This window comes from Maylandia zebra, linkage group LG19 (assembly GCF_041146795.1).
Source record: "Maylandia zebra isolate NMK-2024a linkage group LG19, Mzebra_GT3a, whole genome shotgun sequence".
Taxonomy (NCBI): domain Eukaryota; kingdom Metazoa; phylum Chordata; class Actinopteri; order Cichliformes; family Cichlidae; genus Maylandia; species Maylandia zebra.
The window spans coordinates 8,149,065-8,266,738 of NC_135185.1; the positions used below are offsets into that span (position 1 = coordinate 8,149,065).

Sequence of the window (117,674 nt, forward strand, 5' to 3'; positions counted from 1 at the left end):
TTTGAATGTACATCTATAAACTTTCTTACTCATTTACTTAGATTTTCTAAATGATACCATGAGAAATAAAGAGCTCCTAAATCCTTTTTGTACATTATTTAGAAATGGTTAATCCATCATTTACAAAGTATGAAAATGTTGTCATGTTATATATGAATTTATTAGGCCTGAATAAAGCGTTTAAAATGATATAAATGAGGTACAAGCCGTCCAAGAGGTTTGTGCTTCAGTTTTGATACGTTTTTGGCAAATTAAATTCTATTATTTTACCGGTCTTTTACTGACTCTGACTGCTTTGTGTACTTTGAACAGCATGATATTGTGACAGTAGGATATTATAACCAGTTAATATTTTAATTTACTGTAAATGACAAAGGATCATGGGAAAAATGTTTGCGCAGAATGTTACAGTTTCTGAATACAGTAGATGATAACTCAGGACTCCACCAGTTCTTGAAGGACTGAGGAGAGCAACATTTTTTCCAAGGTGGCAATAAACTGGACAACTGAAACACGAATTGACTTTATGACTTTTTTTTTTCCATGTGGATGTTTTTCATCACTTTAACAGCTTGTACCTCACTTGTCCACCAGATGTCACCAGATGCCGTCCCTGGTTCTACCTGTGAGCCTGTGTGTGGTCTTGTTTGAAGTGCTCAGTCTGCCCTTGTGAAAAAACACTAAATAAGCCATTGTGTCCCCTGACTCTTTGCATACTGGAGCAGACAGGGAAGTGAGATGTAGTGTGCCTCTAGGTGGGCCGTCCACTCTAATTATTGCACTCTGTCTATCATGGCCCACATAATCTGCAAATCTGTCTTTGTTTGTCATTTCTCCATGGAGACAGCTGCTTTGATCTGCTGTTTAAAGTCCCTGTTGCTCAGCTCAAAGTCAGGCTACATGACAGAAACAAAAGACTACAGCCAAGGTGAGCCAACTATAAACTTTGAAGTTACGCGTCAAACCACAACATTCATTTACAGTTTCCTTCTAACTGTAAACAAATGTTTATCCCATCACCAAAATTACAACATAAGAATGAAAGTAGTGCTTTCAGGTTAGATCTGCACAACCCTTTCAATCAAAGGTTCCTGAGGGTCAGTCCTTGTTCATTAGTCTTCAACCTTTACATGCTCCTGCTTGTCAGTGTCATAAAGAATTCTAATATATCCTACCGTTCTTATGCAGGTGATATTTCTATCATCTGTCTTTAAACTGCACTGAGCAACTCAGGAGTCATTCTGAACAGTGCTCAGAAAACAGTGGTTTGATAATCACATCAATAGTATTACATGAACTGCTTTCTGTCACTTAAAAATATATGTAAAGTTAGAAGACTCCTAACACAAAATGATTATAAAAAGGAATTGGTCGATACGTTCACATCAACCAGTTTACATTATTGCAATGCTGTATTTGCCTGATTATCCAAATTATCAATAGGACAACTTTAGCTCATTCAAAATGCACCATCCTTACGGCCACACGGACATTTTACCATATTACTCAGCATTAAAGGGACTTCACTGGCTCCCAGTGTAATGTGGAATTACCCCTAAAATATTTTTACTAGTTTATTGTAAAGAATTAGATTGAAGTGTGCTGAAGGTGCTTTCAGCTATCGTGGTTCTGTTCTTTGTAACAAGCTGCCTGCTGACCATCTGTGCATACACAAGAACAAACTAAAAACCTTTTTTATTTACACAGGCCCACAATCAATAGCTTTTTACATTTAATTTTTAATAAACTTGTACTTTTTTCACTGCCTTTATGCATGAGGCAAGGGGCTATGACTTAAATCCAATCCACTGCTTTTGTGGCTATGCAGCATGTGTTGCCTGTTCACCCAATGAGCTAAACCAGCACTTGCCCAGGTACTCTTCTGATACACTGAGCATATAGTTTGATTCAAGTATTTGGATAAAGACAACCATCTTCTCATTTTGGTTCTGTACACCACAATATGTTCTGGTTCATTGTCTGTATTATGAAATGCCTCCCAATCAATCTGAGTGCATTTAGCTGGATTTAAGCAGACAGTATGTCTCTGAACACTTCAGAATTCATTCGGCTGCTTCTGTCCTGTGTGTGCTGTGCTGGCTTTTTTAGAGTTTTGTTTTTTGTTTTAGCCAATCTAGCCTTTCTATTCCTGAGGCTTATGAGTGGCTTCCACCTTGCAGTGAACCTTCTGTATTAACTTTCATGCAGTTTTCTCTTTATGATAGACTTGATGTAGATATGCCTACCTCCTGAAGAGTGCTGTTCACTTGGTTTGCTCCTGTGGAGGGATTTCTCTTCACCATGGAAATGATTCTGCGATTATCCACCGGTGTTGCCTTCCATGGATGTCCAGGTCTTTTTGCATTGCTGAGTTCACTGACTTCTTTTTTCTTTGTTTTCTCAGGATGTCTTGATGCATGCTTAACCATCCAGGTAAGTAAATCCCAAAAGGTTGATTCAGTTCATCTGACAGCAGCATTTTCAGTGGGAAAACGCTCCCACTGAACAGAATCAACCTTTTGGCTCTTTCTCGGGATGCACCAAAATGTAGATTTTGCCACTCCTAATATTGTAGCATTTTCTTGGATGGGTTTTTTCTGTCTTCGCAGCTTAAGGATGGTTTGTTTCACTTGCAAAGAGAACTCATTTGACCGCATGTTGTCTGTTCACATCAAAATCTTCTAAATGGAAGATTTTAATGATCAAGCTGACGCTTTTGGTATTGCATGGTGGATCAAGATCTGACTGTACTTTTCTTGTTTCATATTTCCTTAAATTTTTAACAGGATCCACTGACTTAAGTGAAGCTCCAAACCATGACAGAGCCTCAACCATGCTTTATAGATAGATGTAGACACTCACTTTTGTTCTTCATTCCTAATTTCCTCTATGCCTGGTGACAGTAATCTAATTTGCTAATGCCAGTCACATATTCAATCAGCTTATGTGATTCTTTTTCAGACAATTTCATACAAATTTAGATTCTTCACTACGTGAGACCTGTTGTCACCTGCTGTCATTTCTTGTGTATCTTCCCACACCAGTCTTTTTTCTCCGTTTCCCTTAATAATGGCTTCTTGAGAGCCACTTTTCTACTGACAGCATTTCTGACAAGGCTCCAGTGAATAGTAGATGGTTTAACTCAGGTCCTGTGTCAGGTCTTTGCTGGATTTTTCCTTTCTTAAGAGTGTGACTTTTAGATATTTTTAATGATTGTTTTTTAGGCCTGCCACTTCTTCTTTTGTCTTCCACTGGTACAATTTCCTCCAGTTTCCACTGCACAGCATGCTGAGATCAAACTGTTTTATCTTTGGCATTTTTCATGGTTTCACCTAAACAATTGGGAACAAATAGCTTGTTTTTGTGACAGGCTGAAAATGACTAAAGATGCCTGAAGATGCAATTTTAAATGGGTTCTTTGCTCAGTTATGTGTCTACACAACATTGGTTTATGCCTTAAGTTAGGTGTCTTAATCCTTGAATGATTCATAGTTCAATGTCAAACAGACTACAAAACAAAAATCTATTCAATTTAATTTCTATAGCATCAAATCACAACAAGGTTGCCTGAAGGTGGTTTATATTGTAAGGTAAAGACCCTAAAGACCCTATTACTGGTTGGGGGTCAGTGGAGGAAGACAGGAGTTTTCTGATTTCTACCATTCATTAGATCTTTATTGTCAGCCAGACAGTGACCTGAACAGTCGGGTTTGAATATGCAGGCTTGTCATCATTTCCTATAAAAGGCCTGAGTGTAGGGGGGGTGGAGGAAGTGTGGCAGTACCATAAGCAAACAGAGAATGTGAAGAGAGGAAATGGCTTGTCCCTATAATCACAGCCCAGGAGCAGCAGTGCATTGAGCTCACAGCGCCAGGGTGCTTGGCCTCTCTCTGTCTTCTTTCAATGCTGCAAAACCCTGCAAGAAGTGCTTTATAGACAAGCTCTGACACCCACAGGAAGTGTAAACAGAGGTCAAGTGTTAAAGTCCAACCCGCCAATTCTCACCTCCGTTAAAGATAGAGGGGGTCCCTCAAAGCACCTGGGAAGAGCCCACCCTCTTAAACACTGGAAAGACTGGTTTTAAAAAGAAGCCTTATGACTCAGTGAAGATCTCAAAAGTCTACAATTTATGCATTTATCAAAAGACTAATGGGGATGCTAATTTGACTAGAGAGACAAGAAAAGTTTGTTATTAAATGTGGTATCTATGTCTGACCAAACTTTTCTCAAAAAGGTTATGATGATGCCACCTATAAGGCCTTTCACCAATCAGTGTGTTTCAGATCTCTGCCTTCACTTATTAATAAAAGAAATGCATGCTCTACTGGGTTGAGATCAGGTGACTGACTTGGCCATTAAATTAGCTGGTTGCTAGATGGGAACGCACCGTTAATCTTATTACATTTTAAAGACAGACACAGCAAAATTTTTGTATCACAGTTAAAACATGAAGCTCTCAGAGGCCATAAAGGCAGTTCACTCTCTGGGGCGGATTTAGTTTTAAGCAAATAATATTATATATGATATTTAAAATCACCATATACCATTTTTCTAAATTTTGCCAATACAAACAAAGGCAGCAGATTTTTAAGGAAGTTTTTGTTTTTGTGGAAGTTTAACATTTTGAGGTCAAACATGACAAAACATTTTAAATCTTCATCCAGTAATTTCTATGTGTTGACAATACGCAGTACACTTGTAAGCCAAATTTTAATGGATTGTGAACAGGACCCCACTTTGCACCCCCATGAAGTTTAATCAAATGTCATTAAAAAATTGAACGATCATGTTTACAAACAGAATGATGACACACCTGCACGCAAATGCTAATGAAAACATAATCTCCTTGTCAGAGGTAATGCTGGCATCGGGAATTACAGTCAGTCCCCCATTTTCAGAGGCTTGAGATGAATTTGAAAGTTGACAAACAGTTTCATGGCTGTGTGAGACCTGTTCCCTTGTTATTACATGGCAAATGATGCAAACATAATATCAAAATTCAAGGTGTTGATTTTGCATTTTGCAGCTTTTGGTTGTAATTTTTACTACAGGGCACAAATAGGCAATTTAAAGCCATCACATACAGAAAAAACGTTAGGAGTGGACAAATCAGCAATCTGGTAAATTCTTAAAAGAATGAATGACCATCTCAGAAACACCAAAGGCTTGAAAGATCGTGAAAAACAACTAAAGTGCATGATGACAGAATCATTTTCATCCTAAAGAAAAAGAACTTCACAAGATCTAATCAGGTCTCTGAAAATGGAGACTGTTATGAGATAATAATAAAATGCAAAGATTGGTGACAGTACTTGGAACCATCAGGCAAGAGATTTAAAAAAACGCTCTTCCTCCTTCCATCTCCTCATCTCATCCATCACTCTCCACTTGCTGTCCATCTGAGAACAAGGCACAGTTTGCTATTGCATTAAACTGTTATTCAGTTATCCACACTTAACAACTCTTGCACCTAATCCATGATAAAGTAATGATAGAAAAATGTTATAGAACCAAAATATTGTGTTTATTATTGTTTTTATACTTGAATACCTCTGCAATGCAACAACTGGTACATGTGTTATTGTGACCTGTGCTCTTTGTAGCCCAGCTGGTGAGGGATCCACTGCTTTTAGCCTCACACAGCTCCTTTGGTGACCGTTTCCTCCTCGTGTCCTTACAGAGCATGTCTGGACAATGTTATACCATGAGTAATAATTAGAAAAAATGCACACATGTGCATGTTTTCAGGGGATAAATGTAGGCACGGGAGAATAATTGGGTAACAATTGTCAGCATTAAAGTAAGTGATGAGTAAATTAGACTGCAACATTTTTAATTGACCAATGTTTTAATTAACGTCGACTTTTGAACAGAATAAACTGAATGTTAAACAAATAATAAATTATAATATTAAAAAGCAAAAGAACAAATTGTCTTGAACTAACTAATCCAACCCTTAATTTTAAATAAATTGAGATAATCAAAGCCTCTGAAATTAATTCAATTTTTTTTGTACTTTTCTTTTTATTTATTTATTACTTCTGAAATCTTTTTTGGAAACTAGCGCCACTTGAAAAACACAGTATCTGGAGGACTTTACAGCCCATTTCCCCCAAAAAATGCAATCACATTGTTTATACATGAAATATACTTATAGTATAATTTGTTTTTCCTATTAAAGCACTAGCTGTTACCTCTTGTCTGTGCCTACTGGTAAGCATTTTTAGGTACTGAAAGTAACCGGTAATATGAAGCACTACCAAAGCTTGTCGCTTACAATGGCTGCACATATATTTGACCACATCAGTGTGCCAGAACCATGCATGATGGAAATCAGTTCTAATAGACCAGGCAGATTTGCACCCACAATTATCTGCACAGGCTACACGTACAGCAAGTGTCTCAGTTCATGGTGCAATTTTTTTTACATTGTATGCAACAATAAATACTTTATAAGGTCAGCAGCTGCAGCAGCAGCAGCAGCATGAATTCCTGTAAGTAAGGGAAAATGTGCACAGCTGGAATACATGGTTGAAGCGTAATGTTGGGCTACACCTTGCTATTATGTTTGCTAGGTTTAGCTTGTTAGCTTGCTGAATTTACACTGAATTGTGTTCTAAACACAAGTTTTGCTAATGGGACTTTCATTTCTGTAGGTCATTATGTGGTCAGAAAGTAAATTAGGAACAAAATTACGTTTTGTTAAATGTAATCTGGGGTCAGATGATTAGCTGTTAGATCATGAAACTTATCAGAAATCCATAGAACGGGACATCAATTTAATGGCAAGCAGCATCTTTTAAAAAACGATCCACTAAAACCACAAATGTCCACCTTATAGCGGTCCTAAAGGAAAGACACTGGGGGTTTGTTGACTGAGGACAGAACTATATAATATATATATATTTCTGTAGCTGACAGATATGATAGCTAAGCTGCTAGCATGGCTGAAAAGGCTATCCTATCTAAATATTGAAATGCTGTTTTTATTGTGTCTCACCATCACCACTTTTCTCTATCAAATGACTTATTGAAATCCTTATTTTTTAAAAGTTACCGAGGGAATTGGCTCTTTATTTTGGATTTTGCTCTGCTGAAATCAGCGATTAACAGACTCTTTCTTTGGCCCAGTAGTGGCTTGTCTGTGTCTGACAGCTTGAATACACTGATGCTGCGGTGCCTGTAAAGCCAGTGAACAGAAACTCCTCAGCAAGAAAGTTAATCCTTCATTAAGTTGACAGTATAGACGATTATTTAAGTGAATGGTGGCAGAAAGCAGCTCATGCAGTCAGTTCACAGCTCCGGTGTCGACACTGAAGGACAGAGCTGCAGTGAGGCTGTTTCTGCCGCCACACATATAAATGGAAAACACACAGAATATACATAGTCACATGCAAAAGAAGCTATTTCCAATACTGTAATTACTTTGTTCATTAGAGGAATACAAAACATCGCTTTTATACCGATTTTTATTTCTCTCCAGCTCTTTTAATGAGATCAGGTCTTATAGAGCAGCGGTCTCCAACCTTTTTTGCGCCACGGACCGGTTTATGCCCGACAATATTTTCATGGACCGGATAAATACAATAAAATAAAACTAGTACCTGTACCGAAAAAAAGAAAATTTATTCATAACACACGTGAAAAGACCCAGGAAAAACGAGTTAACGATAAAAATGATAACAAAATAACGCTGAAAACCGATAAAAACCCTGAAAACTATACATTTCACACCTGAGCCTCAACTCTCGCGGCCTGGTACCAAACGACTCACGGACCGGTACCGGTCCGAGGGTTGGGGACCGCTGTTATAGAGCAAAATTAAACACATGTATGTTCACATACATTCTAGACAGCCAGTTTATAACTGCTTTTAAATGACCTGCTGTATGATTACAGGTAAATATATTCAAGTTAATGATTTGGGCTAGTAAAACGCCAAAAGAACCAAATATATATAAGAAAGTTTCCCCAGGGCTAATCATAAATGTTATTTATATGTGATTGAAAGATTTTTATCTGAAACTAATGGTTGATGACACGGGTATAAAGTCTTTTACATTCAAAGACTCATTTGCAATTTAATAGCCTGTGACACCCCCCCCCCCCCCCCCCCCCAGACTTATCATGAAAGTCTTGAGACATGTTGTGACAAGATCTGACTTATTTCTAAAGAAATATAGAACAATTATTAAGCTATCGACAGTATTTATTAGAAGTCACCATACAGAGACAGAGAATGATATGCACTGGTGTTTTGTTGTTTTTTGTTAATATATCTCAATATTTCTGTGTCCTGCCTCTTCACACTTCCTTAAACAGTAACCCAGGGGGTTCAAGCACTGAAGCTGATTTTAAAGCTGTCCACTTCTAGCAGGTCAACTCGCTTTTTTAAGAAATTTAAAAAAAAAACACTTAGAAAGTAACAATTTTGAAAAACAGTCTCATGTTATGGTTTCATCTTTAGGGCGTGTGAGGTTCTTCATTGACCAACTACAGTCACAGCCCACAGCAGTCCCTGAATGTGTATTGGAGTCAGACGGCATACCTGCCCATTCACTGGACTCTCATTCATAGTCAAGTTGAGGGCCAGAGCCCAGCAGGCCCCTGTAATACCTAATGACTCCCAGTGGCAAAGTGATAGAAACAAGTCGTTCTTGATCGTTTAGTAAGTAGCTTCATAAAGTCATTAGTGGGGAATGTGTGGAGACAGGAAAGACTGAGATTACAGTGTATGTTAAATATGTCGAGCAGGTGAGAAAAAGATCCCTTTCAGTGCAGTGGTAATGATGATGATGATGATGATAGTGTTTCTCTTTGCTTTTGTCTCATTCAGCTGCATGTGCACAGAGCTAAACAGAGTTGTATAGCTCTCACTCCTCTGTCATGTGCCCATGAGCTGGAGTAATATTTCTGACATCCATTGTTTTAAAATGACGGCTTTGATCCTGAAAACCTCGCAGTAACTTGTAACTGAAAGTAAAACAGGAAATCAGAAGCATGTAGGCAAGAGTAGGCTTACATCTCCAGTTGCCGTGTTTTGTTGGAACTTTTAATTGATTGTTTTATTTTATTTCATGCTACTTAAACTGTAGGCGAATTACCTTTCATACAAGTATTTATTACACAACTTGATTGTATACCAAATGTGAGAATGTGAGGTTCATTTCTGCTGACAGCTCTTGTGTTTTTTTATTTTTTGATTAAAAACAGCACCTTTATTGTCTATGTTTGTGACTGCTCCTTGGGTAAACTTTCACAACTGACTGAATCGCAAATAAAATGAGAATCTAAATGCCACCCATCATTGACAGACTACTGTGATTTTTTTCTCCCTGTAGAAGCGAAGGCTTGCATGCTTGTTGGTTGTATTAACATAACATTAATGGCATCTGTCAGAGCAGCTAATGGATCTCTCATATTCCACAAACTGCCTTTAAAACTCTGATGTATGAAAATGTTTCACTTTCTATGAAATTTTAAGATTGTGTGTGAATGTGTGTGTGAATGGGTGGATGACTGGATGTGTAAAGCGCTATACAAATACAGGCCATTTACCATTTATGCATCATGTTAATTAGATGGAGTTTTGGTTGTTCACCAAGTGTGTGTGGAGGGTTGATTTTACTGTATGACCCCTTTATCTTGGTAGAGTTTTGCATCACTCACAGAAGTAAAACAAATACCAAGAGGCGAGAGAAACATGAGCCATCACTACATGCAGCCAGATGCTGAATGACTAAGTGATGCTGATGAGTTTCAAGCTTCTGCTGAGAGCCTCATTTGGGAAGGGTGGCCCACGGAGCTATTAGAGAGCAGCCCTTAGTTGTCTTTCTTCTCTCGAGCCATGACTATGAAAAGGGAACTCCCCTGGACAAAGGCGCGTGTATTCCCTGTCTGGCTCCAATACACAAGCATGCTCTGTGACTACCTTGACCCAGAGAGGGTTTTTATTTCAGGTTAACTCTCAATATAAAGAAAAAGAGTGTTGTTGAAGATGAAGTAATGTTATTAGATTAAATATTTACAGCTGAAATATTGGAGGATTTGGCTGAAAATGAAAACGAAATATATTAAACATAGTTCAGACTTAAAATGGAATTTATTCAATTCTCTTTTTTAGCCTAAATTGTCCAGAAAATGCAGGAAATGTCCATCACCAGTCCCCACAGCTCAATGTGAATCCATCAAAGAATGTATTTATGTTCTATATTCCACTTTTGTCCATCTTAACAGAAAAGAATCCTTGAAATATACAAATTAACATATTATAACATAACTTTTGGATCTAAATGTCTCTTATATAGACCTAGACTATTTTTGTATTTGCTTATTAATTGTCTTGGCCTCACAGGAAGAATGTGAAGTTAATAATTTATGTATTTTCCCTTCTTTTGATAATTTTTTGACACTACAATAGTCCTTTTCTCTGCGTCAGAAAATAAGGCCTTAGTCGACAAATAATTTCCAACGCTGTTTTAACTCTGAAATGGCTTACATTTGCGCACCAACTTAAAGCTTTTCCTTTTCAAGACTAAATGTGAATTAAAGGACTCGTCGGGGCAGAGGTTTTCCGCAGTACACGCCAGTAAACACCGGTCATGGGGTGGGTGGTCCGGTCGTATAGGCATCAGAAGAAGGATCCTTTATTGTTCAGGCCGACTCGAGAAAGTCTGTGTTTGCCCTCTTCATTAGACATTCTAGTGTCAGCCAAAGAGAATAAACAGATCGAACGGAGGTCAAAGGGAATGAGCGTTTCGCTTCGGTGTTTAAATGTGTTTTAACAGTTACTTAAGGCTCGGGAGGCGCTCTCTGCCACGTCCAAATGATGGAAATGAGCCTGGAAAGTTTGCAGAGCTGGCAATAATCCGGGTTGAAAGAGAGGAAGTTTTTTTGTCCTAGAGTTAGTGTAAAATCACCCCCTTAAACAAAAAAGAAAGAAAAAACCTAACAAGTTTTTTTTTAAATAAAATAAAATAAAATAAATGTATGCAAAATAGCTGTGCAGTGATAATACTCCACATTTAGTATTTTTAGACCATAAACCAACCCGACCTCAGATTTAGGGCTCAGATTCAGAGCAACTTTAGATTGTTTGAGGAATCAACCAAAGCCTTGCCTTCTCTGAGGAGCTAAAGGACGGGACAGATCAGCATGTGGATTAACGGAGTAATTGAGATTAGCGGAGTTGCAGTTTGGTAAAACCTGCAGCGCTGCGCTCACCCGCTGAATTTGACGCCTCAATTACGCAGGGCTGTTATTCAGTTTCAAGAACCACACCGTTGCTGCTAAAATAAACACTTTGGGAATAGAGTGCATTCGTTTTATACAGGAAACGCATCACAAACTGTTAACACACAGATGCAGTGCTTGATTTACAACTGCAAACACGTATCTTAGCGTGGAATTCAGAATACAGGATACAAAAACAGAAAGCAACACAACATTCCCTTTCTCTGTAGCTTAAAGAAGGTTTCCAATTATCAAGTGCTTAAAGCATCTGTCGACCAGCCTGAACTTAAAGGACACAAAAATAAGATGATTTGGTAACATCAAGGCTTTCCCAGCGGTAATGATTACATTTGGACTTAAGATCCATGCAAGAATTTGTACTCTAGCAAATCTCTTGAGTCCCAGCCCCCCCAGCCCTCTTCAAAAGGCTGCTCATTCAAAGGGTTAGGATGTTTGACAATCCCAGCTTGTATTACTCCAGCAATTAATTGGATACCTTGTCGGGATGTTCGCCTCTCATCTGCTACTTAGAAAGACAAAGGGCTGGCGGGGGGCTGTTGACACCTCCGTGCGCCTCTGGACTATAAATTGAGACACTCCGCAGAGGAGCAGCATTCACCTTCCTGCTGGACTTGGAGAAGCAACTTTTTTTTCAGCAGAGACCTTCATAAACTAATTTTAAACAACCGTCAGCATGCAGGTACCGATCGGAGCTCATGGATACTCCGTGCGTAATTGCGCACCTGCGTCGCTGCACCTGCACTACCAGGGAGGGCAGTGCGAGTCGAAACCACCCAGTGGGAAATCTTTTACTATTGAGGCTTTGCTCGCCAAACCCGAGGACACAACCAGCGGCCGCACGAGTCCTGCTAAGTGCGGAGTAAAATACGAGCCAGCAGCACCATCTCTGCCTTTTACCGGACACGTAGGCTTACCGATAGGACCAGCTCCGTGGGTCTACTCCTCACCCAACGTGTTACACTCAGCGATCCACACGCAACCTGGATATTCCGTCTACTGTTACTCACCTTTCACCTACCAGCCATCGTGTCGAGGCGCACTTTACGCTCAAGGTAAAAACAAACAAACAAACAAAAACAAAAACATCCGAAAAGTAGTTTGTCTGTAGAAACGGAGACCTTTACGCGGCAGTGTGTGTGATTATATGTTTCATCTGTTCTGCAGCTGCAATGCCCAAAATCAACGTGGGGCTACATTCGCTCAAAACGAAAGGTGGGAAGTCAAAGAGGATGCGCACCAGCTTCACCAGCGAGCAGCTATCCCGCCTGGAGAAAGAGTTCGCCCGGCAGCAGTACATGGTCGGATCGGAGAGATTCCTCCTAGCGTCTTCTCTGCAGCTCACCGAAGCTCAGGTAATAAAATCTTACCGGAAAACACATAGTTTAGGTATTCTTTCAGACATCTCAACAACTTAGTCGTCTTAAGGTAAAAGTACGATTTCTAAGTGTCTTCTTTCTTTTTTTTTACCCCATAGGTCAAAGTCTGGTTTCAGAACAGACGCATCAAGTGGCGCAAACAGAGTCTGGAACAGCAGCAGGCCAAACTGGCCAAACTGGGCCTGGCTGCTCCACCGAAAAGCCCCGGATCTCAAGGGAACGGAGATGAGGGCGATGAGGATGAAGAGTTCTCCGATTCGGATGTGGATATTGACGTATCTGACGACTCCAATGAGCACTGCTGAACCAACCACCGGACCTTTGACTACAATAAAAAAGAGGACTTTTTTATATATATATATGTACATATATATATCTGAGAAAAGAGGCTAATAGTCTCCAACTAAAAATATTTAATAGATTTATAGTTTTTTATTTAATTGTCTACATTTATTGCCCTTTTGATGAGTTTGTTTTTGTATATCTGAAATATTAAGAAAATATATTTTATGAAATGAATGCAAAACCTGTCCTGTTCATTCCTTTATATCCAATTAGAGAGATTTTTAGAAGTTTAAGGCAACAGCAGCAAACTCAGCAGCTTAAAGTTTGTTTGGGAAGCAGAGACATGTTACATCATGTTCTTCAAATCTGAATTTTTAATAGTTTGAGTGAATTTGCTGGATGTTTGCTGGGGTTCATTATTCATCGTCAGTGAAATGTGATCACACAGTTATGAAGAAGCAAATGAATTCATGTTTGAGGGGTTAAAAAAATACATGGCACATTAACTTCAAATCTGGTTCACTTGGTGTTTTAGAGAAAGACTTGAAATCCTGTTTTCAGAGGCATCATTTAGATATTTCAGAGTTTTATTTAACAAATAAATGAACTTTCATCTTTGCTACATGGAGCAATGTTCATCTTTAATGTGTCCTAAGCAGGTCATTCTTGTGTCTTTCTGGACTTTGCTCATTTCCCTCTCATCTCACTCTGCCAAGTCTGAGGATGATGGGAGATATTTCCTTCCAGGTTCGATCCAATGTAAAGTCTAGGTTCCCCTCTGGTTTAAGCTAAGCAAATAAATAACCAGCTCAGGGATTAGCTGGGATATCTGTAACCCAGGGTGGTAGGGGTCACTGTGTCTCGGAGCAAGAGAGCTGGGTCTCACTGTTTAATCTGTTTAAATGGTCAATACGACCGTTCTCACTGTTTCTCAGTGGACTAGGCTTCCACATGCCCACCCACCGCCAGCAGGTGTCCTGTCTCTGCTCTATTGAAACGAAAGGGACTCATGCTGTCTGCCTGGCAGACACGAGGGATAAAACAGAAGAGAAGACGGCACGTAGAAAGGATATGTGTCCATCAGAGCAGGTAATTGGGGTGGTCAACTGAAACTCGGTCACATTAAACAAAGAAGGCTGATGGGAACACACAGCGTCTACCTCTATAATCTTAAAAACATATGATGACACATTTCATGTTAACAAATGCATCGTCACAGGGACAACAGAAGGTACAAGTCAGGGATGTCAAATAGATTTTAGTTCTAGGTCACATACAGCTACTTTGATCTTCAATGGGTTGGCCAAGTGAAATTACAAGGTAAATGAGTAAAATGAAAGAAAAAGTCTTGGTAGTTCATTGCCCAGACTGTCCTGTAATTCTAAAATATAATGTTTTTATTATTTCTCTGAAAAATGTCCGGGGAGGTTTTCTTTTCTTTTTTCCCCTTTTTTATGTGACCTGGAATGTTTCTGTCATTTAATTGTTTATCTTTTATTGAATTACTTTGGTATAGTGTGAATACCAGTGGGAAGGTTGTCTTTACCAACGGGAAAAGCTGGAAAACCTATAAAAATACAGCTAAAAAAAAGTTCCTAGCTAAAGCTATGCACTCCTTCACAAGCGTGGAGTCTTCGCTGGGCCAAGTTGGGCCCCCAGGCCTTATGTTTGATACCCCTGATGTAACTAATTATATGAAGGGTTAGGCTTCTTTGCTTCTATGGTAACAAATTTGGTTGCTGAAAGTGATGATTTAAATTTATAATTTAGTTTCTATGCTCACGTTATTTTACCCGAGGCAAAGAACAATTACACAAACATGACATTTGGAAGAAAAAAGCACACACAAGTCACACAATCATATTCAATCAACAGAACAACTCCAGATGCAGATACACTTGTTTCTGCGTGCAAAATGTATTTTAGAATAAAGGTTTCCTTTCCCATGCAATATACTATATGTTTCTGACCAACAGGCCACTCAAGCTGACTAATTCACTACAAAAAGTTCAACAAAATCAAGTCAGATATTTCTTTTTCTGCCGATCAATTTAACTGTCAATTTAAATATCAGAGTGCAAGGAGACAAGGAGAAGACAGCTGGTCACCGTATCAAAGAGAAGAGTTTAATAAACGCTAACAGAGCTGATCTCTTTCACTGTCTCTTGTCCGCCACCCCCTGCCTGCTCTCTCTTGGTGCCCCCGTTTGGCCTGATTATGGCTTAAGCACCGCTGAAGGAGCAGAATTTGTGTAAAACCACAGAGAGCCGTTTCTGATGTGATCAGCCGGGAATCAGAGCCCCCTTCTCCTCTTCTCTGTCCACAGCTCCACGTAATCCCATTGAGGAACAGAAAGAAGCAGCTAGAGGCCTGGGAAAACTGAGAGAGTCCAGGGGAGGGGCGGTGGGGGTCACCGGGCTCATCGTCTCAATTAGCACAGGGCACCTTAACGGCTGGATGCTTGCCAGCGCTGACTGTGCTTCTTAAGACTCTCTGCAGGGTCCGATTTGAAGGCTTTTCTGAAAGGAAACTGTAACATCTTCACTTGTCTCTTGACCGGTCGCTCTCATCTGCTCTCGTGAGCTTTGCATTTCAGCACATTACACAATTTGTCTTGGCGACACAAACACAGTGGGCAATTTTGGTCTATCCACACGGGTCTCTTCAATGTGCCTTTGTTGGGCTGTGTTAATCTGAAACAACTCATCAGCAACTGTTTTGATAACTCGCTCAAGAGAAAAGACCACTCTTTGCTGGGTTTAGTGTTTAGAGCGTGCACATTTCAAGCTATTAACTTTGCTCAAAGCTCAAAATGTTGGGAGAATCAATATTAGGGTTTCAGTGAATAATTAATTGCAACTAAATCCTAATTTGAAGAATGAATTAGTCAATTTGGGTCTGATCTGAGTTTCTTGATGTTGAAGCTGATGTCTCGAAGTCGCTTTCTTGGCCTCAAGAACAGATCAAAGGCCAAAGCATTATTATAATAATTATTATTAGTATTATTAGTAGTAGTAGTAGTATATTGAACTCACTTTTTTTGAGGATTATTAGTGGCAATGATGATCCTTATTTGCACCAGTGAGGCCTGTTTTATACTAGCTGTTTTATATTGTCTGGTGTACCTAATTAATTGGCTAGTGAGTTTCTCCCCACCAAAAAATTTAAATACAGTTCGTCACATGACTCCCATGAGTTCTTCTTCGCCTTCAGATTGTAATGCAGCTTTGAGGAGGTGTGAAAGTTCTCATGGAATTCAACGAGCTGCAGCCTCAATGGAGAGCGCACTCACGCTTTAACCAACATGCGTTTTAGAGCAGGCGATCGTAAAGGGGGGGAATCCCTCTTTGCATTTTATTTGCAGAGGTAAGGGCCACTCTACTCCATCTAATAGTCATTAGCTTTCATTACAAGCGTTTGAAGTAGAGGCAGGGCTTTGTCTCGACGTGAAAGGCTCGCATTTGAGATGCACATTGACTTCTGACACGGGCACGGACAAGAGGGGCTCATGCTCGGAGAACAAACTGCTTCTTTTCTTTGCCAGGAAACAGCAGTTCCTGTTAACGTTGTATACAGAGACGGAGGACGCCATTAAACAAGCTGCAGGCTAAAACAGAAAGACCGCCGGATACCGACTGTGCAACTTTTACGTTCGACAGCAAAACCTTTCATCAATTAAGTGTCATATTTTAATTGTATTGTATCTGACGTCCCAAACTGAGATTTCAAACGTATAATCTTAACACTAATGCATTTCCCATCCCATTATTTTTTTCCCCAGGCCTTGTTCAAAGTGGGATGTTTGTTTATGCTGAGGAGGGGAGCCGGTGGAAGAGCGGGGCCCGTACAGGTGGCCGAACGACCGCACTTCTTATGCAGGTGCCACAAACGCAGAGACGTGCTACTTTTCTCATCTCGTTATAATGGGGTGAAATTTCCCAAGTATTTAAGTGGAAGAGATTAGCTGAACACACAACGCTAATGCGAAACAAAATGGCTAATTAGTTTATTAATGAACGGAGGAAGGGACCGAGGCGGTCTGCGGACTGATTTGATCTCATGGCTTTGATCAGCGTTAGGGGAGAACGAGCAGACAACACACGGCGCTGATCTTTGTCACACAGCCCCAAAAGCTGAATATCCCAATATTTATTTAGTTATTTCCTTTTAATTCACAAGTAATTTCATTAAGTTTCATTTAAAAAAATAATATGCATCAGTTAAAACTTAAACTTCTTGTTTTCCAACTTACAAGCCCTCGTGAAGCCCCTCGCCAACCTGGAACCGCTGAGGTCACAACTTCCCTTTGATCTCCGCGGATAAACTCAAAATCCTTACAACCTTACGGTTCCTCACCTCAACCGCTAGATGGCAGCATTGACATAGAAGTCGGTGTTTTTCAGGGAGCTGTAAGAGCGTTTCAATCTTCCGCCACTAGAGGACAGCACTAATCTAAACTGCCGTCACTCCTCACAGTTGTTTCCTTTTTTGACTGTGAGGAACTGAACAGTTTAAAATGTATTATTATTATTATTATTATTATTATTAATAATAATAATTTTGTTGTTGTTGTTGCTTTTGTTGTTGCTGTTGTTGTCAACTTCATATCAGTTGATTAACATTTAAAATTATAAGATAAAAATTTATTTTAAGTTATGGATAAAAGCAGGCTGTTTAGGGTTTACCGTAAGCGTTTTTTCCCCCCCACTCTTCCATCCGGTTATTTCTAGCTCCTGCAGGCTACCTGCATCTTGGAACATCTCCGATCTCTCTTCTGGGTTTTCTTAATACACAAAATGTGCAACGATTTTTTTTTCCTCCGGTCACACTGGACATATTCATACGTGTGTTGGGTGCTTTAAAGAGTTGTCATTTATCTCGTTTTATTTGATTCTTAATGCACTAAATGAGAATTAAGATCTCGAAAAGGTTTCAGATTGTTGCAGCTGCTACATTGAAATGTCACTATAAAAGCTTTAAGGAAACAAATCCATTAAAACAGTCAGTGCACTATTCTTGAAGATCACTTTGGTCAGACTGAGTAATAAGGGGGCCTCGGGGGTGAAATCAGCAACAGGTACGGAACAAGGTTAGAGCGCTTTCCTTTGTTTTTTGTTACAGCAGAGCGATTTGATCATCTATTAACCAGCCGCGATCAGGGTCAGCGCGTAGAGGCCCACAGGGTTTCATCATTAAACTCAAGGCGGCATTTTTAACCCACTCAGCCATCCTTCAAGTTCCTGCTTCTGATGCTCCGTTTGGACTGTTTAGATAGAGAACTGAGCTGCGTGACTGATTCCTGAAACGTTTCCCTGTAAAGGCGGTGTATTCATCGGCGCTGTTTCCTTGTTCCTCTTATCTCTCCATTCTCTACCACTATAGGCTTGTGGAACTTACCGCTGACCTATACGACTAAAATACTTGTGAAGGTTAAATTTAAAGAGTTAAAAAAAAACTCCAGGGTTTAATTTTACAGCTATTTCGCGGCAGACCTTTCAATAGACACTTATAGTTATGCCACAGATGTGGATGATTTCCTGGCAAACTGTATTAGGAATTTATGATCCACCAAGAATGAATGTTAAAATAACTGAATAGCATTTATGCGTCGCCACAATCCTCACCGTGTAATTACTATAACTAAAAGAAATGGAAGTGTTCAAGGAACAGCCCCATATTAAGCTTTTCGAACAATGACCCATTCCCAGAACCGATTGCTGTCTTTAGGAGCCTTTAGCTCTAAAAGCCTAATCAACAGCTTGTTTTACCTCATAATTTCCATCGGTAATGATTTTCTAATGCAACCCCAACGCGAAGGAGCATATTAAGAGGATAATTATTAACTTGGTTAGCGCGCAATGGAAGCTGAGCGCCGAGGGAGCAGCTCTAGTAATGACAAACAGACTTTCTCCTGCTAAACTGTCCTCACAGAGGACAAACTCACAGACGTTTTCTTAAAAATATATATATAAAAAAACACGAGGCGAATTAATGACGCCGTTATGTGCTTACAATAAAAAGTAATAATAATAATAATAATAATAATAATAATAATGATAAATGAGCTTAATTTTTAACATAAAAACGCGAGCACACCATTAAAAAATACAAATACACGTTGTGACCTGAAAGATGCTTCGATCTGATTCGACCAAATTTAAAAACGTTTGCTTGACGAATTTAAATTTTAAACAGAAAAAAACCTCTAAACTAAAATTAAAAATAACACCTGTAACAAATATTATTTCTCGCCTTTTCTCCTTTTTTTAACCGGAGCTGTTAAGTCGAACGTGCACTTATTATTGCACCGATTGAGAAACATTTTAAATCCACGGAAAATTTGATTTAAAAAACAAAACAAAACAATCAGCGGGACACCTCACTTTGTAGAGAGAAAGGATGCTCTGCTGCAGGGAGTCTGACTCACCAGAATCAGCATTCTTCACTGATTCATGTTGTTGTTGTCGGGTTTGTTTGTTTTAAATATATATTATGAAGATCACATAAAAACATGAAAGACAGACGTGGAGTTTCGACTGTAGTAATAATAATTAATAATAATAACCTCAATAAAAGAAAAATAAGCGGTATTTGAAGATAAAACTTTGTATTGTCTTATTCTGAGAGGCACATAAATCTCATAATATAAATCTAATTTTGCTCTTGTGTGTGCGTGTGTTTGTAATGAGAGTTGAAAGAGAGCCTAAACGTTAAGTTAAAGGTGAAAGATCCAAAGTGTCTCGGTGAGTCAGCTTTAAAAAACAACAACAAAAAAACAAAACAAAACTTCTTAACGAGCGTCAGTCAAATACTGACACTATGAGAATTCCTGAACTGGATGAATCTGCTGTGGGACGAGTGGGACCTTCTCACTCCCGCAGGCGGACTAGTTTTTTCCCCCCTCCTGTAGAAAAACTTGACATTAAAGCTGAACGCGACATGCAATGACCCATTAATTGGAGCATGCTAGTTTTTCTCAGCGTGCCCCTGTAACTAAGCTGCCCGGTCTTGTGTGATCTACAAAGCAGGTACTTGAGGAGACCTATTGGCAGGTGCTCTGGTCCAATCAGCTCCCTCTTTCCGCGCAACGTCAAGCCACATGGAAGGTTTCGGGCGCTTTTCTTGGTGCGCATTTGCGCGCAGAAACCCTCCGAGCGCGCACGGGCTCGGTGAATCAGGACAATTTGCAGCACTGTTGAGTTTTCTAGCAGCATCTTAGAGCTCGTGTAGACAAACCCTTCACCCACCCTCCCCTAACACCCCCACCATCTTTGGCCATGATGCTTCTCTGAGAGTGGGCTTCTTTTTTTTCCCTTTACAGCAAGAGGAAGGAAAATAATAAAGGCTGATCGCGTTCTTTTTGGTTTCCCTTTCTACCGAGAGATGATGTTTTCGTCTGCAGGCAAGCGCTGCTTCACGATAGAGTCTCTGGTCGCTAAAGAGAACCCTCTAACAGCAGAGGATCCCATCCGCCCGACGGCTTTAAGTTACTCCAACCCGACGACAGATGCCTTAATGAACAGTTACCAGGCTCCACCACCGGCCAGGTCCCTCTACCAGAGCCCGGACCTGGTGTTCCCGGAGACGATGAACCACCCCTCACTCACCGTGGCTCCTCACCAGCTCGGAGGATCCCACCTACAGCATCCGCACTTCTTTGGGACGCAACACCGAGACCCGCTCAACTTTTACCCCTGGGTGTTACGTAACAGATTTTTTGGACACAGATTTCAAGGTACGCGAAAAATGCGAATGCAAAACATAATAATAATATAATAATAATACTAATAAAAGTTTTTTTAATTATTACTTCGCTTAAAGATTTGCAGATGTGTGCGTATTTTGAGGTCCACTGTTGGGCTATAAAGGCCAGAATTCTTAGTCTAGAATTAAACAATGCGTTATTCTGTGCGTAAAATGGTGAATAAAGTAGGTGGAGGTGATTAAACTAATAAAATAAGTGTGTGCATAACACGTGGTTTCCATAGTAAACCAAATATCTTTGTGTGGGATTTTTTTCAACAATATGACTGTAGATTTCAAAAGCATTTTTAGTCGAACAATAAACTGTAGCCGCAGATATCACAATCCACAAGACCACTGACAGCTTGCAGCAGGCTTGTTGGGCTCCTCTCATGTTTCCCACTCTCGTTTGCCCTGCAGCTACTCTCGGAAAACCACAGGAGGAAAAGATAAGCAGCCGTGTTGTGTTTTTTCCCCACATAAAATAAAATTCGCCTTAGGTGAGGCTACAGTTTTTTTCATTTAATTAAAAAATCTTGCACAAAAGCCAGTCCACAGAGGCAAAATAGATCAAATCTACCATAATAATTTCATCGTGAGGGGAGGGATGCGGAATAAAAATCTGATGCAGAGAGGCTTTGAACACAGCTAGTGGTGACAAACCTCAGCCACACCTACCCTCCAATAACTATACAGCACTAAGACCTGTTATTAGTAAGACATGAAAGATAATCTACATCTTTTTATTCATTCAATCATTTTTAATTACGTAATTGTCTGGACAGAAAATGTCATTTTGGGGGGAAAAAGCAATGTTGCAAACGCATAAAGGGCCCCTTAATTTAAAAACAAAACAAAAACAACTAAATAAATCAAATATCTGTATCATAATTATACCATAGGCTAATTAATACATACATTAGCCTTATTGGATGTAATTGGGTAATATGGGGAATTTAACAGAATTTGTAAATGTAAAAAAACCCCAACAAACAAAAACCCAAACATTTATTTTAAATAAAACAGTTTGCACCAAAAAATAACTCTGAGAAATATTGACCATAAAAAAAATTCTGAAAAATATTTATACCCTAAAAAATGCAAAATAGATCAGACTAAAGACAATAACTTTTAAAGACGCATTTAATATATTTAGCTGTAGTCACATAAATATTTTTTATATATTACGATGTGTTATGATGTGCTATTTTATGACTCTATTCCGAATGTGTAGCCATGTACTTTCTTATTTAACTATAAATGTCTGATCCTGATTTTTGTCACGATTTATTTATTTTTAAAATGTGCGTAAAGTCATTCAGCCTAAAACTGCGTTATAGGGCAAAACTGTCTTTAATGAGTTTACCAGAAAATGAATTTATTGTGTTTTTTTTTATCAGGTTGGACAGTTTACAATGCCACGTTCAAACGGGCCTAATAAATAGCACGATTGTGCAAAACAGCATTTTGTTATCGTACTTTTGTATTAATACGCTTCTTTTTTTTTCCAAATGTCAATTCTATTTTATTAACAGAAACAGTAATAAGTGAACCATTATAACTTGTTTTGTTTTTTTCTCGGGAAAATAAAATAAGAATGAACTTTTTCCATGACTGACGTTACCGTTTCGTTGACTTCGCTGTCAGGTAACGACGTGTCCCAGGACAGCCTGCTCCTCCACGGCCCTTTCGCGAGAAAACCCAAACGCATCCGGACGGCCTTCTCTCCCTCCCAGCTCCTCCGGCTGGAAAGAGCCTTCGAGAAGAACCACTATGTGGTCGGAGCCGAGAGGAAACAACTGGCCAACAGCCTGAGTTTATCTGAAACGCAGGTAGGTTAAGCTAACGCTTGCTTGTTTAAATTAATTGCTAACGTCGCTTACTTTTGTCGTCAATACTATTACTGCTAATAAACTATTACTAGCATCTGGCTAGTTCTGGATACTTCTATAACGTTATCCACACATAGCTACAGCTAAAATAGCCCCAATATTTTAAAGCCCAAGCAACGACATTAAAACGGACAGCAACAAAAGAATAATAAAAAAAAAATAATTTATAAAAATAATTTATATTTATTTTCTTACGTAGCCAACAATTCTTTATATGTTATATTATAGGCTTTTACTCGTCTGTTTAGTTGTTAGAATACATTTATTTGAATGAATGCACTGTATTGCAGAAAACTAGATTCAATTGTAATAGTTTATGGCAATTTTATTTGTATAGCACATTTTATGTGTAAACTCAATGTGTTTAACATGAAAGATAAAAACATAAAACCCATGTAGGTCTACTGTGCCTTCAGGCAGTAAAAATAACAAAACAATCTTTACAAAGATATAAAACACAACACACACGTACAAGGTAACACACACTGTTATTAAGTGCAGAGCTGCGAGAATGATAAAGTTTGAAGTTTGTCTTTGATTGTGGACAGAGCTCTGACTGACCTCAGGGCAGCTTGTTCCTAAGAACAGGACCCGGGTAGCTGAGAGCATTCTCAGCACACTTTGATCTAATTCTGGGAACAGTTAAAAGATCTGCACCTGATGACCTGAGAGGTTTAATCGACAGGGAGCAAGTCAGAGATTTATTGCGGGGCCAAACCATTTGGAGCTTTCTGAATTAATAGGATTTTAACGATGATTCTGTGCTGAGCTGGGAGACTTTAATATGTTCAAATTTCTGCGTATTTATAAGGACTCTGCTGCATTCTGGACAAGCTGAAGCCTACTGATAGTTTGAATGATCCTTCAAATGGAGCATTACAGCACTCTTGATACGGATGCATCAAGCACTTTGATATAAGTATTTTCAAACTTTTTAAATATATATTTAAGTGGCAGAAAGAAAAAAACAGTTCTTGTGAACCTGTTAACATAATGAAAAACAGAAAATTAAAGTCCAAAATGAAAAAAAGTTCCTGACTTGATCACTATGTTTCAGAGACAGAGATGATAAATATACAAATATTTTCTTCTTGTTATTCTAATTTCAATAATTGATACGTTAGAAATTTAAATTAACAATAATTAACTGAATTTATCTTACATGACATATCTGTAGGCCTGTGCACTTGCATTTTTTTAACATTTACCTGACCCACATTTTGCAAAGAGTCTCTCAAAAGGATTTCACTCATGTATGCTCTACCGTAAGCTGTGGTAAATATTATTGATGCTTAAGTTTAATGAGTCCACACTCTGTGGGTGTCAATTAGGCTGCCTAATAGGTAAGATTAAAAGATATTTCCTCAGTCAGCAGTGTGAATATATTCTGCTTGCAAGTTTCTGGTTTGTGTCAGTCAATAAGGCGGCTTGCAATTAAGCAGCAATTGAATTATGCAAATTTTAAAGACTGTCAAACGAATACTAATAAACTCACTTTATTGGATCAGCAAGATTAAACGATAGCATCTACATGGGTGATAGCAAGGCCCATGTCATCAGTTTATCTTAAAGTTAGAAAATTTGGATACGATTAATCAAGTCACTGTGGTCATGAAATAAGCACGAAATACTGTAATATACTATAACGTATATAATGCAGCTCACCCTCCACCCCTTTAGCTAAACAGGTCATTCACAAATTACTGCACTGTACCAAGGATCTTTAAGCGTTTGCTCTGAAAAAAAAATTACCCCAAAGCCGAGCAAAGTAAAGATTAAAGAAAAGTAATGTAAGTGTGAGTGTGTAGTACTCTGACTACATACGGGTTAGTCAGACAGGTTCATATTACAAGGTCACAGCAGCAACTGTCTGGAAGCTTTTAAGCTTGATATTTCACGCATTTTATGCCATCCTTAGTCATTAAGTCTTTATGTGCACTTCTGTTTTCCCTCTCGCTTGCTAAACAGAATAAACTGCGTTGCTTTATTTTATTTCCCTTACTGCATTTCAACAATACAAGTCAGAAACACAGTTTGCCAAAGCACATACTTTGTAGTACCATAAAGAAAGAGAGAAAGGAGCTTCTTAAGGAGTAATTATTGTGCCTTTATTAGATCAACAAAACCACAACATGGCCATCATTTATCTTATTAGCTGCTTGTGCGTTGGGAAACTCAAAATGTGCATCTAAACAGATGTTCGTTAAGTCTTTTCCTTTTTCTCGGGTCACACACTGAGTGCTTTTCTCTATCCAGGTGAAGGTGTGGTTCCAGAACAGGAGGACCAAGTACAAGCGACAGAAGCTGGAGGAGGAGGGACCAGACAGCCAGCAGAAGAAGAAGGGGAACCACCACATCAACAGATGGCGCATCGCCACTAAGCAGACCAGCTCCGAGGACATTGACGTGACCTCAGAGGACTAAATCTGCGGTCCAGCCTCTGACAATGCTGCCCTACCCCTGCATCTGCTTGTGACGCATCAGAGGACCAATACTATTTATTATGTAATATTATTAAGTATAATTAGACACATTAGAGGAAGACTCGAGGACTTAATATGTGATCACTGCTCATCTCTTCATCAAGGTGCTATACTCTGTGACACTGGGAGGGGTGGGGGGCATCTTATTTAATGAAATCTCCTCTGATTGTCTCTGGATGAGAAGAGATTCTGACATCGTTTGATCATTTTGGTTGTGTGACAGCCAAACATGAAGAGACATGACACCCTCTACCATGGTGTTTTTGTTGTTTTGTTTTTTTAAATTGTACATAGACCAGTGAAGGTTACGTGTTTTTTGTTTGTTTTGTTGGGGGGGTGTTACCACTTGCTTAGGTCATTAACACTTCATCGCTCGCCCTACTCCACCACCTGTGTACCAAGTTAATTTAAATTTCTCCTCACTTACAAGAAGGAGGTGATCCACACTACGAATCCACCCGGTGAGTCGGAGGACGCACTCGGTGCCAGACCGGAAGAACAAAAACTGGGGAGAAACAAACAAACAAAAAAAAAAAAATTACGTAAAGGAGCACGCATCTAAAGAAGATTCAAAGACCCTGCATGATTTTATTCCCACTTTCACGCCTTCAAAGCCGTCTTGGCTCTTTGTTACACTTCCTAATGAAGATTCTTCACAGTAATGTGACTCTTGGCCAGCTGTGCATGACTCTGGGACAGATGAGAAGCTGCAGAGACCTCTGGTGTTCGGGTTAACTTGAGCTGCATAGTACAAGTTCACAGCTTCGTGCTTCTTCTGCCATGGCACATTTGTGATCGTGAATGTGTGCAGATTTCATCCAGCACTGTGTGTAGTACAAAAACGTAATATGACCAGAACACAGTTGTGCGAGCGGAACGTGTAATTACAGAAAGATGTTTTAGAAATAAAAGTAAAAATTATTTCTCTGATGGGATACGCCATTTTTGTGTGTGTGTGTGTGTGTGTGTGTGTGTGTGTGTGTGTGTGTGTGTGTGTGTGTGTGTGACTCAAGTGTTTTCTTTTTAAACTTCAGATACTGCAAGATTACATTTCATTACAGCCATTGCAGTTGCAGATTTGATTTATTACGTCTTACTTTCAAACTCAAGATGCATGCAAGTGATGGGAATGACAACCCGGCAATACTGGAGCACAAATGAAGAATTTTACTGTTCTTTTTGCTGTAAGCTGCAGCAAGCTTAGGTGGGTGGTGCAATCCAACATCCCGTTAAGGTGGTTTCTCTTTGAGATTGATGTGTCAGGAATGTTGCCGGACAGCTGCACAGGTGTCAGGTGTGTTAGCCATCAGTCTGTATTTCCTCTGAATTCCAGCAGAAATAGCACAGAAATCATTCCCATCCAGAGGCTGAAACTCCTGGAAAAAAAGGAGGGAAAGTAGTTGGCATTGTGCAGAAGCCTTTTCACCAACTGCCACAGTAATCACCTGTCAAAGGAAACGGAAGGAGCCTCTGCCTAATGACCCCGAGGCTTTAGAGATGAGCCCTGACGGCTGACCCTGATGACTTGTTTTGTAAGCTAAGAGGCACGGAGACGTACGAGTAAAATGCACTGCAGTAGTGCTCACTTTTTTCTTGTTTTTTTTTAACAGCGGTGCACAATACATCAGACATCTGGAGGTGTAAAGGGGCCATATGTTTTGTTTTGAGTTCCAGGATATCCTATACTCACTGCAGGTGCAAATACATTGTAAGAGACATTGACGGTTTCCAATCATCTAAACAAACACAATCAAATGGGCTTATTTTTAAACAGTACAGTAGCTCACTGACACTAAAAGCTGTCTTGACGGTGAGCGGGTTGCTTAAGCCCAATCACATCTTGATTAGCTATAAGGTCAGCGCAATTAACGTGAGCTGCACCTCTAAGTCGTCTGTTAGGAAAACAATTAAAGGCAAAAATCAAGCTCATCTCCCTAAACGCCCGGTCTCGTGTCGCCTTAGTCAGCAGAGGGGAGAGTTTAGGATGAGAGCAGGAAAACAGCGTGAATAACAAGTGTCTCTCCAGACGTGTAGGTTTAGGAGCTGCTGTTGTTGCTGCAAAGGTGTTAGAAAACTCGACCGAATCACTGTGGGTTTAATCAGGGTTTTCTCATTACTTGCTTTCTGGGGGATGATTGCAGCTTTCTGTTTTCTCAGTAAAACGTACAAATTACACTGGCTTTAAAATTCCTCGTTGAGTGATAAATCATGCAGTGCAACGCACACACAGAATTACACGTCTAATTACTGAAAGAATGCTGCTAACTATGCCCTGGTAGCATTTACACGGAGCTCAAAGTATAGCTGAAAAACTGAAATTATAGGGCACAACCCACAGCACCTTTAGAGATGACGCTGAAAAACATTTGCTGGCTGAAAAATAATATTCAACATAGATGTAATTAGAAATAAATAAATGCAATATATCACCGTAACCACGTTAAGCAATTTTTATTTTTGTTATTTTATGGCTATTTTATTGTTTTTATTTTAATGTTAAATTAAAAAAAATTAATTTACTGAATTTCAGTGAGATATTACAAAGCTAGTAAGCAGCTTCCGGTGATGGGACGCCTTGATCCTGCATTATAAACGTCTCAGCTGTTGGATAAGCTATGGCGGTGGAACCACTCTGCTGGACAAATTATGGCACAATTTCTCAAATCGCATGATTTTAATGAATTGTGGCCTTCTTAAAAAAATAATAATAATAAAAATTAATGACATTTTCTGCAACATATGTTTTCCACAGCTTTATGATATGCAAATATCAGCCAACAAATATCAATATCGTTCAAGTTCTGTTAAAAAAAACAAAAAAACAATACCTTTTGATTACCAGTTTATAATCTTCCTCAAAGGTTTCATATACTCACCTACAAGAGACACACAATTGATACCCAACCACACCCCCCTCTGGATTAATCAGACAGATGCTGATAAATCCACTGTGGGTTACAATTTAAATTACTAGCTCAAAAGCTACAACATGGTGCTTTGTAACATCAGATGACATTACAGTTAACAGGCCAGAACTAAATCTGATGACAATAACTTGGTGAGAGATGTGTGTCGTTATGAATGGGGTTTTGTTTCCATTTATTCATCTCACCCTGGTTGTGTGCCATAACTCACACCCAGCAACCTCCACTGATCCTGCATGTGGCTTCTTGTTGAATTACGCTGGAGTGCAGCCTACTGTGCTGTGTTCCCTCAGCAACCGGGCAAACATACTAATCACACACATCACAGCAAACCATCTTAATACTTTGAGAATGTTTAGATAAATCGAGCATGAATATGTACACAAAGAGAGAGAGCGAGAGAGAAGTCTCTGGTTATAAGACTAATAAAAGAAACAATTTGGAAATAAAATGTCACAATTGTGTATTTATTTATGCTTTTGCAATATTTGCTTAATTATAATGTTCTGGTTTTCACTCTGAACCAAAACTGCAACTTTTTTATTATTTGCCATTGTGGTCAGAAACTGAGTCACTCTTTCACTGGAGGAATTTAAAGCTGATAGTGGTCACAGGGAACACTTGGCTCATTGAGATCCAAGGAAACTTAAACACAATCAGGCTGTGTATATATTTGTTGTGCAGACACCAGAGAAACGCAATTCACAGCAAAGCTACTTTAAAAATACATAAATCAGTAGTTGCGAACGTGAGTCACAGCACCCCAAGAGAGCAAAAATAATCATTCAGATTCAAAAAGATTGATCTTGGCTGCTTTCTTATTTCCACGTTGATTGAAATACTTCCAGGTTATAGACATACATCGCCTTGGGTCACAGGAAGGTACTGACTCATATTGAAGGGTCAAAAACAAAAAAAAAAAGCGGGAAGCATTTGTATCTTCATTTCATTCACAGTTTACACATTTATTTGTCCAGACATTTTAATTTGCCCATCTTTGATCTATGGTTAGCGGTCTGCTCGTTGTGGAAAAAGCCTCAAGGAACCAAGCAAGCTTATGGGTTTTGTTAACCTAATTAATCAACCTAACTGGGCTGTTACCCTCAAAATGCACTTGTTTGGCTTTGTCTCCTCGTGTTGTGATACATATTTTCTTATCACTGTTGCTGCTGATTCTTCGTATCAGCTGTTGTTGTCCAAACGTGTGCTAAAGCCACTGCAGCAGCAGCCAAATTTGACACAATTAATTCCCTGGCAGCGTCGGGGCGGCTCGAGCCACGACGGGCTGCGCGTCCTTTCTTCACATTTCAGTTTTGGTAGCGATCACTCAAAGTCCTTTATTGTATGTCACAATCTTACAGTCGGTTGCCATGGCGATCTCTGGCTCCAGCTGATCTACACTGATCTGTGGGAAACCAAAGCAGGACAGAAAAGGTCAGTAGTGCAAATGGAAATATTTCGCACAAATCGTCAGATATAACAGCTTCGATGCAGTATGTGCGTGCTGTATATGCAACCGTATATCACCGACACGAACCGCTGCATAGAGACTGGAAACTGACTGTAATTCTCAAAGGCTTTAAATGTTCTGTATTTACTGCTAATGTGCAAAAAGAGCCAATTTGCCAGATTAAAGTCTAATTTGAGGTTTGCATCACCTAATATTTGAACCAGAGACAGATGGCTGTTGGAGTTGGAGGCAGAATCCTAATCAGACATCTTGGTAGGTGTGAAATGGGGAAGTGGGATAAATTGAGTAGGCGGGGGGTCCAAGAGAGTGGGGCATTCATGTTGCTTTTTGGGGAGATCTTTTTTTTTTTCCCTTTTTTTTTTTTCATCTGCTATCCTTGTGAAAGTGCAAAAAGGACTTGTGAGAAGAAAAAAAAACAGGCCCCTCTGTGGAACTGGAGGCAGCTTTTCACAGGACTGTTGGCGGCACATATGTCTGAAGTTTTTTGCCATATGGCTGTCTGAGCTATTTCAAGTGGTAATTAAATCCTAAACATTTTAAAGCCAGAGCTGGTTGGCTTGTGTCAGCAAGTCATTTGGCAGAGAGGAGACAAAGAGAGAGGGAGATGGAGTGGAAAAACATAATTGTGCCATTGCCGTTTAATGAGTAGAATGATACATACTGAGGCAATAAGGCTAAAGTTAGATCTCAGCCCGCTAGTCTGGATGGCATCAGTGGCGGTGAATAAAGGCAATGGTGGCTCTGGGCAGATCATAACAGAGCAGGTTGAGTCTCAGAGGGCGGCGCCTCATTAGGACAGCGCTGCTGCACAGCTCAATGGGAAATACTGGAGAGGTCAGGAGACGCTGGTCACCGACATCATCATTCAACCTGAGGCTTTACATTTGCAGCTCTGTGTTTGCAATGAACAAAATCTCAGGACTGAGCATGAGCAACCGAGCATTAGGCAGGAGAACAAAAACTGTGCCACCGCAGAGACTCAAACATTCATAATTTAGACACATATGCTCGAACACACATCCAGCATATCTGCAATTTTAGAAGACCCAATATAAAGCCCTGCTTAAGTCTGTTCTGTTTTATTCAATGTTGAAAAATTACAGCGGGGGAAATGATTATTTGATCTCCTGATGAACTTGTAAGTATGCTCACTTCAAAATAAATGAACTGTCTTTTTTTATGGTATTTTCATTTTAATGCAGAGAGAGAAAATCAAAGGAAGAAATATAAAATGACCATCAGTGAGTCTCGGTTTGGAGCTCCATGCAAGATCTTGGCTCATAGGATGAGGATGATGATGAGAACGGTGGTGGATCAGCACAAAACTACACCGGAGGAGGTTGTTAATGATCTGAAGGCAGTTGGGACCACGGTCACCAAGAACACCATTGATAACACAGTTCCAAAAATCTTTGGAGGAAGAGAAATGCAGAGTATGACCCAAAGAACATCATCCCCACAGTCAAGGTGGAAACATTATCGAATTATCGATCGAATTTCCCAGAGGAACCCACCCGAGGGATTAATAAAGTTCTATCTCATCTTATCTTATGCTTTGGGGCTATTTTTCTGCGTAGTTTAGAAGACGGCTTCCTCAGTACCGTGATATCTTGCCTGAGAACCTCCTTCTCTCGGCCAGAACACTAAAATTAAATTGGGTCATGGATGGATCTTCCATCAGACCTCAAAACATACCCCCAAGGCAACAAGCAAGTGACTCTGGTTGATAGTTCGTCTCTCTCAATTAAAATAAAACGACCATAAAGATTAGCCTGTTCACTTCACTTCAAACTTACAAATTTAGCAGGGGATCAAATAATTATGTCTCCAACTGCATGCTCCTTAAGAGAAAAAGAATTGGGCATGAAGTACCTGCGACATCTGTGGAAACAAACTGATGGCAAGCGGCAGAGCCAGGCTGAAGGCAGCGAGACACACGAGACTGTGGACAGGCAGGACGAGCCTCTTTTGTCTCTGCAGGAGAGGGAGCCTGACGGGAAACAGAGAAGAAGAAACAAGTCAGTTGTCAGCCATACACCCAGACCATGGGCAAAAGCAACAGGTTCTCACACACAACACAGTGCAACATAGCCTGGGCTGCATATATAGTCAACAAACACACATATGCTATGAGTGTTTAGGGACCAACCAGCTACACATTTTAAAATAAAGGTGAATAAAAGCTGGATCATCTTATTATATTTATAATCTTCTGTTGAAAACTTTAGGTTCTGGCCAGGGTCCCAGCAAAATGTGCTTAAGAAAGGAACATGACAAACACCCAAGACATTGACGGAGTCTCCAACTCTGTTCAGGTGCCAGTCAGCACAAGACCTATGCAGCACTAGGCAGGCTACTTTTCCACACCATTCATCACCGAAGTTAATTCAGTGCAGTTAAGCTAAATAAACCCCGGCAAGAAAGTCATTTGTCAGGACCTGATAAAACTCACGTGGATCAGCAGGTGAGCAGATCAAAACATTTTGATTTCACACACACTATCAGCTGTCCACTCCGTCGTTACACATGTTTAGCTTAAACAAGCCTTTAATCACCATTTATGCAGTTAAAACTGAACCGCATGATCCTTTGCTAACATTTTGCAAAAGGTTTCAAAAGTGTATTCCCATGAGCTAAAGAAAACAAATGCATGTTAATTTTTTTAAGGGCATTTAATAAATCAAACGAATGAAATATGTTTCTCCTCTCTCTCCTCGCTAACCCTCCACTAGGATAATCCCCCTCTACATTGAGCGGGACAGCGAAGCTCAGCAGGAGCTTGAGAAAGAGCCGCTCTGTCTCTCCACCGCTAGCGACGCCTCTCCCCCTAACGAGGAGAGCTACTGCCTAATGAGAGAGCTCATTAACACATATGGCTGCCATGGTTTAATTAGGCTCCGTGCACACACGCGCACGCGCATACACACACACACACACACACACACACACACACACACACACACACACACACACACACACGTGGAAAACTGCATTTTTAACAAAAAAAGTCAACGGGAGAAAAGTTGCAAGGTATGTGAGACGTGACAGGAACTTGGATTCGGGCTCATGTGCAAAATTTAAAACCCCTTTTTGGTCAGGTGAAAAACCTGAAACCAACCAAAATCAGTGATATCATTTAATGTAATACTGCATTCACGGGATCTGACTACAACCTGGCTAGTGGCCATATTTTGGTCAAGGTCTTACCCAGGTTGAACTGTTTACATGGACCTGTGTCTCCCTGTTACCATGATCAAACTGGCTGTTAGACTATCCCCTGCTGACCTGTGGCGAAACACAGCACTAGATGATGATGGAGGAAAAAAATAAAAAGCAGCATCATAATCAAATTTAATATTGTTAGTCGTTCTACTTCTCACTAAAGTGCATTACTGTGAAATGAAACAGCAAATAAAAGCATCAGAAATTAACACATAATCAACTACAACTGTTTTTCCCCTTTAATGTGGACTAACAGAAACAATTTCTAAATTACTAAATCTAGGATATCATATTTATATTGTTTATTTTTATTATACAAGTGTCCTAGAGTTTGCCCAAAATGTGCCCAAATGTGTTCCCATTTATTAAAAATGAATTCCTGACAGCGAAACGGTTCGTTTTTATTCACTCGTTCGCTTCTGCCGAGCCATCATTTGATTTATTTTGACATGTTGGCCAGTTAGAGCAGAAAGAAGCGTGCAAACATGTGTCAAGAGGGGTTGTGTAATACAGACTTTTCACAAATGTTACAAAAAAAGGAAAAAATAATGGTGAGCATGTCTATTTTTAGCAATATATCTTTGGTGTCATATTTCAATATGAAAGAGCCTTAACATGGCCAGTTTTGACCATTGTGTTTATCTAAACAGTCTCGCTACTGCTACTGCAGGAAATATACTATCATTTATATTATTAAATTGTTATAAATAACACCTGACTTAGAATTTAAATGCTGAAGCAGTAAACCTGACTCTGAATCAGGTAACCTGGGTATCTTACAGCAAATGGAAATTCCCATTGCAGATTAATGTAGTCTGGGACTTAAATAAATAAACAGATGAAAGTCCAGAATTCACTGCACCCCCTCACAGCTACTGAAGCACATGAAGGCCAGAACCTGCAGTCACTCCCCGTGTATCTGTTCTCAGCAGTGTAATCCATCACTGAGGGGCCGCCCGGGGACGTGTCTCCATCCCCTTGTTCTCGCTCCATTGAGAGCCAGTGAAGGCGAGCTGATGTGGAGGACGGCTGAGCAGCGCTGCAGCCAACCCTCGGAGATCTACGCTCACCCCACCGCTGCTTTCTCTCTCGCTCACGGTTCAGTCATTCAGCTGCCAGGAATCCCAAACACACCTGGGCAGTCGGCCCCACCGACTGAGCCCGCCCACTCTGAGAGGTCTAGACAAGTGCTGTCAAGGATCTGCAGAGACGGCTGCATTCCTCGCTGCACCACAGGCACAGTCGCGCCATCGATCAACGGGCATCTGCATAAACACCCTTTGCCATTAAAGCACCGTTACCGTCATCGCACACAACGCTGAACCAGTAGAGCTGATGTGCAGTATCGAATCAGTATTAAACAACAGCCGAGTAGATAACGAGAGAATCGCAAATATTCTTTTCTTGAACAAAAATTGGACGGCTTTATAATTAATTTGTGGTAATTTAATTAGAAGACAGCTGGATCCTTGAATTATTCTAACTCATGAAACTTTCACCTCCTTCATTACCGCCATAACAGCATAATCAGCCTCTTTAAAAAATAGTTTATGGAGTTTGATAAAGACAGTGATTCTCTCCATTAAGACTTAATTAAATTAGTTATTTTCCTGCTGCAAACACTGGCTGTTTGTTCTTCTTTTCCTAAATAAAACTATTCATATCAAAATGAAATCATATTAAGGAATGCATTTAAAGTGCAGAGCACAACCTCACTACTCGTACAGACAACAGAGGTCAACATCAGCAGTTCCAACAGACGCAATCTACAATTAATAGCATAAAAAGCCAGAGGAGTCAACTTTCCAGTGAAAGGAAGAGATCAGTCTCCATTGAAAGTCAAGATTATATTTTCATTTGAAAGACATTGCAGGGAATTCTTTATTTGATCAGGAACAGTGTGGTTCTTCTACTGTTATCCTGTTGTTGTGGATATAAAAGCGATGGATCTCAACAGCACACTTTAAGACAGACGATAAGGAATCAGAAAATCCAAACATCTAAACGGCATCAACATCTTTCTGCCTTCAGTCGTCCGATACATTCACAGGATAGCTTTATTAGGTGCACCAATCGGTGCTAGTATCGGGTTGGTTCCCGTTTTGCCTTCAGAATGGTCTTAATTCTTCATGGCAGAGATTCAACAAGACGCTGGAAACATTCCAGACATATTGACATGACAGCATCACACAGGTGCTGCAGATTAGGCAGCTGCATGTCCGAAATGCAAATATCCCATTCATATTCAAGAAGCCAGTCTGAGATGATTTGAGCTTTGGGTTATCCTCCTGGATCCTGGGAATGGGAAGGTCATCAGCAATACTGCTGTGTAGGCTGTGGCTTTTAAACAAGTCTGCCAAGAAAACACCCCAAATACCATTACACCACCACCAGCCTGAAACATTTATATAAGGCAGGTGGGATCCTTCCATCCGAAAGCTGTAGCAGGAATTGTTTGGCACTGAAATGGCAGCAGATCAGCTGTTTCTGAAATACTCGGAGTGGCCTCTGCATCATCAAGAATCACTTCTCTTAACAATTCTGATGCTGGATTTGAACTTCTGCAGGGTGTCTTGTGTTAAACAGCAGCTGAACAGGTGGAAACACACAATGGCTAAACTAAGTTGAGAAGTGTTTCTTACTTTTCCAGTGCAGACATGATCAGGGGAGGAAGCACCAGGATTGGCATGGGCATGACTACTCTGGTCAGGGCCGTCTCCAAGAGAGCCTGCATAAAAAAACATAAACCAGGAATATTAAAAAATACAAATAAATTTGCTTTGAATCTGGGAAACAATGCAATCATTTAAGTGTTTAAATGCACGAATACTGACGTGTGAAAGCAAAACACTTAAACTTTAAATTGTTTGCTATTTAAAAGCATTGTAGTGCATATGTTGCTAAACAGCAATACCAATAACATGATCCATTTAATTTTCAGAGCTGAGGACATACATGCCTGGCAGCTACTCTTGATGTTCCCACCACGTTGCCGTTGTTATCGAGCACGCTGATGCCCTCTGATAGCTCAGAGTGTCTCATGAGCACCACGTTGCAGACATTTGCACTCGCTGTGAAGACAGAAGAAAGTTTTTTAAGATCAAAGGGAAACGTGCCACTGCCACTAGGAATGTAACATACAGTCATATTTGGAATGAGGAAATCGTGATGTTATGGACAGAGATAGAAAAGGTTTTTTTTTTAAAGCACCGTTTTGACAGCCTTAAAAGTAATCAGTCTACTAACTGATAAACAGGTTTTCTATGAAGACGCCCACTGGAAAAGGGAGGTTTGATTTCCTTTTATAAGTCCTATAAGGATGAAGGACTAAACTTTGTTTGTTCTGAACTGCATGGATGGATTCAGAAGTTGCACATATTCTTTTTCAAGATGTAAACTCCACATCAGTGTCCTGTGATTATTAAATATTTGCTCAAAAATAATGAAGCATCTTGGCTCTAAGGATGGTAATATCAGTCAATGGGTCACATGGCTGGGTCCACCACTTTGATGAAATTCAGAGTGACTAACCTGTGGCGCTGACTTTTCCTCTTGGATTTCTACGAGCGTGACCTTTTGTTTTCTTGTGAAATATATTTAAAAATCTGGACTGACATTAAATTTACTACAGACCCTGATGCGCTACAATAACTTTGATGAGCCTTTAACTTTTTATCATGAAGTGAAAAATCATCATTTGTCCAAAATGTTGTAATGTAAGAATCAGCATAAAACTAACTATAGAACTGGCAGCAAGGCAGTAAAACTGCAAGGACACTCAGCTGCCAACAAGAAATAATAATACTTTAACACACAGATTGATTAAAAAAAGAAACTTGTAATACCCGTACATAATGTTTCTTTAAAATTATATCATATAAGGCTCGAGTCATCACTTATTTGTTTCCTTTTTGCTAGAAAAATAGGAAATAACTGCAGTGTGTACATGCAAACGTGCAAATATACACAGAAATACAGTATATTAGGCAAAAACAGAGTTTGTACAATTCTAATGACATTTAAAAGTCAGTATTTGGTGTGACCTCATTTATTCTCCAACACAGGCTGAACTCTCTTAGGCACTCTCCCCACTGACTGTAGCCCCAAAGCTTGGCAGAGCCTCCGCCGTGCTTCACAGATGGCTACAGACACTCACTGTTGTACTTTTCTCTCAATCTCCTCCGTCCACACTGACAATGACTTGAATCAGACTTAAAAATTGCTTTCATCACTCCATAAAGCCTGTTGCCACCAACTTTCAGTCCAGTTCTTGTTCAGTTTGTCATACTTCAGCCTGTTCTCCTTGTTTACTTTCCATAAGAACAATGACAGCCACCCTTCTTTCACTGACACATGGATCAGCTGACGCGTTGGCTGTATCACTCAGGTCCCGTGTGAACCCTTTGCTGGATTTTTTCCTATTTCTTAAGGATATAATTTTCAGATACTGTTAATCAGCTGTAGACATTTTTTAGGCCTGTCACAGTTTCCTCAAATTTTTTGAAGTCACACTGCACGCCACGCTGCAATAGGCCAAGCTGTTGACTCTCTGGTAATCACCTATTACTCAAGATAATTCATTTTAAAAGATATAAAGAAATGAAGCATGGCTCAAGACTTGCACAAGACTATTCTTTCAAATGAAATAACCTATTAACTACATTAACTCAAGGATTGGCACTAGACCTATAATACAGATAAATAATTTCTGTTTGCATATTTACATTAAATATCTACAACTGCATGTTATTTGCACATTTTTGGTTACACAATAATGTTAGATGAGCAGCCTATCATTGATCTACAGTCCATTTTAACACATCAGGATATGCAATTAGGTCAGAAAACACCACAGCTTAAGAAATCGCTTTTGCCCTTGTTCCCTCCTGTAAGGAAAATCATCTCTTGTAAAAGAAGCTAACAGGCTGAACTGACATTGTTATGAAAACTCCAAACTGCCAATTACCACCGCTGAGTGTCCCTGTGGAAGACACTGAACTCCTGTTTACTCTTCTCACTCCTCAAATGAAGAACATTATTGCCATGTCATCGTGTCAGCGTTCAGAAAACTGAAGCCGTGCCTCTGCGAGACTCTGACACACACAACAGTCAGATCACAGAGAGGCTGGCAGGTTGACAAACAGCGGCGTTGCTTCCCTCTGATTATTCACGAAAACTAAAATGAACACAAATGTATGTTAATATAGATTAACCTTTCTTCTTGACTCTAATAGGAATAAGACAAACTCATTTTAGAGAGTTTAGTGGTGCTGCCCCGAGCCTTTTTAATTTAAGACAACAGCGTTCAGAGTTATCTCTACTAAAGGCCGCAGGGCTGCCAGGTCGCTTTGTGAGGGGAATTCAATTGACTGAGCAAATAACTCTTTTTACCTATAAGGGATTTTTTTACCCAGACCAGTTAATAATAAAAAGGGACAGACAGGGTTGTGGCGAGGAACAAACAGGAACAAACACTACAGTTAAATAGAAACTCTTAAACACATAAATAAAAGCATCAAAGTAATTACTAAATTAAATTGATAAAATGCAAAATCTGCACAGCTTAATGTTGAAATATCTGCCTGTCATTTGTAATTATTTAAAATAATTACATTTGTGTACATTTTAATCATCATCTCATAACTGGTGGTACACTCACAGAAATACATCCAAGAATTTTTTGTACATAATTACTTTCTAAATATCACAAATAATGACAAATAAGACAACAAATAATTAACCCCCTAAATTTCTGCCAGCGTGGCTTTCCCTCCAGTTAAGGTCTTCATAATCTAATTGAATGACAGGCCGCCGCTTGATTAGGTTATTACAAATAAATCTAGCCTTAAGTAAGCAAACAAAATCAAATGGGCGAAAATTCAAACGGCCCTTTGCTTTCGTTCGCTTCAATTAGCCATTTTAATTACCTCTTATATTGGCCTAGCAAAACAACAACAGGAACAACAATGAACAAACAGAAATCAGGTAAATGAGGCCTTGACATAGACGCCACTTTAAGGGTAATTATCCAATTTGTTTGCGGCAGCAGAGTTCTAACAAGCAGCCAATTACCAGGCAAAGGCTGCGCTGTAGAAACCTGTTGATTTAATTAGAAGAACCGCCATGGTAAGGAAAGGGGGGGGGCAAGCAAACAATTTAATTATGAGCCAGCAGCCCGGGGCATTCTGGGACATGGGTCTATACCCCTGGGTGTGATTGTGTTTGCGGGAGAGTGGCATGAAAATCAGCTTTGTGGCTGCACACACAAAGCCGGCTGTCAACGCGACGGTAAGCCTGCAGAGAGGAGAGCGGGCGGAGGGGAGCGGCGTGAGACAAAAATCGCTCTATTTAGCTTTCATACAGGGAATTATTGTGATCAGAAAACAGCTTAAATAAAAAGGTATAATATATCAAGAGCAAGGAAAAGAAAACAATCAGCTTGTGTGTGCGTTTTTTTAAATATACCTTTTAATAGCAATTATTGCAGAGCTGTTAGCCAAAGGCGTTTCATTTGTTTCTATAAAACCCCCAATTGTTTTATTACTATTACTAAAAAATATCTAAGCTATGACATTTACTTTAAATGTCCATCCAGGGCTTAACCCTTCTCTGTCCCACGAGAAGCTCACCTGACTTTTTACATTTTTATTTAACTTACCCACTGCTGGGAAGGGGATGAACCTCTGCACCAAAAGCCTGGTGGTTGGGCTGAAGCGGCTCGCTCTCTGGATTAAAACGTTTAACCCAACCTGAAGATAAACCAGACACAGATGATATGATCAGACACTGTGTGTGTGAAAAGCCAGCACAGAAAATTTGGAATTCAGAGCTCTTTCTTTCAAAGGGGATGAGCAGAGCACGAGAACAGCCACCACCAGGCTTAAACATACAAGCATCAGAAAAAGGATCACTGGGAGAAAGTGGACTAAAATTATGGGCAATGTGTTTAAACATTTGATGAACGTAACTTTGCAGTGTTTTAACATTTCAGATTGGTGCATTCAAAAGGCTATATTCGCTCAAATAACACACCACCACGCCACTTCATCCTCCAGCTCCCTCTAGCCCTGCGGGGGGTCGTCACCAGAGCGGACGTTTAATTGGAGCGTGCCTGCCCCCCTCCAGGGATGTCGTACCAAACTCCAGACACCCCGCAATTTCTTTCTGTGCTTGCTGCCATTGTCAAGCCTGAGGGCATCAGCCGGATGAACACCCAGCAGGACCAGTAATTGGCTTGGTTGGAGCTCCTTGTCCACACTAAGGGTTGTGTCAGGCAGGTGTGTGAACGGGTATTACGCCCCTATGACATTTTATTCTGTGGTGACATAGAGGTAAGAAGAGACGTTTAAGTGATTGGGATATTATGAAGTCTGCTTTTTTTATAGTTATGTTGATATCCACCTTATTTGAAATTTTGCCATTTTGGATATTTGGTGTTTAACTGAAGAAGTAATGCGGTGAAAGACCACATGCTGAAACTGCACAGAAGCCCAGATTACCAATATTTTCTTCTGTTATCAAGGTGGTTACAGGAACCCTTCGTTTAGTGTATGTAACAGACAAATTAATAAATAATCTGCAAAAAAAAAAGAAGGCTTATTGAACATTTTTTTCCCCATCTGTGGGTAATGAAAGGATTACAAAGACCTGCTTCTATACATTGTTCCTAGTTTCAGTGAATTATCAGTTAACCTGATGGATCCTTAGATGTCGAATGAGACTAATACTACTATTTGGTGATTTTCAAAGTCCTTTATAATGGCCGATATAATCAGAGATTTTTTTCAGACACAGCACATACACAGATCCCGCAAATAGTTGTTAATGAGTCTTTAGTCCACAACAAATCATGGATTTCTCATTTACATTACTTGGATCAGCTGGTTGTTGGGTTTGTGGTGTTCCAAACATTTGTTGCCAGCAGGGAAGTTGCACTGTTTTGGTAGAAAAACTATGCAACATCAACACTCATGCCAAGGTTGAAGGCTTTACTTTTTTGGTTTTTCCTTTATCAGTCAACACAAGATTTGCTGGGACTTACAGCAATGGACACTGCACTGGTAACCGCCCCAAGGTATCCCAGCAGGAACTTGGAAGCTGGAGCTGGCTAAAGTGGCAGAAAACAAGAGGAGACAACATTATAAAAGCACTTTAGCTGAGCAACAGAAAAAGGCATTTGTAATGTGTGTAGTAATGGGCCAGCTGGGATGCCATGCAGGTACAGTACCTTGGAGGCATTGCGGTTGCTGTAGTTAACACAGGCATTGTGACTTTGGTTCAACCACTGCCGTACAAAGGAGAGGAAAGTGAAAAGTATAGTAAGATGTAATAAACTGCGATAATAATAAGTTTCATTTAAGGTGATTCTCCTGTGCATTTAAAATCAGCTAAAAGAAGCATCTTAACCTACAGGCTCAGCCACTGGCTCTATCAAGCATACGAGCAGAATCAGTGACAGAAGAGACTCCGTTATTTAAACAGTGGCAGCCTCTGTCTCACACCACCCGGATTTCTTATAATTAATTCTTAATTTATTCTATTCATTATTGTTTCTGCTTTTTTAAAGCATTTTCCATTAATCCCGCAGCTTTACAACTGATCATTCTTAGTTTTATCAAAACAAAATCACATCATAGTCAACACTTGCTCATTCGTTGTTTTTCTTGAGGCACTACCTACAGCATGTGCGCCATGTTTACAAAGTGAAGTAATTTAGAAAACCAAACTACGCCAGAGATGAATTTCGAAGAAATACCTGCCAGAAGACGGTAGATGCAAGTGTTTGATTAGGGAGAAGGAGGCCAACAACCTGCAAACAAAGAAAGAAAGAAAGAAAGAAAGAAAGAAAGAAAGAAAGAAAGAAAGAAAGAAAGAAAGATTTCATAAAGGAAAATCAATAAATTATCATTATTTGTAGCATTGGTATTGTATGAGTGTGTGCTTTGGAAAAACAGAGTTTATGAAAACCACTCTTACCACTGGTGTGCCAAACGGGATAAAACCTGGTAAAAGATGATCAGTATTACCACTCTTACAATTTCGCCTCTACCCTTTTTCTCAGATTTACTATAAATCTATTCTTTTGTGCAGAAATGTCCAAGCCCTTCAAAAAACACTGTTCTCTTCTTTCTAACTTTGGATCACGAGGCCAGTTCCTATTGGTCTGACATTCATGTGGTATGTTGGTAATTACATGTTAATTGCTTCTGTCCTTTCCTTCTTTTCTTTGTTCTCACTTCCACTACGGTCATCCTACAAAAAGGGTGCTTTCAAACTGAACCAAAGTGCTAGCATTTGCTTCTTCACAAACCCCAAGTAGATCTCTGTCAGCACAGCAGAGAGGTTTTAATCAGCGCCCAGCTGAGCGTGACCTTTTCCAGGCCTGAGACAACCTGAAGAGCCCTGTTGAACCATGACAGTCTCTAAGGTGAAGACGCCTCCGTATTGGACCACTTAAAAGCCCCGAGATTCCCCTCCACTCCAAAGTTTCCACTCTTAGATACGCTACCTGACATCCGAAAAGGCATGAGGATCTTCTCCCCTGTGTCGGGGTGGATGATGGCCTGTAATAAGTGCATAATGATAACAATCAGACAGTAATGAGCACCGAATGATTTGGGTTAAGTCAGTTCATATGACTTATAAAGAGAGCACTGCTGTGAAAATAACTAAAAGAAAGTTACTGCTCAGGGTATTTAATATTAACTTGAATATATAAAAACCACTGAGAAAATGGTTTCAAATCAATAGATTAACCAGTTATTGCTAATCGACTTATTTATTTACATCACTCATTTAATCATATTTCAGGAACAATGCATTGCACTTGGGGAGCTTTTGAAAAATAACCTTACTCCTTTGACAAATATAACAGTTTGACATGTTTGCAGTAATTTAACAAAATTCAACAAAAGTTGTTATCTTCACAAGTAAAAGAAAAATAGTGACTGAGTTGTCGGATACAGTATAACGCTTTAAAGCAAGCCAAAAGTATTCACCACAGAAAAAGCTCCCTTTAAGAAGCTAAAGATGCTAATGCTAATGTAAAATACTTGGAATAACAATATGCTGATGCATAAAAGTATGAAACACCAGTGTCATTACCAATTGTGGGGTGCCGTAGAAACCCAACCCTAACACTTAACGCAATATTTACAACAAATCTAATTTCTGTTATGGTTTGGGTAGCGAGAGCTATCGTTTTTAGCATGTTAGCATGCTATCATCTTCTAATTTATATTAAAACACAAAGTAAAGTTGAACCAGGCAGTTTTCATGGACAGTTAAGGGATGTCTAGTGAATGAAATTTATCCTGCAGACTGCCTGCACACACTGTCAGCTGAATGTACGAACTGGTTGCAACCACATCGAATGGCTTAATTAACTCCCCCGAAACAGGGAGCAAATTTTAACAGCAGTCTTTTCAGCTAGACTAAGGTACGAGGCATTTTCAAGGTTTACCTTCTCATCTACCACACAAGAAAGCATTTGATCAGTTTCAGATTCGTTCTACAACATTACAACAACTTAACCAGACGGTCAAAGTGATAAAGAACCACAGGAAGGACCGGCAACATTAGATAAGGCCACCATAGAGCCACGATTCCAGTGTCACTGAGTGAATCTTGGATGACATAAAGAGACAGAAGCAGCCAAAAGGAATTATGGCAGGTATTTCTAGACAAATGTTATGGTTCAAAAATATTGGGGATGGAGACAAGAGAAAAACCACAATAACAACACTGGTCCGGTCGGGTTGAGTCAAACGATGATTTAATGATCACACACGTGGGAGATGGACACTGATGCAGACAGCCTCAAAATCTCAAAATGGTGGAGCATTGCTCAAACTTTTATAGCCTCTGGTGCCTCCACCTTATCATACAAAGCCTAAACATTCACATGCTTTCTCTCACACAGCGCCTAAGCTACGACCTTGGCTCCCTGTTTATCTGCTCCTGCTGAAATGGGGCAGAAAATTCCAGCACACTCTGTTCTCTTCTACTCAGACAAATTAGATTTCTTATAACTCAGCAGTATAATGCATCATAAAACAATATCATTCATTCACAACAAGTCAGCAGTTTAATGTAATGCAAATCAGTTTAACTAATGCAATCAAATCAAAATTCCAGATTCTACTACATGTTGGTTTTGCACCAGATAGGACGACAGATTTCAGGTGGCCCTGTGTCTTTCTCTATTACATCTGCCACTGCATCTCGATAATCTTTGTGTGGCTTTTAGTGGGTCCTGACCCTCTCATATTTTGAAAAATCTATGTTTGAATCTCCCTTAATAATTCTGTTAAGAATTCTCTCCGCCTTTGTCAAAAGTTGTGTATTAGGAAAAAGTGAAATAAATATAAATATAAAGTCCCAATGTGTAGAGCACACATTAATAAATTAGTCATGTTCCCTGTGAAAGTAAATGAGCCTAATTCTTAAAGACCCCTGAAATTATTTACTAGATGTTTATTTTTTGAATAAAATAAGAATCTGAGTTTAACAAAACATTTTAAATGTAAATATCAAGCTTACCTTTCTTTCTTCCATAAAATGTGCTTGTGGGCACGCCAGCCATTTTGAAAAGGTGGGAAAAACAATTGGCAAGGCCACACCCCCACACATGTGATATAATTTTAAAGGTACTGTTGTCCTCTCTAAGAAACATCAGGACTTAGAGGAGTGGCAAGTAGAGTATGAGAGCTACAAGCAAAAACTAAATGTGTACTACAGTGCGCAAAAAATGAATTACTGGGTCATCAGGGGGTCTTGAGGGACATTTATAAAACAAAAAATCCCACAAACCTTAAAGTGCACTTGAAAAGCTCACACAAGAAGGTTAACCTAGCTTACCTAGAAGACCTCATCAGGGGGAGCACACTCCCCCTCTTTTTAGAGCTCACCCACTTAACTCGCATCCCAAGAAAATAGCTAACCCCAGATAAGGCAGCGTGATGCATCCCGAGATAACAGGACTGGGACATCTAAATAAAGGTGTGAAACAATCGCCTTCAAAAGGTTATCAATTCACTTCAACCAAAATTAGGAACACTCGGTGCGGCAAGAGTTAATAGTCTCAATACCCAAGGATAACCAGAAGAGCATGATTGATATGATGGAACTGAGATTTTGTTACACTTAACTTTTGCAAAACACAAATAAAACTAAATTGAAACTAAGGATTTTCAGAAAATAAAAACTAAACTAAACTAGCAAAGAATTGGTAAAAACTAATTACAACTGGCAAAAAATTGAAAATCTGGAGTCGAAACTAAATAAAAAATAAAACCTAATGAAAATGGCGAAACGTTTAAAACCCTGATGCAGAGATTGGCAAATGTGACCAGGAACGTTATAAAATGGATTGTCAGGACAGTCAGCGTTAAAGCCACATTTGACAGTCCATACTAGGATGGCACTGGACATCTTGGGGGTGGAAAGGGGTTGGTGTGACCAAGGTGTGGTTTGGCTTGTTGTATATATATTTGAGATCATATGGCTCTGGATGGACCAGTTAGCAGGGCATGGAAGGAGGACAGACTCATTAAAGGAGGAGAAGGAACTTCCTGGGATTGGAGATCCTCTGGGTGAGTGGTTGATTAAAAGCATGCATAAAATAGAAGTTATCTGTTGTTATTGATTGGTAATAGATTGATAATTGGCCACATTTACAGCTGTATTGACTTGTTGTGGACGTAGTCAACTTCAGGTTTAAACACTCTAATTAACAGGTTGAAAATAGTGACATTAAAGGAAGAGTATGCAGCACCACCCTGTCAGACGCCAGTGATGGTGGAGCTCACTGATGAATCAGGTGAGCTGGATTCATGGCTGATTTAAAACTAAGATCCCCCTGCTGTGGTCAGTAAGGGGAGAAAAGGGGGTGTTTTACTGTTATTTCAATGTCAGCATTATTATTGTATGAGAATCATGCAACAAGCATTGCATCGATGATCATTTATTGAAGCTTTTGACCTTATACTAACATCTGTGTTCCTGTGATTGTTATAACCTCTGATGAATCTTCTATTTACAGGTGTTAGGATAATGATATAATTTTTCATTGCAGGTGTAACCATGATCATTTTCATACATATTGCAACTTGTTGCTCATTGTAGAGTTGTGCTCAAGTTAATAAGGGTTAAAAGCTACAGTCAGCGCGAATGTCTGACTGATCTATTGAGGGGAAAGGCTTCGAGCATAGAAGGCCACACGCGCTTACATAACATTGATATCATGTTATTCTTTGTGATCTTTTCTTCAATTATGTCTTTAAGGTTAGTTTAAATAGTGGCAGTTAATTAAACGACATTTATTAAAATATTAAATACCTGAGTCAGAACGTTACACGCGGATCACCTTAAGAGTCTGGGAAACTTTGTAGCTGCCTAACTTTTTTTTTGAATGTTCTAGCTCCGTTGATTTGACACATTGGAATGTGTCAAAAAAGGGGGGAAAGTTGAGCTTTAACATCAAACCAGGATTATTTGAACATTTTATAACTTCATTTGTGTCTTTAATAATTTAGGAATGGTAAAGCTTAAGCTAATAGCGGTCCGAGAAGACGGACCTTTTAGAGAATCAGTGAAAAAGCATAAACTATCACTTTCATGTTTAATCATTACTCATTGAAATGAACTGAATAGCGCTTAGAAGATTTGTTAATTTCTTTGTCTTTTGTTAAAAAGAGGGGTTTCAATAATTTTCAGACACACCTTGCAAATGTGCTTATAACGAGTTGGCACTCGGCCTTTTGAAGGTCAGAAGCTTCGTTCGGCGTGACTGTCCGGACTGATAAAGTGTAGGAAACGCCTTGAGTGCAGAGGGCTAAATGCAAACACGCTTACACACACATAAGATATGATTAGAATAAGTCCCTGGGACATTCTGAATGTTTTAGACCAATTTTGAATCACTAGAAGGTCAGTAGATAACAACATTATATTATTAGGGGTAGGAAGAGAGGTGTTTTGGTTTTCTGTCTCTTACAGAGAAAGGAACAGACACCAGACGAGGTCACAGAGATGCGAGGATCCTCCGTAGCAGAGACAGACACAGTGACTGCCGAGACATCAACTGGGTCCAAGGGTCATGGCGTTTGGGCTCCAGCTAGTCACCACAAAAGGATGGATCCCATAAACACAACAATAACCATGAAGGGGTTGGCGGAAATCCGGGAACACCAGACCAACGAAGTTCGAGAGGCTTTTGGGCAAAAAGGGGACACCTTCCTGTTCCTTTTCTGGAGAATACACAGATCGTTGTTTGAAATCGGGGCAGAATAATCCCCTGATCTGTGTCACGACTGAAGGGTTGTCTAACCCCTAAGGTTGAAGAATGAAGAGCAGAGGATCACCCAACTGGACGACACTGGTAGCTGCAGCAATAGAATAAAGGCTGAAAGCAGTGGGAGACAAGGAGAGAGTGTCATCTGGACCTGCTACTGTTGGAATCATAGTTTTTCTTGCATCTGAATTGCGCAAACACAGAGGTCATCCCACATATGGTTCGCCCCTCAGGGGGACAAAGGACCTCAGGAGTGAGAAGAGATGAACCCGGCCACACTGAATTGAAGGGTGTTTGTGAGGTCATTATTCTAATGACCTCATCAGGGGGAATTGTTAGATTATAATATTATTTTATGCCATGTTATACCCCTAATTAAAGATTGTGAATTATTATGTAGTTTTAGTTTGCATTATTCTCCTGAATTAGAAGAAGCTGATAACTATTGCATTAGTTAAACTGATTTGCATTACATTAAACTGCTGACTTGTTGTGAATGAATGATATTGTTTTATGATGCATTATACTGCTGAGTTATAAGAAATCTAATTTGTCTGAGTAGAAGAGAACAGAGTGTGCTGGAGTTTTCTGCCCCATTTCAGCAGGAGCAGATAAACAGGGAGCCAAGGTCGTAGCTTAGGCGCTGTGTGAGAGAAAGCATGTGAATGTTTAGGCTTTGTATGGTAAGGTGGAGGCACCAGAGGCTATAAAAGTTTGAGCAATGCTCCACCATTTTGAGATTTTGAGGCTGTCTGCATCAGTGTCCATCTCCCACGCGTGTGATCATTAAAATCATCGTTTGACTCAACCCGGCCGGACCAGTGTTGTTATTGTGGTTTTTCTCTTGTTTCCATCCCCAATATTTTGAACCTTAACACTTTAGAAAGCCCATTTACTTTTAAATGATTTTAGAAGGATTGTGGGGTGTTTTTTGTCAATTCTACACAAATATTCAAGCAATTACACCAGACATTATCCCGTCAGTTTGCTATTCCCACTGTTACAAAGTAGATAAGACAGATGATGTGTCTTTCCCCCACTGCCTTAACACTGATCAAATCTGCAGATTGGAAAAGAACGAAAGCGATTACACTGCTTCCTCAGGCTCATGGAGCCAAGCTTCGACTTGTGAAAGACCACATACGTACATGTGATAGATATACCACTATCATGGCTGAATATAGATTTTCCTCTTAGTCTTGAATGAACTTGGGATGCAGTAAGAAAAATCTGGAGACTAGTTTAAACTATAATGATCTAACAAACTACACAAAGAGTTCTAGGTCTTTAACACTCAGAAAGAGTATAAACCTTAGAAGCACATAAATAAGGCAAGCACCATGCTGAAGGATAGGTCGGTTTTGGGGAGTTTTGGCAGTTGACAACCCTGAAACCCTGCAAGAGCACCAACTGTTTCATGTTCTCATACAAAAACAAACCTGGACGTAAGCCAGCCTTCAGTGTTCATATGGAGCCCAGTTTGAGCCGGATTTGGTTTCATTCCTGCAGAGTGTGAAATTGTTTATGTAGACTGAACTGCATATCCTACACATGAAATGGAAGCAATAGCAACCATAATGATAAAAGAAGAGTTACTTACTTAAGATTTGTCTGAACAACCCTTTATACACACATTAAACCTGACCCAAAGACAAGTTTATGTCGACAAGATACATACTTTAACGTAAAGTCCACTGCATCCCATCCGTGGTTTAGAAAATTAGTTCTAAAGATGAGAGAATACTTATGGTTCATCTGTATTTAGAGTGTTTGATTAGATCCTTAAATACACATTTTAGTGTCGAGTTCAATATGAGCAAAAACTGAGATGTAACAGCTTTTAATTTTTAATTTTCCAATGAAAATGCACATTTTATAAATGAATAAGGTGGACGTGGGAAGTCATAAGATTTAAACAGCATCTAAATTAAAGAAATGCCAAACAAAGTACAAAACTAATTTCACAGTGCTGAGATTGCACTTAAAAATACATTCATTAAATAATTCATCAATTCATTACATTAATTAAGTTTTATTTAGGTGAGGCATAAATATCAAACATATAAATCTCTGGCAGTGTTGGACGTTGGCAGTTTGTAAATAGATATTAAAACTTTAAATAATTTTCTCCCACTTTAACCGGCTGCACCTGTAGTTCAACGACTGTCAGCCGTCTTGCAGAGCTGGCACTTCCAGCTAATTAACACTGGAGGTAAAACCGCTTGCCTGCTTCAGTGTCTAATTTTAATGTAGTTACTTCAACATGGAAGCCTTTTTTAATGTTGTTTTTGTACACTCTTTGGTATATTTGCGGTATAAGCACGTAACACCAGTCAAACCTTACCCGCTTCGAATGACGTTACTTTTTTTTGGAGTGTTTCACTTAGATTGGACCCAATAATGACATTATATAGAGATGGATCGTATTTCATCTGCTTCTCTTAATAGACAAAGTAAGCAAAAACAGAGAAATCTTACCTGCTTTATTTTCTGGGCTTGCCAAAGCTGTAAAGTAAAATAAATAAGAAAAAGTAGAAAGTCTTTCAATGCTTCTGTGTTTAAGGGGGATAGTTTGTCTGTCTACAATATAGTTTACAAATTTAATATGTAAAAGAAAATTAAATAAAAAATTACATTAAAAAATGATGAAATTTCAATTATTATATTTTGCAATTATTAACAGGACTGTACGGTTAATAATATTGTTGAAATTAAATTAATTAAAAAGACTAAATTTGGTTTATTTTTACAATTAAAATTGTTTGTAGTACATCAGCTATTGCAAAAGCAGTAGACTTGAAAAGAACAGATATTTCAAATTTAAATATTTCATCTGAACGTTTAAACAATTAAAAATATTGACTGTAAATACCTCCTTAGATAAAATAGAAGGTTAAGTATATTCACAGAGTCTGCTTCACAGAGAAATTACTGTACAACTAATAACGAATAAGTTGCTTCAACGGTGTAAATAAAAACTAATTATTAAAATGTTGCAACAATATAAACTTCGTTCATACCATAAATATTTCCCTGGCACAAACATTAAAGCAGCTATTTTTGATTTAGCACTCAAAGGCCGGTTAGTGCCTGCAGTGCACAGATAATCCACTCAAGGGCAGGAGACACATGTCAGACTGCATAGAAGAGGCTTTTCAGAAAGGTTTGCAGCGTTTCAGATGCTGAATTCTCACAAACTGATGTTGATGTGAGTTTTCAACTCAAGCTGACGCATATTTACCTGAGCATTCGTCACTCCCAGAGGCAGAGTTCCTTGCTTGAAATGGTCAAGCAGCTCGACGCACTCCCGCAGCCGTTTCTGATGTGACGGAACATGAGAGTCAATAAAATGTGAAACCAAGTCTGGCCACTCTCGCCTCTATGTCAGCTTAGATGTGTATTTGCCCTCCTGCTATAGGCCTCAATGTGTGATAATTATGTTTTACTAAAACCTCCGTGATGATTTTCATGTGACAAATGAGTTCCCTAAAAGGTAATGAGGAGCTTACTGTGGTGTGATCATTGTCTAATATGGAGGAAAATACAAGGTCATGAGGACCAATTTGTTCTAATGAGCTCGCCATCTGTGTGTGTATGTGTGTTCACGTTTCTGTAATTGTGCGTGTCAGTGTTAGCCGTGCACTTTTTTCTTTTTTTTTTACTGTATGCACAGGAGGTCATGTGTGCGTGCGACCGAAGGCAAATCAGGGCTGTCCCTGTTCCACTGTCTGAATTAGGGGCAAGTTGAGGCGATGCCTGGCCCAGCAAGGTGTCATGTGTATCAGTGTGGGTGTGGGTGAGTGTCTAAGCATATGCACTTTCCACCCCTCCCAGCAGCCCCATATGTCCACACCTCATCACATCCCGGGAGGTACTGCAGCTATTAGTGTCACCAAAGAACCCACTAACAGCTTCATTACTCAGAGCACTAGAGCTGTGATGGCTCCATGAGCAAAATTACCACAACACAACCAAGAACTGTGGAAATGTTGCAATGAGCAGAGCAGCCTAACATTTACAGAGAATATCCTGTAACCTAAAGGTGGCACATTTGCTGGCAGTAGCTGAGAATCCTTCATTTTAATTATACCTTTGAGGTTTTCTTCCTTTAATTCAACACCTCCTTCAGTAAATTTTGGCTAATGTTGAATCCCACAAGATTATTGTGCTGCCGTTTTAGCCCAGCTAGGAAACCACTGCGGTTATATAAAACCTGACTTCTCTAAAGATCACCATCACAGATCATCTGATGGAGTTTAATGTCATTTGTATGCAGATATTGTGATACTGTGGCTAACTTGGTAAATAAGCAACCCACGCATGTGATCCATGTAACAAATCCAAAGGTTTGTTTACCTCTGTCACAAAGAGCGTGCTGGGGTCAATCACGTCCAAGAAGTGCCTGAACCGGCCAAAAAACGTGTTCTGAGAGACAAACGAAATGCACATTCATTCATTCATATACAAAGCAATTGTTAGCAATATTGTTTTTTTTTTTATTTAAAGACCAAACATTAAACTGCAGATGCAACTTTAAATATATAATCAGTGGAAAAATCCTGATCTGGAATGTATAAGTTCAGAAAGTCCAACTTTCCACCCAGTCTGCATATAAATTGTTGATCAATTATATGCAGCCAAATCATGATTATGAATCGAGAGCCATGGAGATTCCAGCTGTCGCCCAGTAAACAGCAATATTACCGCTCGCCAGCTGTTTAAACACGCCAGGTGGAGCCTCCTCATTAATGCCAGAGACAAACTGTTTCCTATCTGCATCTTTTGCACACCCAAAACTACTCACACCGTTTTGCAATTCATTCTAATAACGACTGTGCCAGAAATACCTTTCGAGAATTTATTCATAACCGAGCATAAGGAATAATTTAGGGGAATCAGCAACGTGCCACGCAGCCTCGAAAGCCTCCTATCCCTCCCTAACTGGAGTTTAATTACACTAACTGCTAATTTGGATGAAAATCTGGTATCTGACTCACTGCTGTGCCTCGTGACTTCCTGAACATATGGATGGTTTGTACAAACATGGCACAGGGGAAAAGTTGTTAAATCTGGTACATTCAATTACCCACCAGTGCCACTCCAGTTTGACCAGTTTGAGTCGATACTCGAGTGGAACAGACTTGTCTCAGCTTTACTGGAAGGGTAACAGGGGCTTAATCTTATCATTATGTTGTATCAGATCCTGATTTATGAAGACGCAGCCTTTTGAGTTGGTTTCCACATTTCAGCTTCGTCTGAAATTCCACTTTCAATGGAGTAAACTTAACAGTTTTAATAAAAGAAAATTCAAAAAAATATCTCCATGTAATAATTTCACAGGATCAAAATAGGGAATGCTGGAAATTCAATTTTTCCACAGTTCATGCCATACTGTTATACCGGAGTACAGATGGAGACCTCCCCAACTTAGACCAATAGAGTTGGAGTTAAATGCAAATCACCTCAGTGATGGTTAAAAAACTATGAAAGCACAGAAATTAGAGCTACCAAAACAAATAACCATCCTCTGGAACAAGAGATTAAGCTTTGGTCTTTTTCAGGACATTGTCGTAAACCCTACAGAAAATTCCCAGCAAACCAGTACTTTCTAAAATACTCAGACCAGCTCACCTGGCACTCAAATCACCGTTCGTCCTCATTCAGAAAATTAGTTTATGAGCAGAGAACATGCCTACATGGCAAAATGCATGTGGGCTAATCACATATTTGTGTTGACCAGCAGTTGGACAGGTGTACCTAATAAAGAGGTTGGTGAGTGTATACATCTTATGTCTTATGTTCTTCTTTTTCATTTTTACTGACTCAATATATTTGTGTACAAAAATACCATAAATTGATGTAAATGTATATTTATAGCAGACTAAAAAGTGTATTACACAATAAATCTTCATTTTCTGTTAAAACTTAACTGATTCACCTGGGCGATGGTTTTTGTTACATGTGGCTTGTGGTGCTGAACCGCTATACCCCATATAGAGAGCCGTTTATGACATTTGTCTCATTTATCTAAATGAGGCATATAAGAAGTCAGACACCAAAAGAAGGTCGTACAGTTCAAACTGATAAAGTAATAAACATTTCTCTGAAAGAGCCTCGAAGGTGCAGGCTTGTGTGTATTCGCTTTTGAGGGCACTAGGGTTGAAATATAAAAGGCTAACATAAGATGGAATAAAAGCATATCTCATGGGATACCTGTATGATAACAGCTGACCTGCATATTTTCTGTTAGCACATACAGTGAGGGTCAAAAAGCATTTGAACAACAACACAGTATTTTGCAGTTTTAGCTCTGTGTGCCTCCACAGTGGATTTAAAATCAAGCAATCAAGGAACTATTTAACAATTACAGATATTTTTCAGGAGCTAAAAGCTTGTTGGATCAACATAATTTGAAATAAAATGACTGTTTTTAATACTTGGATGAAAATCCTTTGCAGTCAGTGACTTTCTGAAGTCTAGAATCATTGAAAAATATTCAGTGTCTCTGACTCGCTGCTTTCGATGATTTTCTGCACTGTAAATCGCTTTCTGATCAGTTTTGCAGCATTTGTGCCGAATCGGAGCACAGAGTATATCCCTGTATACTTCACATTTCATCCTGCTACTTTTATCAGCAGTCATGTCATCAGTAAACACTAGTGACCCGGTTCCTCTGGCAAGCATACATGACCGTGCCATAACATTGCCTCCACCCTGATTGACAGATAATGAGGCATGTTTATCTCCTTCTCCATACTTTCCCTCCCTGCACACTGTAGTACAAATTCATCTTGGTTTCACCTGTACAATGATTGACACCAACCACTGAACAGTTATTTTTAAACCCCTTGAATAGAAGCTGGAAGCCTTGACCTTAATCACATCTTGATTTTAAGTCAAGAGGTGGTGTGCAGAGGCTAAACTACAAAAAGCTGCGTCGCTGTCCAAACATTTATGGACCAGCTGCATATTACAGATTTTTACAAGTTTACCTTTGCTCTTGTGATGCGTTCAATGCCCAACTTCACCTAAAGCCTTTCGGATACAGCTTTAAAAGTCACAAGGCTTCACCTAAAGTTATGGTATGACTTTCATTTCAAAAGCGCAATAAGATATGATATGGTATAATGGTCCTGATATGGGTTTAAGAATCCGCCTGCGGGACAGCGCATCTAACCACACACACGCATAAACACGCTGACACGGTGAGTGGGTGTGGTCTGTTTGCCACGCAAATTATGTCCAAAAAATATATTTTGTTACAAGTGTATCTGTTTATGATCAGATAAAAACTGCAAGTACCTGGTCGAAACGAGACTTGCCATACTGGAAGGGCGGATATTCAGACATGCCGCTTCAAATCACCGCCAGCCCTCTTCTTCTCTGAGATTATTAAATGTTTATTTCTTTCTCACCCTCCAACTAACTTTTACAGCTGTGGGACTGCCGTCAAACAGTCAGCTGGCCAAGTTGCACTGTTGGAAATGTAGTTTTTCCGGTCTGCTTCGCTCTGACAGGACGTGGCTTTAACCCCTTTACAGGATAACTACATTTCCCAGAAGAGCTTGCATTGTTTTCGCCTCTTTTAAAACGGGAGGTTAATGTCGAAAGACCTGCACTGGGTTTGGAGTACAACGGTTAAAAAGAGAAATGCTCTTGGTGAGTGCGAGGTTGCTTGAGCTTATAGAGGATAACATACCCCCTAGTGGTGGTTCTGAGGAGCAAACAGTAGCAGCTTGCATTATACAAATGTGCAACAGGGTAACCCAGCAGGAGTTGGGTTTGGTTTGTAAATTTGAGTTCAAAGTATATGATGTCATGACACACGTGGTTTTTAGAAATTATGCATGCTTAAAATTGCTGGTGACTATGCAGTATTCAGAAGAATATCAGTCCTGGAGGTGTGTGAGAGCATGTACAAAGGATAATAAAACTGCAGGAAAAGATTAAAAAAGGATATAAAAAAATGTTATTGTTAATAGTGAAGAACACTAATGACTTCAGTGTTCTGGTGTAAAGGCTACGAGAGGTATTGTGAAATCTCCAATAAGATTTCAGCTCCATCTTTTCAGTGTTTTAAGAAGGTGGAACTAATAAAGGCATGACAAATGGGTGAAATCGTGTATAATATGAGCCCAGTCACTGTCGGTGAAAGGTTCCCAAAAGACAGCGTTCAACATGACATAGCAAGATCACTTGTTTTAATATATCACATTTTATTCAGTTACTACTTTGAAGAATATGCTCAATCTAAAAGAGTCAAACTAGTTAAAGAACTACCTGAATGTCAGGAACATCTAGAACTCTGCTGTTTTAGCAGCTTGGAATTGGATGCAAAATTGTAAGAAAAAACCCAGAGTGAAAGATTCTGAGTTTTTTTAAACAATCAGTGGAAATATGGAAAGAAATAATTACCAGAAAACATACGGTGAGCAAGAAACACAAAATATTCTTTATTAAATATACAAAATTTGTGAAACAGAATTGCATCACGGATTGTAAACTTTCCAATCTTACATACTACCTCAAGCACATTCCACCAGCTACACAGTTGAGGAGAAAAATACAATCAGTTTAAACTGAAATGCAAAAAAAACCAAAAAACAAAACAAAACCTCTGTAAAATGGAAGACGTGAAAGAGGATGTGCCGAGTCACACGTAATGTGCAGTCTCTACAGTCATCTATGCAACTCGATTTTGCAATCGCACAGCAGGACTGAGACGACGGGATAGGTCCGGATGCTTGTGTATGCTCGTGTATGCTTTGAGCTCACTGGCTAGTTATCTGTCGTGACGTTAAAAGTAGGCCGAGTGCTTAAATCACGGAGCGATTAGAAAGTGCAGTACGGTGTAAAGAAGATCTAACTATACCGATACCAGACAGACAGGTACAGTTTTATTCTGACAGTTAAGTAGTGCAAGAACATCCACAAATGCTGTTAAAAGTGGCATCCTATCAGAATACTTTATGGTGTATCACTCTGCTCCATAGATTAAGTTTCAAGGCTTCTTTTTAAATAAATATGTACACACTTTATTTTTGGCATTTCACAGGAAATCACTGTTTCTACTCATTTTCTATTGTTATGCATACATTGTACTTTTGTGCAGCAGTGACCTAAACAATATCAAAACAAAGCATTAGAAAAAACTGAGAGAACAGAAAAATATCAGTGAACAGATGGCTTTTCTTTCTCAAAACCTGCCTCGGGCCCCGACAAGTTCAAACGAAGTGCTCGATTCTCAATGAACACCAAAAAACAAAAATAAGGCAGCATTTGGCATTTCAATACGGCATATATGCTGTAGAACGCGGTATATATCCCTTTGTAACACCTGAAAGCTGTAGCGATATGTGTGCTTGAGCAGAAGCATATGTGACACCCAAGACACTGAGGGAGGGAAGTCAAGTACCAGCATGTCGCAGGCATCTTCTTCTTAACGTGGTGTCGAGAACGCACACGTGGGAAGGCAGAAGCATGAGATCAAATAGCTGGGATGGCTGATCCTGATACTGACTGGATACTGAGTGATACTGTCTTCACCTGATAACACCGTGACCCATGCTAGAATCAGTTAGCTTATGTGGCTGAGCATAACATGCCCAAAGAACAGAAAGAAGAAAAGAGGGAAAAAAAAAAAGAGGACGGAACAAGCAAATAAATGGGTGAAAGAAAAAGAAGAAAACACCATTCACTTGCTGGCTAAGAACACTTTTGAACATTCAAAGGCTACAATCAGTTCCCAGTAATGTCCACGTGACAAAGGCTGAAATCTGCTCATTTGGTTTGTAGTTTCAAACACGAGTCAGAGCACTCGGTACTTATCAGGGAACATTAGTAGAGTCTTAATCCAAAACCAAACACGCACAGACACACACTCTGGAAATAGTGGCACGACTCAAACGTTGCAGAAAGCCATACCAAAAGAAACATATCAGTGGTTTTGCACATTTTTATCATGAATTTGCCTTTTTAGTTCACTTTGCATGATTTCTATTTGAAGATTTCGTCCTTCCTTCCAGATAGCCAGACTTTTGAGATCATTTCAATCAGGTCTCAACTTGCAGAGACTTGAAACTTTCCCTCTGTTGGAGGAAATGTTATGGTGCCTTTGTTATTTGTTAGCGGTGTTTCCATTGCGTACTGCAGCGGCTGCTGTTGGCGCTTCATTCTGACTCTATACACAGGGCCCAAAAAAGCCAAATCCAACATAAACTTTCACAAGTTTTACACATGAACTCCAGACAATGCAGGAGAAACTAGGTTAGGGGATTGCCCAGTGAACTGCTCAACACACAACAGGAGATACTGCTGCAAATACTCAATGTGGTTTTCCTTCAAATGTCAGGATTTTTAGTCTCTTTATGTCATTTTTGGCTTTTGAACTGGCAATTGAGCTAGCAACATCTCATTGCACTCCATAAAATGGCGACATTTTCTGAGCTACTATGACATGTAACAAGACAACAAAATGCTCACCCTGATCGATCGTGTCTTGAGAGGCTTTGATTTTCATGCCAAAAATAGCTGAAACAATGTCTGCCTTGAAAGAGGGGAATCAATCTACTACTTGACTGCATGCTGAAAAAAGGCCAACAACTGATGGACTAAATATGCAAAACCACCAGTATGTCTCTTCAGGTTGCTCTGCTCAAGCTACAAAGCTGCAACACTCACGAGGAAGTGTTGGTGTCGTTTCATCTCGAGTGAGGATATAGTCGGATAAACGTCATGTGGACTGAAACCCTACAATTTTCTCTCTTTTGTGATAAGGTGATAGAAGTGACAGGTGAGGTGAGAAGGAAAATTAATTGTTTTACAATCAAGATCCCAAAATTGAAGCATCTGGGTTTTTTAAACCCACCATCTGGCTTTGTGAACCTGAAAACAACCTGAGGACGCGCTACATTCATAAAACCACTCAGACCAAACCCTTCACCGAGGACGGGTTTCAGTACAGTAAAGCATGCCAGCTGGAAAACGTCGCCTCGACATCTCTCAGTGCCTAAATATTTGTATCAAAAAAGACAGCATAGCAGTGAAAAGACTAAAGAGCTGTTGTGGAGGTTAGAGTGAACAGATGCAACGTGAACTGCAAACCCTCTACCCCCCGCCTGAATTCGTCACTTGAATTTGGAGCGCACTTGCAGGAGGGTGGGCTTCTGCTCCATGATGCGCACCAGCAGTGTGTCAATGTAGTCCTCCAAATCTTTGACCTGCGGCTTCAGTTTCTTCAGCTCCGTCTCCCGCTTGGCCAGCAAAAGTTTCTGACGTTCATACTCCGCCTTCTGCCTCTCCAGCTCCGCCTCGCGTTGCACCAGCAGGTTGACCAGTTCGCTGTGGGTCAGGTGGTAGTATGACCCCGCTCCTTCTGTCAGTGACTTAAGACAAAAAGGAAAAAAAAAGGACAAGAAAGAAATATTAATTTAACAGGTACAGCCTTGTGTCTTTTCATTGCACTCATTACAGAATGAGATTCAGGCGTTACATAGCTACCTTGTAGAAAGGAAGTCAAGCTTCCTGGAGATTTCAAAACAAGTTTCTCAAGGTTCAACTACAGGCCCTGCTTTTTCCCCCCCTATTTTTATAAAGAATATTGCGAAGGACATGCCTGTTCCTGAACTGCACCTTTATACAGATGATATAATACCCTACTCAGTTAGCTCTTCTCTAAGTCAGGCCATTTAGGAGATCCAGACTGCTTTTGAACTGCTGCAGCCATCATTGCCTGGTTTGAAGTTGCTTCTTAATACTAAGGAAACAAAACCTATGCTGTTCACTCCCAGATCTCGACAGTGGCTAGGACTATACTGCCTCACAGCAAGAAGGTCCTGCGTTTGAATCCACTTATTGGTTGGGGCGCTTCCGTGTTCAGGTTCTCCTTGAGGTTTTTCTCTGAGTGCTAGGGCTTCCTCCCACACTCCAAAGACATCCTGGTTATTCTAAGCTGCCTGTAAATGTGAATGGGAGCATGAAAGCCTTTTTTCTGTCTGTTAGCCCTTTTCATAGACACTCCACCCCTACCCCCGTCTCCCAACCTTAAACTGGATTAGTGGAAAAAAAAAAAAAAAAAAAACAAAAACAGATGGACAGACTAATGAAATATCCCAGATCTCAAATAATCTCGGTATTCATACGCTAGGAGAAGACTTAGTGTAAAAAGGGTAATCCTACAAATACACATGTGTCTTGCTGGATGATAGACTTTTCTTTAACATCATATTGTGTACACACTGGTTTTTCTATTATCAGAATAGGGCCTTTTTTAAATTTAGCACTCAGGAAAACACTCAGACATAATATGTTTTTAAAGGTTTTCATTATGATTCTATTATTTGTTCTAGACTTCGTGTATCACAGTTATTTGTATTTCATATCAAATTCATTGTCCAGTACACATTCCCATGTATTTTGTGGTCTAGACAACGTCACTGGTATAACTATATTAACAAATCCGTACTGAATAAGCACCCCCCTTTTTATCTCTTTATTTACTTAACATTACAAAAAGCTACTATGATCTTCACTACTTTAAATATCTCCTCATTAGGGCACTGAGTTTTTTGCTGTTATGTGTTTTTAAGGTAGTAGGACCTGGTTCTCTTATTTTGCACTGTGTTCATGGAATAACTTTCAGAGGACACTAAAGCTGAATGCGTTTGTCTCGCTGGGAGAGCTCAGAACTCTTATAAAATCTTCTGTTACTACAAAGTACAATTCTTATAACGTAAGCCATTTTATTTTATGTTAGTAGTTTATTTCAATTTTTTTCGATTTTTTTCAAACACTGTACCTTCTTCCTTTCGCCCTCCTGCTCCGTCAGCTGGCTGCTCCTTCCGTGGTGGATGGTGGACTTTAGCTTCTCCAGGCCTGTGGCCAGCACTGACCGCTTCTCCTCAGCCTGCATGGCAGTGGGCAGGGGCTTCACTGGGTGGGGGCTGGATGTGACAAGACATACACACAGTCACACCACCACACTTGATACAACACCGCACTCTGACTCTTATATTTTATATGAAGTTTTTTTTCAGTTGAGGTTAGGTGAAAAACCCGGTTGCCATACTGGAGTTCCACAACTCTTGGATATATTTAACTTTAAAAAAAAGCCAACTATGCTTCAACAATATACATCAGGACTATTTCTGCATGTGAAATGATGATCGCAGCTACATTAATAATAACCCAGGATTCTACAATATAAGTGTAATACTGGATTCTAGCACTTCAGCCCCAAACATCTTCTTAATAAACTAATGCAAGAAACCCAATCAGTCCGTAGCTTAAAAAAAAGGACTCACATCAGCCACATGGTGGCTGTGAGGAGCTATAGGCTGACAATAGTGCATTTTACTACTGTAACGAACAGAGACAAGAAAACCGTCTTGCTGCTTTGTTACACTGATTTGCATGCAGGGCAACAAACAGCCAAAAACTAGCCCTCTATTTGAGTCAGCTTAAAGGATCTTCTGAAACTCTACAGTTGACCTGCATTCATAGGAAATCTGAGTCGACTTGCTGAACTTTCATGCTCTCAATCAGCAACAAATCTTTCTTTATTCCAGGTATTGCAGGTTAAGCTGTTATTTAAACGCAACAGATTGGCCTGTGGACCTCCAGGGTGACATCAGGTGCTTAAGGACTCCTTGCTTTAAGTGATTAAGACCAGAGGAGGTTAGACAGGTGTAAGATGTCTTATTAAAAGAAGTAATGGTGAAAATTGAAAAGACCTTAAAAACCGAGAGACTTAATTGCATGCACTGGTGCAATCAATCATGTAGAATTGTATTAAATATGTTATTACCCGGAGGTGGAAAGGAAATGCTACCAGTGACAAAACAACACCTTTTGTGTCTTGCAAAAAAAAGCCTGTTTTTTGCTTGAGATTTTGGCAAATGAGGATGGCTGTGTGAGAACTCTAGCTGGCCCTGTGGGGAAAGGGGAGGTATGTGAGTGTTTGTGTGCGTTGTGCGTGTGAGTGTGTGTATTCGAAAGGGAGTTGGAGGTGTGTGGTAGGAAATGGGGCAAAATAATAACTGCTAATTGGCCTGAGGCTTTTTTCCCCCTCCCGTTACCACAGCCAGGACACATGAAAGACACCTACAGAAGAGTTTTGTTAACACCAATGTTGTTGTGTGTGTGTTTTAACAAAGTGAAGCAAAAAGGGAAGATCACACCACAGGGATGAGACAGGATGTGCAGTTGGCGCAGAAGAAAAGCAGGCGGAAGCAGAGCGCCAGAAGGAGACCAAAGAGATGACAGGATAGAAATTTCTGCAAGTAGTCCTTCCTCTTCACCTCGTCACCAAGCACTGAGCATGTGCAACCTCACCTGTTCTGCTGACTGGCTGCCTGCTGCTGCTGCTGCTCTGCCTCCTGTTGCAGTGGCATTGGTGCTGTGGCTTGCGTTGAGCTGGGCGGTAACCTCGCTGAAGCGTTGGCAAAGGGAGAGAAGGCAGGAAGCGCTACAGGGGAGCAAATACTTTCAGGAGCAAGAGAAGGAGCAAAGGAAATCAGAGAGGGAAGGTCGGGGCCTGGCTGAGACGAGGTGGAACCCTGTACCCCGCCAGGATCACTACCAAAAGAGGGTAGGAGGAGCTCGTCGAAGGGAGTTGCCAGTGTGCCCTCAGACTGGGAGCGGTGTAGTGTAACATTCTGTGTAGGAGCGCATATCGAGGACGTAGCATCCGAGACCTCACCAGCACTCTTCAGATTACAGCTCATAAAAGAGTCCGGCTGTGCTGCAGGGAATGATTGCAAGTCTCCTATTGGGAAGGTTGGCTCAAGAGTCGTCGTCTTGTCCTGAGCAGCTTGGGGAGATGCTTCAGATTTGTCAGTTTCCCCGATTTCCCCATTAGATAACTTGGATGCATTTGTAGAATCCATTAAGCCCAACGCAGCATCTGCAGTTGTTTTAACATCCTTCAGCTGCATCGTCTCATTTGGCTCAGAGACGCTGGAACTTTTGGAGGAAGAGTGAGACACGCAGGTTTGGTAATCCTGTGAGTCAATACTGACATTCAGACTTTGGAGAAAGCTGCTGGAGCTCTGATCAGATATCCGTCTGTGCAACTGAGTGTCATCAAAGTCTTGGCTAGGACTGTTTGCAATCTGACTGATGTTGAGTAAATCACCAAGGCTGCTAAATGGCACATGAGAATTGGGGCTAACATCCTGGCCTGCTAAATGAGCCCTCTCAAAGGGTTCAACCAATGAAGCCTGCTTGACATCAGGGGAGGAGGTTGTGATGTGTAATGATGGTAGTGTGGAGGATCTTTCTTGATCTGGAGTTGCAGGATTCCTCACTTTTATATTATTGTCTTTAGAGCCATCATTTAAATCTTTAGAAAAATCCTCTATAGAGACCTTTAAATCATTTATGTTTCTTTCTTGCCCTACATTGTCCGACTGTGAAAAGATGATGGACTTTAGTTGTAGTTTAGAGAGTTCAGGCAACAAGTCAGGGTATACAATATTAGAATTGTTACGTGTTTCAGCATCTGCACCATCAGTTCCTATCTCCTCTGTGATTGATGGATGTGGATGCCCAAGTACTGTGGGCTGTGGTGCCAAAGACCCTGCTGAACCACTCAAGTCTACCTTTCCGCTATCCTTAGGCTCAATAACAGTTTGCTGAACAACATCAACTAAAGATAGATCATTTGACCTGTAAGTAGTGTCATCTTCAGATTCTGAGCCCCTTTTATTTTTTACATCCGTTGACCCAAAGATGTTGCTTTCAGTGTCTTCAAATGAGGATGCAGAGACTTTATCAGAATAAGAGGAAACACATGACAGAAAATCCTCTTCTGCTGAACTGCCGAGACCTGAAGAACTAGGATCTGGAGAGCTGCTGCTGAGTTGTACAGACGGGGTGCGGCAAGGAGCTCGACTCATGTTCGTGTCGGGTATTTCACTGGTAGCGCTGGTGTCCTGATTAGTTTCAGAGCAAGTGTTCAGTTTCAGAGAGTTAGTGGAAGTATTTAAAGTTACATCATTGTGCTCAAAACTTCTGTGTTCTGGGATTGTTTCAAGGAATTGTGGGAAAGTGTTATGGTAATGCATGTTAGTGTTGGTCACTTGGCTGGCTAGCTGATGATAATGCAGTGCATCAGTCACATTTGTGTTTCGATCGGCTTTATTATTGCAGTGTTCCAGCAGATGGTCGCTGGGTGGTTTTTGCTGCGTTTTGCAGCCTGTGGAGAGATCCTCAGGAGACTGCAGCCTGCCAGCTGCAAATGCTTCAAAGGATTCGTCCCACTCTGAATCCGGTTCCACACTGCTAACAGACATAAAAGGGTTGGATGACTTCTTGAGTAACGGTTTCTTTCCTTCCACGAGAGTTAGAGGAAGTCCTCTCATCCCAGCTTTCGTGACCTCTGTGCTGCTTGCATCAGCATCAGTGATGGATTCCTCGGCAGCTGAGTTGCCGTGGGTGAGGACAGAGTTAGAGTTACTCGGCTGTGGAAAGAGTTGAGCTATAGGGGGCCGGGAACTGGAAAGATAGGGCAGAGGAGGCGGTGTAGGTTTAAGTTGCTGAGTGGTTATCATGTCTTCATAGAAAGGGTTGTGCTGGATTAGAGAAAAGAAAGGGTTGGATTGTGATATAGGGGGTGGTGAGGTCGGTGAGTGGCAGAAAGGGTTAGTATGGTGCAGGTTTGGAACCATGGAGGTATGCTCTACAAGGGGACCCAGAGGGTGGTGACTAGGTGGAAGAGGTGGTAAGTGGGGATCAGTGCTGGGTTCTAATTTAGGTGAGACCACCAGGCTGTGAAAGGAAGGCACACAGTCCTCTTGATTAGTTTGGATCATTCACACAGAATAACCGCACGCTGAAGAGGGCTTTTCTGTCTCAAATCACGATTTAAAGAACATACTTGTACAGAGTGCTCACATGAATCAAATCAGTCGAAGCTGCAGTCCCCTTTATTCTTTAAAACCACTACTAATTAATGTATAAACTGAAGTGGAAGAGTTTGCACACACAATTTGAAGCCAGCAACACACATCAAAAAGCTGCAGCAAAGCAAACATAATGCCAAAAAACAAAAACATGAAAAAAAAAAAAAAAAAAAACCATGACTCACTTTAAAAATAGTATTCTAGAAGTAGAGTTGCAAAGAGGTTGGTAATCACAACCTCTAACAGTGCATGATAGCATTAAGAAATTGAGAGAATCATATTGGGAATGTCCAACTGCTGTAATCATCTACTATAAAAATCTATAAAAACCTTTAAAAAAGCATGTTTGTTACCGTATTTTCCGCACTATAAGGTGCACTTAAAATCCTTTAATTTTCTTAAAAATCGGCAGTGTGCCTTATAATCCGGTGCGCCTTATGTATGGTAAGCTACCAAGCCGCACCGCTTGATGGATTGTCGGAGCATTATGGCTACCATAGTCAGGGAGCCTCGCGGAGTAATCTGGGTCCAAAGATCCGTTTACTTCAGGTTCTATAGTCAAACAAACACTGAGGCACACAGAGAGTTAAAAACTGCCTAAATTCTTTCATCTTTAATAAAATGATCAGCGTTGCTGCTTTACCAGGTGTAACAATTAAGTTTAACATCCTGGCATCCATGAAAACAGGATTTATTAAATTTAACAGGGTTAGAAGTTAGCAGAATGTTAGCAGGAAGTTAGCTCACTCCTTTTGCTTACCTAAACATGATATACCATTTTCTGACTGAGAGATTTCTGGAAAAAAATGTAAACTATCACTCTGCTCTGCTCTGCTCTGCTATCACTTGCAACATAAATAAAGATAGAAAACTAAACAGCAGTGACGTTTGTAGGGTTACTGAAGTTGGGCTAGCTGGTATATAATGCTGTGCTACGTGATCGCTAGCGACACAGGTATTTTAGCATAACATAAACACTGGAGGATGAATGCTAACCTTTTTCCACTCGATAAAAGTTAGTGTGTTTTTGACAAATGCAATCGCATGGAAAGACGGTGTAAACGGACCAAACTTCAGTCAGGAGAACGACTGAGATAATCTATCCACAATACGAGGTTAGTCATTAATGTAAGATAAGATAACCTTTATTAGTCCCACACGTGGGATTTGTTTTGTTACAGCAGTGGACAGTGCAAAGTTACATAGCAAACATTATAAGGCGTTTAATGCGCCTTATAATCCGGTGTGCCTTATGGTCCGAAAAATACGGTAAGTAAGACCTTCAGTTCCAGGTACACTTCATTGAAGACTTTAATTGAAAAAGCTGAATTAAAAAACAGATATTACTTTTTAATTGTTGACATCAGTCATATGCATGCACGTGTCTTCACGTCTTCCATCCAAAACACTTTGCATCTAAAACATTAATGGCCGTCTCTTCTCTGTTTTCATTGGCCCTTCATGTAATAATTTGCGAGAAACGTTGACGCAGCTAGGCGTAGTCATTGCTTAGCGCTAACTGCACCAACTTGGCACCTTTCTCAACTCCAGTATCTAAAAGCATGTGGGTGCGTAGGCTGAGAAAATGTATAGTTACAGAGGCAGCAGAAAGGCCCTGTGTGTACTATGGTCCAGAATAGCTGACCCCTTACTTCTACGAGCAGGTGCTTATCTGGCCAATATTTTGTTTACACTCTGTGTATGAAAATATTACGACATCGACTTATTTTTTTCCCCCCCACCTTGGTTAAGTAAATTGATTTAAAAAATTTAAATCATGAGTTTTGGGAGACCTGAATGAAAGATTAATAATGTATTTACTACTATTTACCACCGACAGCAGTGCAGAAAGTGCAGTAAGGCCTGTGACACCCCCAAAATAAATTACCCACTTAAATACAGTGGGGCAAAAAAGTATTTAGTCAGCCACCGATTGTGCAAGTTCCCCCACTTAAAATGATGACAGAGGTCAGTAATTTGCACCAGAGGTACACTTCAACTGTGAGAGACAGAATGTGAAAAAAAAAAAAATCCATGAATCCACATGGTAGGATTTGTAAAGAATTTATTCGTAAATTAGGGTGGAAAATAAGTATTTGGTCACCTCAAACAAGGAAAATCTCTGGCTCTCACAGACCTGTAACGTCTTCTGTAAGAAGCTTTTCTGTCCCCCACTCGTTACCTGTATGAATGGCACCTGTTTGAACTCATCATCTGTATAAAAGACACCTGTCCACAGCCTCAAACAGTCAGACTCCAAACTCCGCCATGGCCAAGACCAAAGAGCTTTCGAAGGACACCAGGAAAAGTATTGTAGACCTGCACCAGACTGGGAAGAGTGAATCTACAATAGGCAAGCAGCTTGGTGTGAAAAAATCAACTGTGGGAGCAATCATCAGAAAATGGAAGACATACAAGACCACTGATAATCTCCCTCGATCTGGGGCTCCACGCAAGATCTCATCCCGTGGGGTCAAAATGATCATGAGAACGGTGAGCAAAGATCCCAGAACCACACGGGGGGACCTGGTGAATGACCTGCAGAGAGCTGGGACCAAAGTAACAAAGGTCACCATCAGTAACACACTACAACGGCAGGGAATCAAATCCCGCAGTGCCAGACGTGTTCCGCTGCTGAAGCCAGTGCATGTCCAGGCCCGTCTGAAGTTTGCCAGAGAGCACATGGATGATACAGCAGAGGATTGGGAGAATGTCATGTGGTCAGATGAAACCAAAGTAGAACTTTTTGGTATAAACTCAACTCGTCGTGTTTGGAGGACGAAGAATACTGAGTTGCATCCCAAGAACACCATACCTACTGTGAAGCATGGGGGTGGAAACATCATGCTATGGGGCTGTTTTTCTGCCAAGGGGACAGGACGACTGATCCGTGTTAAGGACAGAATGAATGGGGCCATGTATCGTGAGATTTTGAGCCAAAACCTCCTTCCATCAGTGAGAACTTTGAAGATGAAACGAGGCTGGGTCTTCCAACATGACAATGATCCAAAACACACCGCCCGGGCAACAAAGGAGTGGATCCGTAAGAAGCATTTGAAAGTCCTGGAGTGGCCTAGCCAGTCTCCAGACCTCAACCCCATAGAAAATCTGTGGCGGGAGTTGAAAGTCCATGTTGCTCGGCGACAGCCCCAAAACATCACTGCTCTCGAGAAGATCTGCATGGAGGAATGGGCCAAAATACCAGCTACTGTGTGTGCAAACCTGGTAAAGACCTATAGTAAACGTTTGACCTCTGTTATTGCCAACAAAGGTTATGTTACAAAGTATTGAGTTGTATTTTTGTTATTGACCAAATACTTCATTTTCCACCCTGATTTACGAATAAATTCTTTACAAATCCTACCATGTGGATTCATGGATTTTTTTTTTCCACATTCTGTCTCTCACAGTTGAAGTGTACCTCTGGTGCAAATTACTGACCTCTGTCATCATTTTAGGTGGGGGAACTTGCACAATCGGTGGCTGACTAAATACTTTTTTGCCCCACTGTATGCACTTGTGTTAGAAGTGGATATAAAATAAGACGAGGTTTTCTTCCCCCACTTTCTCCCTGCCCATAAACACACACACACAACCTGTAATAGAAGAATGATTTCTTTTTCCCAGCTCACATCATCATCTTTCCAATGAAATGAACATTATTACTGAAGCATATTACAGCGTGCACAAGGTTGAAAGTTGACAGAGCTAATTTCACAAGAGCAGCTCTCCTCCTCCATCTGCACTGCAGATACCTGCTGTAACCAGAGACTGAAACCAGGAGGGATATGTGCAAAGCTGGAAGCAATTTCTAGCTGTGATGCTGGTGCACAGGAAGTAAACATCTACGCCGTCATTTAACCCTCCTGAGAATGGGTTTAAGTAACGCTTTTGCTGCACTGTGAGCGTCATCGGTTTAAGCAAATAGTGGTAGACAACAGATATCGTGCAATGTCACGCCAAATGAGGTGCTCCACAGGAAATTGAGTGCTAATTTAGAGCCAGGAAGGAAGTCTGTTTCACTGCTACTCAAAACTGTTTGTCAAAACCTGCTAGCCTCTGTCGTAGCTTGGTTGCCATGTCTGGTGGCAGTGGCCTGTACCTGGCAACCTGCACTAGAGAGGCTAGAGAAAATTTTGTGCAGAGATTCATTTAGAAATTCATTTCAAGATCATTGATCTTGAAATAAAATGCACATTTAAAGATTTTATCTAGTAATACTAGGGTAACACCGCTATAACACTTTCTGTTACTCGAACACGCATTTGCATTCTGCTCTGCTGCCAAAATATCATCTTACACATCAAAAACATTCTTTGATGCCCTTATGATTGCTAAAGTAAGATAAAACGTATACGGGTCACATGCAATTATGCACCTCACTCTGTGAGTAATGATACTGGAAGTCTAAATGTGCAGGTACAAACTCTCAGCAGGCACTTTGTTTTTGGTTGCTTTTGACCTTCATTCAAATAATATTTGCACCAAAGGTTTAAACTGGTCGGACGTCTTCTCTGTGATCAGTGTGTATCTCACCTGGGTTTGCTCTGCGAGTCCTTTGATCCAAACCATCCCCTTTGTTTCTCGTCAGTTGCAGCATGGGCCCGCTCGCACTCATCCTTGGGCTGACTCTGTCCCTTCCCCGCATGAGAGAAAAAGTTCCTCCTCTGCTTTTTCCCCTGGAGGTCCCCCGCCTCCACTGTGGAAGCAAAGGACCATGACGTGGCTTCTGTCGGAGCAGCCTGTCCCAGGCGCTCCTCGTTTTCACCCAGCATCGGGCCGCTTTTCTCCAGAGCCGCAGCTATGGCTGCTTTTTCCTCCTCGCCGGGCTTGTCAAAGGACCAGCGGCGCCCATCTCCCACACCACCTTTAGGGAGATCTATGGAGGCCTGCTGACTGAGGTTCTGTAGAGACACGGAGAGAGGCATAGACTTCTGCAACAGTCCCAGGCCTAAAGAACCTGCAGGTTTTCCTGAGCCTGGGGCCTGGGGCTGCACGTTGTAAGAATGGCTTCCGTTGATGCAAACAGTGGGCTGAGGCACTGCAATGGTGATCTCACCGGCCTCATCACCAAACTCGCATTTGAGAGACGAAGACTTGGGCGACGTGTTTGCTGTGTGCTCTGCAAATCGTGGCGAGGAGGAGGGAATGGAAGAAAATTGAGAACAGAGGAAAACATATGACTTTACTCGATTAAACTTCAGCTGGTAAAGCCTTCTTGACATTTTCCTGACAATGTCTTTCAAAACAGAGCTGATCAGTGTTTCTGGCAGACAAAGGTGTCAATGAAAATTTACCCACGATTGCAGAATCTTTTCTAGAAACTGTGCTTCGTAGTGCAGCTTTTTAAACCCTGCTCTCAGTGTAGATGAGATTTCAGGGAGCACAACTATCAAGAAATAGAACTTCCACATGTATAACTTTAACTTAAAGTCTGTGACATTTACAGAATAACCTCGAAAACTCTTGCTAACAAATATTTCTGTTCCTTTGGTTGAAACACAACAGCTAACAAATCCATGTTCTAGACATTATCATACAAGAAGAATATTTCACTTTGATACTAAAGTGACAACAAGCTCACCTGGGCTGTTATCTGCTGTCAGGTTGCTGCTGTTACTGGGCGAGTTAGAGAGATCGGACACCACCACGCTGATACCGGCCGTGGGACTGAGGCTCCCACCCCGTGATGATGACTCGCTGCTCTCCGAGCCCAGGGACGTGCTGGACCGAGTGTCGGACGATTTTCGCAACTTTCCCCTCAAAAAGAAAGTTCTCATCTTGCTCCTCCGGACCTCGCCCCCTTCGTCGTCCTCATAATCCTCCTCTCCGCCTCCGTCGCTAGGAAGTCTTTGGCGCATGCGGTACAAAGAGCCATACCCACTCGGCAGGACGGCCGAAGAGGAGTCCTCGTCGCTGGATCTCCTCTTGCCTTTCATGCGCTCCTTCAGCTTGCCGAAGGTGGAGGCGCTTTTATCTTTGATGACAAGGTCGTACATGCTAGCTGTCAGGTTGTCGCGGGTGAACTGGATGGTGACTTGAATGTCTCCCCGTTCCTTCTCCTTCTTCCCAGTCTTCGAGTTGAGCCTGTACCACCTGCAACAGAAAAGAATCCATTTGCATGATTAACACACAAACACTATCACTCTCCAGTGAAAAGGCGTGTGAAAAGAAGTGAAAAGAAGCTGTATTATAGCATATTCAAATGTGCTGCTTTTCACTAGTTCATATCATCTTAAAGTATGTGTGTTCTGACTATCAGCAAAGGCTTATTTTTTATAGCTTCATGTTATTTGATACTTAAAACTGGGCTTCTGTGCGTGCCCGGAAAAGAGCTGCAGAGTGCGAGGAACTATTTTGTGCACCTGTGGTTCCAGGTGCTCGTCACGGATCTGACAGCTGACCAAATCCAGAACAACCTCCTGAGAAAATATATTATGCATCATATTGAAAAATGCACAGGTGCATCTTTTTTCGCTGTCAATAAAAATCCAAACACAGAGCTGAAATGTTCTGGTGTTGATTACTCTTCTTACTATAGTAACAACAACTCAAAGTGCTTTTGTGACGAATCACATTAACAATTAGTTCGCCGCTGCGTGCAGCCATGAAGCAGTGTGAATGACTGTATTGTGATCATGAATGGGGCTAATCTGTCCTCGCACAGGGTAACAGGGTGTGTGAGTGTCTGCGACCTACTAATACCAAACAGCTGTGCGTCCTGACATACCACAATACCCTGCGGGAGGCCCCTTGTTTTTGTTGTCAGGGCCGGTGAGCAAGAACAATGAAGTAAAACAATGCTCACTTCTGATGTAACACTCAGCGCCCCACATGAATATGAAGGCCTTAAAAGTGTGTGGAACGGTGCCACCAAGTTCACTGCACTGTGACTCATAGGAAAGTCTCATCTGATCTGTAGTGACTGGTTTAAAAAAAATTAAATGAGTGAGAAAAATTCCCCAGTTAGCATAAATATGCTGCCAACGGGAAGTTGTCAGCTCTGTCAGGAAGACAAACAAACAGGCCTCAAACGGGTATCTGCTTATAGATTTTTCACTTCCTGTGCTACTGGGTGGCCACATTATTATAAACCTCACACCTCCACCGCATCGTCTCTTTATTCATATGTGCATTACGAAGCTGAGGGGCAAATACGTAACCAAAGTGAACATTCACCATTGTTCTGAGAAAGAGTACAGACATCCATAGATATAAAGCAGGGTATCCACACTATATTCAAGCTCCATTTGGAGAGACAAAAATACTTTCTTTGTCAAGTAAACAACTATTTTTATATCTTTTGAAATATTCAGACAACTTAAGCTGGTGTTGTGATATAGTATATAAATTTGAGTCTTTTTAGACGAAATATTTCCTGCAATGAATTCTTCAATACAGTTTATCTGAGACGTTAAATAACGATCATTAACTAAATCAAGTGTGCTTACATGTAATTTTCTGATTGCATTAAGTGGTTGTGAAACTTCTTATTGCACAAATGACAAAACAGGATGTTAATAAGGTTGTCGAAATTGCTTCATGATCAACTACAAATGTTCTGTTGAGTAAACAAGAAAATCTAAATGTCGTGCACTGGAAACTCAAACGTGCAACTGAGGAAAGTTACAAGAACAGAGGTTTAAGAATCAAAGGCAAAACATGAAAGCTCCAACATGAAAGAAAACGGGGACTACCCCACTCGTGTATGAGAAAGGAACCTTACACATTCGCCTTCTTAGAAACCAGAAAGCTTTTTATTTCTCCCCCACGGGATCCCTTCCTTTTTTCTCTAAACCTCCACTGTGACTCTGCAGAAACACTGAAGTTGAAAATTAACACGGGTGTTGCTGCATTGTTGCAACATTGTGGCACAGGTTTAGCATGTTGTCATGCTAACATCATGTGCAGGGAGTGCAGAATTATTAGGCAAATGAGTATTTTGTCCACATCATCCTCTTCATGCATGTTGTCTTACTCCAAGCTGTATAGGCTCGAAAGCCTACTACCAATTAAGCATATTAGGTGATGTGCAACTCTGTAATGAGAAGGGGTGTGGTCTAATGACATCAACACCCTATATCAGGTGTGCATAATTATTAGGCAACGTCCTTTCCTTTGGCAAAATGGGTCAAAAGAAGGACTTGACAGGCTCAGAAAAGTCAAAAATAGTGAGATATCTTGCAGGGGGATGCAGCAGTCTCAAAATTGCAAAGCTTCTGAAGCGTGATCATCGAACAATCAAGCGTTTCATTCAAAATAGTCAACAGCGTCGCAAGAAGCGTGTGGAAAAACCAAGGCGCAAAATAACTGCCCACGAACTGAGAAAAGTCAAGCGTGCAGCTGCCAAGATGCCACTTGCCACCAGTTTGGCCATATTTCAGAGCTGCAACATCACTGGAGTGCCCAAAAACACAAGGTGTGCAATACTCAGAGACATGGCCAAGGTAAGAAAGGCTGAAAGACGACCACCACTGAACAAGACACACAAGCTGAAACGTCAAGACTGGGCCAAGAAATATCTCAAGACTGGTTTTTCTAAGGTTTTATGGACTGATGAAATGAGAGTGAGTCTTGATGGGCCAGATGGATGGGCCCGTGGCTGGATTGGTAAAGGGCAGAGAGCTCCAGTCTGACTCAGACGCCAGCAAGGTGGAGGTGGAGTACTGGTTTGGGCTGGTATCATCAAAGATGAGCTTGTGGGGCCTTTCCGGGTTGAGGATGGAGTCAAGCTCAACTCCCAGTCCTACTGCCAGTTTCTGGAAGACACCTTCTTCAAGCAGTGGTACAGGAAGAAGTCTGCATCCTTCAAGAAAAACATGATTTTCATGCAGGACAATGCTCCATCACACGCGTCCAAGTACTCCACAGCGTGGCTGGCAAGAAAGGGTATAAAAGAAGAAAAACTAATGACACGGCCTCCTTGTTCACCTGATCTGAACCCCATTGAGAACCTGTGGTCCATCATCAAATGTGAGATTTACAAGGAGGGAAAACAGTACACCTCTCTGAACAGTGTCTGGGAGGCTGTGGTTGCTGCTGCACGCAATGTTGATGGTGAACAGATCAAAACACTGACAGAATCCATGGATGGCAGGCTTTTGAGTGTCCTTGCAAAGAAAGGTGGCTATATTGGTCGCTGATTTGTTTTTGTTTTGTTTTTGAATGTCAGAAATGTATATTTGTGAATGTGGAGATGTTATATTGGTTTCACTGGTAAAAATAAATAATTGAAATGGGTATATATTGGTTTTTTGTTAAGTTGCCTAATAATTATGCACAGTAATAGTCACCTGCACACACAGATATCCCCCTAAAATAGCTAAAACTAAAAACAAACTAAAAACTACTTCCAAAAACATTCAGCTTTGATATTAATGAGTTTTTTGGGTTCATTGAGAACATGGTTGTTGTTCAATAATAAAATTATTCCTCAAAAATACAACTTGCCTAATAATTCTGCACTCCCTGTAGATATAAATGTACAGTTTAAGTATCAATTGAATTACATTCTAAAGTATAAGCTATAATGTTAAAATAGCATGGATTATTCTCGTCAGTGACCTCCTGACCCAGTATGAACCTTCCAGATCCCTCAGGTCATCTGGATCCGGTTTTTTATCAGTTCCCAGAGTCAGAACCAGACACGGAGAAGCTGCATTCAGCTTTTATGCTCCTTATATCTGGAACAAACTCCCAGAAAGCCTCAGATCAGCTGAAGCACTCAGTTTATTTAAATCCAGGTTGAAGACTCTTCTACCTGCATTTGAACAAAACACCAAATCCACACTGTTAAGCTTAAATTTCAAAACATACATTTTAACTACTGATTTTATCTACTGTTTTTTTTTAATCAATTTTAAATCATGCTTTTTATTTGTTTTTGTTCTTTAATGTCTCTGTAAAGCACTTTGAATCACCTTGTTGTCATTTTCCTAGGGATTAATGAAGTATTCTGATTCTGATTGCAGATTGGTTTAGATTACTTGCTGCTGAAATCTTAGATGACCCAAGAGTGTAAATATATGCTGCACATGTATGCTGCTAATAAAAAAGCTGCAGAGGCCAAGAATGAAAACTTTGTGGGGGGCTTGTTTCTATTTAGAGAACAACGTGCACAGCACTACAAGACATTAATAACACATTCAACAGTCAGGGTTGTTATCTTCGCTTAACGCCAATAGGCAAAAAATGCTTAACCTATGAGATAAACACATACTTATGAGACAAATTAGCATTTGCCAGCTTACCAAGCTCCATCAGTCCAAGAAGCAAGACTGGAGAGGATTTAGTTTTAGACCAAAATGTTGAAAAACTGACATTAAAAAAAGATATTTAAGATTTAGAGCTAGTAATTAAAGCATAAATAAGTGTTTTAAATGCCTACATTTTGACTACAGCACCTGGTCAAAATGTAACATTATATTGAAGACACAATATAATGGAGAAAAAAAAGACTATGGAGTAGGACTGACAGACTCATGAACCCAACATGAAATCATCTAAATCTAATCAGAATACCAAACTCTCTTCTCTTCAATAGGGATGGGTATCAAAAACCGGTTCTTGTTGAGAACCGGTTCCCACTGTTTCAATTCCTTGGAGTTGTTTGCCATTTTTGCAAACGATTCCCTTATCGATTCCAGTCGCCCCGAATGACGTCACCACGTTGCAGAGCATCATTTACCTGGCAGGAAACACGGCGCATAAGCGGCTCAAACGCTCAAAAGTTTGGTTATACTTTACGAGAACGGATGACAACAGGGCAACTTGCAATACTTGCAAAGTAGAGATTTCATTTAAGGGAGGAAACACTACGAATATCCAAAAGCATTTGCTCACAAAACACACGATGACCTTAAATGAATGTTAAACAGAATCGAAAATGGAATCGGAATCGTGAAAATCTTATCAATACCCATCCCTACTCTTCAACCAATCTTCTGTTTGATTACAGAGGAACAGAGACGAGAAAGTCGTTTCTGGCAACAACACTGGCGTAATAGTAGGCTGCAGAGAAGAAATAACACAAGTCATATAATTCACTGCACAGCCTGTTATGTAATCATCATCGTCCTGCCTCTGACCTCAAGTTCAGCCCTGAAAACATGGTAACACCCAAGAAGAATGTCACTGAAAACAATTAGTAAAGCAACTCTAAAAGTCAAACTCCAAGAGGCGCGACTAATGAGCAGGTGGAGCTCGGCGTATAAGGAGAGAGGAATGCTTTTTACGGCCCAAGAACAAGAGAACTATACCTCACAGAAATGAGGCAACAATGGAAATCTGCCACTTGAGCACGTTGTTTTCATTAACGAACCAGATATCATTCACACACATGAAAAAGGCGTAGGCGGGAGCAGCACTCCAATGAAGCAAATACATACAGCCTATAAGCCTGGGTCTTATGTTTCTACGTTTGCTGAATGATGAGTTTGAGGCTGATTTAGTCTAATCCAGATAAGGTATTTATATTGGCGCGTTTCATTAAGACAAATCCTTTTAAGGGATTATTGAGCAACATGTCAACAAAGTCAATTCCTCAGCTCTGAACTTGTCTATTTTCTTTTTAATGTTTGGAGCCAAAACAGATTTTTTTTGTGTGGGCTCATTCTCCTGTCACTAATAATATGTCTCAAACGCCTGTTAGGTGTGGTTTCGAATTTCACATCGACGTGTCAACAATAGTATCGGTCCTCCTCCTGGCACGTCAGCCGAGGTGGGGTTCACATTCCAAACACAGGGCCAGGGAAGCTATGCAAGGTTTCCTCAGGGATACTTAGTACTACAGCCACCATCACTAACATTACAGGGATTGTAATTCATTAAAAATATGTACATCTTTCTCTAAACCTGCACACGGTAACATTTTGTGCCTTTGTCTTCTCAAAATAACATTTCTAACTGGTCATATAAAAATAAAGAAGTTGCAAAATACTTAAAAGGCCACGTACAGTTCCGTTGTACGTGCACCTGTTCTTGCCTGATGCATGACTAAGCTTGACAATAATAAATGTGAACAACAAGTAAAACACACAAGAGGCCCAAATACAGAAACTGCAAGAGAGACAAAAGCAGCAACCTACATTTTGTAGCCCACATACTCAGGCAGAGCACAGCCTGCTACCGAAGAGGAGCCAGTTTCCCAAAAGCATCATCCCACACAGAAACTGTATAGTTCACTAAGGCCATCGTGCAAACACGGTTTTCGTTATAAGCACTAAGTGAAAACACAATAAAGATGGAAAATGTTCTTCTTGTTTTTGGGAACTTGTGGAAGTCTAAACAGGCTTTTAATTGTCATAAGAGAGGGAAAAATGCCATTCCAGAGCTGCAGAGCATAACTACACATCTGCTTCCCCATCTTGGGAAAACAGGAAATCACAACACTCCACCCCATCCCAGCAACACACCACCATCTCCTCAATCTCCCTGATCTACCACAGAGCACACAGGAAGATGTTCCCACTCTGAAGCTGCTGTCTTATTGCAGACTTCAACTTACAGGCTATATGTCAATCCCTAGAAACCACCCTTCGGAGCAGACGAGAGCTGAAATTACAACACAAGTAGGCTATCAACTCGTTTCATCCAGTGTGTAGTCGGCCTCTGTGAGCCTCTGTGGTATCGGGGCCAGACACAAGAGTGAAGAAACTTTGTCACTTCTCGAACAGTCTGTCACATTTAGAAATGAAGCTAACAGCTTTTCTAGCAGCTCTAGAGGGCTGTGCTCATGCTAACGCACAAGGACTTCAGTAGATGAGAGTATTTTTGAAACAAAAACCTTTACCAAAATTTCCAACACACTACAAACTGCTATATTACAGCGTAATCCAAAAAAACCCCCAAAAAACACAAGGTTTTCTTTTTAACAATACTCTGTTAGGAATCGTCATCAATGTTCGGCTCTAGTGCTGGCAGGGATTTTCTGTTGGGGGGGGGGGGGGGGGGGGGGGGAAGGTAAGAAAAGGGTCAACTTTTTATCCAAAATGATGAAATGATTCAGCAGAAAATTCATAAAATAATGAACAATTACAGCCAAAACAAAGGATATAGTGAAAAAAATACAGCAGTCAGTGGTCTTCAACAATGATAGCAGACCATCACCTCCATATCATATCCAAGTGCATAAAAAAGGATGCAAGCAGTGTTGTTCATTTGAGTTACCAACACTGAACACTTCCCATTACACCTTTCTGAATTAATTAGGCCAACAAGCCCTTCAGGAATACTGTGGGTAATACTGGTAATATGCCCTGGATTCCTGCTTCCTCAGCAGAAGAAGCAGACAGGCTGTGAGACCCAAACCACATTCCACATCTGGATGCTATGAGCGAAAAACCTACCGACCAACTTCCCTCCCAATTCTTTAAAACCACATAGTCGCAGATACATATTAGGGATAAATGAGTGATAAATAAACCTGGACATGAATGCTCGTTGTATAAAAACTAGATAGACTGCAATAACAGACAGAAAAAAAGAATCCACAATAAAAGAAAATGCAAAATAAAAATAAATGCAGATTACAGAATACTAACGCAGGCTATGCCAAATAATACATTGTAATCAGGTTTTAAGCTATATCTACAAGAATCAGGCACTAATATGCAAGGCCACCAGAAGACATCCAAGAACATTTTTTGCAACGCAAAGTTTGCCACATTCTTGCCACCACTGCGTTCCAGTGTTTCAGTCTGAAAAGTAGCCGAAATGTGACGCTCGAGTCTGCCAGCTTTCCAAGGTTTATGTACAACAACTACCATTAAATATCTAAGTACCGAGTAAGAAAGAAGCAAATGAGAAGAAAATTAGGCAACAGAGCTAAGACTTTCAGGACGGGGGACTCAATGGGAAACTTAAGCAATCGGGCATGTATAACTTTTCCCTATCATCTTTCAATAAACTGTATTTCCCTCCTGAATGACTACTTAACTCACCAGTGATGCTCTGCAAGTAACAAAGAGGTATTCACTACAGATTAACTCACATTATCTAACCCCTTAAATTACCTTAGTTTAATCACATCACTACTCATTACCTTCATCATAAAAAAAATTAAAATCAGGGGATTGTTCATCGACTTACGTAGAGTCTAATAAACTTAAGAGATTTCTCATGATTCCAAATGTAATTTGGTCATCAAGGAAAAGCAAGAATGTTTGCATTTTTAATTTTAAAGTAGTGATTACACTTCAATCTTGACAAAAAGCAAGCATTAGCTATAAATACAAACTCCAAAGGTACCCCTCACTGCCACTGTTAGTAACCACTATACTGATGATATTATACAATATGCCACACTATGGCACAATGCTAATACTAGAGAGGAGCTAACCTGGCATCACTTTAAAATAACTTTACATTAGCATGCTAGCTATTTGACTAGCTAGAAATACAGGAAAAGGCAGCAATGTTAGCTGACCTAGATCTGGAAGCAAGTCAAACTCATCTAGCAATTGTGGCCTGCTACAAAATATTAGCAAACAAAACAGCAGTCATCCTCTATGTGCGCCTCCTCTCCTTTACTTTCTGGCTTTGTTGAATACAACCAGATGGTCTGATGAGATTTTTGTGATGTAGACACACACTGCCTCTCCATCACTCAGGAACATATCCCTCGAACGACCAGTGGACTCCTGCATACTCGGCTATCTGTATAATCTATACAGATTATTGTCTGAAAAATCTCCATGGAAAATTTTCCCAGAAAGCCATGCTACATTTATATTATCTAGGGTGACTTAACAGGTCACACTGTTATATAACTTTTAATGTCCATTAGACTAGATTTTCTCCAGCTTGTAGCTACTGAAAGTCTGTTGGCTCTTAGCAGAGGATTTTTCTGGATCTACATCTCTCTCTCTCACACACAGAAATAAACACACCATCTTCCTGCCTCACTCAGCAAATAGACGTTCAGCTCTCAGGCCTGAAACAACATCACAGATTTTCTTCCTACACATACACAACAGGGCAGGGAACTGTGACAGAGAGCCGATACAAAGAAGAAGTTGTAAAGCACCAAATCTAAATATATAATCTTAGCACAACAAGAAGCACTGAACCAGTAAAGAATCACTGGCAGGCAGCAAAGAATAAATAAATAAATAACTGAATAAAAGAGCTGACATTTATACTCTTGGGAAGAAACTTGATTATAAAGGAAACCTGAATATGGCAAATCTGATAATCAGCAAAAGCCTGGCAAAATGAATTTTCTGTTAACAACATGGGTTCCCTGGTATGCATGCTGCACTGGCAGGGCCTTTGTAGCTTCTTCCTGACAGACCCAGTAGGGGAATTCACCGAACGCCCACCTTTCCAGTAATCTGCTCTACACCAGTAATGCAAAATGCAAATATGCTGTGGTCACTCTTTTGAAGGAAGATCCACTTCTATCTTTGTTTCTTGAAAAGAATTACTGAAGGAGGAACATATTTGATATGTTTTCTTTTACTTCTTTCATTGCTAACTATGAATATAAACTGTGTTTTTAATACTCTTACATACTTGTGTAAAGCTTCTCTGTTACTACAAAAAGTTACCGAACCTAGAGTGCTTATTGATTGAAATTGCCTCAGTTTTCACTGTAGGCAACTTTCACAATAGATAAATGATTTATCATTTTGCAGTCTTACAATGAGTCACAACTCCAATATTTTCAGTGCCATGCATATTCAAACTAAAATAAAAGGTGAAAATCTCATTTAAACCAGTTACTAGATATATTTGATGTATTTAAAAAAATTCATTACCATTGATTTTGTCATGAATTAGGAACAAGTCAAGGTACTAAACACCGTTTTAGCACCAACTTAGTCATTTTGTACCCTTCAACAAATTTGATACCTTTTTGAATATTTGAGCAATTAATATTGAAACTCTACTACCAGTAAACACTTGATTTTGATAGCTTTTCTTAATTTGTTAAGCTAGCAATAGATAACTAGCTTAAGCTAACATTAGCTACATGATAAGGTTGAAAACATTGTCACTATGGGACTTTTTGTTTTAGCTGACTTGTTTAAAGAAATTAAACCAATACATGCACTTGATGACACATACATACAAGACAAACTGGCAGCATCCTCATTGGTTTCATACAAAAATATGGTATAACACTTTTATTAAAGCATTAAGCTAGCCAGTCCTGGAGAAACAGAAGCTAGCAAGTAACGCAACCTTTCTGACCTACAGACACAATAATGTAGCTAAATTGTTTAATGACATATTCCTTGAAGTAACAATTGTGCTACTCAGTTAAACGTATCGGAGGTTGCAACTCATGTTAAAGATAAACACTTGGTTAAATTCATTACCAACACTTTTCCTCTCGCATTCTTGGGTTTTAAAAAGGCAAGTAAGACTCCATCTAAGTCAAAAGGCTCAGCTCAAAGCGAAGTCCTGTGTTAATGTTGAATTACAAGTTGTTTATCGATTCATTTTTAACAGAATCACAAGGCAAGTCAAATGAGCAGAGTTAACTCATGCAGTCCAATATAAATGCGTCCAAATTTAAAGCTCATTCCTCATTTCCACTCACTGACTGGAACATGCTGATTCAGAAGTACACTGTATGGAAAATGATGAATCCTGCAGACAATAAAAGTCAGAAAATAGGGTGGCTGGGGGGGTAGAAATATACAGTGTGATGCTTCAAACTCTTCCAAAGGGCTAACTATTAAAATCTGTAAAGTTACAGATGCACACCTTGCTTCTTAACCTCTGCTAAAATAATTACAAGGCTGTTGTCACTGCATTATTCTGTGTTTTCCCATTAAATTGCATGGCAGTCTAAAAGGAAAGGTCACTTTTAATCTCGTTTCATGGTTGTTGAGTGAGTTGAAAAGCTACCGGTTCTCTTTCTAACCTTATGTAAGCCGTCTATCAGTCGTACTTTCATCATGTTTTTATTATCAGATTTTACTGCCATCATTTATGTTTCCCTCTAGATTTGATCACCATCCAAAAAAAACTCAACTAACACAAACAGCACACTTGAGGAAACCAATTTTGCATTGTGTATGTCAAACTAGACTTCTCGTCTTTCTCATGTTCATTTTCCTTAAAAATATTTAAATATTGTCACCTTAATGATCGTATATGTATTCAAACCATGTATACAATGAATGGAAAGTTACATAAAATGATCAACCTGATGACAAAATGTTCTCCAAAGCAGAAGATCACAGTAATGATGGAGAGGGGTACGTTAAGTGTCAAGCATCAACTGTCAACTCAAACTGAATATTAATAAACTGAGCTGTTTTGTCCCATTATCACTGTAACACTTTATTTTTATTTTCTGGTTTCAACAAACAGTTCAGTTCAATTTGGTTTTGAACTTTAGGGTTGCATTCGGAAGGGCATTCGGCATAAGCTCTGCCAAATCAAGCATGCGGAGCGTCCCGCTGTGGTGACCCCTTGTGAAGAGGGAGCTGCCAAAAGTAGCTACTACATTTAACAGGGTTCTATCAAAACACAATCTACTGAAGTTGTTCATTAGTTATGATCACTAGCGTGTACAGCACTGTACATCTAAAAAAAAAGAAAAGAAAACGAAAAACATGTCAACAATAACACAGTTTGACTTGAAGAAAAATAGTATTTTTGTACCAACAAGGTGATTCCCAACGAGCTATTAGCCGAAAACTTTGTATATCTCAGCATGGTGTGCAATTTGAAACAGAAACTAGACAAGTGGAGGCGAAAAGAAAAAGTAGTAAGCCTAAAAAACAAAAGAAAAACCATCTTGAACAGTATTTGAAAACAATATTCTTCAGTTGGTCCATCTACTGTTAGAGGAATTCCAGTGTACACAAGAACTGAGCTTAAAAGCAGTGGCAAGAGGTCCTAGAGAGTGACGAATCTTAATATTAGTACATTAATATGTATAAGGGAGTTAGGAGAGAGACACATCAGTGAGCATCTACAGCAATCTGTAAAACACGGTGGAGGCTTAGTCATGGTTTGAAGCTGCATCTCAGTCAGTGGTGTTGGAGAACTTGTAAAAACTGATGTAAATATGAACACGCAAAGTAATGTCAGATTTTAATGCACCATGCAATATCGGTTTTGAATGCAGCTGATTGGCTACTGCTTCATTTTTAAGCATGTAATTGATTCCAAGCATATGGACAACACAGTAAAAGCATACCTTGATAGAAAAACACACAATGGACACTGTCAGTCATGGATTGGCCTCCGGTGTGGGATCATCTTGACAGAATGAAACAAAAGGCAGCTAAAATCTAAAGAAGAGCTTTGGAAGACCTTCCAGAAGCCTGGTGAACTTCCTAAAGAAAGCTGCCTAAGTGAACTCAGACTATGTTGACGAATTAAAGTAAGTAAGTCATACCAAATATTGACTATCAAGCTTTTTAGAATTGTACAAACTGTGCTTTTGATTTATATACTGTATTTCCATGCATGTTTGCACATTTCAAAATGCACCTATTTCATAAAACATAACAGGCAGTTCAAGACTTTTGCACAGTACTGTGAATCTCTTATTAGCTTATCTGTACTTCGCTAGCTTCCATATTTGTTAGACAAAGCTCTTATGAGAGTTTTTGTTTGAATCAAACTTTAAAAACTGGTGCACTTGAGAAATACAACAGGTTCTGCAGAAAACACATTAACATGCAGCAAACAAATACTACTTTTCTCAGAATGAGAATAGCCATTATCCTACAAAATGAAAAGCCAATACACTCAGGGGGGTTTGTTGTAATAACCTGACAAGGCCTAATACGACCAGAGGCTTATAGTAGTAGCTAGTAGTTGGAAGTATCTTTTTAAAATGAGCAAACTTTTCTATTTGTTCTAAGTTCCTGTTTGAACATTTCCCATGATTTAATGCAAGAGTAGTCAGAACATACAGGATCTGATTGTGTAGCAAAACTCAGAGAACAGGGAGCGAGCAGATGCTGAATACCTTCAGCCCACAGGTAGCCTTTCTTGTCTTTAAATTATACACGCATTGGCTGGGTATAGTGTTTTGGTGTTGGAAGAATAAGAAGAAATGTCTAATTATAAGCTTTTTTATGTATCAAAGTCAACTATTGTAAATCGTCGTGTTCAAATGTTTGTTTTGGGGGGTCTTTTGCAAACCTTCTAGCATATATTTTCTCTTCAGTAGCAAAGACGAGAATTGAAGCTGGAAGCTTTGAAAGCTGCTGGTGTTGCTAATAACCAGTGAACATTCACTGAATCCCACGTGAAGACACTGAATGTACCACAGCACCAAACTGCTGACACATCATCATCATCACAGGCTGGCTCTAACCTTCAATTGACCAGCTCCAACAGGGCCGACTGGAGGAGACTTGCTCCCCTTTCGTCTCAAATTCATGGCTCTGTTTGACTGAAAGCACACTTAGGTCAGGTGGCAGTCACTTAAAAGATTTTTAAAAAAACTGCTTCATGTGGCATTTTGTTAGCCAACACGACAAAACATAACATCTTTTAGTGTGGTGTCAGCATGATGGGGCAAGATCATGTACCAGTTCTGAGTAGCACTTATTGCTACTGTCAGATATAACAACTGGACTTACTTTTTTATTGACCCTGGTTTGGTGGATGAAAAGTAGAAGGGAAGCTCGTCAAGTTTTGGAGCAGTGGTACGAACACGCAAGCAGTAGGAAAACCTTTAGGTATCCAAAACCTTCCTGTAAATGTCAGATCTTTTGCTAAAAGTGCCTTTGAACCATCAGTGCAAAACCCACCTTTTTATCTAACAGCTAACTGCTTATGTGCCATTATTACTCAACCTACAAATGTCACACATTTCGATATTCTCTGAAGGTGTTGAAAGGTGTTATCAACAAAAAAAGAAAAGAAAAGCTCCTGTTTGCACCATTAGAGAGATGCACAAAAAAAAAAGATTTCTGTTACCATGAAAAAGAAACGGAAAGATTCCTCCAAAGATTTATCACCAAACTTCCTGCTGTAGTGGGCGGGGCTTGTGTGAAACAGCATGTTATTGCTAAAAATACCTTGAAGCTTTATTGGGATCATGTAACTGTTGGTTAATCCCTGGATTTGGGACAAGCATTAATCCAGCTCTACTCTATGCCTCAGCTATGGGGAAACAACAGTTGTTGTTGGTGGGGTTTTTTCTTTTCTAAAGAACCGACCGCAAGCAGCTGATGATGTAAACATTGTGGAGGATGTGAGGTTTGCAGAAGTTGTAGGGGAGCCTTGAGCCTCAGTGGGGAGTGCGCTGATGGTTGCTAAGAGTTAGTTTGGTCTGTCTGTGGGAGGAGGGAGGGTGTGTCTGCAGGGCCCTGATGCAGCACCAGAGATTTGACAGCTGTGTTTGTATCTAACAACAAACTGTGTGGCGAGTTAAACGGGACAAAAAGCGGACTGGACAAGAAAAACACCCTTGACGGGTTCAAGGGATATGGGAAATTAGATAAAACAACAACACGTGAAAGCATATCCACGCAGCTTTTTTGCCACACTGTAGCAGGTTCTCGTACTAAAAACACACACACAACTATTACAAACGGAGACAGTTGGACTTACTCGTTTTTCACGCATCTACTTTCGAGAAAGACTTTATCCAGAGGGATCACAGCCTGTCCGAGGAACACGTCCAGCCCAATGAGCGCCCTGTGCATCACCGTCAGGATTAGCTCGCAGCTCCCAGCCGGGTATCCGCTCTGCCCGCCGCTCTCCAGCACACCGGGCTGCAGCTCGAACGAGCACTCCTCCTTCCACTCCGGCTCGGTCGTCTTCTCCGCCACGCCGGTCGAGTACTTCTCCTTCCCGAGCTGGATGATGGTGTACACATCGCTGGTGCCGTGCTTGCCCTTGCCCCGTAAGCCCCTGCCTCTCAGAACCGTCACCTGGACGTGTGTCGGTACCCATTTCTGGTCCTCCGGTACGTTTAGCGAGGACATGTCCGTCCCCCCACCTCCTCCCTCCAGACAGACAGAACGACAAACCGACCGGCTGCGCACACACCGAGAGAGAGAGAGCGAAGGGAGGTGGTGGTGTCCGCCGCTTCCTCCCGGTTCTGGTTGTGCACAGTCACATCAGCTCCGGGGTCGTCGGCGGGCGGTGCCGCATTATGGCCGTCTGGCGTCTCTACAAAGTTGCCGTGGTTGCCGGTTGTTTCGTGCCCGGCTGCTCCTGCGATTCTTCAGTCTGCTCTGCGGCAGCAGCAGCGTCCGTCCCTGCCTCTCTCCCCCTGCCGCACGGGCCTGTCTGCGGCCAGCGACGTCACGCCTCTCTATCCTCCTTCTTCTAATGCAGGACGAGGAAGTTCAGCGCCGACTCGACACATGGCTGCATGCACGGAGAAATCACACACACACACGTGCCTGGGCTGTAACGTAGGGCCCGATGTATCCCCTGGGTGAAAGCTATTATTCAAGCATCACATCAACAACACTCCGCCCTTAACCTGTTTGTCTGAGTTACAAGCTGCACAACTACAAAGCCAGACGAAGTTTCCGTGACAGCGTGTGCCAACATAACTCCACCACAGCACACCAGAGTTATTAGAGTTTCCTATTTTTTTGTTATTATTATTTTGAGCTCAATTTAACTTTTTTGTTTTTAATTCAGTTTAGTTTTTTAGTTTTTTGTTAGTTTCACTTTAATTTTAGCATTTTAATTTTAGTGTTGTGTGAAATCTTGGCTTTGCTCTGATACCAAGTAAATACAGGGCCAGTATTACTGATTCCAATTATGATATGCAGTGGAGAGCAGTGTGTCATGATTTATCATTTATGAGCTGAATTTTCATTCATTTTAAAATTCTGAACACATTTTAATGACCACTCAATCACTTTGAGGTTTACTTTACCAATAATTTGTTAATACAAAAAAGCATCTTTCAGTTGTTCATGTATTTTGAGTTTTAAGGAGACCTACAACCAATCGCGTCGCTCTATTATCAATAGAACACAATGAAGTGGATTAGTCCTAAATATCAGATCTTTCAGCAGATTGTGTCGTGGATACTTAAGCCTCCCATTTAGTGTTAAAATTTATTGATGTAGAGACCAATAATTTCATTCAGGGTTTACAGATCAGTTTGCTGACTGTTGTTTGACCACTTTTCCATCACTTTTATCTCAGTGTAATTCACTTCTAGACTGTATCTTTATCCACGCTGGTTGGTTTTCCATCACTGATCCATACAATGGGCAGATTGTCAGTCATTTATGATGATTTACAAATACTTTGTCTGAATTTGGATCGAATAACTGCAGAATTACATGCCTTCCCGATCATCCACTGTGTTAGCAGTATGCTAACACTTAGCTTCACACATCAGCTGGCAAGCTTATGAGTTCAAGTGTTTTCTGAAGACCTTTGGTTAGTTTTTCACAAACAGAGTATAACATTGTGTTTCTATTAGCATTGTGTACTTGTACAGAAGACCTTTGGGTATCTGTAATGATAAAAAATATAAAAGCCACGTTGTTTTAATCAGTCCTGCAGGCAGGATTTCCCCCATCGAAAGTGCCAAAGGTCATGACATTAAGTCAACAATAACTGGCATGTAGGTGACTACACGGATATTATTGGCACATCCTGTGTCACATGATGGTTTCACCGTATTTAATGTTTCCAGAACTCAACCGCAGATTATCACTTCTTGAAGGCTGTTTTTTCTAATGACACAGTTTGGCATAAATGTCAGTATATTCTTTCTCTCTGTAACAGGAGATGCACCGTCCCTTACTGAGTTCCCAGTCAGAGCTTGCCTCATGTTTACGGCATGTTTTAACCGATTGTGGTTGCTCATGTCATTTGTCAGGCTGTTTGCTGTTTACGGCTTCACATTTATGCCAGTTCGTTCTGTTTTCTTTTGTCCTGTGCTGACTTGTGGTCCTCTTACCCGTCCTCCACACTTTTCTCTTCACCAGTCAGACCCCCGTTTGCCTCTTAGCAGCTGTCACTGTGAAGAAGACTTGTTCCCTGTTGACTCGCCTGCTTCAGTCCATCTGAACTGACTTGACCTGCAGTGGAGAAAAACGCCATGTGACCCAGGGTCACATGTGAGACTGAGAGTGGCTGATGCCCATTAATGCTGTAGTGCTGAAGTGCCCATAACTTGCATGTAAGAAAGTCTAGAAATATCTACTGCCAATCACATCTTTTTACTGATGAAGTCAAAAGGTTCATTTATTTTAATTAAGAGTAATTATCTTAAACATTTTATACTATTTCTGCCTCCTCTGCTTCCTAGCCAGCGTCTCAGACTGGCTCAAAGTAAGTGTCAATCCAATATAATTTATCTAAAAATAAACCAGCAAAACACAAACGCCAAGGTTGATTGATGCCAAGTCGAACGAAATTGAGAACACAACATTGCACATCTTGGCCAGCTCATATAGCTTGGAATGCCCAGGTGAGCCAATTCATGACCCTCCCAGGCAAGTGTTAGAAAGCACAGGCCAGAACAACCTGCAAGACAATGGGAGGAGCATCACATCTCTTACTGTCTTTCTTTCTTCTGCGTGTGCCACAATTACAGGAGTGGAATTTGCTGTGCAGGACTCGTGTGCCAGTTACCGATCATTTGCAATTTTTTTTCTTTCTGCGATAAACACAAACTCAGTCAGAAGTGGTCTTTTCCTAACATCGCCCCCAGCTTCCAATTTTCACACTAAAAGCTCATCCTCAAAGTAAATTTAAAGTTTTTCTTCCATAACCGTCATCTGTTCATGTAAAGTGCATCTGGGTTCTTAGTTTTATGTAATCCCACAAACAAGTCCAGGACTGTATAGAAGAAGAAGCTCTCTCAATTTCACCCTCGCCACCTTTGAGATTGACACTGGTTCAGAGCTCATATAGATCAGTATGAGATCATTCCTACAGTATGTAAAACTGGCTGGTGTCATATGAATGAATGTGCAGGAGTTGTGACCTAGAGACACTATTATGATGAGTAAGCTCAAATATGGAGGTATGACACATCCTACAAAAAAATCTATTTCACCTAATGTAGGGATTAGCACATGACGGATGATGCAACATTAAGTACATAAACATATGAATATATAATCAATTGATTTTAATTGAATTGAATTGCATCATTTTTTTCTACAGCCAGCATCTTTTTGCAAATTTACTGCTCACAGTAGTGCTGCATGTGTCTGATTGTTATACCCTGATTGCTGTTGCAGGGTTAAGATAGATTGTGTTTTACAAGGTAAGCTTAAGACTGAAGTACCTCAGCACCAATTCAGTCAGATCAGGCAGCAAGAAGACAAAACTTTAGGTGTTACAGCCTATTTTTTAGTGCCACTTGAAAAAGTAAATGTAGACTATGATGATCGCAGAATGACTGCAAACAGTTTGTCAGGATCTGTCTGGTGGTCATGATCTTTTTGCTGGGACCTGTTAGAGCTCGTTTGAGTTAAAAAAAAAAAATCTAAACTGAAATTATGCTTGACAGATTTTGGTTGGATGTCACTGGAGGGCAACCAATAGAGAATGACTGGACATGAGCTTAATATTTGATTAGATATGGTATCAATCTTGTGTTTAAAGAAAAAAGAAAAAACTTTCAACTCAAATTTGAAGTTTGTCTTCCAGTCAGAATCCAGGTTTTAGTTCAAACCTTTGGTCTTCTGCTGCCCAGTTATGAAATATTACTGCATGTGCCATCTCACAGTAACATGTTGCTTTTGCTGATGAGATTTGTTGGTGGTATTTTGACAGAAGCACTTGAAATTTTCCACTCAGGTAAAAAGCCTGAGTAAACAGGCTGGCTGTCAAGTGGTGACCAGTGGGGGGGGATCACAGGCCACTTAAAGCTTTGTAACCATGAAATCTGAAGTAGAAGGAGAAGTTCAAAAGGCTGTGGGGTGGCCACTTCATGATAACACTTTCCTCTGGCCAAAAATCTCTTACCCCCTTCCTTATCTTTAATTGTCAAAACTTTCTCAACACTTAGCCTTTATGTAAGAATGTAACAGAGTGATGAATAAATATAAACAATGATTTGACTCTCACACTTTGTCATTGCCATAAAAACATAGCTTTGTCCACTGTGTTCCCATTATTTTAGATACCAGAAATGTGTCAGCGATGTTTTATACAATTTCATCAGCCGCGGTTTTAATGAGATTTGGGAATGAATTCGTTTTAGGGTAACTAGAAGATGATAGTTTCAGAGTTTCGCCCGTTTTGCTCCACAGAAATGACACATGGAGCAAACACAGTTCTGATAAATGGTACTGTTGTAGAGACCCACCCTTTGGCACATCCCAGCACACCCACTCACTTCACCAGATGCACCTTGTTTAGTTCTCTCACCTTTGATTGGGTGTGGTGCTTGTCCTCAATTGCAATCACCTGTCACACATTATATGTCACACATTATATAAGGACTGCATTCACTTTTGGCTCACTCTTTCTTCACTTCCACATGGGGCGGCAGCTGAGGTGAGGTTCTATTTGGGTTTTATTTTATGTATTGTTTAAGGGAATGAGTAACTTAAATCTGTTTTCCTGTTTTCTTTCAGCTGAGGAAGTCCATGTGTGTCTTTGTTTCGTTCCTTCTTTGCCTTATTTATTTGAGAATAAAAGGAGAACCCTGAGAATAATTCTGAATTAGATGGCTGCTTTTTCTTATTCTAACTGGATGAGCCCATGATGCTGATTGCTTCAGCCCTGAACCTTCCTTCCTTCAAAACAGGTACAATTTGCAAATTGCAGTTTTCTGGAGGAAGTCTCAGAACTATTTCAGCGTTGCCAAAATGGACTGTTGGCTGTGTAAAGATGTGATGCTGGCAGAGTAACAAAGCAGGTTTGATTGGTAAAAGTCCAGATTTCTGTTAGTGTGTCCGACAACCAATGAGGGCAGACTCAGAATCAACAGCATCATCTGAAAACCAGCCTTAATGCTGTGGGTTAAAACCTTGTTAAAACCCTGTGGGTTGCTGTAGTTTAAATGGGTCTTTACTTAAGGTGTTAAAAATTCCTAACATGCAAAAACATCCGACCTTACTATGACCTCTATTAAAAGAGTGAAATCCTTTTTCCTGTATTCATGCAAATCAAAACTCGGCGGATGACCAGAAATGGCTGACACGCTTTGCATGAGTTCTGAGGGCTCGCTGAAATTTCACCCACATGGCTGAAACTTTTAATGAACAATTTGGAAATGTGACTGAAAAGACAAATCTAATAACTCAAGCATCTTATCTTCCCATCTTCCTCATCTGCTCAACTCCCACTTCAGCGAATGCATCTCCACATTTATTCAAGTAGTGTTCTCCAGCTCTGCGCTGTATCTTCACAGCTGTAGATGCGTTACAGATTCAAATTTGATATGCAAATATGTCCACTATAAATAACTTGTTACATGTGATGCATGATGAATTATCAATCACAAATAATAGTCCAAATATGACACGCAGGAAACATAAGTTTGCATTGTGGCCACTTTACTTTTGATTTTATTCAGTCTATTTTGCTACATAAGTTCATTCAAGTGGCAAGTGTTCATTTTCTATTAAAGTTTTTCTAATATTTAAACACTACTCTTTACCTTTGGTAACAGTGAGGATGAGTTTTAGATAGGATCCTATGGCGCCCTCTATGGGGCTTCATTTGGAAAGAAATTTGACTTAATGCTCCTGTTTTATAGCAACGTCGGCCTAGTTGGACATCAAGTCATCCACCCAGGGATGCATGTGATCATTCAGACATGCACAAAAATGCACACCGCAGAGATTCATGCGTTACTAAAATGGTTCAGGCATTTTTAAGTTATATTTCCTACAATATGGCTGCACAATCAAGGGACATTAGAAGGCAGGGCATTGTTTATTTCGGAAAACCAAGCAGCTAAGATCCTGCCAACATTGGAGCTTGACATATTCCCAGTCTATCTCATGATGACACTCCCACACATTGTTGTCAAAGGGTTCTGATCAGTAATACACATATATGAAGAAGGATATCAGAGTACTTGCACGTGCTGACCGAGGCTGATCATTGAGACTCCACTGCCATGTTTGACCCTCACTGCATGTCATGGATGTTAATTATAATTATTTTTTGATGATTTACAACAAAATAAAAAATAAAATGGCTAACATTTGAAACAAAATCAATGTTTCACATTGCAAATGCGCACTCCTGTGTCCCACTTTCACTGCAAATATGACTTGAACAACTAGTTAATGATAAAAAATCTTTCATCTGTTTGCAGTGGCCGTGTTACATGGAAGGAAAGTTATAAAGATTAAATATTAAACATGGCATAGATGTGCATACTTCATCTGCTCGTAAAAATACTGTGATATGATCCAAAAGTGCAGAAAATCTACAAGATAGACCTTGTGGAACAACAAAAATCATCATTATCTGTTATTTTTAAATAAAATGTTGAAATGAGAGTCAGAATTTCACAGTCTCTAAAATGTTTTGACAAAGTCATCTGGCTAATTAAGGTGTTATCCCTGCCAATCATAGACGAGGCAGAGATTTTCTAAAAAGCCCCCGTGAAGAGATCAACTCTGAGTTTAGGGCCTCATCAAAGAGAGATTCTTCATCTATTCTGGGAGCTGAGCTGTCAATCATCCCCTGATCAGGCTCACAGATTCATATCAGATCCTGACACCGACAGCTGTTACATAACCACCACTAATCCATGTGTAAAATGCTGGGATTGAATGCGCGCACACATATAAACACACACTCTAGAAGACAATAAGTGTGAGCAGCTGCCACACACACACACACACACACACACACACGTACTTTCTGTGGAGCCAAGAGAAACAGATAGACGAGCTCTGAGATGGATCCAGTTCAAGCACCAGAGTGCAAATGGCCTACTTAGAGTTTAAGTGAGTAATTAGAAACCTAATCAGGGCTCACTTTCTCACCCTCATAAACGTAATGAAATGCCGCACTCCTGTCCTCATACGTGACCCTAGAACTGACCCATATACACAAGGCCCAAAACAGCTGTGACTGCCTGTAAATGCTTATCACGTTGCATTATGCTCAGTCAGGAGTTCATTAAATAACAGAAAACCTGCAAGATTTATAAAAATGAATTCATTTTAACTTTACATTTAAATACAAGATTTCTACTCTTAGTGTTAATCCTCTTAATATTATCAGTCCTTTCATTTTTTTTTCTATAAATGCTAATTTTCAATAATTTAGTTGATAATTCATAAAATCATCAAGTCTTAGTTGAAACAGCACAATGTTTGAAAGCCCACCTTTTAAAGTTAGAAGCTATGCATTAAATTTGTTAAAGGACCTTAGACAAGCAGTAGGTCAGCTTTAATGACCTTCCATACATGTGAGTTATGCACACTTTACTGTTAGCTGTTTGTTTTTTTTAAATTTAAATATCTTTTTATTGCAGAAAGGCTCAAATTTGATCTTAACTGTCCTTAGAAAGACTGTTAGGCTACTAGAAAGGCTTAGTGTAAAACATTTATATATTGCCAGCAGTTCATAGCTATACACAAACAGTAATATAGTAAAGCAAAACTGTAATAATACAAGATGTGTTCAAATATATAAATCTTTCCTTATGGCAGATAAAAACTATACACCAATAAGCACTTTAAATTGCTTCATTTTAAAAACAAAACACATCATTTTCATATTTTAAATGTCCATATTTCAGTGTTATCTTTTAGAAAAGACATGTGCTCGCTCTCACACGCATAATTGAAATCTTACATTTGGATAAAAATTTTCAAATTAAAAAAACTTTGAATGATGTGGTATATTTTCACGCAGTTTAAAATTAAGTTTTTAAGTTGCTTTTTTTTTTTACTTTTAAGAATCACAAAAAATGCATAAAGATGTGATTTTATAATTCTTTGAGTTGCTAAATCAAATATTTCAGTGGGCTGTTAGTGTCTCAGATGCACACAATGTAAAGATGCATACACATAGGCATTCATAGTGTTCATAGTATTCATAGCCAGTGAATCTTTAGCTGAACTGATTTGACTTTAGTTTAAATTTCAGTTTAAATACCTTTTCTCCATTCAAATAACACGCAAAAACATTTTTATTTTTCATTTTTATATAATGTTATTTTACGTACTGTTATTACAGGATTTGGACCAATCACGATTAAGATTAAAAACAAAAACAACAATATTTACTAGAAAAATCTAATCTAAATTAAACCGGAAAACAAGAAATCCTGTCACTGTCAGCGATTTATTTTTCTTAAATCATGTAAATTAGGAAGTATGTGTAATATTTCCCATCGGACTGAACGCAGCGTGGTTCCGGCTGCCTGTGGACGATTGGACCGTGAACACAGCACACCACTTGCGGTGAACAGCTGGCGGAGAGCGGCGTGTTTTTCTTTGTGGGCTCAGCAATAAGGTGTTGGTTTACCAGCTCTGGGGATGTGGGCTCTCCCTTTGTAACGCTTACCCAGAGACTTAGTGGTCTTTGTCCGATTTATATTTTAATTATCTGCTAAACTGCGGCTGAGGGCCATGTGGGAAAGAACCGAGGACTGACCTCAGCAGCTGTCAATCACCCAGCACTGAGGAGGAGGTCAGAGGAACCACACACACATATTCATATTATTCATATCACGGACTTATTTATACTATATGTGTTTATACACATAGAAGTGGATGTGCTGACAAAGGGAAATAAATGTTAATACAGCCCTTTTAAATGTATGTTTTTCAGACTTCTAAAAATATACTTTTCATATAAATCTACAGATATATGAAATGAAAAGAGTTTATATGTTTAAAACGTGTGAGGCGTTCAATGCAGACAATGTTCAAATCAGCGCAAAAAGGTCAAATGTGTAGATGTAACGTGAAGAGACTTCACTTCTATCGAAATGTGTTTGGATTTGACGCCATCTGTTGGTGATGAAATCCATCCACAACACGCAAAATAAAGAAATACATACATACAGAAGTACTGTGTTACTGATATTTTTCCCTAAAAGCTATTAAAATAAACTAGAAATTAAAAAAATAAATATATTTGGTTACATCATTTTTGTAAAACTTTGTTTTATATTCACTCTATATTAATGAAATGGCTATATATAATATCTTAGCTATTAAAGTCTCATGATTTTTATGGCTAAGCTATATCTATATATCTATATCTATATATCTATATCTATATCCATATATATATTTATATATATATATATATATATCTATATCTATATCTATATATCTATATCTATATCCATATATATATTTATATATATATATATATATCTATATCTATATCTATATCTATATATATATATATATATATATATATATATATATATATATATATATATATATATATATATATATCCTTCAGAGGCAGGCACAGACACAGTCAGACATAAAGTGTGTGATCAGTAACATAACATAAATCATATTTTACAGGTTATTTTTCCTCTTTTTTTACTATTACTTGATACATTTCTGCCTCCATAGGCAACCAGTAATCATCTCAGTCGCAGTTAACAGAGCTCAAAATGAGGGAAACAAAGACGAGCAGACATGAAAATCTCAGCCTCCAGCTTGAAGGAATCCCTCTCCTGCTTTCTGCTTGTCTGTGGTGAATATTAAGTGTCGGTCGGACGATTTGCCCTTGTGTTTGTCCTCCTTTGATACTTCCTCTCTGGGCATCGCAACCCCCATGAAGGGGCTAATCTGCTCCCAGCGGGGGCTCCTTCCAATGAGGAGCTGAGAAAGAAATGCTCAGACATACAAGCTATTGTTCCCAAGTCAATACGGGCAAGCCGCCCTTTTTACGTCAGCAGTGGGTAACCACTTATATACGTAGAGCTGCATGTTTAATCTTACTTAATAAACTTCATCATCATGTTCTGAAAATCTGTAGATGTAGTAATGAGCTTTATTTAATGACGCTGCACAGATCCAATTACAGGTACTTGTTACTATTAAAAAACATAAATTCTAATAAAACCTCTCATATTAATAACACACTATATACAATATGTAGACTTGCACAATAACCACTGTTGTAATTGTGTCAGGGGCTCCTGTGTGTACATTAGAGTGCAGAGTATGATTCTAGTTTGTAGTTTGGATTTTATTTGGTCATTTATATTTTAATATTATATTTCAGAGCTCATTTTCATTGTCATGCTGTTTGAATTCATTTTAAGTTTTTAGAGCTGCTACATTACGTGATTGTGAAAGGATTTAAAAAGTAGAAACAAACAGTGCAAATCACACAGTAAATCATTATGACAGTCGAAAGGCAGTTAAGATTAATGTTTTTGAAATGGAGGGACCCGATGAACGCAGGGCCCATGCAATAAATCTGAGATCCCAATTTTTTAGTACTTTTTCTGCTTTGGTGGTTAACACATTTGCCTTATGTGCAAAAGGCCCCTGCTGGAGACTGGGAGGAGACAAACCCAGCCTCATGAAGTCACAGGTTAGTGTGCTCCATGTGCTGCTTCCAGGCCTGGACAAACCGAAGGGTTGCACCGGGGAAGGGATTCACTGTAAAAACTCTGCCAAATCAAATATGCACATTCACGCACTCCTTGGGAAATACAGAAGCATCTAAATGTACCAACAAACTCCTCTAGCTTAATTTTTTGATTTTATAATTTAAAGACAGAGTCAAACCTGTGGAGGATTTGTGTTGTGTTGTACCAATCTCTGCAGAGATCAGTGAGCAGACAGTTTTTTCTTTCTCTTTAAAACATCTCAGAGGTGTTTTAATGTGGACTCGAGCCAAACAGATATCCTGGTCTCATCTAACCAAAGACTAGCTGATCCTGAGATCAACTAGAGAGAACTCCCCCGTGCAATATAGGCTTAAATTTCGAATGATTAAAAATGGTATAGCCTCTCTAAGGCTCTCAAAGACTAGTTGATCCTGAGATCAACTAGTCTTCTTGGTCATATTCTTTAGTTTAATCTTACAGTTTGGTGAGAGTACAAATGGCTTTTTCATTGTTGGATGCCATCCATAGATGTTGATGTTATACAATGCGTCACACTGCCTGATCTGTCACAGGAACTACTGACAGTTCCTCTGCCAAATCTAAAGCACTTACCCATCTGCTGTTCACTGTGCGAGTAGCACACTGTCATTTTAGAAGTATATCACTGTGCCTCATATTAGTAATATTATAACCCGTCCTGTTCCTCCTGATTGCTACTGCAACTGTCACGGTCACTGATCTTCCGGTCCTCTCTCTTTTCCATTTTTATGAAGTCTCATAATCAGACCTGGTTTTTTTCTTCTTCTTGTTTTGTTTTTGTTTCACCGAGTTTCCAATTTGGAGTTGATATTTCCATGCTAGTCTTTCTTGATTGTTCACAGGCAAAACAATTACTGAGAGGCTATACCATTTTTAATCATTCGAAATTTAAGCCTATATTGCACGGGGGAGTTCTCTCTAATTTACCAAACAAGCGGTTTGCGTGGTGGAAATGTGAAGTTTAGACATTACAAAAATGAAAACAAAGCTACAGGAGGCTCAGATATGCAGCTATTGGACCTTTTGTTCTGTCATTTTGTCGGAAAATTGCTTGTGAATCACATAAACAACTAAACAAAGCCTTGTTTGCGAGTGATGCAGTTTTTAACCTTTCCTATCAAGCGAGTCAGGCAAGATCTTTGCAAGAGTTTTCTAAAGAGAAGAAGGAAGGAGAGTGTAAAGAAAGGGAGCAGACACAGAGCAGCCTCCCTGCAGTCTTTAAGACACTGAACTAATACAGTGGAACAAAAGAGAGGAGCAGATCTAAAGTGGAGTGAGCAGGGTTATTTTAATGGAGTCCGTTTCACTGTTTGATGTCCCCGGGGAATGCAGAAATCATGTAAGCCCCCTGTAATTTACTGTTTGGGGTTGCCCGGGTAGGGTTAATTCCCATGAGGACCTTCTCCCAGTGTTGTTATGAAGTCACGATTTGTAAAGCTGCTCTTGTTGACCCCCCGCAGGTCACGATGGCTGAAGAGCAGCGTGACCCTCCTGAGGACTTAACATGAACGTGTGTATGTATGAGATAAATGTTTGGAGAGAGAGGATGATTTCGGGGAACTCTTTGTGATTATGGAATAATGATTGCTTTAGGAACGTTTAAAAGAAAAATCTTTGGCTTTCTCATCTTGGAGCCATAAAATGTGAAGAAATGGTTTTTATCTTGGTGGTTTTTCCTCAGGTTAAAAACAGCTACACAAAGCAATTAGCTTTACTTGCTTTATTTTTCAGGAAAAATGTATCAAACCTGAATCAGGTAAGAAAAAAATATGGTGTATTTATTTATTTATAAATAATTTAAAATTTATAAATAATTTTTATTTTTTATTTTGGCCACAAGAGGACAGAACTTCATGAACTGAAACCCAGATATGGCACTTACCACAGGTCCGTAGGGGTCGATGTTCAGAAGTTTGCATGTTTTTAAGTTTTCCATTGTTTTTTTTCTGGAAGCACTGATTTCTTTTTTCATCTAAAACATGCTAAGGTAATACTGCCTTGGCCCAGGATGCTTCAATTCTTACTCAACAAACTGGAGTCCAGATGCAGTGCATCTTAAGAGTTAAGAGGGTATGGAGCAGCCAGGTGCTCTTAACAAAATGCACATGATTAACTGATCATCAACACGTGTGAGCAGCTCTATTACATGAGAGATTTTGGCAGTTTGCTGGTCTACAGCATTCAGGTGTCTTTTAACACAATGGTCACATCTCAGACTCTACAAGCCTCAGTTAGTATGCTAAATGTTACATTTTGGGAAATGCAATTAGAAAGTAGTATCGAAGGAGGAAAAAGCCTCTCCACTCTAAAAAAAAACATGCCAGCACAGCTTAGATTTGCAATACTGTATCTAAAGAAACCACAAGACTTCTGGAACAACGCCTCTTGGTCAGGTCCAAAGTGAAGATGTTTTGTTGTAATGCACAGTGCCACATTTGACCAAAAACCAAGCACAGCATAACAGCACAAACCTTATATTAAATGTCAAGCATGGTGGTGGAGAGGTAATGATTTGGTCTTGTTTTCTAGCCACAGGACCCAGGCACAGGTCCAACAGTTCAGCAGAATGGGTCACAAAGAAAAGAATCCAACCTTAAGACCTCAAGAGAGCTGTGCATAAATAAATGTCCAGCTGAATGAACTGAAGCAAGGCTTTAAAGATGAATAGACAAAATTCCTCCACAGTGATATGAGAGACTGATAAAGATAATTACATGTCTGTGAAAGGTTCTATGAGCTGTTGAATCATGAGGTGTACTTTCACTAACATACTCCACTGACTCCTTCATTCATGGAATCCTGAGTAAAGAAGATTTGTCACAGAAGCTGTGCCTATTTCTGGGCAGGTATAGTGAGTAATTTTATGTAATTAAATATTGTTTGTAAGTTGGAGGGAACTTCATATTTAGGTTATAAATCCTATTCTTTCCTGTTTCCTCAACTTCTCAGTACAGACCTTAAAATAGTCTACATCTTGACTTTACTGGGTCCACTTGCACCACTTAAAAACAAATTGTGCCCAAAATACTGACTTTAACTAATATAATTAGATGTCAAATTTTCATGTAATTCTGTTAAATAAGGATCATTTAAAACATATATATAACAGAAACTGGTCAAAATCTATTCGACTGGTATACATTCAGTTTCATTCACAACAAGTCTGTGAGCTTGAGCGAGCCCTCCCTGTGTCCTGCAGTTTGTCTCTGAGGGCGTCCAGACGTGCCCGTGGAGTCATCGTGGTTCTTAGCTGTCACGGTCAACTCCTGACTGCTGTGGGAGACAAGGAAGGTCAGGATTACAGGGGCCTGTTTGCTCTCTGGGGCCCCATGTAACCTTCAACCTGCCCTCCAAACAGACACACTGACTGCTGGTATTGATGCAGCCGTGAAGCACAGCAGCACTCGGAGCAATGTCAAATCCCTCTTTCATCATAGAAGGGCCGGAGAAGTTGATTCGTGGTATTAGCATTAGCATCAGCAAACAGCAGCATTTGGTCAAATTAACCTAATCTGATGAATTTTTTCACAATAAAGCTGAGGAAGGTTCTCATTCATAGTTAAAGAGGAGAAAATGAAACATTGGCTGCTTCAGACGTGCATCTGATGAATCTAAAAGTGAAGCATGTTCTTTGTTATTGATGTTTACTTCCTGCAGTTGTTGAAATTCATGTATTTGAACCTAACACGCAAGCTCCTCTAGCATGCATTGTGAAAATGTTAATGGTGGTTCTAGAGCTGGGCATAGAATGATAACGATATGTATCGCGATATAACTTTTACTCGATAGAGAAATTAAACTATCGCGATAGACTTCGCCGCTCTTGTCCTCTTAAAAAAAAAAAAAAAAAAAGGTCAGCCAATCCAAATTAAGTAGCGCAGAGCCGAACCAATCACAGCCGCAGCGTCACGTCGCGTGACTTGTTACGTACAGCACAAGTGCCAAGCCGCACGTGTGTTTGTTTGGGAAGCAGCCAGCGGGTAATGGAGCCAGCGCGTAATGGAGGAAATGAGTGTGCCGACTAGAAAAATCAACCGAGCGTGACCGAAGAGAAAACAGATGATGGTTCCAACGCCGGAGAGATTGTCGAATGGAAGAGCCATAGAAGTTCCGTAGTGTGAAGGTGTTTCGGCTATTTCAAGTCTGACAAAAAATAGAGTAGCGTGCACTGTAAATTGTGCCGAAAGCAAGTCTGGAAATACAATAAACTGGTGCATGCGTCACACTGTGCGCCACGTTATTGTTTCGGTGAAATGAATTTCTACAATACTGTTACTGTTAATTCTACTCTCTGCGGTGTTTAAATGCTTACATATACACACAGTTACTGTCCCTCCACACATACGACTTGGTTCTGCTTCTATGCCCCAGCTTTGTTTACTTTTTCCCACCGAGGCTTCTAGACTTCTGATTGGCCAACATTTCTGCACGGTTAGGAATCTAGCTCCACCTGCTGCTTTGGCATGTTCATAGCAGCGTTTTCCTTCATTTCTGCCTTTATGTGTGGACGGGATTATTTTTTAAAACGAAAACGGAAAATCTCAGTTTTCAAAAATACCCGTGTACGTGTGGACGTAGCCTCAGTCTCTGACTGGAAGCGCTAATTCGTCATTCGGCTTTTGTCAGACTAAAGTAACTGTTAAAACTGTTTGAAAAGCTCAGCTATACAACAAGGAGAGATTGAGAATTTCCTTTTAGTTCTCAGTTTATTTGATATTGACAAAAGTTAGTCAGTTTTGTCTGTTCTTCTGTAAAACAAACTAAGATATATTTTTAGAATTAATATTTTGTTTCTAAGTGGAATTGACAATTTAGTCTGTTTCATTTGTTCTATTTTGAAACTTAAACGCTTTAGCGGCTGCCTTTTGTGTAGTTTGTAATATTTGCCTTTATTTATCTGAAAAAGTCTCATGTTCCTTAAGTACATCTACCCTGTTGAACTTATTATGGGAAATAAATATTTAAATCAAAACAAGCTGCTGATTATTTCACATTTTACTTGTGAGCAACGGCACATTTAAATCTTACAAATATAGTTATTTGGCTTATATCGTGATATATATCGTTATCGCCTGAAATGAAAAAAAAAAAACATATCGTGATATGAAAAAATCTCATATCGCCCAGCTCTAGGTGGTTCTAATGGTTATAATCTGACGTTAATAGAAAAACGTCAGATTATACAATGCATCACAGTTTGCTGCTCAAGGGGCAGGAAAGCCACAGATCACTCAGGGTTCCCATGCTAACCGCTGTCCACTCCCTGGATCATGGAACAATAAAAGAAGGTGACCTGATCTGTTGAATCACATTTTCTTTTACATCATGTGTATGGCCGGGTGCATGTGTGTCACTTACCTGTGGAACACCTGGCACCAAGATGTACAATGGCTAGTTGGGGTACGCAGTGTGATGTTTTGGGCCCTGCTATCCATGTGGATGTTACTTTGACACGTACGACCTAGATGAGCATTGTTGCAGACCATGTACACCATTTTATGGTGTCTGTGGCCTCCACAGTTTAGTTATTACTCGCATTATCTGATTTATGTTATCTGACTCCCAGTCTCTCACACTCTGAACCACAAAAACATGTTTATTTTAGCCTAGTTTAGTGTACAACTACTGCAGAAGCCACATTTTAAGTGAGATTGTTTTCCTTATTTTAGTGCGATGATGACACAATTAGAAAAAATATGGATGCACTTAATGGTTTTTAACTTAAAATGTGATTTACTGACAAAGCGAAAGTTACCCGTAAGCTTTCGAGGACATGATTGCCTGTGCAGGATCCAGTCGCGGCGTTAATGCTGCACGACAATCGAAATAATGCGTGAGGATCGGGCAGACATAACGAGCTCCAATCTGCTGATGAGATGGACTCTAATCTGAATTTCAGCAGTGGCCAGTGTCAAAGCCAAAGACGTTTGTCCGTTTGCATTCATTGACAAGATCTCCGAGGTTATTTGTCAACATGGCTCGTGTAGCTCTGGTAATCTCCGGTCCTCGACGGTAGACTGATTGATAATTGATCTCTGTTCAAACAGCCTTTCTTTGGGCCACAGTTGCCTCTGAATGCCAAACGAGTCATTCTCCCCCGTCCTCCCACAGCAGCCTAATCCGATAAACGAATGGGAATGAGTGACGTCCTCTGCTGATGTCAACCTTTCACTCTGCCATTTATCTCAGATTGTTTGCTGATGAGGCCCCGGTGATGGGGTCACTCACAGAGGCCTGCAGCTTTGAGCCTTTACTAAGCACAATAATCAAAACAGCAGTGAATACAAATCATGATTAAGTAATCTGATCTCAAAACTCATTCCATTACATGATCCATTAAGGCAAATGCATAACATGATCCTCTGAGTCCTGTCATTACAAATCTTTCAAATGTTATATCACTGCTGATGATACAGAAACATATTTAACCACCAGTGTCTGTTAATCCACCCTTTTTGCTTTGAACTTTGGTTATATACATATAAAACATGCCACCTCCTTCTCTGGGCTTGAGTTCATTTGAGATGGACTGAGGCACAATGGGAAAACAAAAACAGTATGATTGAGCAAAATGTGCATTTTTAAAGCTAAAGACGGGAGGGACAGGCCAGCTTATTACTGATGCATGGCTGAAAGGCCAGCATTAATGATGCATGGGTGGGTTCATTAGCGCACATGCCGGGGATAGCTCGCACATCTGTGAAGGCACCATTGATGCTGGATGTTGAATACAGGCCTTGAAACAACATATGCTTCCACACAGATGCTGTGAGTTTTTATGAATGCTTTAAATGCTAAACCACATTCTGCACGTTCCACATGTTTGTAGTAAAAGAGTCCCAGTGTAGCAGATGGCCCCGCCCCTCCCTGAGCCTGGTTCTGCTTGAGGTTTCTTCCTGTTAAAAAGGGAGTTTTTCCTTCCCACTGTCGCCAAAGTGCTTGCTCATAGGAGGCCATATGATTGTTGGGTTTCTCTCTGTATGTATCATTGTAGAGTCTACATTACCATGTAAAGCGCTTTGAGGTGACTGAATGCACAGACAGTTTTCAAAAGTCAAAAGAAATTTCCCAATTGGCAGTGCAACACATGATATGTAGTCTTTTTTAAATATAGTGTAGATACTTACACGTTTTCACCCATGTCATGAGTGAGGTGGTAAAAAAAGCATTCAGTCAACAACTGACTGTGAGAGAAATTGATGTTTTATTTAAATATGGTACCTTTAAGAAGAAAGCAACTTCAAAACAGCTAATATGTAAGTGCCATGTTCCCACTTTGGTGCCTAAAACAAGAAAAATGCCGTTTATTGTCAACATTGCGCATATATTTACCTGCAGAGGATTTGTGGTGATGTTTTCTGTGCATATGCTGAACTTCAACGCTGCCTTCACAGTGAAGGGGATAGGTCAGTCAGTGATCAGCCCAGGCCCAGAGCAACATAATTTTATTTGTAAGGCATGACACAGGGAATGACATTTAACTTGTTATTATTTCCGGGAAAAGATTAATGATAAATTGTCTATTATTTTTCCTTAAAAGTGAAAGATAAGACTGCACTCATTCGCCCTAAAGCCAGAGTGCCACCACTATGCAAAATGACAGCCAATTATTGGGGCCTAGTTTGGGATAATGACTTTACAATGAATCTTTTGATTGAAATGTAACTGGGTTGGCCCTGGGCAAAGAGAAAAAAAAAAAAAAGTTACAGAAACAACAAGCACTATAGAGCTGTGTCTCTAGGTCTCTCTGACTCTCTCCCTCTCTTTCTCTCTCCACTCCTCTTTAGAAATAGCTATAGGAGAAAGACAGAGATATGCATATATTGATGAAAAAATTATTAAGTCGCTGAGCGCTTGCAGCAAACATAAATTAGCATATTCAGGGTAAATATGCAGACTATTTACGATAATAAGACCGGATTATTCAATTCAATGAATGTTAAATAGATGAGGAAATGGTATGTGTCTTATCTAGTCAGAGCTTCTATTCATTTTAATCGCTTCCCAATTGAACTCTTCATTTTATTCTCTCTGAGTTATTGTTCCCATTCCAGCCCGCAATGGCACCTATGGGTCCTGGGAGATTTCCGCCAGTCACGTGGTTTAAGTGGCATTCACCTTATTCGTGGCGGAAATGGAGAAAGTCGACGTCACCCCGAGGCCAGCATCACGATAAGCCCCTTTTCATTATGCACAGGGGCCGATGGAGAACACGATTAGCGGGGCCTTGTGTGCATAAAGGCGAGAACATACAAGTCATCTAGATTAAATAAAGCGAGCAGAGATCCAAAAGCAAAACACATTTGGTTTCTTATTGCGTGCATTAAAAACTTTAACTTTAAACAGACTGACTGTGTGTGTGTTTTCGTCTGCATGTTAATATCAATGACTTTCTGACATGCAGGCCTTCGTTCTTTTTAAAATGTTTCATAAAACATGCTGAAATTACACATTGAAACCAATTATTAATCAGCCAACACATGAAACAGATGTAATGGAAGCAGGTGTGTATGTGTTTCTGCGCTAAAAAAAAGATTCTTGGTCCCTATAAATATGAAGCAACAATTTTGACTAATATGTAATTAAAATGTATAAAAGTTTTTTTTTAATTCAAATAATTAATTATTAAGGAAAATGTGCTTAGTGTAATCTGAATGTAAACCAATCAAGTAGACGAATACTCAAGATAGTAACACCAATGAGTTCCAAGGTGTCGGTAAGTGACAAAGTGAAAGCAGTACCAGCTACAGTTTCTCCACCTGGTAATAATCTAGTACTACTGAGTTTTCACGGGTCAGAACATCAGCACATTAACAGCAATCCCAGCTGCAAGATTGTCTCTAGTTATGTACATAAAAGTCTGCCTGGGTGTATTTTGGTGTTACTGTAAGTAAAATTGTAAGTCTTCTTTGTGGCTCTTCTCACCAAGAGGAAATGCAATGCACCGACAGCAGTGTGCTCTTGTTTTTGCCTGTCTACAAATAAACTCTACAGTGCAGATTAATATATATTTGGTGTTTTAGTATTTCTAAAAATAGAGTTATGTTTGAGGGTTTGAGTCCAAATAAACCAGAGAACATCTTGCCCAGCAAAACAGTGTGAACACTTCATGTGCGTATGTTTCTCAGACCGTCTGCTGTAGATTTGCTGGTGTGCTTAGGGTCATCTTCCTGTTGCATACCCAGATGGCCTCATATTTGACCCTAAAAATAATAATTCACAATCAACTCAGCACTGTGCTTGACAGTTGTTATTGAGTGTTTGTGTTGATGTGTCGTTTGGTTTTCATCAAATGTGGTACTGGTCATTATGGCCAAATTTCTCCACTTAGGTCTCATCTGTTCATTGTTCCAGAAGTCTTTTTGTTGTTGTTCAGGTGGGACTTTGCAAACCTAAGCTGTTTCTTCCAAAACACTCATGCTGTTATTGATCCTTTTTACCTTGAGTGTACATTTATTCCTTTTACCTTAGTCTCAAAGTGTATATTTATTTGTTACTCTTCTTATATTTATTGTTGCTTTTGCACTGAATGTAACTGGAGCCTCGTCATCTTGTCTCTCTATGTACTTTACTCTATGTAGCAGAGATGACAATAAAGTTTACTTTGACTTTGACTACTTGTGCAGTCTTTTTCTTGTTGTACTGACATGAACTTTAACATTTTGCATGTTAACCAGTCTTTTATTACTACTACTACTCCTATTATTATTATTATTATTATTGCAGATTCTTTAAGCACTACATGAGCTGAACTTTGACCAACAGAATTTGCAGTCACCCTCAAACAACTCTCTTAAATGTTTTCACTCGTGAATAATCTTTCTTACTGTAGAATGATGGACTTCAGATTGTTTTGAAATGGAAATGGAAGAGCACTGATTGGTTCTCTGAGTTCACTGGTAATCTCTTTCCTCCTATTCATTGTGTTACAGTTTCACTCGATTGGTTTGGCTCATTTCTTGAAACCAAGATGACATTCTCAAAACCATAAGGTCATTTGGCCAAACAGTCTTACAGTTCTGCCCAACATTATAGCTCACTAGCAAAATCAAACATCTTTCTCCAAACTCTTCGTCCATGCTTCAAAAGCAGATTCCTTTCCCATATAAAAGATCAGTACAGTCAAAATAGCACAGATCCTTCTCAATTGCCTTGGCACATGTGCATTCATTTAGTGCTTTTGTCAAAATAACCTGGATGGTTTAGCACAACACCATGGATCCCCTGCAAAAGCTCATATCTCTCCCAAAAGAGTTTATCCATGTGTCAAAACTAAATATCCTTCTCATATAAATAGTCAATGCCCCCAAAATGCATTATACCTTTGGCATTGTTTAAGCACTGCAAGTCAAAATGCTTAGACGTTTTGTCACTGAGGCACAGGTCTAGCAACAGAATACCACTATGAATAAAACTAAAAGATTTTACAGTAAAATCAGCCTCCAATAAACCACTCATACTCAAGGAAACTGTAAACATTTTTATTCGTACAAAGAAATGTTAACATTAGAGAACATACTGTGAAAAGAAAACATATACAGGATTCTGTAAATGTGAACAGTCATAAACACAAACAAAAAACAAAAAAAACAAAAAAAACTGTAGCCTACCATACTGTAAATAAAGTTTCAGAACTATAGTACAGTAATATTTTCAGTGGTCGCCATTGTCACCCTCTCCTTCCTGGCCACCATCCTCATCCCCCTGGCCATCGACGCGCTGCTCTCTGTCAGGCCATAAATTCTCATCCACATCGCAACGGATATTTTCTCTTGCGATGCAGCGAGGGAAGAAACGGCGTGAATGTCTCAACCATCCCCTACATTGATCCCCTGTGATGTCCTCACATGCAGCATCCATTGCATGCAGCAGGGCCCTCTGGTCTTGAGCCTGATGCTCATACACCCTCCACCTCCAAGCTGAAAAAAACTCCTCAATTGGATTTAGAAAAGGAGAGTAAGGTGGAAGAAACTCCATCAGCATCTGGGGATGGGTGGTGAACCAGGTTCTGATGCGTGGGCCGCGGTGGAAGTTCACATTATCCCACACAATGACATAATGTGGTAGCTGAGGTCCTTCTTCACCTCTCTCATTTTCTGGGATCAGATCAGTATAAAGGTGGTCCAAAAAATTGAGGAGCTTTTGTGTATTGTAGGGCCCTAAACTGGGAATGTGTGTGGCCACACCTCTTTCTGATATAGCGGCACACATTGTTATATTTGCTCCTCGCTGGCCTGGGACATCCACAGTGGCTCGGTGGCCAATGATGTTACGGCCACGCCTTCGACCTTTGGCCAGGTTGAAGCCAGCTTCATCAACGAACACTAGGATGTGAGGGGTTTCATTGCCTTCTAATGCCATTATTCTCTACAATAGAATAGAAATAAATCTAATCAGTGAAGTAGAGACAGATACTGCAGGGAGGATCTAAAGTACTGTAAAAACAGGGAGTGGAAAACTGAAGACAATTTCTAGGCAAAATGCTCTAGTCACACAAAGCTGGATTCTGAAGGTAAAAAGGATAACGCAAAACAAAAAAACAGTGGTAACCACGTCTTACTGTAATAGTGTTACAATGATAGACAACCAGTAGTTGACTTACATGCACATACTGGTACGGCAGCCCTTTCACTCTGTCAGAGTTTCTCTCAAATGGTACCCTGTAAATCTGTTTCATGGTCATCTGATGTTTCTTCAATACCCGGTCTATTGTGGAGATGCTGATAGAGTTTATATTTTGGAACATTACATTGTCTAGCAGGATTGCATTACGAATCTGTCTCAGTGTGATGGCAGTATTTGCAATGACCACGTTGCATATTTCTCGTTCTTGTTGTTCATTTAGAAGTTTTCTTCTGCCACCCACTTGAGGCTGTCGTCCAATCCTAGACATACAAGTCAAAGGTCAACACTGTAAATTTGTTACGAAATGAGTTACCAATGTAATTGTACTGCTGTTGTATGGTACTAAAAGTGTGATGCACTGCACAGTGACTGGAATACTATTCACAGTATTTTCTCCATTTTTTTTTTCTTTGTCATTTTTATAGTATCATATAACAGCACACGAAGATATTACAGTACTCTAGGCCTACACACACACCAACACTGAATAGTTCAATAGCATAGTTCTGTACCTGTTTTCCCTGCGAAAGGTTAGGATGATGGAGGAGACTGTAGACCGAGGCACATTAGGCTGCACTCGGCGACCTGCCTCTGCCATTGTGAGGCGATGGTTTATAACGTGGTCAATAAGGGTGGCCCGGATTTCATCTGGGACATCATGGTGCCTCCGTGCTCCTCGGCCTCTTCCCCCTATTCCTCCACGCATTCTCACTCCTCCTCTTCTTCTTCCTCCTCTTCCTCAAGCAGGAAGTTGCTGTTGTACTTGGCGAGGTGCTTCCATGTTCACACTGCAAATGAAACTGGCCCCGGGCCAAGCTCTGTCTATATACTTTTGGCAGCAGTCATAATCATAGACAACACCTGTCAGGTATCTAAACAACCTGTTTGATTGGTCATCTGAGATGTGGGAAACTGCTCCTTCGTTAGTTCTAATTTCACCTGATTGATTGTCAAGTACTGTCATAACTTTATCAAGTGTTCCAAGATATTCTTTCATGGTATTATATGTTTGACTAATTTTGACAGTTGAACAGACAATTGTGCATATGATGACTTACACAATGAAACCATGCTGATATGTTTTGGAGTGAGTAACCATTTCACTGAAAAATCAACTAATCAGTTTAGATCGCCAAGATCTATTTATTTGGAAAATGTGCTAAATGTGGGCTCATTGTGCTAACTGTAGCTACTTGTACATAATCATTTGAAAAGAAGCACAGAGTCACTTGAGACATGTACTAAAGCATTTGCAATTTGATAAAACCAATGAAAAATGACATTCTGTTGTGAACAATTGCAAGGTGGTTTGGAGATTTGTCCATATTATTTTGAGAATGTCATCTCGGTTTCAAGAAATGAGCCAAACCAATCGAGAAAAACTGTAATACACACCTGAATGGCCCGGACCAGCAAATTGCCAAAGCTTCTGTATTTTTAGGGGCGGTGCACTTACTCATGATGAATTCATTAAATTAATTCGACAAGCAGCACCTGGAGACTATTGAAACAGATGGAATTGAATCACGGCCCCTCTTTAAAAAACCTACACACTGAAGCCTCCATCTATTGGCTCAGAGGCTTTAATGCTTTTCTGTGGATTTTTAAACAATATCCTCTGCTGCCATCTATCGTTGATATCAGGTACTGGCAGTTTGAGACTGAAACAAGATCTTTAAATAAGCACAAAGCGTGTGAACAATTTAAATTAAAGTGTTGCTTTTATTAAAAATGTTACAGAAGAAGAAGAAGAATTACACATGAAGACATTCCTTATCTTTGCAATTCTTTCAAGACACCAAATAATAAAACTTACAATGTACTGAAAATAAATAACTTCTTGAACAACATATCTGGCATTGATTCTATGTTTAAAATGTTTTCCTCCCTCTGCCACATGGTGGCATTCTCCCATCAGTATTTCTCCTGGTATCTTATTTATCACTAAGAAGCCTATTAAACCCATTAGTATCACAACAGTAGATTGTCGTGAGGCACAACAAGTGTTTGAGCTTCTATTATGGGTTGTTGAAGGATGCTGAGGCTGGTGAAGCTAAGGAATTCTATGATAAGTGCATTATCATAGAATTCCTGATTCACGTAACTGGAACTAAGAAGGCATCGTTTACAGTAATTTGACAATTATGGGAACTCTTATAGCCCAAAATGATTACAAATAAACATAAAAGAGGGGTGAAAATAGGCACAAATAAACAAAGGTTTGCACTCTACTCATTCATAAATTTAGAAAACAATATATATATATATATATATATATATATATATATATATATATATATTAGGCGAGTGGCTCCAGCAGATCCCGGGAACAACATCGGAGATCTCTGTCCAGAAGAGCGCAGTCCTGGGAACAGCTAAGATACTGCGCAGGACCCTCAAGCTCCCAGGCCTCTGGTAGAGGACCCGAGCTTGAAGGATAAACCGCCCGCAGGGGCGTGCTGGGTGTTTTTATATATATATATATATATATATACTGGTTCACCTATGTTCGGTGGAGCTTTCTAATAAGCTGCCACTCGAACGGTTGTAGCAGCAGACAGCAGGAAACCACAGCAGGTGGTTAAAAAGCACTAAAAAAAGAAGACGATACATATTTCATAAGTTGGTAATTGATGCAAACAACCAAACCCATAATGTACACAGCACCTGTTAATGCCATGTTTCCAAGGCATTTATGTAGCAGTGTTTTGGCTTTTTTTAAATGTGCTTGTGATTAAAGAGAAAAGAAAAAGAAAAGCAAAGCAGTGCGGGGTTATGAGTGCGGGGGGTGGGTTGCATCTCCATCCGCTCCCCCGCCCTCTCACACACACTATAAAAAAGCCTGACATTAATTATTTGCTGTTTTGCAGGCAGGAGGCTGCCCTTTTGCTAAAGGGAGTCATTTACCCCCCTTTGGAATTATACCTGATTTCAAATGAACAAAACTGTAATGAAGGTGATGCTGTTTCCTGTGCTAATACAGCTAATACAGACAAATTAAAAGTGATAAAGAGCGTGACAACTCTCACCTTTGCAAGTCAAGGGGTTTCCATCTACAGGTTGTCGTGGTAACTCCCCATTTTGGCACCATATAGTAGCAACCTGATGCCAGCAGCCATCCGCTCCGTTTGATGGCTGGGGGGGGCGAGGGGGGTGGAAGAGGGGGACTTGAAAGGAGTCAGTTTTCATGTAAAACAGTTGCAAGATTAACAACAAATTGCGACTCGCTTCTCCACTTCTGAGTAATAACATCAATTACGTTGCCAGGGAGACCCTTGATCTTTCTGAATGACACCAATAACAAAAACCTGCACTTGCTCTCTTTTATACTGTAAAAGCTTTTCTGCATCAAGGGATCTGCGAACCGACAGTTGTCATTGAAAGGTCTGCTTTTTAGAAAAGATTATCCCTGCGGTCAAAAAAGTACTTCACGTTTGTTTTTTCTCAGGAATATCTCCAAAGGGAACATTACTGGAGCTCATTTAGGCTCTGGGTTTTTGTTCAGGTACACCCCCTCCTCTCTTTCCTCTTCCCTTTTACTCTTATTCTGCCCGTTTCCGGCTCATCCATGGGGACGCTGAGAGATCTGAGCCTCACACAATACATTCTATTTAGGCTGAGTCGTGGGTGCAAACTGGGAATTTTCTGTTTGCATCTCAGCTTCAGCTGGTTTCCACCCTTCCCCAAAAAAAAAGAAATAAAAGAAAGGTTTACAATTATGGTAATTCATGAAGGCATAAAACAACTGGGAAAAAAGAGTCTTTCATCTCTGAGATGATCCCTGTCCATAAAATAGGATAAAATTGTATCCTATTTTATGACCTCAGCAGGAAAAACAGAAAGAAAGAAAAAATGAAATTAATATTCTAAACGAACAACAGCAATGATGACTTATTTTTGCCATTGTCTGAGTCTATAGTCAGTCAGAGTAATACTATTGGCTCAAAGTGATCATAATTAGAGCCCAAGGTCCAGAGGCTACAATGTTTACATTCATCACCTTTTTTAATTTTGGAGGACCAACACTGCCAAAATAAACGACATAAATGACTATGGGACTAAATGCATCAAAAATAATAAGAGAAAGGGGCATTAAGTCATTATAAAAGTAGGACGCAGATTAATACTTCAGACTTTGCTATTTAATTTTTAGTTTCATTAAGATGATGAATTATGATTTCATAATTTATAAATGGATTTACTTCTTTTCTTCTTCTTTACTTAGTATTTCTGCATTCACTTCTTTATCATGTAAACAGATGTATTCAAAGTGTACCGTGGGACAGGCTTTGTGCCTTTGATGGCAGACCCATGAAAGAAGTGAGTGCCTAGTCAGACAGGAGTGAGATAGTCAGACAATAATCCAGCTGATAATAACACTTGAGCTGACTTCCATGTAAGTAAATGCAGTTGTTTGCTATGTACGGTGGTGCAGTTGGTAGTACTGTTGCCTCACAGAAAGAAGGTCATAAGTTCAACCCTGATGTGAGTCAACCACTGTCCTCCTGCAACAACCTCACATGCTTCTCTGCCTCTCCTGACTTCCTCGTACAGCACCACTATCATATATTTTTTATAGATACACAAAGACACAGTGCAACTCGTTCCATATATTCTTTCTACTTACTCCTCCATCAACTCTTTCAAAGCAAGCATCCCATCTCAAGTGCACTTTCTCAGCATGAAGCCAGCGTCAATCCTGCCATATCTTCATTGCATGGCTCATCAAACTTTATCACTCTGTACTACAACTCTGCACATCAGCTTTGTTGAAAATCAGTAACAGTACACTTCGTCTCCATTCCTCAGGTATCCTGTTAAACAATCTGGTCAAAAAGTCTACTACCCTCTCTCATGGACATCTCCCTATGGCATCCTGACCAGCTGTCTTTCCACTCTTTGTAGACGCTCTCACATCCTCCTGACCTTCATGATTCACTAACTGTCCTCCATTCATCCTCTTACTTTCTTCATTCATCAGCTCCTCAAAATACTCCATCTATGTTCCCTGCACTCTCTTCACTTGTTAGTAAATTACAGGCTCTGTTCTTAATCACCGTAACCTGCTGCACATCTCCAGCTCAATCTCTCTTCAGCCGATCAGCACAAGTCTTTTTAACTTAGTGTCCAGCTTCATGTCTTTACCGTTCCCTTTTCCACCTCTCTCGTGCACCAAGCCTCAAAGTACTCTTGTCTGCTTTTGTTATCTTTCTACTTATTCCACTTTTTCTCTGCCTTTGAATACATTCTGTACTTCCTCACTTTATGAACAAATACAATGAAACTTCAAAACTGCTGACTTTCCCGTCAACCTCTGACAAACTTGTGCAAAGTTGCTCATTTTAGCATGCATATGAAATAAAATTGAGGTCATATCCACTGCAAACATTGGCGTGCTAACTGTATTATTTTCCCATTTTATTGTTACTGTTGCTATTTATTTTTCTCAGTGCTACTATCTGTGGTTCCGCTCCAGTTTGTCAGAGGTGAAACAAGTGGGCGCTGAAATCTGTTTGCATTCACAGCCTTGCACACACCATAACATATCAATTATCCCTGATTACTGCACACCTTGAGGGCTGCACCCCTGCTCATGCTATTATATAATCCCTTTAAATACCACAGGAGCCTTTTCCCCCACTGCAATTACACCGCTGTACCTATTCATTCATTAGATCTGAAGCTCCAGAGTGGCTTTAAAGCCTCTCTATCCATCTCGCACTACTTCGTGATGCCTTACATCTTCCTAACCCCATACTGTGATGGTGGTGCCGGTCTCCTAGCAACCGGTCCTCTCAGAGGAGGTGACAGCATTTGAGTAGGCACCCTCACCTCTACACATTCACCCCCCGCTCCTCCCCTCCAACACCTCCAACACCCTCTCCCTTCTCTCCACCAACCGGATGCTCTTCAAGTCAAGTAAACAGACCTCACTCTGTGGCGCAGTGTGCCGAGTGCACTTGTGCATGAAGTTCATCGTATTAGAATGATAACATCACTGAATAATGAGTTCAATGCTACACTTCCATTCATAGTTGGATCATTGAACCACCACATGGGTGCCTCTGGTTAAACAGGACATAATATATTTGACTCTATTTGCTTTAAAGGCGGTTGTGTTTTTATCTATATATACAGTAGACTGCTACTTAATAACTTATTAATACTTCTTGAATGATTTATTAACACTTGAATGGGTTACAAAAAAATAAATCAGGTGTGATGTTTACCCTTTCTTTTAGGGATGCTTAAATATCACAGGCTAGACTATAAGTGGGCCTGACACTAACCTTATCTAATGAGTTAGGCAAGCGTATGGGCCATGATGATCATTAAATACAGTAAATGTCACACAGTCACTGATAGGAGTTTTTAGCATAACTAAGGACATCAATAAAACTGCTCAGTTATAAGGAGGGATTTAAGTTAGAAAGAGTGACATGTGATTGGTTTCAGGAACAGCTAATTAAATAAGAGATTCTTACTGGATTCTTACTTTCAAATGATTCACCAAGCAAATGTACAAATGTTCAAACTCTACTGTGTTAAAAGTTGATGTTATGGACTTTGCATGTAGAAACAGCTGATTGGAGAACGCTGCGTTTATGTGAACTAAACAGATCTAAAGTGACAATAATGCAGATGGACTTTCCATGATGTGCCAGCTACACCGCAGAGATTTAGACAATTATTGATATTTTAAAGTTTGAACAGTGTGATGACAATAAAACTAGCCATCTTTTAGGTTGGCAAAATCTTTTACCTAAAGGTGGATTTATTATGCTGTGAGGGACGACAGTGAAGTGGGTATTTGATGGGTATGAGAACAATATGAGCCAAAACTCAGTTGGATCCGCACAAGAGCTTTTGGGCTGTTATGTTAGACAGTGAACTCTGCTACCATCATGAATCACCATGAACCAAGATGGGTTGGTGGATTCACAGAGCCCTGGCGTTCATTTGGATAGTGTCCATGATGTTTCCCATCTCTCAGATGCTGTTTGCCTCCAAGCTGTTGTGATGGGATGTCAGAATGTAAAAACTTTCTTTCTTTGATTTCATGCTGTTTTTCTTAAATACTTCATAGATAGATAGATAGATAGATAGATAGATAGATAGATAGATAGATAGATAGATAGATAGATAGATAGATAGATAGATAGATAGATAGATAGATAGATAGATAGATAGGGTTCATACATTATAAATGCATTAGTGGAAGAAGAATTTACAATTTTAAAGTTGGCATTTTTGGTCACTATGAGCAACGGTTCACAGATGCCTTAGCCCTGCCTTCACTATGTGATTTGATGTCAAAAGTCACACAATCTTGCTTTTACTTATTTTTATTATTATTGTAATCTTACCTTTACACTAAATAAACTATAACATTAAAATGTGACACTATATATAATTTTAAAGTCCTAAAATTGCGAATTTGGTCCCCACATTGACCCAAGTTTCCCTCCCCTAAAACTGAACTATATTTATATCACTTGGCAAAATTCGAAAATTTGAGGCATATATTGGTGGATTTACGGTAGCGCAGGCTTATTATGGCACGATTACTCTTGCATGACTACGTTTGTGAGGTTGTGGATGTAAACCATGTCCCGCTGCGCTCACATTTTGGGTTGGCTGCAGCCTGGAGCGACACTGTTAAAGTGACGTGAGTGCTTGACGATACCAAATGGAAGCATTTGAAATAGCCTACCTGCCTGCCCGCTCACCCACTCGCTGATGCGCTCACGACCCCGTCAGAAGCGCTTCAGCACTGCGTTGCCCCGGACAGCTCCTCCGACTGCTCTGCTTCCAGGATTTGCGTCTGCGGGACAGTTTGCTGAATACGTTTTGTTACTTTAACGAAGGCAAACTTTCAAGTCACGGTGGGAGAGATGAATACTGAAAGACCATCAAATGTCTCCTTTTTTGATTTCATTGGAGGAGTTCAACTTCTTCAAGGCGAGAACACCCGGACAGCCATGCCTGTCCTCTTGATCGGTGTCTGCGTGTCCGGAGCGGTTGGGAATTTGCTCGTTTTGCTCATTTTCATCCGTGACTTCAGGAACGGAAAGGGCTCTGAGGTAAAAGCACTTCTCGCTTCTTTAGCTTCTACGGATTTGGTGATCCTGTTATTGTGCGCGCCCGTGCGCGCCATCACCTACTATAAGCAGACCTGGACCTTGGGGAGTTTTGTGTGCAGCACCACAGACTGGTTCCAGCACTCGTGTGTGGTTGCAAAAACTTTAATCCTCGCATTCACCACCAGAGCCAAACACACTTTGATTCCCAGCAACGCCACGGGGGGTCTGCACAACCCGACGTGGATTCACGGAGCCCTGGCGTTCATTTGGATAGTGTCCATGATGTTTCCCATCCCTCAGATGCTGTTTGCCTCCATGCTGCCGTATGGCCGCGACAATATTTGCGTCTCCGAAATGCCAGCGTGCGCGTCTGACTTCATGAGTTTGTTCTACAAAATTTATCCGACTGCAACCTTTGTTGTGCCAGTCATCTACACAGTGGCCTACTACACTAAAACGCTGCACACTGCGGTGAACCACGCACCGAGACCGCAGCACCAGAGCAAAGTTATCCTGGTTTTGTTGTGTCTGAGCGGCGCCCTCGGGCTCATGCTGCTGCCGGAGTGGGGGACATTCACCTGGATCAGACTCGGCTACTCCAGGCCTCCCGTGGGTTTAATGATGTTCGCGCAAGTCCTCCTTTACGCATGCAGCTCTTTGTCCCCGGTCATCTTGATGACCATGTACGACGATGTGCGTCAGGGACTGATCAGCATCTGGTTCATCGGGACCTGCAGAAGCAAGAAGCGCGTGCCCCGAAAAAAATGTCCAAAAACGGAGGGGAACGGAGCAGAGGTCGGGGCAAACGCCGTCACCAACGCGATCTCGCCAGGGAACGAGAAGACGTTCCCAGATGTGGAGCACTTTTGGACAGGGCGCAGAAACACACACGTGGAAGAGGACCAGGACCCGGTTCCATGGGAGAGAGAAGAGAAAATGTTGTAATCAGAAGTATCTTTTTTTTCCTTTTAGCAGAATATTTCTGCTTGTTCTGGACTGGTTGCTAGTTTTTTGACCCACAACGCAGACCCTGGCTGAAAGTCTGTAGTGGCCTGTTTGCTATCGTAAGCTTGACTAGATGTAAAATAAACTCAAACAGTATGTTTCGGTGTTACGCATATTTCTGTTCTTTTGATCTGAATATTTATTTTATTTGCAGTTTTGATACGCTGTCACTTAGGACATGTTTAATATGTAGCAGATATTTGTACAGACATGAAGCCAGTGTAAATACTCAGAACATTCAAATTGTGATTGTGTACATGTGATGCATATCATCGATATTAAAACCTTCTCAAATACGAATCGCTCTGTTTCGTTTTTCCCCCTGAAACACCCACCCGACCTTAATCACTGATAAAATACAATTCGACCATCAAATCGCTCCATTTAATTCAAAAGGTTTTGACATGCCATGCTCTGTACAAATAGATCATTCCTCCATATTAAATTCACAACTAATCCAGCTGCATAATTTGGGTCAAGTGAATAATGATATTTCACTGAAAGCAGCATTCACTTTTAGAAAGTAGTAGTGCATAAGCTGGACACTCAATGACCCTTTTTTCATCTTTATGAATCAACAAAGTGATAAAGAAAAAATGCAATAATCCCCCGTTTGAGTGTAAAGTAGCTAAAAATGGCTGATCACATAAATAAATATATGTCAAAATTATACCCAACTCTTTTTTTTTTTTTTACATTTATTCTAAAAGGGGAAAAAAAATCAAACAAGCACATTTTAAATGAAAGGAAAGCCAACATGAAGCATCTCTGTAAGGTCTTCTGGCACTACATACCAGAACAGGTTCAGTGTACTTTGGTAGTGATACTCCAAGTCTCTGGAACTCTACAGTGGGAACGAAGCACCATTCTTACAAAATATGTTCCCTCATTTTGTGTTTTGATGAGCCTGTTAAAGTTGAACTTTTTGTAAGGTGTGTTTGAAAGTACCACAGCATTTTAGGAAAGGAGCATCATACTAACAGTAAAATATGATGGTGGTAGTGTGATACTCTTTGTTTGTTTTACTGCCTCAGGACCTGATAGACTTGCTGTGGCACATGGAACCATGAATTCTGCATCTACTAAAACATGAAGGAGAATTTGCGCGGCCTCAAGCTAAAGCACACTTGGGTTCTGCAGCAGGACAATGATTCAAAACATACGAGCAAGTCCACCTCTGAATGGCTTAAGAAAAACAAAATGAAGACTTTGGAGTGGCTTAGTCAAAGGCTCCTGACCTGAATCTGATTGAGATGCTGTGGCATGACCTCAATACAGCAGTACTCTCCGATGTGGATGAATTACAACAATTCTGCAAAGATGAGGGTGACAAAATTCCTCCACACAGTTGAAAAAACTTCATTGCCAGTTATCACAAAAGCTTGATTGCAGTTGTTGCAGCTAAGTGTGGACCAACATGTTATTAGGTTTAGGGACAATCACTTTTTCACACAGGGCCATGTATTTTCCCCCTTGATAATAAACATCTACATGTAGAAACTGCATTTTATGTTTACTTGTGTTATTTAAATTTGTTTGATCATTTGAAACATTCTAGTGTGACAAACATACAAAAAAAACCCAGGAAATCAGAAACACTTTTTCACACTGATTTCTACTCCATTTTTGCAGCTCTGATTCTTGGTTATCAC

The 117,674-nt window shown here is 40.0% G+C and overlaps 5 protein-coding genes across 15 annotated transcripts; 3 read left to right on the forward strand and 2 right to left on the reverse strand.

Moving 5' to 3' along the window:
• Positions 1-11,913: 11,913 nt before the first annotated feature.
• On the forward strand, positions 11,914-12,965 carry noto (notochord homeobox). Its single transcript, XM_004554832.3, has 3 exons — positions 11,914-12,305; positions 12,418-12,605; positions 12,728-12,965. The coding sequence occupies exons 1-3, from the start codon at positions 11,927-11,929 to the stop codon at positions 12,932-12,934; spliced, it is 774 nt and encodes a 257-aa protein (XP_004554889.3). The 5' UTR covers positions 11,914-11,926; the 3' UTR covers positions 12,935-12,965.
• Positions 12,966-16,131: 3,166 nt separating this feature from the next.
• Positions 16,132-25,962, forward strand: emx1 (empty spiracles homeobox 1). Of its 4 annotated transcripts, XM_004554794.4 has the most exons (6): positions 16,132-16,280; positions 16,459-16,589; positions 16,696-16,793; positions 20,298-20,649; positions 22,305-22,489; positions 24,806-25,962. In XM_004554794.4, the coding sequence occupies exons 3-6, from the start codon at positions 16,713-16,715 to the stop codon at positions 24,971-24,973; spliced, it is 786 nt and encodes a 261-aa protein (XP_004554851.1). In that variant the 5' UTR covers positions 16,132-16,280; positions 16,459-16,589; positions 16,696-16,712; the 3' UTR covers positions 24,974-25,962. The 4 variants fall into 4 exon arrangements, with proteins under 4 accessions (XP_004554851.1, XP_004554852.1, XP_004554853.1 ...); XM_004554795.4 differs by lacking the exon at positions 16,459-16,589; XM_004554796.4 differs by lacking the exons at positions 16,459-16,589; positions 16,696-16,793 and having other exon boundaries at positions 20,236-20,649.
• Positions 25,963-28,402: 2,440 nt separating this feature from the next.
• Positions 28,403-54,478, reverse strand: sfxn5a (sideroflexin 5a). 5 transcript variants are annotated; one of them, XM_023152332.3, is made up of 16 exons: positions 53,935-54,099; positions 51,299-51,367; positions 50,184-50,261; positions 49,421-49,447; positions 48,621-48,668; positions 48,382-48,445; positions 42,158-42,212; positions 41,626-41,651; positions 41,405-41,458; positions 40,877-40,933; positions 40,691-40,756; positions 39,308-39,398; positions 35,605-35,720; positions 35,292-35,377; positions 31,300-31,417; positions 28,403-29,361 (listed from the first exon to the last, which is right to left on the reverse strand). In XM_023152332.3, exons 7-16 carry the CDS (start codon positions 42,174-42,176, stop codon positions 29,284-29,286), a joined length of 711 nt encoding a protein of 236 aa, XP_023008100.1. In that variant the 5' UTR covers positions 42,177-42,212; positions 48,382-48,445; positions 48,621-48,668; positions 49,421-49,447; positions 50,184-50,261; positions 51,299-51,367; positions 53,935-54,099; the 3' UTR covers positions 28,403-29,283. The 5 variants fall into 5 exon arrangements, with proteins under 5 accessions (XP_023008100.1, XP_023008101.1, XP_004554855.1 ...); XM_023152333.3 differs by lacking the exon at positions 48,621-48,668; XM_004554798.3 differs by lacking the exons at positions 48,382-48,445; positions 48,621-48,668; positions 53,935-54,099 and adding an exon at positions 54,245-54,478.
• An 893-nt stretch (positions 54,479-55,371) lies between these two features.
• rab11fip5a (RAB11 family interacting protein 5a (class I)) lies at positions 55,372-85,254 on the reverse strand. Of its 4 annotated transcripts, none has more exons than XM_004554802.4 (6): positions 84,379-85,254; positions 69,428-69,939; positions 68,380-68,965; positions 61,274-63,220; positions 59,739-59,883; positions 55,372-58,326 (listed from the first exon to the last, which is right to left on the reverse strand). In XM_004554802.4, the coding sequence occupies exons 1-6, from the start codon at positions 84,753-84,755 to the stop codon at positions 58,069-58,071; spliced, it is 3,825 nt and encodes a 1,274-aa protein (XP_004554859.2). In that variant the 5' UTR covers positions 84,756-85,254; the 3' UTR covers positions 55,372-58,068. The 4 variants fall into 4 exon arrangements, with proteins under 4 accessions (XP_004554859.2, XP_004554857.2, XP_004554856.2 ...); XM_004554800.4 differs by having other exon boundaries at positions 61,274-63,436; XM_004554799.4 differs by having other exon boundaries at positions 61,274-63,709.
• A 29,661-nt stretch (positions 85,255-114,915) lies between these two features.
• Positions 114,916-115,962, forward strand: LOC101470428 (G-protein coupled receptor 151). Its single transcript, XM_004554833.2, has one exon. The coding sequence runs from the start codon at positions 114,916-114,918 to the stop codon at positions 115,960-115,962; it is 1,047 nt and encodes a 348-aa protein (XP_004554890.1).
• The last annotated feature ends 1,712 nt before the right edge of the window (positions 115,963-117,674 follow it).

Excerpts from the sequence above, each read along its gene's own strand:
- emx1 (XM_004554794.4), top strand. The coding sequence starts at position 16,713 with ATGTTTGTTTATGCTGAGGAGGGGAGCCGGTGGAAGAGCGGGGCCCGT. Across the intron at positions 16,794-20,297 it reads CGACCGCACTTCTTATGCAG|ATGATGTTTTCGTCTGCAGG; the intron begins GTGCCACAAACG and ends TTCTACCGAGAG. Across the intron at positions 22,490-24,805 it reads TGAGTTTATCTGAAACGCAG|GTGAAGGTGTGGTTCCAGAA; the intron begins GTAGGTTAAGCT and ends TTCTCTATCCAG.
- noto (XM_004554832.3), top strand. The coding sequence starts at position 11,927 with ATGCAGGTACCGATCGGAGCTCATGGATACTCCGTGCGTAATTGCGCA. Across the intron at positions 12,306-12,417 it reads AGGCGCACTTTACGCTCAAG|CTGCAATGCCCAAAATCAAC; the intron begins GTAAAAACAAAC and ends TCTGTTCTGCAG. Across the intron at positions 12,606-12,727 it reads TGCAGCTCACCGAAGCTCAG|GTCAAAGTCTGGTTTCAGAA; the intron begins GTAATAAAATCT and ends TTTACCCCATAG.
- LOC101470428 (XM_004554833.2), top strand. The coding sequence starts at position 114,916 with ATGCCTGTCCTCTTGATCGGTGTCTGCGTGTCCGGAGCGGTTGGGAAT.
- rab11fip5a (XM_004554799.4), bottom strand. The coding sequence starts at position 84,755 with ATGTCCTCGCTAAACGTACCGGAGGACCAGAAATGGGTACCGACACAC. Across the intron at positions 68,966-69,427 it reads GACAGCAGATAACAGCCCAG|AGCACACAGCAAACACGTCG; the intron begins GTGAGCTTGTTG and ends CACGATTTGCAG. Across the intron at positions 58,327-59,738 it reads AGGAGGGCGAAAGGAAGAAG|TCACTGACAGAAGGAGCGGG; the intron begins GTACAGTGTTTG and ends TTTTGTCTTAAG.
- sfxn5a (XM_004554798.3), bottom strand. The coding sequence starts at position 54,292 with ATGTCTGAATATCCGCCCTTCCAGTATGGCAAGTCTCGTTTCGACCAG. Across the intron at positions 49,448-50,183 it reads TGGGAGTGACGAATGCTCAG|CTTTGGCAAGCCCAGAAAAT; the intron begins GTAAATATGCGT and ends TTTACTTTACAG. Across the intron at positions 35,378-35,604 it reads CAAGAGTAGCTGCCAGGCAT|GCTCTCTTGGAGACGGCCCT; the intron begins GTATGTCCTCAG and ends TTTTTTATGCAG.